This window comes from Tinamus guttatus, unplaced genomic scaffold, assembly GCF_059628265.1.
Source record: "Tinamus guttatus ecotype Peru unplaced genomic scaffold, ASM5962826v1 Tinamus_guttatus_pri_ptg000952l, whole genome shotgun sequence".
NCBI lineage: Eukaryota > Metazoa > Chordata > Aves > Tinamiformes > Tinamidae > Tinamus > Tinamus guttatus.
This window is the reverse complement of record NW_028289486.1, coordinates 121611-265789: the sequence shown is the minus strand read 5'-3', so window position 1 is coordinate 265789 and position 144179 is coordinate 121611. Positions and strand designations below refer to the sequence as shown.

The 144179-nt window shown below is 39.7% G+C and overlaps 1 protein-coding gene across 1 annotated transcript; it reads left to right on the top strand.

Annotated features, from left to right (window-relative positions):
- The first annotated feature begins 44060 nt into the window (after positions 1-44060).
- LOC104570589 (nipped-B-like protein) lies at positions 44061-130884 on the top strand. Its single transcript, XM_088538265.1, has 46 exons — positions 44061-44232; positions 45604-45769; positions 46923-47053; positions 51578-51677; positions 52801-52952; positions 53854-54014; positions 57158-57251; positions 64771-65403; positions 74716-76203; positions 91277-91459; positions 98147-98344; positions 98526-98597; positions 98696-98785; positions 99477-99580; positions 100739-100825; positions 102400-102631; positions 103296-103447; positions 103812-103892; positions 104482-104582; positions 106214-106352; positions 106553-106635; positions 110092-110224; positions 111117-111260; positions 111952-112041; positions 112278-112492; positions 112600-112702; positions 113641-113739; positions 113842-113988; positions 115158-115292; positions 116326-116424; positions 117121-117174; positions 118305-118413; positions 119039-119175; positions 119828-119968; positions 120293-120386; positions 120501-120655; positions 120921-121011; positions 122509-122682; positions 123057-123247; positions 126246-126353; positions 127039-127239; positions 127712-127858; positions 127983-128272; positions 128479-128653; positions 129338-129523; positions 130076-130884. The coding sequence occupies exons 1-46, from the start codon at positions 44169-44171 to the stop codon at positions 130439-130441; spliced, it is 8295 nt and encodes a 2764-aa protein (XP_088394391.1). The 5' UTR covers positions 44061-44168; the 3' UTR covers positions 130442-130884.
- The last annotated feature ends 13295 nt before the right edge of the window (positions 130885-144179 follow it).

The following is a 144179-nucleotide window of genomic DNA, read 5'->3' as shown; positions in this document are numbered from 1 at the left end:
AAGCGGGCGCGGGGCGGGGGGGGGAAGGGAGGGATTCACCTCGGCCGCTCACCGCCCGGCTCTACATGTCCACGGCACTGAGGAGGAGGCGGAAGAGGAGCCAGCCCCCCTCCCGGCCTGGATTATTGTTGTTATATTATCTCCCCTCCTCCTCCTCCTGCTCCGCGGCGGCGGCGGCCTAGCAGCGGCTCCTCTGAGGAGGGAGGATTTTCTCCCCCCCCACCCCCCTCGCGGATTCCCCGTTGGATTCCGGCGCCCATTTGCTCAGGTAATGCCCCCTCCTCGACTCCCCTTCCCCCGGCTGCCCTCTCCGCCGAGCGGGCCGGGCCTGCCCCGCCAGCGCGGGCGGCCCAGCGCTGCCGGCGGCGCCGGGGACCGGCCGTTTTCTAGGGGGGCGGCGGGCGGCAGCCGCAGGGGGGGGTCGTTTCGTAGCTTCCCCCCCCCCCGCCCCCCTTCGCCGCCGAGGGAGGCGGGTGGCCGGCGGGAGGCCCAGGCCTGGCGCAGGCCCCGGCGGGCAGCGCCTCGGCTCCAGCGCGGGGATTAGACAGGCGAAGCGGCCGCTCCGTGACAGGCCTCAGCCCGGCAGGAAACAATGCGGCGCCCGGAGCTCGGGCCATATTTACAACTTGGCCGGGCCCGAGAGGGAGGAAGGTCCCGGCGCAGGCGGCGCGCGCCGTGGGGCCGCGCACAATGTAAATAGCGGCGGGGGGAAAATGCGTGATCCTTGCGCTTCTGCCCCCAAAACTCCGCGCCGAGCGGCGGAAAGTTGAGGCGCGCGGCTCTAAATGCGCGGCGGGGTGCGAAAAGGGGGCTTCAGTCGCCAAATACTGCAGCGATTGGTCCCCCGGGGTATTTATAGTGTGAAACCGGCCCTTGGGGGGCGGCCGGCAGCCACGGGCACCTGCAGAGCCAGAGCCGGCAGGCCCGGGAGGGCAGCGCACGGGGCTGGTGTGCCCCTTGCGCCAGCAAAATCCCCCCCCAAACACCCTTTTCCACCAGCCAAACACGCAGGAAATGCAAAAGGGGTCGTGCATCAAGCGATACCTCCGTGACATTTCAGGGGCCAAGGTGAAGATGAGCCCTTGCCCTGAGCACTTGGGAGCCCGGCATAAATTTAAGGAAGGGAAAAGTGGGGATTTTTTTTTTTTTTTTTTTTTTTTTTTAAAGTGTCATCCCTCTTGTCAGGCCATATTGCTTGGGGATCCCGCGCTGGTTATTGGCTGTTTGTGCACCGTGATGTTTGAATATGTAATTAGGTGTCATTTTAGCAGGTCGAATGCGTTTTGTAAACGGCTGTTGTTTAGGTGTCAGGTCTTTAAATGGTAGCTAATTTTCAGTAAAGCAAATCTCTGGTTTACAGAGGGACAGAGTTGAGATTGCTATTAAAAAATGAGGTAGATTTGAAACAAGCACCCTGTGCGATGATAAAAATTATTCCTACTAAAATTACATTATGAGGGAATTTTTGTGAGATAAAGTTTCACCTTTCTTCCAGAAAGAGAATTTGAAAATGGTAAACAAGTATTACCATTGCATAACTTATCTATTTTTGAGTATTTTTTTTTAGTTGTTCAGGCAGATCTGTTGTAGTATCAAGTGATTAGTGTGTCCAATAAAGTAACTTTCTGGTGTATTGTGTTTCAAGTCTTACAAACTGGGCTATCTTGCCCCCGAGTGCCCTGATAACTTCACCCCTTTAAATGGGTAATATAGCTGTCACATAGAAGGCGTGTTTTTAATGCTGTAAATCCGTGTAGTAGTCAGTAGCGTGTCCGTGATTTGTATTGGTCAGGGAGCAGTTTGAATTTTAAAAAGCCTGAAGATCCTGCTGAGCCCCAATCCCGGCCTCTCTCCCACTAATCTCCCATTCCTGTCTTTGTGCTGCCTGGTCCTGTTAGACATTGTTTGCAACAGGGCCTCAGACCTATGTGCATAGAGAGGAGCCATTTACGCTCGGAAAAAGCTTTTTTTTATTTTTTTTTTTAAACTTTATGAATCACAGCTGGAGCCACTCGTTGTCTTGAGCTGTCCCTATCTCTTCTCGGAGCTGAATTGCTGTTTTCTTGTGGTCTGTCGCACACACGGGGGCCGAGCGCAGCTCTAGTTTACAGGAAAGAAAGAGCTGTGCAGAAGTACTTGTAGCACTGGGGTAGTTTTCATCATCAAGAAGCGACGTTAGCTCCAGTGCTGCTTTCATCGTTTGTTTAAAACAACTCTTGTTTCAGCAAAAATGGGCTTGTTGAACTAACAGTAGTGAACTTCTCTGACTTTATTTCTTTTAATTTAAAGGTGGTTTGCTTTAAATATGCTAGATATGAGCAGGCAATGAGCTACTGTAGTTATGTAGCTCCTGTCAAGTTTCTCTCTCCAGGGTTGTTTACAGCTTTTTTTTTTTTTTTTTTTTTTTCCCCTGTCTCTATCAGTAAGCATTTAATTTTCTGGTACGAAAAAAAGAAGCATATTTATACAGGGAATTTTAAGATGCTAGCTGTTTTTTTTTTATATGTCTGTTTTTCTGAGCTATATGTGATTAATCCTAAATTATCTGGATTGTCACAGTTTCTGTAGTTGTAAATTTCTTTAATTCAGAAAAGAATATATTTAGCATACAGAAATATTTAATAAAGAAATGTTTGTAAGATTAATTATTTCTTGTTTCAGATTGCATTTTTAGCACATTTAGGGATGTGGTGTGGGGGGGGAGGGGAAGCAGGGCTATTTTACTTTTCATGTTTTTTTTTCCCACTCTCAGAGTTTATGCTGATCTTCTATTTGTCCCAGCAGCAAAGCTACTCAAGAAAGATGTAGTTGTTTTAGTCATGCTGCAAACATTTGAAATTAGTTATATTTGAGGCGTTGGTTGTAGCAGTTATTTAAATGGAAAAATTTTTTTTTGTTTGTTTTTGTTTTTTGTTTGTTTTTGTTTTTGTTTTATCTTTTATTTTGTACTTCTGGCTATCTTGTATATTTTGCCATTTGTTTCCTGTGTACAATATTTTTCCCCCCTTTTCCTTTTTCTTCTCTCAATTGTTTACATGTTTTACCTGAAGTTATTCCCACAAAAACTCTCTCTGTGAAACTTTTTCCTGTACTTTAAAGCTGATTTAATACTTTTGTTTGTTTCTTTTAATAAGAATAGATATAAGCATACCACTGAAATAAAACATCTTGTGTTACATTTAAAATGTTTAAATTTTAATACTTTTACAGCCATGAGAAACACAGGATCAGAGAAGCAAAATGCCTTCATTAACAACATTTGCAGATCCCTCTTCTGCATAAGGGCACATGTACCTCTCCCTGTGCAACCTAATTATGCATTTGGGACTCTGGGCACAATGTTCATATGACTCTTGCTGTAGAATCAAAGCACTAGATAGTGATTTCTTTGGGCCAAAACTATATATATATATATATATTTGTTGTGTCTCTATGACAGTTAAAGTAATGCAACTTTGACCCTAAATGGGTCGTGTAAGTGTTCCACTATAATAAGGCATATTTTGAAGTATGCTTGGTGTAAAATTGGGAAAACGTGAATTGATTTGAGCCGGGGCTTGATAGAACAATTTCCTATTGCAATTTTTCTGTGAGTTCAGCCAGAAATGTGGTACCTTTTTGTGTCTATTATGTTACAAAGTTATTAAGTTATAATGTTAAATTTATATTAGCATTTTCTTTGTAAATAGTACACAAGAAAAGTTAGTGCACAATTGTTAGTAACTAGAAGAAGAAATTTTACTTCAGAGTGAGTATCTGGTACTAAGAAAAAATAAGTCTTCCAATTCAGCACTACAGCTAAATTTGCTTTCTATACATTTTCTTGGAGGAGTATTTAATATGTATCAATGTGTAGACATTTTGATAGCGATTACACGCATACTTAACTAGAAAAATATGAGTTGTGATAACTTCAGTTTGGTGTCCAGGTGGTGTGAGATAGATCATCCAGTGTTAGAATAGCTGTTTTTGTTCCCAAAATATGTTATTAGAAATATTTAACATCTGAAATAATTGACTATTTTAATATTATGCTGCTTATTTTCACTCTTGCTTTTCCTGTGCCTTTATTAGAAAGAGTATAGCTCAGGTTAGTGTCTGATTTTGAATGATCATTAGTGATGAGCACTCAGTTGCACAGAGCTACCTATAGGGGAGGGCTTGAAATTGGTGATACCTGCATATTATTGATAATAATCCTGTGTGATAATGATGCTTTTTTTTTTTTTTTTTAAATAATCCAAAGAAGGAAATCCTCTTGAAATTACATTTATTAAGAGCTTGTATTCTAAAAATAATATTAATACTTCTGTGTTATTATTTGATTTAGTGTTACAAGCATCTGCTTCTTAGTAGATGATCCTGGCTTGCAATGTATGTGGTGGAAAAGGGCTTTATATTAAAATCTGCTGCACCAGAAGTGAGGAAATTGTGTTGGAGGAGATTGTGCAGGACCTGTGGTTTGTGTCGCAATTCCTGTCCCCACTGCTCACTGTGGAAAATCCCCCTAGGAAAAGGGAGGGAGGACATGATCTTGGCCCAGCTCTATGTAGAAAGTAAAAGGTGTTGCAAGCAAATAAGATGCAGTTTTTGATCCTCTACTTGTAGGTAAATACTTAGTTTACACAAATAACTTGAAGAAAGATAAGCATAAATATTAGAGAGTATTTTTTCTGTGAAAGTCTCTTAGTCTTAGGAAAGAATCTAGAAGAACTTATTTTCAGTGCTCTTACTATTTGTCAGGTCCAACAGTTCCAAGTTTTTTTTGTTTGTTTGTTTGCTTGTTTTTTTTTTTTCCTCCCCAAAGCATTGCTAAGGTTTGCTATGAAGCACTTTGAGTTTTTGAAGCAGTGTGTATGTGTGTAGACATGTAATTCATTTCAGTGGAACAGTGTGGAAAAAGCACCAGCTTGCAAAGTCAGGGACTCGGATAAGGAAAGAACAGCCTAAGATTGCAGAAACAAACATAATCCAGCCCCCTTCTGTATTCGCTGGGCATTTGACTACATTATTGTAGTCCCCTTCATTCTCGTGGTCACAATTCAATGCTTCATGCAGTGCATGGGAAATGCCAGCTGACTAGTAATACTGTTATAACCTTGTTTATATATATTTGTTTTTCTTTGTCACTCAGTGTTGCAGGCTACTGTCTTACTACCTGCTGTAAACCATCCAGTATTTTGAATGAATACTGATTTTTTTTTTGCCTATTAATTTATAGGAATTATGATTGAGTCCTTTGCAAGCATTAGAGAACACTGTTTTTTTTTTCCTAGCACATCTGTGAAATATTAATTCCATTTTACAAATGGAGAGCTGAAACGGAGTCAAAACACTAACTTTATTCTTGAGATTTTTTTTAGGGCTATTTTAGAGTATATACTAAGTTCATAACATTATTTTCTTTTACTTTATTTATGATAGCCCTGTACTTCAACATACCAGACTCATTTTTTTCCTCTTGATGGGTACCTAAGAAATATAGAGAGATTTCATGAATGGCATTAAATATCCTCATTTTCTACTATCCTCAGCATGCCAAGAGCTGGCCAAAAATAGATTTCCTGTCCTGAAAAACTAAAAAGAATTCTGTCCATACTGTGAAGAACTCAAAATCTTTTAAAAGTTTTATCAGAAAGATCATGAAGAGACAGCATAACTCCAAGCCAGCAAGTAATTAAATGGCTTGCGTGCAATACTGGAGCCCTGAGTTTAAAATGCTACTCTTACCAGTGTCCAACAAGAGCCATTGCCTCTGGAGAATGTCCTAAGCACTGTTTTTTGGGTACTCTGGGTAAATTTCTGCCTCTTAAACTGAAATTGTTACAGTTCATGTAAACTGGTAAAATGCAATCCTGTGCAGCCTGCTGGTCAGGCCATTTGTTTGCAATGTCAGTCTGTGGTCCATTTAATATTTATACTGAATTGTGCAGCTCTGGTAGGAAAAGATGACTGTTCTTAGGTGAAGTGAGTGCATTCATTGCCAGGACGTTGCTTCCGGGATGTAGGAAGTCCAGGTACAATTTTCTAATCTGTATCAGGCAGAGAGGTTCTTGAGCTATTCTCCCCCATATTACTTTGTATGTTCTAATTGTTGGGTGTTGTTTTTTTTTATCAGTTGTATTTATTAACTGCACGTTATTCAAGTTCTTCAGTAAGAAAAGTATAGCATCTCACGGACCGCAGCTCCTTTTACTGTGTAGCCCTGATTCATTTCATGACCACCATCTGTCATGTGCCACGTATAAAGCAAGCAGGGATCCTGGGGATAACTTAAAAAAAATTATATGACCATTTAATATCATTTAATGAAAGGCTATTATAACGCACAAAGGACTGAATTACAGGTGTAAGCATCTCTAATTCCAACATTTCTTAATACTTTAATGCTTGTTTCTTTTAGTTTTATTTATTTTAAGGTAGCTTTATTGGGCTCTTTAAATGTAAATATGGGTCTATGGCAGCATAGAATCCTTTGAAACTGTGACCCCACTCTTGTGTTTGAGTGAACAATATCTCCTATTTGACTTACAGCCTAGCACTGACCCTAAACTGTTCTTTGTTGACCAGGTACCCACAAAGGATGAGGTTATGAATATTTTTGTTTCTGCGATTCTGTTTTAATGTTTTAAGTTTTAATAGAGAGTGCCCCGCTGTCTTGCATGTTTTCCACTCAGAACTGTTACTTTCTCTTTTTCTTTTAATATACTTTCTGGATATCAGTAATTCAAAAAATAATCAGCTCTGGTGCTATGTATTGCAACTACCTTAGCAGCTTTGGAAAAATAAGGTGGAACATTTTTTTTGCAGAAAGTTGGGAAAATTTTGATAAGACTAGCAGAACTGTGGTGAGAACTTATGAAGAACAACAGTACGTGGACTTTAAAAAAAAAAAAAAAAAAAAAAAGTGTAGGTGGGTGTGTGTGTTTTTTTTTTTTTTTTTTTTTTTTTTTTTTTTTGAAAACATTGGTTAAACTCCCATCTCAAAGTAGGTAGATATGATTGCTTTTCACTACAGGCTGGCTAGGTTTGAATTTTGTTGTTTTTTCTTAATACTAGGAAACATATTTTGATCAAATAACTATGTAAGATCATGTACTGAGCAAATACCATGCTCAGTAATTGCTGGTTATTTCTGGCATTTATTTTTAAAACTCATGCTGAGGCAGAACCTGTAACATAGAAAACTTCAGTGTCTACTATTACAATTTTCTAGTTAGGAGTAATTGAAACATTGCTTAACACAGTTGCTAGTTGACTTCAAGAACTTATGTTGCTCTCTGATTACTTTGTATAGGTGGGATTGTTACTGACTTCGCTGTTTCCTTGCATTTCCTATTCAAAGTCACTGCTTTTACATGCCTGTGACTTGTTAAACTTCAGTCATTTGGACAGAAGTTTTCCATGCTGGGTGACTGCCCTTTGCTGACTGTCTCTTTTAATAAAGCTTAAAGCCAGAATTGTTCACTGGCTCCTAAGGGTCAGGCTGGAGAAAAATGTTTAAAAATAGTTTTTGTAATTCAAATAATTCTAACCTCCATGTTCTTTGGGCCAGGAACGTGAAACTGGATGGTGAGATACTTTTGTGTCAGGGATGTGCATTTTGTTGCTCTTTGAAAGTCTGTTCAAAAATTGTGCAGGTTATTAGTGCTTGTGAAATTAGCTGACTTCTCATACTTTAGGCTTTAAAGTACTTCTAGAACTTTTCAAATGCTCAACAGGACTTCTGTTGCATTGCAGTGGTAAGGAGTGAGATGCAGCCCAGATTCTTGGTTTTCTGGTCTCTAGTCCATGTTGCTCTGCTGATTCATCTGACTGGAGAAGACATTTGCGGAGTTTGCAGGTGTGTTTGGAAGTGGGAACACATGGAGAAGAGGAGCAGCAGTTTGGGACCAAATTTATATAGGTGTTGAGGGAGTGGGAGCTTGAAGGGCTGGATCTGGAGTAGGAGCTTGGGAGCTTCTAAGGAAATCACTGCTAAGCTGGCAAGACTGGATAAAGGAGCTGGTTTGGGGGGAACAAGAGAAGATGCAGGAAAAGCTGTAGAATAGTGAGACTGAGATGCTTAGTCAAGGGAGGTGGTTTAGGAGTGGGAATGAATGGGCAGTATGTGCTGAGGACAGAGTGGGGAAGAGAAATAAATTGCCTGAGAAGCTAAGAGGACAAAGCAGGGATAGGCTGGGCAAAAGAAGCATCATTTCATATGCAGATTTTTATTTATTTGTTTGTTGGATTGTTTTCTTTTTTTGACTTTTTTAAATGAGGAAATTATATACTAAAAAAAGCTCAAAACTGTGGAGTAATTCTAATAAGAGCGGAGTAGGGAATTCCGTAAATTCAGATTATCTGTGTAGATTGTATTTGGCATCTCTGGTGTAGTGGTAGTCTTTAAGTCTGTCATCACTTATTTATTTATTTATTTTTAAACCAGCAGTGTCCCTGTTTCACTGACTGTATGGAGTGAAATTTATGTCTTCTGGGACTAGCTTTAGATATTGTTGATCATGCCCTGGAGAAGGGGATACACTCTTGAGACTGCTTCCTGACTTATCTTTTATGGTTCAATATTTTGATTTCTCTTTGGTATTCAATGTCTAGTTCTTTTCCTTAATCACTTCATATTATTAAACCCTACTGCAGAGGAAATATTCTTAATTTTCTCTCTCTCTCTCTCCTCCCCCCCCCCCCTTTTTTTTTTTGTTTTTGTTTTCTGTGGCATGCATTGTAATATTGGAGTGCTTCACAAGTACTAATAATTTTCCACTGCGTTTTTTAAGGAGAGTGTGTAATCATGCTGGTTGGGAACTGAGACATGAAAGTTAGTTATTTTCTTTCTAACCTTGGAAGTCCAACCTGAGCAACTGCGAGATCTGACTTTAATTTTTTGATTTTTTTTTTCTTTTTTTGGTATCATAACATGTGTGATAATATTAGAAAATGTTTTATTAATTTAGGTTAAAAATATGACTAATCAGTGCATTGGGCTTGGGAACATGTAAGAAACTGAACACAGAAATGCTTACCATTTGTAATAGGAATATCAGATTCCCGAGAGTGGCGTTCTTGTTGCATGCTATTCAATGTTCAGGGTCTTTCACTTCATGCTTCTTTTTCATTTCTGCTTGGAGAGTTATGCACACAGCAGACTTTGCAGCCTTATGAATAGCCTCAGATTCATTTCCAGAACAGATTCATCCTGGAAAATTGGGCCCGGGAGTGGGAGGGAACTGTTCATGACTATGTCATCAAAGAGTGTGTTAGAATACTTGAGCATAAGGGGCATTTATTAACTTGTGATTGACTTGGTAAATACCTTCGTTCAGTTGGGATTGTAAGATTTCATGGTAGAAATTGAGAAAGCTTTTGAGTTTATACATAGAAAAAGTAATGTTTGAGTTTTTGGAAGTTGTTGACTTTTTGTGTTGACTGTTCTTCATTTGTGTTTTTTTTTAACAGCATTTTTAATAATGTAAATTTTAACATATAGAAATGCATTTTATATAATGCCTTTTTAAGTATTACCTTGCGAGTCAACTGTCATAAAGTAGTAAGTAAAATTGTAATCTTGATGGCCTCACTGCTGTGCTATTACTGTTGAACAGCTTAGGCCCTGAGTGTTGAGCCCAGGTTTGGGATGTGTGAGCCTGAAGAATGGAATTCCGAAGCCCTGTGGTGCTGGGTGAGCTGCGGGTCTATATAGGTTAGTCAACAGGAAATATGAAAGATTTTTACCTCCTAAAACAGAGTTTAAATCAATTTATTTGATATTTGTGTTCCCTCTCTCATGTTGTGATTAATTTTCTTTGCACTCAGATGCAGTACCCCTCCAATAAGAGGGGAAGGGAATGCTCCTACCTCATAAAATCTTAGAGCTGGTTGAAGGCTCCGTGCTAATGGATAGTGAAAATTGCCTATTTGAACCTCTTGCTACTGAGGAGGATGTAGATTCTGGGTTTCTGGTATTCTGAGCGAATCTTCCTCCTCTCTCCTTCTGCTGAGAGGCTATGGCTCCTACACAGAGCAAAGTATTCAGCTCGGTGCATTCAACTTGTTCAAAGCCAGGCCGGAGCGTGTGGCTGGACTTTACTGCTTTGAGGATATTGCTCAGGTGTAGGTGTAAAACAGATGTTGGGCTGCTTAATTCTGCTCAAATAGTGGCAGTTCTGGCATGCAGTGAGGCAAAGCTGTAGGTGAGCTGTACTGCTGATGATTTAGGTGTCTAGTCGCTTAGATGGAGAATTGTAGGAACACTCCGTAGTAGTGAATAGGGTCGCTATTGAAAAAGATAGTTTTAGAGTTATGACCCTATTTACTCACTGGAGTAATTTGCTCTGGTTATGGAATGATGTAAAGTTTAGTCATGTTATTTACAGAAAAAGATCACTTATTTTTAACATGGAAAATATCATTAAAATATTTGAAGAATTGCAATAAAATCAGTATGGTTTAAAAATTTTAGTCTGTAATTCTCTAAATATCATTACATGAAGAAGCATGTACTAGTGCAAGGTAAACATTCTCAGTTTTCCTATCATGCTGTCATCTTAGCCTGCACCTTTGAGGAAGAATAATGAAAGCAACTTATTTAATTTAGTGTCATCTTAAATAATTGTATTGAATTAGTGTACTTCAAAATAGGAGTCCTATTTTTTTTCCTTCCCTGTAAATATTTGTGTTTATTCCTGACATAAATATTTTTTTCTAGGCTCAAACTGGACATATGATGTCATGTGATTAAGCAAATTGTTAACCACATTTTGAGAAAAAAATAGACAGTGAAGTCCTATAAAAAGCTCTGTAGATAGACTTCTGAGGATTCCACATAACTTGTTATGTCCTGGTAATTTGAAGTTATTGCATGCTCAGCTACAGTGAATGTTCAATTATGTATATGTAACCTGTAGCAATTACGCATAACTCGATTTAATTTAACCCTGTTTCATTGCTGGCTTAGGAACGTTGAATTAGTTTGCATTTTTCCTGGGCTAAGTGCAGATGCACAATTACTGCAAGCCAGCTGGTGCATGGGAACTCACAGTTTGGACTGAGCACTTGCCCAAGTGTGGCTGAGAGGTTTCCTGCCTGTGTCCAATCGCTGATACAGATATAAAATTGAACAAATGTTTTGGGAAGGATAGTAAATAGATGAAATATTTCATTATAAAATCTGCTATTTTTTTGATGTTTTCTAACTGACTTTCAAGAGCTTGCTACAGATGTCTGCAGATAACTTTTAAGGAAATACAAAAAAGTTCTCATCTGCTTTTTTTTTTTTGATCATGAAGCTTAAGAAATGGAATGCTTTCTTTACTATTTTATTTCTTACTAATGAAAACCAAAGAAATTAGAAAATAGATGTACGTTAGTTTCAAAAGTGACCTTACAGTAATAGTGTCTGTCATCAAACGTGTTCAATATGCTGTACAGAAATTAGAGTTTTTATTAGTAAAATGGCATTGACTTTCATAGAAATAATTCTGTTATCCTGTGCATTAATACAACTAATGGAGTTTGTAAATCAAGTTGGATACAGGTTTGTTGGTAGAGTTGTGTGTCAGGTAACATTTTAAAATAATAGTTGTGCACATGCATTGCCTTCAGCGAGTTTACACAAGTATGACGTGTACATCAACACACTTAGCTAAGTAAGTTAGAATTCTCAGTTTGGGGTTAAATAGGTCAGTCCCTAAGTACTAGGCTTTTCAAATACCGTAAAATATTTAATCACTGGCCTCAGGGACTATAAACTGGCACACACAAGATTATTTAAGAAGTGCTTTTGTTTTCCTTAAATATATATATAGTCCTTTTATAGATTAGATTTACCCCATTAAGACCAATAGTAACTTTAATGTTTGTGTCATTGTTATGTAGTGTTGGTCTTGTGGTTAATTTGAATTTTGTCGTAATCATTGTTAAGTATTCTATGATTTTCGTAAGTTATTTGATATCAGTTTTGTTTGTTTTTTCTCCTTTGGGTTGCATTGTGGCCTGAAGTGTTAATGGCCAAGATGTAGTGGTAGGAGAGAAAACACGCTGGGATTTCTTTGGAATAATTTTCTGAATTCTGAACATAGTTGAATGAATTCAACACTCATATAGCTTGCATAACAGTTCTACATTAATTAAGATTCCAAATAATTAGTTTCAGACAGCTTGAAATATTTTTTCTGACGACTTCTGAAAAAGGCCCATATATGATTGGGTTATACCACAGTTACTTTCTTCACTAAAAAGGACAGCATCATGTTTCAAAACCTGCCTTAAAATCTTTCAGGATTACAAATCCCTAAAAGACAGCCAATGTCCTTGAAGATTTAAAAATTATTATTATTATTATTATTTTTCGAGTAAATATCAGGAACAACTAGTGGCACATGAGGCTCTAGTTCTTTGTAATGTGAACCTGGAAAGCACACATGTTGATTAGTATTGGTCAAGGTTAGATAGCAAGCTAGTGCTATTAGTATAATTTTGCATCTCTAGATATTGTCAGGAGTGCCAAAGCATGAGCGCACTGACGTGAGGCATGTGGCCTGGAAAGGCCACTTGTGGTTCTGCAGGCTCTAATTCATGGACTCCCGTGGCAACTGTTGAAGAGCAAAAAAGACCAGGAATAGAGACGCGTCCCTGCATCGTGTCTTGCGAGTCCAACATGAAGAGTGCGCGTTTCTTTGCTGGGGAGGCAAGCAGGCCCCTCTCCCCAGGCTGCCACAGGAACAGGGTGCTCCTAGTTGCTGCTACTCAGTGGCTCTCCTCGCAGTCATAGGTTTTACCACAGTAGGTTGGATATTTGACTACTAGAAAATAGGAGAGGAGCTCAGTGGTCTGTTAGCCTGAGCGAATGGCTGGCAAAGAATATCACATCTGATGTAAGATGGGTACCTGGGCATCTGATGTGAGAAGGAAAGACCAGAAACTAAGCAGCAGCCACTCCTGTTTGCTACTTGAGCGTGTATGTCAGACTTGATGCAAGTTTAAAGCAGTTACGGCCTGATGCATTTTGGCTGCTTCTGGTCTCAGTTTAAATGACATGTGACTAGAACTGGAAGGGTATCGTGCTTCATTGTTAGTACTTCTGCACTGCCAGGGTAAAAATGCATAAAAATGTGTAGCCTCTGGGTCTCCTTCGTGCTAAAGTAATTTCCAGTTTGGAAGAAAAGCAAATTGATTCTATACTTTCTACAATAGCCAAGCTGTGCAAAACCAAGAATCTTCTCCAAAATGAGCCTCTGACTCTTGTGAATTAATGTTAATGTCTTGCACTAGAAAAATTGAACCGCCTCTCTAAAAGTTGCATATATATCACCTGCATCTTGGGGAAGATTGCAAAGGTCTTGCAAGTTTTCCCTTATAAATACTGCCATATAGAGAGTAGTACTGTGCTTTACATCCTTTCCTGCACATGGTCACATTTTCATTCTTCAGTGAATTATGGTAGTCAGATGGCTGCGATTGTATTGTTCTCATAACTGCTTCATCTGAAATACATAACACTTTTTTTTAAGGGTATTGAACTTTGAAAAATTTGAAAGATGTATTGATGTTAATCTCATTTCATTTATTTCTGAAATACATTTAAAATTAAAACTTTTTTAAAATATTGAAAGCTAGAAATATAACTTTTAAAATAGAGTCCCTCCTTTTTATTAAAAAAAAAAGACACTTTTTTTGCAAACACAAGTTCCAAAAATAAAGCACTTGGCATAGAATTGTGTGCATTCTGCTACTTAAACTTTTTTTTTTAATTGAATAATCTAGTCATAAGTTTATTCACTGCTTTTGCATGATCAATTGTGAATGCTCTTCATGCATCTGTGACATATGGGCCATGTTTCACCTTGGCCTGAGCTGTAGCCAGGACAATGGTTCATTCTGAATTTTGTAGTAAAAATCTTTCTATTAAATCCACAAAGGAGTTAAGGGTGATAGTGAGTGTTCTCTTCCACAGCTGTGAATTTTAGCTTGTTGAGAAAAGGAGCACGTATAAGATGGTCATCATTCAAGGTGGAAGGCTTTTGAAGGATGAAGTCCACAGAAGATGAACAGAGCATCTGTGCTCTGTTAAAGGCAGGCTGGAAGGATTTGGTGTGGGTTGTGTTGGCCTGATCCAGTGAGGACTGAAATAACCTTCATGGAACAGTTCTTTGGCCTTCTCCATCTGCCTGTGCCTTGGTCAGCTTGGTAGGTTGGGCTGTGTCTTGGAACTGCATCCCTGGCCTAAGACTATTTTATTTTGGCATGTCGGCTTATAATTTATAGATATGGTTAAACAATACACTTAAATTTTTTATTTAATCAATAAAATGATATCTGCAACTCACAGAAATTTAGAATTTCATGAGTGGGCTCATTTTGTGATTAAAGTGCAGTTATTTTTTGATATTTGAGTAATTAATTGATGACCAACATTTTAGTATTCAAAAGTGAGGCTTATTGAAACAAAGCATGAAGTAATAGTTATCATTAATGTCATTAATGAATATATAAGTTTAGCATTCATCCTCTCTGAGTTTTTACTAGTCACTTTTTTGAAAAATATTTTTTAAAGTGCCTTTCATTTTTTTTTGCTATGTATCTTTTTCCTCTGTGTGTGTGGTGTTTTTTTTTTTTTGTCAACTTCATTATCTTCTTGCCTTTATAAGAGCTAGCTTGTATACGTGGTGTAATTTGAATATGCTTTCTGGAAAGGCCACGTGAATAATTCGATGCCTGAAGTTGGAAACAGGTTTAACGAAAACAAAACAAGCTACTCTTACACTGAGATTTAGACTTCTGCACTACTTTGTTAGTTTTAACAACCTACTTTTTTTAGCTTAATCCTTAAACAGATTTTTAACTTGGCCATATAATTGGCATTGGAAAAAGCACATAATGAAGGACATCTCTGTGAAGAAAAAATCTTGTTCTGGTTAGCTTTGGAGTGTTGCCAGAGAAGGTGGATGAGCTCGAAATGCAGCTGTATTTCTCTGGTTCACATGTTAAAATGGACTGGCAAATTGTAGCTGTGCAACAATATGAAGTAAACAAGGTGGAAGAGCCATTTGCCCCTTTTTTACCTTGCAATGTATGAATTCTCCTGCTTTATTTTACAGCAATGCAGTGCTTGTGGATTCTTTTTTTCTTTTTAATAAATGATTTAGACACATAATATTGTCATTGACTTTCAAAGTGTTTTACTAAAGCAAGTTTTGGGGAATATTTTGGCTGATTGGAGGATGTTAACAGGGTTGGAACAATTTATATGTTTTAGTACAACAGAACAAATAACTTTTGTTTCATTTTCCCTATTATTTCTTGAACTTTTGAGAAAATATGGATTAGCATATATGTATTTGGTGGCTTGTTTGGTTACCTGAATTTAGTTGCTGGTATAGTGTGTTTGACTCATAAAACTATAGAATCATAGAATCATAGAATGCTTAGGGTTGGAAGGGACCTCTAGAGATCATCTAGTCCAACCCCCCTGCATACGCAGGGACACCTAGAGCACGTGGCACAGGACTGCATCCAAGCGGGTTTTGAAGATCTCCAGAGAAGGAGACTCTACAACCTCTCTGGGCAGCCTGTTCCAGTGCTCTGTCACCCTCACTGTTAAGAAATTTATCCTTAAGTTCCTATGGAATTTTTGATGTTTCAGTTTCCAGCCATTTCCTCTAGTCCTATCAGTGGCCACCACTGAAAAGAGACCATCACCGTCCTCTGCACTCCCTCCCTTGAGGTATTTATATACACTGATCAGATCCCCTCTCAGCCTTCTCTTCTCCAGGCTGAACAGGCCCAGCTCCCTCAGCCTCTCCTCATAGGGCAGATGTTCCAGGCCCCTGATCATCCTTGTGGCCCTGCGCTGGACTCTCTCCAGCAGCTCCACATCCCTCTTGTACTGTGGGGCCCAGAACTGGACACAATACTCCAGATGTGGCCTCACCAGGGCTGAGTAGAGGGGCAGGATCACCTCCCTTGACCTGCTGGAGACGCTCTTCTTAATGCACCCCAGGATCCCATCGGCCGCCTTGGCCACGAGGGCACACTGCTGCCTCATGGTCAACTTATCATCCACCATGACACCCAGGTCTTTCTCCGCAGAGCTGCTCTCCAGAAGGTCCGTCCCCAGCCTGTACTGGTGTCTGGGGTTATTCCTCCCCAGGTGCAGGACCTTGCACTTGGCCTTGTTGAATTGCATGAGGTTTTTCGCCGGCCAGTTGTCCAGTCTGTCCAGGTCCCTCTGGATGGCAGCACAGCCCTCTGGGGTATCGGCTACTCCTCCCAGTTTCGTGTCATCAGCAAACTTGCTGAGGGAGCACTCTGTGCCTTCATCCAGGTCATTGATGAATAAATTGAACAGGACTGGACCAAGGACTGACCCCTGGGGGACCCCACTAGCCACAGGCCTCCAACTAGACTCTGCACCGCTGATCACCACTCTCTGGGCCCTGCCATCCAGCCAGTTCCTAATCCATCTCACTGTGCACTCATCTATCCCACACTTCCGGAGCTTGCCCAGGAGGATGTTGTGAGGGACGGTGTCAAAAGCCTTGGTGAAGTCGAGATAGACGACATCCACCGCTCTCCCCTCATCTATCCAGCTGGTCATTTCATCATAGAAGGCTATCAGGTTAGTCAGGCAAGATTTCCCCTTGGTGAATCCATGCTGACTACTCTTGAGCACCTTCTTGTCCTCCATGTGCCTGGAGACAACGGCCAGTATGAGCCGTTCCATGACTTTTCTGGGGACGGAGGTGAGGCTGACTGGCCTGTAGTTGCCTGGGTCCTCCTTCTTGCCTTTTTTGAAGACTGGCGTGACATTGGCCTTCTTCCAGTCCTCTGGCACCTCCCCCGTTCTCCAGGATCTTTCAAAGATGATGGAGAGCGGCTTAGCTATGGCATCTGCCAGCTCCCGCAGCACTCTGGGGTGCATCCTATCAGGGCCCATGGATTTGTGGGTATCGAGGTTCCTTAGGTGCTCTCTGACCCAATCTTCCTCTACCCAGGGCAAGTCTTCCTCTCCACCAGCTTCTTCTCTTGTCTCTAGGGCCTGGGGCTCTAAAGGGCTGCCCTTGGTAAACACCGAAGCAAAGAAGGCATTGAGCAACTCTGCTTTTTCTGTGTTATTTGTAACCAAGGTGCCCATCCCGTCCTCCAGCGGACCCACGTTTTCCCTGATCTTCCTTTTGCTGTTAATGTATTTGAAGAAATTTTTTTTGTTATTTTTAACGTCCCTTGCCAGCTTGCCTTCCAGACGTGCCTTAGCTTTCCTTGTCGCATCTCTGCGCTCCCTGACTACGTTCCTGTATTTCTCCCAGGGGGCCTGTCCTTTTTTCCACATTCTGTATACCGCTGCCTTCTGCTTGAGCATTGCCACAAGCTCCCGGCTCATCCACGCAGGTCGCCTGCCCCCTCTGCCTCCCTTCCTACACACAGGGATGCACTGTTGCTGGACGTGGAGGAAGTGCCGCTTGAAAACTAACCAGCTCTCTTGGGCCCCCCTTCCTTCTAGAGCACTAGCCCATGGGATTCGACCGAGGAGGTCTCTGAAGAGGCTAAAGTTGGCCCTCCTGAAGTCCATCGTCGCAAGGCTACTTACAGCCCTGCCTCCTCCTCGTTGAATCCTGAACTCCACCAACTCATGGTCACTGCAGCCGAGGCTACCCCCCACCTTAACATCTCCTACTAGGCCCTCCCTATTTGATAGCACGAGGTCCAGTAGCCCACCTCTCCTCGTCGGCTCCTCCACAACCTGCGTCAAAAAGTTATCGTCGACGCTCTGCAGGAACCTCCGGGACTGCTTATGCCTGGCTGTGTTGTCCTCCCAGTTGATGTCGGGGTAGTTGAAGTCCCCCATGAGAACCAGGGCCTGTGACAGTGAGGCAACATCCAGCTGCCTATAGAAGGCCTCATCAACCTCCTCGTCTTGGTCAGGTGGCCTGTAGCAGACACCCACCACAGTGTCTCCCACATTAGCCTGCCCTCTAATCCTTACCCACAAGCTCTCAACTCGCTCATCCTCGACTCCCAGGTTGAGCTCCATGCATTCCAGTTGCTCTCTCACATAAAGAGCAACTCCACCACCTCGCCTTCCCAGCCTGTCCTTCCTAAAGAGCACATAGCCTTCCATGGCAGCGCTCCAGTCGTGCGAGCTATCCCACCACGTCTCTGTGATTCTGATGAGATCATGACGCTGGGACCGCACACAGATCTCCAGTTCATCCTGCTTATTCCCCATGCTTCGCGCATTGGTATACAGGCATTTCAGGGAAGCAACAGAGGCCACAGGTTTCCCAGGAGGGGTGAAAGAGGACACTCCGGGATCATTTCCTATCCCCACTTCCCCACTACCATAATCCCGCTGGGCGCCATCTGACCTGGGCTGTGTGGTACTGCTTGCCATGTCAGTGTGCCACTCCCCTTCCCCCTTCTTGCCTAGTTTAAAGCCCTCCTAACCAGGTTGGCCAGCCTTTTTGCAAAGAGACGTGTGCCCCTCTTGCTAGGATGAGTCCCATCATTCCCCACTAGCTGTTGGTCATCAAACAGAGACCCATGGTCATAGAAGCCAAATCCCTGTTGCCAGGGGTGAACTAGTGTGAACTTTCAGTTTGTATGGTATGCTGTCCAGTTTTCAAAGATGCTCTATTTGAAATTCAAAAGAATGTACGCCATCTCAACATATTTCTGAAAAAGTTATGTCAATTAAAAATACTTAGACTGTTTGATATCATGATATCACAGTGATATTTTTCAAAAAAAATCATATCAAAGTGGCTAAGCCTTAGGTTAAAAATTTGTTTATAAAGAGAACAAAAGTGTTTTATTTCAGAGAGATTCTAGTGATATAAAGCTGTTGCAATTGAAGTTTATGATTTGAAAATGAAGTCTGTTTAAATGAAAGCATTTTCTAAGTGATGTCCACTTTTTGTGGGCTCATTGTGAGTTTTCACTGAAGAATTACAATTAAAAATTTCTTATTCACCTTAATGGAAGTATCTGGAGAGAGTTATTGGCATAAATCCTTTCTTGGAAGGGCTTAGTGGCAGAAGAATTGGGCCTTCCCAGTGGCTCTTCCCCATAGTTTACTTTGAGGGACACTATATGTTTTGATCTAAATAATATCCTTAAACTTGTAGTTATCAAGTGTTTTGTCTTTTCTACATGTATGAGATATGCAGTGGGTCTTACAGCTACTATGTTTCTTGCTTTTCTTGTTATTTTCTAGATCCTATCACAGTTGCTTTAAGAGAGCCTTAGACAGCTTTGATTTTGGGAATTATCTTGAGTTTTGCACAGTAGGCAGGTATACTAAAAAGTGCAGGAGATAACTAGGGCTTTGGGGTTGTCTTGGTGCTAATGTGGATTTTTTGGGGATGTTCCTTTAGCAAACAAAAATTCCCACAGTTTCAGATATGGATTTATCAAAGACAAGATTGAGTGTGTTAAGCTGCCTAGGGTTCAATTGCCTGTCACCTTATCCACAACCTTGCCTACTGTGTAGTCTTTTTTTGGTCAGGTTCACAGGACAGGAGTCACACAGTTGTGCAGGTTCCCATCAAGACAATTGCTGCTTCTAACTGATCTTAAATTAAGCTTAAAAAAAAATACATGTAAGGGTTTTTCCCCAACTAGAGGAATTACGGCAGTCAATGAACTATGGCTTTATAACTAGGTTTTCAAGTTTCTTATTAGTATAAAAATGGGCAGTTTTGTTGCACAAGTTTGAGTAACTTATTCTTACCAGTCTTCATGCTTAATCAGTCCCCCTCCTCCACCTCCCTTATCAAACAGCGTCTTTGATGGGCAGTTCGTTTACCTGAATGCTGATATCTTCTCCACAATATGTAGAACAGAAATTGTGAAAATTATTATAGCAGTGTAAATCTAGAATCATAGAATGCTTAGGGTTGGAAGGGACCTCTAGAGATCATCTAGTCCAACCCCCCTGCATACGCAGGGTCACCTAGAGCACGTGGCACAGGACTGCATCCAAGCGGGTTTTGAAGATCTCCAGAGAAGGAGACTCCACAACCTCTCTGGGCAGCCTGTTCCAGTGCTCTGTCACCCTCACTGTTAAGAAATTTTTCCTTAAGTTCCTGTGGAACTTCTGGTGCTTCAGTTTCCGGCCATTTCCTCTAGTCCTATCAGTGGCCACCACTGAAAAGAGACCATCACCGTCCTCTGCACTCCCTCCCTTGAGGTACTTATAGACACTGATTAGATCCCCTCTCAGCCTTCTCTTCTCCAGGCTGAACAGGCCCAGCTTCCTCAGCCTCTCCTCGTAGGGCAGATGTTCCAGGCCCCTGATCATCCTTGTAGCTTTGCGCTGGACTCTCTCCAGCAGCTCCACATCCCTCTTGTACTGTGGGGCCCAGAACTGGACACAATACTCCAGATGCGGCCTCACTAGGGCTGAGTAGAGGGGCAGGATCACCTTCCTCGACCTGCTGGAGACGCCCTTCTTAATGCAGCCCAGGATTCCATTGGCCTTCTTGGGCACGAGGGCACACTGCTGCCTCGTGGTCAACTTATCATCCACCATGACACCCAGGTTTTTCTCCGCAGAGCTGCTCTCCAGAAGGTCAGTCCCCAGCCTGTATTGGTGTCTGGGGTTAAAAAAAATCTAAATTAATCAACCCCCTTGTGAAATGGTTAATGCACGTGGTCATAATCTTCTGAATCTTTGAAACTGGAAAAATAAGGGAAAAATGCTTTTATGTAGATATTGATGCAGGAAACTTCTCTCCTTCAAGTTTATTTACTTTCTGTGATGAGATCCCGCCTTACACTGTAGTTCAGTCTGTGTCTGTGATAAAGACAGTCTTTAAAATATACATGAAAAAGTGGCAATTTGTGATAGTGTTTCTACAGGCAATTTTTATATATTGCCTAAAAGAATCCATTCTGTTACCTGGGTCGTATGTTTTCACCCTCCTCTTGTTTGGTGTTTAAGGTCAGAAATGTAGGGGGTCCTTTAAAATCATAGAATCATATAGGTTGTAACATGTACAAGTGTTTAACTGAGAACTCATGGAGATTGAAGTCCTCTAATATTTTCTAATTTTACAGCATTTCTTCACTGAAGCATCATTCTGATAATGCTCCTTCTATTGCTCATACAGCTACAGCTGGAGTTTGCCTAAACTACCTACTGAGGAGGTGTTACTGGCCAGAAATATTCACAGTGGACTTGATAGCTTTCATCCAGCTTGTGTAATCTGTTTGAGTGTGAGTCTTTATATAATACAGAAAGAACTGAGAAATGTGTAATTTGGAAAATACTATAAGTATCAGGGAAAAAAAAACTGGCAGACAGGTGAGCTGCCGCTCTAATGAAGAAAAGCCCATGTTTTTTTTCTAAAAAATATAGCCTTTCAGAATATTTATTTTAACATAATGTCATATTCCTTTAGATCTTGTTTTCTGAAACTGTGGAGAACGTGTCTGTGTGTGGGGAATGACATCTGATTTATTTTCCCTATAAGGATTTTACTATCCAACTGAATGCATTAACCCACTAAGAGAGATGGTACAAATCTAGAACTAAATATTAACTGTAATACGATAAAACTCATGTCTGTGCTTTATGTTACATGTGCAGCATAATTTCCTGGCTTTTCAAGTTCCTGATTGGGATAGGTGCAACTCTGAAGAGCAGCTGTGTAGAAGAAAATAAAGTGATGTAGAAGATGATATTATTAAAAAACAGAGAGGAACCCCCAAACCTTGTGTTACTGTTACTATGAAGTGGCATACAGACTGAGGTCTTTTAAAAATATATATATAAAATCTGTTGATTAAGCTTTGCCATAACCATTTAGTTTTGATTTATCTTTGGATTTGCTGTTTGCTAGTGAGTTCCCCTGAATTCCTGTGAGGTACCTGAATTATACCTTGATCTCCCAAAATGTTGATAGTACTTGATCTAGGTTGACTCAAAGTTCCCCTGTGTTTCTGCAACCAAAGACTTACTTATAATGCTGGCTTGTAGTTACTGGGAAGCACCAGGGACTCCAGTATGAAACAGTAAAAGTGAGGGAACTCTTTCTTCACCTGACCTAGGTGAAAAAATGGCTTTTCAGAGGGTTTAAACACACAAGTATTGTAAGTTTAAGAATTAAGTAAAAACAATACTATACTGAAAAGCTTTTGGATAAGAAGGGTGTTTCTTTTGTGCTGTTATTACCTAACATGCAGCATCTATTGCTTATTTGTTGCTGCTGCAGTTGCATCAGATTGTGAACCTGTGATTAAATAATTTGCTGGCCTAAGAAGGTTTTGCAAAGCAGACATAATTCTGATATTAAGTGCCACGAGAGTATCTTTATTGGTCCTTCTCAAGTGAAAGTCTTGTTTTATTTTTACTGCTCATGCAGAATAGAAGAACCGGTATCATTTTGAACATACTAGCAGAAGTACAGGAAGTAGAGTTGACTGCAGGTATTATTATTTTTTTTTTTGTGAGTTGCTTCTTACTAGGCATGTTCTTTTTTTGCTGTATTATATTTGTAATTAATATTTTACATTTTTCGATAGAACTATGTTACATTAATGTAAGAATATAAGAATTATGCATTCTGTAAAAGTATCCTTGTAACTCTGCCCGTGTGTGTCAGTTTTGTGCTGCAGCACTGTTATTCAGAGCATGAGTCTGTTTTGAGCAGAGACTACTGGTGATGCTTAATTATATGGTAATTTTTATTTAGTGATGTGGACAGACTGTTAACCTTCAGATTAGGGTAGACTGCTCAATTCAGTTTGCTGTTTCTGTCACTTGTTAAAAGTGGACTCGCTTAACTATTTAGGTTGAGGAGAAAATCAAGGAATAAATGATTTACTTTGAGTTGGTGATTCTTAGCTGAGATTCTTATGGCTTATGACTTTTAAACCTTTTATACAAATAAAGAATATAAAGGAGAAGAATTCTGTTGCTATATATATATATATATATATATATATATATATAAAAGCAAACTTTGATACTTTTTTCCATTATTGTATTATATAAATTCTCTCTGTCCTGGCATTGTTATGTTTAAATTTGCATTTCTTACTGTCCTGACTGGTATGGTACTGTGTTTTGCTCCTATTCAACTGGAATAGAGAAATAAAATTGTTAACGCCTGCTATGTGTGATCACTGTACACTGTACTGATAATAAAGGCGTGCAGTATAATCTGTAGTACTGTTGAGAAGAGGGACAACTGAGGTCTGTTTTTTTTTTTTAAAAAAAAAAAAAAAATCAACCAACCCAGTGGCCACCTGCATAAACTCATTCTAGAACCATAGGAGAAGGTTTCTTCAGCTTGGTGCGGGGGATGAAAGCTGCTGAGGCATTAACCCCTAGAAACTGAAATATCTGTGTTGCCTGTGCAAGAGAATTGTTTCTGCAATTCCTTGGCCACACAGAGATGTTTGTAGGAGGCAAGGATAGCAGAGATGAGAGAAACAAAAGATTGGCTTAGGAGAACTTTAAAAATTGTTTGCAGTATTTTGCTGTTACTGAATGCGTTTTGAATCTTTAACACCATGGCATTTTCATGTACAAAATTTTCCTCTACCATTTGTTTTCTTTCTTGAGCAATAACAATCAGAGAAGCTTGTTCTATATTTGTAATGTTACAACTTTCAGATTGTAAATGTTGCAGAAGTGTTCAAAATTATCCCTTTAAAATGAAGGGAAGAGAATCAACAAAAAATCAAAAGTTATAAGCTTTGAAAATGCTTGTTCTTAGTGAATTTGATCATACGTTTAAATAGGTGATGCTAATTTTTGAAAAACATGGAAAGGAGAGAGAGAAATTTAAGGATGTACATTGTACAAACCTTATTTCATTTTTTTCTCAATAGAAGCATAATACCTTTGTGCTAAAAGCTGAAAAAGCTACCTGCAGTTTACTGAACCAGTGTCTCTGCTTTTCCACCACATCTAATATTGATCACACATCTCTGCTTACCACCCCTCAAAACAAAAAAAAAACAAAAAAAAACCCTTCTGCTCCTTGGCAGGTCAGTGAACAAGTCTGCAGGACCCACAGATGCTTCCAAGAAACAGATACACAAACTCAGGCTTCATTTGCCTCTTTCCAAAGGTGCTTTTTATTTTCTAGCATTTATTAGTGCTGTTTTTTTGGGAAAGATAAATTCTCTTGGAAACATTTTGTGCTGTTAAGCTTTCTGAAGAGGATTATCTAACTGAGTTGGAGGCTTTGCCAAAATTCTACTGAAGTTGCACCCAGAACCTCTCACTACTGCTTTAAAGGCAGGTGTGCATGCTTTGAGTTGGAGTTCAGGTTGTCCCTGAATACGATTCAAGTTGAAAAGGGGCTTACGCATAAGATCTAAAACAGGAACTGTACAAAAACAGCCATTTTCAGTGCGCAGTGAGGATTAATGGTTTTACAAATTCAAGGAGGTGTGCTGTATATTCCAGAGTGCCATGTAATGTTACATAATGCCTTAGCTATCTATATGTATTTAGATATTTAGATAGCAGCTGTGAGTTGTTTTGGGTCAGTGTATTTACTAGAGCAGAACTTCCTTCCAATGAACTGCTGTGGGAGTGATGGCAAGTAAAGTATCAGATGAAGTCTGAGCTTATTAGTTCTGCTCTCCAGAGACCACTATGGGTAATACTCCTTGTACAGTGTAAAAATAGAATTTGTGACAATTTTGCAGACTTTCTATTCTGCAGAAGTTGTAACTTGGCTCATTTTTAGATGATCTTTTACACCTGATTTCCTTACAGGCGTAGCAGTGAAAACAGCCAGAGCTTGCCAGTGTTGTTATGCTGCTGTATTGCAGAAGGCATAGATTCAAGACCTAAGTAAATTTAAATAGTGGATGTTATAGTGCTTGTGTGTCTCTATTTTGATCTGGATGTAATACTTGGTTTTCTTTTGAATCCAGCTTATTTTATGCTGTTCCTTTGCATGGCTTTTGACATGCTGTTTGTTATTAGATAACAGTCCCACTAGAGGTGGAACCAGACACTAGAAATGTGAATAGCCAAACACTTCCACCTGGTGTGTTGAGGCCACAAGGTGTTTTCCAGAGGACTTAGGATTTGGATAGGAGTGTTAAAAGCGACCAGTTTCCCCATGTAGATGAACTCTAGGTAAGATGTTAGCAAGAGGTGAAACCAAGTCCTTAGATCTCCAGATAGTCTCCCTAGTACTGAGAAATGAGAGGCCTTTCACTAGAGAGTGTTTTGATCTTTGGTGATTTAAGTTCCTGTAGCCTTTTTTTTTTTGGGGGGGGGGGGGGGGGGGGGTCAAGTGCATTTTTCAGGTTTAAACTGTTACATATAATATTTAAAGACTTGAAAGGTACTGACGAGCTGAACAGGAGAGTTCAACACACCTGTTTTTTTCAATGATTACATCTTCTCACATTTGCTAGTACTTAGTAGTAGAATATAGATCTGTCCTGAGGGAGTAAAAGGAGCAGAATTAATTGTAGTGCTCTTGGAGTTTCTGCAGTAATAGTTTATCTGAATCTTTGTGTGAAGCAACAGCGCCACTATGGAAAGAATGCTGGGTAAGGAGCAGAAGTGAGAGGACAGCAAAGATGGGATGCTTGAACTTGAGAAAACATTTTTTTTTGTTTGTTTTAATAGTATTTTTTTTTAAGAGCTGCTAGTAGCAGTATAGAAAAGGAGTCATATTTGGCTTTGCTTCGGTAATTGAAAATGTACAGAGGAGAAGGGAGATAAAGTAATGACGAGCTTTTAGAGGGAGAAGGCAACGTTTTGGTTTGTTTGTATTTACTTTTGGTTCTAACTTTTAATCGCACTGTAAGTTTAAAATACGCATTTCTTTCCGATTACCCTCAGTGCAAGATTAGGTCACTTCATTCTTTCCCTCTTATTTGTGTACTATATATTCTTCACTGAAATGCATAATGAATTGAAGGCAGTGCTGTCAGAGCAGAGATGGCAGAAGAGAGCAGTAGCTTTCAGTGAATAAACCCTGAAACAGTTTTGCAGGTTGCATGGTTCTCTACCTGACTTCCCCTAAACTTTATGTTGGTACCTTTGATGCTACTATTTTCATTCAGAATCTCTGATTTTCAGACTATCATATTATTTATTGTTTTTTACATATACATTTACTTCATCTTCTTTTGTTCCTGCTAAATTACATTAGAAAAATGTAGGGAATAACTTTTGTCAACTCTAAGCAAGAAATTAATAAATTTCCATTTATTTATATTGTGAATAGTCTAATAATGTATGAAAAATAGTGAGGTGCTTCAGACTCTTATTTCTGTGTCTTCCCTTTGATCCAAGTTTACAATATGAAATACAGATTTGATAAAATTACCATGCTCATGTAAAAGTAAATGTAATGGAAAACCTGTTAATACGTAAAGCTGATTTTTTCTAGGGTTGAACTTCTGTTGTCAAGGTATGGTAAAATAATTTTGTACGTTGACAGAGGCATATTTGTGCTTTCACTATAGACGAGCTGCAAAGCTGCAGGAAGTCACGTGCAGTTGCAATAGCTCAGCTGATACATAGCAAGCTGAAGAAGAGCCCAAAGCCAGGATACTGGCAATATATGGAGGGAGAAAATGGTGATGATCATAGTCTTGTATTGAGCTAAATTAAAGTTCGTTCAGAGATTCATCAGGACGCTCATAAAATCTGTTCCTGAAATGAGCAGTTTTCAAAATTGGTGAGAGTAGCTGTTTAGCTGCCTCCTAAACTAAATGTCGCAGTGTGAAATGTTGCAGTTTGAAAGCTGTAGCGGTAGTGGCAGTGGGGGGGAAGGAGATATCAAAACAGTATCGGATTCTCAAACAGTCTGTGGACCGTAGGTCCGATCGCGTTCCTAGGAGCGAATCGAGTTCCCAAATAGTGTGATCAACTATAAGCTCGACCCTGGCGGCATCGGATTCACGAACAGTCTGTCAACTGTAGGTCCGATCGCCTCCCCCCAAACAAGTAGTCGAGTTCACAAACAGTATGATTTATTCAAATGCAACATTTACAAAGCAAGTTTTGGATGTCAGTACAGGAAATTCTCTACTAGAGCGTGGGGTTTTAGCTAGCTCTGATGTACAAATGTGCAATCATCACTCACCCCAGAAGATGGGAGAGGGCTCTCAGTCTCAAGTCTCCTCAGGTGGCATCCTGACGCAAGGGGAGGAAAGGGGGATCAGTGCATCAGCTGATCCAGAATTTATGATGGATTCTTCCCTCTCACTTCTTTGTCTCCTGAGGTAGCGTCCCAGCGCGAGGGGAGGGAAGGGGGCTCAGCCTGTCAACTGACCCAGGAGTTACGATGGTTTCTTTCCCCTCTCCTTTTCATCCTTAGTTCACCTTTTATACTTTTCTTTACATTCAGGTGGAACTTGAGTGACTAGAGCCATACTTAATATTATTATTGATTGGTGAAAAAGTTTCTCGCTTTCATTTAAAGGTACAGTCAACCGAAAATCTAGAGTGCATGCTCGGTGAGGGGTGGTCGTACCTCAGAGGCAGGTAACTTTTGGGATGGAGGTGTGGTTTTCAGATTATAATGAGCAAAGTTCAAGCAAAGTTCATCTGAAAGGAGTAATTTGCCACTTTGCTGGCTCAGCACCGGACTTGTTATCGTATATCTCCCATTAGACAGCCACTGTGCGGCTTATCAGCAACACAGCACAGGGAGTGCAACAGAGTTTGGCTGTGGTGTCTTCGCTCCAGCCTCTGTTACTCCCCTTTGCAGCTGTGAGGAGGGCAGATTGTGTTGCCCAGGGAACTGTGGAGGAGCAGAGTCCATGTGCACCAGCCATCCTGGAAGTGGCAACTGTGTATCACCCCAAGCAAGCTTTTGTAATGCCAAAGCTTCTGTTAGGCCCTAGTTTTCCTCTCAGTTCCTGCTTTCAAAGAATTCTTCCACAAACACTTCTTCCACACGCAGTAAGTTTTCAGTCCTGGGAAAGACGGATGATTGGTGAGTTTATGGAGTGGATGAATACAGTTACGTTCCCAAGTTAGTAGAAGTAGTGTATATAAAGTGTACCTTGTCTGTGACAGTGAGTGTTCTGTCTTTTTTGAGGAGAATATTCCTCGCAAGAGATTGATTACAGGACGGAAAAAGTAAAGGGCTTGTGATGAATCTAGGAGAAATACTTTGCATTTGGAAGACAGAAGCAAGGTGGCTGTTAGTACAAATTGATACATGGCGGAAGGGGCTGGAATGGAAGATGAGGTGTGGCAAAGTGCGTAAGTAATCTTGATATTAAATGAGAAAGGGTTATGTAGAGCATCGCAGATGTAGCGCAGTGGGGTAGAGATGGAAGCTAGCTGAAGGGACCGAAAAAGATAACTCAAAATGCCTGGGAATAAGACAGTTTTTAACAACAAAGTATGGTGTGGGCCACAAAGACAAAAGTGAGCTTTGAAGCTAGTGTGTAAATGACACAGTAGTACTAAGGAAAAGAACTTGTAGATGAGCAGAGTGAAAATAGCATGACAAAGTAGTTGACTTTTTGTATTTGTATAAGACTTGCCTGTATCAGTATCTTTATTGATTTCTACTTAACTGTAGTAGTACAGCACTATTACCTCTTTGCCTATCTCATTTATTGGGAGAGCCTGTAGTTTTAAAACCATATTTGTTTTTAAATGGTTTTATTTGTTTTTTTCGGTTGTTGCTTTTAATGCAAGACAGAGAAATCTATATAGTGCAGTCCTTAGCACTGAGGAAAATTGGTATAGCTTGGACCTGGAGCAAAGAGGAGGGAGGAGGCAGGAGGCAAAGATCAGACCAATGTCCTTATCTTAATGATGAAAGAGTAGAATCAGTTTTAAAGCTGTATTTGCATTCTGAACTTCAGTCTCTTAAGTCTAAGGATGAAACAGTACATTTAGTAAGTATTATTCAAGAAATAGGCCATGAAGAGTAATATATCTCTAACTAAAAGTTACCTTAGGATATAAGTTAATATCTTCTTAAAAATACTAAAAGGGGAGGTTAATTGGGAACAGCCAGTATAGATTTACTAAAAACAAGTCATGTGTGATCAATCTCGCTGCTTACTGTGATGCAGTGACTGGAGCTGAGGGTAAGAGGGCAGTGGAAGCTCTTTACCTAGACTCTGCAAGCTTTTCAATGCAGTTTCCCCCATGAGTCTTGCAGCCAAGTTTGGGAGATATGAACTTGGATAAGTGTTTGATATTATGGCTGGCAGGGCTATCACCTGGAGGGACCTGCACAAGGGGGAGGGGGTGGCTGGCAGGAATCTTGTGGAGTTTACCAGAGGTGATGCAGAGCACTGCACTGAGGCTGGAATAACCCAATAGCAACAGTGCGAGCTGGGGACTGGGCACCGTACAAAAGTTTTGGAGAAAATGGCCAGGGAGGGCAGGCAGACAAACAGTTGTGCTAACCTCATGTCAGACTGCACAGGCAGTACACTGCCCAAAGTGATTATTTCCCTCTATTGAGCCCTTGTGAGCTGGACCACTGTGTCGAGTTGTGGTCTGTCACTAAAAAAGATGGTGACAAGCTAGACTGAGCATGACTGAGGGCCACAAAAATGATTAGGGAGCTGAAAATCAAAACAAAGCAGGAAAGTCCTGAGGAGATAGCTGTGCTTGTTTACCCTGGTGAAGAGAAAGCTGAGAGGGATTGAAATGCTGTTCTTAGCCATCTAATGAATCTGGACAGAGAAAACAAAACCAAGGTCCTCTAAGGTGTACAGCAAAAGAAAACAGCCACCAGCACCAGTAAGGGAAATACTGCTTGGATTTAATGGGAAAAAAAAATCACAGTTAGAATTATGCAACTCTGAAATGTGTTTCCCAGAGAGGCTGGAGTATTTCCATCCTTGGAGATGCTCAAACTTTTGACTGGGAAGTACCTTAGCAACCTGATGTAATCTTGAAGTTACCTTAACTCTGAGCAGAGAGTTGGTGCAGAGGTCCCAACCTAAACAGATTTATGATTTGGTGGTAAATTGTCTTTAGGGTCATTATGTATAGCTGTAGCAACAGCAGTTGATGTGTTTAGAGATTCCTTACTAGAATTTCTGCTGTAAGCTGTGCTTTTCAGCTGGTTGTGATAGAGGAGGAGTAAGATTCATGTGTATTAAAATTATTACTGAATACCTAGTCAGTCATCAGTAAAATGAGACTATTAAACAGCATATCCAGTTTTTGGAATCCATCAGGGGAGGTCTGTCTATATAGGGTTTGCAAATACTGGTATGGTTACACCAGTTGCATTGGTGAGGTTACATCTGTGCAGTTTTCTTGTGCTCAGGAAAAAAGATCAGATAATATGAAATATAGAGGTTAGTAAGAGGATTGTGAAAATTATTTTATGAGAGAACTTGTTTTATAAGAGCAGCCTCTTGGCATAATTTAGCAATATAACAGTCTGAACTAATTTGTTAACATGGACTGTGGGCTACAGCCGGCTCATGTCCCACTAGCCCAACCTGGTTACTGAATGATATTTCACCTGTTTGTGCAACATCCCAAGCTTTTTTGTCTGGGTCCATTTCTGAAGTTATGCCCATGCTTTTTCATGAGCTTCTGCCGTTTAATTTGTCACATTTCTGAACTGCTTGTGCTCTACAGCTCCTTCTGTAGGCGATCACTGAGGGATGGTACAAATGAGCTCTTTAAATGGGGCTGACACCTGGAAAGGAGAGGAGCTACAGGCAAAGATGATTTAAGGAGAAGGGAATATAAGATGAGGGTGAATAATTAGAATCTGGAAATTGAAATGAAGGCAAAATGTTTAAGTAGTTAAGGGAGAGAAGCTTGAATTATGAAGTGTGTTAAATGCAATGCCCGTGTCAGCCCTCACAGAAGAGAAAATTACGAGAGTGCCATGGTCAAATACAACTTCACAAACTTGGAGGAGAAAATGAAACCAATCCTTTGGAGGTGCAGTTTGTTTTGGTAGACTTATCCTGTGCATTTGAAGGTGCCTTGCACTGTATTTAGGAGGCAGTGTACTACTTGTTTGATTTGACTTGTGTAAAATCTTGCTTCAAAATACCATTTGTAGTTAGTAAGGCTTCTGAAGCAGTACTGCTGAAAGTAGATGTGAATATTTTCACTCAGTCGCATGCTAATGTTCTGAGGAGCTGTAATGTGCAGCGTAAGTACGAGGAAGAAAAGAGCTGCTTGAGGATGCTGCTGAGGTGCACTATACTGCACCTGAGAGGCTTTTGGCTAGGTTTCCTTGAGCCTGTGCAAGTGTGGTGTTGGCGAGGCTTTTGTTTTTGCTCTGCACTTTAAATAGGCCACCAAAACTTTAGCTGAATTGTCAGGAACAGGTGATTTTCATCTGGTTTGTGCTGGGCAAGAAGACCAAAAAATATAGTGAGAGGAAACAGGGTAAAAAAGATGCCTGTCTTTCTAGCATTAGCTGTTTACAACACTTCTGAAACAGGAACATTGAAATTGTGCTGCTTCTTTCCTTTAACTCTTTAAGCTAAATGAAAAAAACAAAAGCTCTGTAGTGGATGTGCGTTCTCCTGTACAGAATCATTGTCTTCTCCTTATATCACTTTCTATCTGCAAAATCAATGGCAGAAGCCCTCAAACCATTGTCCTTGGCAGTGAAAACAAAGTAATTGGAGACTTTTCACTAACTGGTGATTTTGAAGGTGTGAGCTCTGTGCATAGCAATGTTTAAAGCAGTGACTTTTTAAGCATATTCTAAGAAACAGTTGCAGAGTGGTTCTTTATTCAAGACATGCTTAAGCTGTATTTAATTTTCCTGATACAGATTTTTTTTTGACTGTTTTATTATTATATTACTATTTTATCAGAATTTATTTTTTGGATTTTTTTATTTTATTTTTAGTTCACAAAAGAAACAACTTCTTAATTTGGAGGAAATAGCTGCCCATTTGGCTAGGGGTCAGCATACAAACCTCCACTGAGGTGGTAATGGGTCAATCACGTAGCCCGAGGAGTCTTGGCATGCTCGGGGCACTGGAAGGGAATAGAGCATTTTTATTGCTCTTGGTGGGAAGTTAAACACTTTGAGTTGTGGAAAATGTATGGAAAAACAAACCTTAAGGTGCTGGGATAAGCTGGAGTTCTGCTATAGACAGTACAGGGATGCAGTGGGCTACAAGTTGCACTTTAAGGGCTGCTTTGGAGCCTTCCTGTAGTTGTAAAACTTTTCCTCATCGAAAATCATTCTATGGTGGAAGAGAATGCCTAAAACTCTTGAACATAACCTACACATAGATGTCAGTGGATTAATTTACTTCATTTATACTTGTTCAGCTTTGTAATTCAGCCCATTTAAACAAGAGGTGAAAACTTTATTTTCTAAAGGGTATGTATATAATTTCCATGCGTCTTTATCATGTCACATAGGAACGCTAAACTTATTACTGCTGTCCTGCAGTAGTACCCCTTGATGCTCTTTTTTTTTTTTTTTTTTTTTTAATTTAGGATGCATATCTCAGCCTTACTGGAGCTGTGGGCAGTGTACTGTCAAGTTTTGTTTGGCAAATATAGTAATTTCACTAGGATGTAAGTAGTCTATCAGTTCTTGCTGGAAGACTGAGTTGAATTGAGGGGGTCAATAAAGAGCAGTCAGATGGTCTTTCCAAGCAGCCACATATATTCCTAAACCAGCTACAAGTCTGTGACCATTGTTTTGAGACTAGCAAAGAAGCTCCAGGCACGTTATGTGGAGCACAGGTTATCCTGAAAGAATTGAGTCTCTGACTAAAACAGATCTTTAGGGCTTTGGAAGCAGCCCTTTTCCTTGCAAATCTATCTGCTGTCAGTTAAAAATCGGACTTGAGCAGATCAAAGAGATCTTATTCCTTGATCTTAGAGAAGAGTTACCAGAAAAGAGGCCAAATGAAGAACAGTGAGGTTTTCATCTTTGTTCAACACTGCACCTGATTGGAAATAGTTTGTTATAAGAAGTATGAGATGAAAAACTCAGCAAGACCAAAGTTTTAGGTGTTGTAGTTAAGATTTTGCTCTTGTTATTATAAGTTTTTGTTTTCAAATTGTATTGCATGTTCAGCAAAAGAAGAGGAATGGGAGGCAAAGTAAAGCAAAAATAGTGAATGAAGGAGTTAACCTTGATTGGATAGTGATTGATAGCATATTTTAATGATAATGTCATGTTATCCTGTGTTTGGGTCTCAGCTTTGCAATGTATCATGTACTATTCAGAGGTTAATTTATCATCAGTAAAGTTCTGAAAGGGTATCAAATGAAAATTGAAACAAATACAAGTTTTATATTTAAAATGTAACACAGACTGGCAATTTATTATATTATACTGTTGTTATTGCTTTTTCAAGTAGAAAAGGCATGGCTCTGATAGTTGGATACATAATCTTGGGGATGAGCTTACTTTTTTTTTTTTTTTTTTTTTTTAATCCTGGTTGAATAAATGTAGTAGTGATTTTAAAACTATAGTTACAGCCGAATTGGAGAAGTTAAAGGGTTGGATCCTTGGGTACAATGTTTCCAGTCCAGCTGCTACATCCAGTTCCAGAAAGGGTGTTTTTTATTTATTTATTTTATTTTTAACCAAAGCATATCTGCCAAAGCAAGAAGGGAAGAATGGGAAGCCTCTGGCTCTGATGGAGTATTGGCAGCCAAACCCAGAAGCTGAATCTTTTCCATTTCCCTGAATTAGTCAATAGACTAGTGATGGTTTTGCTTCCCCTGATCACATAGGAAGATATGCCTTTCTCATGGATGCTTCTAATTGTGTTCAAAATGCCCATTGCAGTTGGAGATGCTGAGCTGCCCATTTCTTTTTGCAAGATGCACTTAAAAAGCCTTTGTGTTTTGGGGGTTTGATTGTTTTTACTTATAATAAAAAGATTTGGCCGAGGAGGGTCTTGAAATGTATCTCAACTCCCTCATCAAGAAAATAACTAAATTTCTGACTTCCATTTATATGAAAAACTAAGGGGATTAAAAGTCAAAAAAGTAAAAACTGCATCATGCGATAGCTTTGGGAAACCATTAGACTGAAGTGTAAACTTAGCTCTTTGCAGAATTAGGCACAACTTTTGAATTTCTGATGTGCTTTTACCTTCTGACAACTTTTATAATGAACCTGTTGTGTGTTGCACTAGGGAGAATATCCAGACTTACTGGATGGCAGTGTTTTGGAGATCAACGTGTGAACCTACCTACCACATATTAGTCCTTACTAACTCAAATGAAAGTTAACTTTGTCACACTTAGAGAGCAACAGTTGTTTGTGTGACTGTGTACTAATGTACAATCACTTCTTTAGCAGGAGGACTTGCTCACTTTGTCACCCTAAAGAGGTGTGATGAACATCAGTGGAAGATTTTGGTCTGTTTTTTGTCACTTTTAAGATTATAAATATTAGATGCAACTTTCTTTGGAGCCTTTGTAATCTGAAAGTCTAGCTCCTTTGCTTTAAAATTGAAATAAAATATATACTTTTAGAAAAGGAGTAAAATAAAAATAGAGCATGCTACAATTACTGCAAATATTAGCCTATATTAAATATGCTTAATGGCATGTTTATGCTCTTGCCTTTGGAAGAGGAAGCCTCAGATTTGGGGAAATAATTTCTTTTCCAATTTAATAAAATATATTGTCTAAATGGCTGAATTGTCTTTGGATTTATTTTGTTGTAAAAAAGGTTGGATAGTTTGACCCACTTTACACTTATTTTGGAAGAAAAATATAGTGAGATATGCAAAATCCTGCATGCATGAACACAGTAGTCATCCTCTATTCTCTCCCTCCTCCTCAAAGAAGAAATGAAAGAAGGGACAGGGAGTATGTGCCATGTCCCTTCTCCCTGGGCTCTGTACTGGTCTCCTACTATTGGGCACCATTTGATTCAGTGGCAAGCGGCTGAGGTGCGTGTTTGGGAGTAATTCTAAGTCCCATCAGATTTTGAAGTGACTTTTCTGCTCTTCCTGGTCATGGGAAAGGAGACCTCTCTAGAAATAACCTCATGGTCACAGACCTTGTTTTAGGGAGAACTGGGAATAACACCCAAGTTGTGGACACAAGAAAAATGCTAAATAGCTGGGGAAGGAGAAAAGCAAGACAGGAAACACTGAGGGTGCATGTTGTGCTTCGGGCACATGAAAGTTCTGTTTAGGAAGTTTTGTAAAACGTGACTGCCTTGCGTGACTTCTGTCTGATTTATAGAGTATTCCTGGGCCAGTCTGTAAACTCCTCGGCCTCTTGTGTCTCCTCTCGCCATTCACGTGCAGGATTGTTGTGGAAGTAGGAGGTAGCGGATACTGAAGTGCTGTGTTCGATGTTTTTCAAAATAGTCTGCAAATGAAATGGGGAAAAAAAAAAGAAAAAAAGAAAATCTGTTTGTCGCTTTCTGAAAGCAGATACAAAAGCCTTAGCTGAGGCAAATTCTACTGAGGGACATGAAAGTAAATAACATGCTTAGTTCAGAAGTTTATTTGTTTAAGTAAATAAATATAATAAATATACTTTTAGCACAGTTCCTCAGTGGGAAGATTTCTCAGCTCTGCTTTGTGTCATGGATTATGGTCTGTATTATTTGTGTTCAGCTGATTATGGTCTTGTTTTGCTCTCCTAAATGAAAATAAAGTCTGCTATTGATTGCCCACAATTTAATCTTTGTATGACCTGTGCATGTTTTACCTGGTCTCCTCTTCATCAAAAATGCTTCAATTTGGAAATGTCATAAATTGATAAATTTATACCCAAATGTCTCCTTATGATAAAAATTTACCATGTGAAACTTATATTCCTTGAAAAAAAATAAATTCAGGCTTCATCACAGATGTATTATTTATGTTCAGCTGAACCATTTGAAGATTTGTATCTGTCCATGTCCAAATAATTAGAGAAAAAAAAAAAGCATTATTCAGATCTTGTCTGCATAAAGACAGCTAAGGCTTTTAATGTAAATTAACAGGAGGAATTAAGTGGATTAGTTGAGCCACATTAAACATTGAGTTGATATTCAGAAAGCAGGAAGTTTGGACAATTCAGGCTTCTTTGTCCTGCTCACAAGCTGCAAGTAGCTGAGCAAACCAATTGCTCCTCTAACGGGGTAGCTTTGATTTAGATTTTGTGACATCTGCAGCCCATCAAGAGTAGGATATGGAAGAATAAGATGGAAGGGGTGCTGCTTTTCTCAGAACTGCATCTCTCTCTGCAACAGTTACGCGGGGGGGGGGGGGGGGGAAGTTTTCAAACTCTAAGCAGACATAAGCACACAACCGTCTTTAGAAACAACAGTATTATTGCAAAATAACATAAATGAGGCATTCAAGAAAAAGTTGAAAAGCTGATCACTGCTTCCTCATACCTTTATTACAGCTATTTTAGTAACACAGGCCATAGGGATTGCAATTTTCAGGACTCTTGAGTGCTGACCTTTGCGCAAACCCTTTTTAACTGCTCCTGCTCTTCTGCACAGATCCTACCTGTTTCCTTTCAGTGAAATGACTGCAGCTACTTGCATGAGCCAAAAATACTTAAAGGTCTGTGCTCACCAAAAAGAGCACAATTACAGGTGTAGTTTGTTAGCTGCAACAAAACTTGTACATGTGATCTGCACTACAGATGGGAAATAAAATGCATGAACTGTTTGAGTGATTTAGGATTTTTTCTCTTCATGTTTGTGAATTTCTTGGCTGTGCTCAATGCCTTGACTACTTCGAGCAAAGTTAGGTTTTTACATGTTAATTGTGTGTTTGCTTCTGAAAGATAAAAATAATTTACCACCCTTCAGTAGCACCCAAATCTTTGACATGAAGAGCTAGGCTCCAAAAGAGGATGTATATGAGTTAAAAATATGTAAAAGGAGCAATAATAAACTCTCTGAGTAACTGAATTCAGCCTGACAGAAGTTTTAGCTGCTTTATTTTGAAGTACTGGTGAGTGTAACTATCCTAGAAGGGTATTTCATGTCTAATAGCAATTGATGTTATTTTTCCTTGGGGAGGGGGGGGGGTGGGACGACTTTTTTTTTAAGTAGATCTTTTGAAAACATTTTAAATCTTTTATCTAGGTTGTGACTTGTGACAGGAGAAAGTGATTAGTATTTTATTCTGGAGTCAGATACAAGGTTAATTCATTAACATGACAACTGAGCAGCCCTGACGATAAGACTCTTTAAAGAGATTCTGTTTTGCCCCATTTCCTCATGAAACAGCAGGAAATGTCTTTCCTGTGGAACAATATTTTGGGTTATTTACATAGCTCCATGGATGCACTGGGCATTTTTTGTGAAAATCAATAACTCTGGGGTTTGCATTTTCTGATCTGGCTGATCATTGTGACACATTTTTTTATGAAAACAACAAAGAATTCCTTAGAATTCTGAATCAGGATGTATTGCCTAAATGAACAGACTTTTACTTGCTGATGAAAATCTGTTTGTGTGTATGCAAGATGTGCAGAATTCTGCCTCATAGGGAATGGGTTTATCCTGAAGAGTTCTTAACATTAAGGCACCTGAATTAAATACTAAAAGGGGTATTTTTAAAAGAATTTAAAACTTGATGGGGTTGTGCAGTGCACTGTGCTAATGAATTTTCACCCTCTGTAATTGCAAGGTAGCAAGAAAGGTCCACGTTTCCCGCTAGACCCTTGAGCAGTGAAGATCTGGCCAAGGGGATCGTCCGCAGGCACCTGCTGTCGACCCGGGGCTTTGTCTGAGGGCCTGCAAGGCCCTGGGGTGTCTGCTCTCCTCCTGGAGGAGGAGGAGCCGCCAGTTCTGGTTGCTCTGGAGCCTTTCGAAGGCTGCATCATTATCCAGAAGCGCCTTCGAGCTGGCTCAGCACGGGCCTTTCCATTAAGATCTCGTTCAGGTGGCTTGGCAGTCTCTCACATTACATTTTTTTCAAGCATAGATAACTGTAATAAATCCTTGAAATAGTTTGCTCTAATACGGATAATTTATTTTTGCTAAGTTTGAATTGATTTTTAAGAAACTTCATAACATGTTAAGAAGTGAATGCCTGTATACATATGTGTATAACTTGTATAAACATACATGCACCTGTGCTTTTTCCATACAAGTTGAAAGTGTTAGTCTACGTTTTTGCAGCTGTCTTCCCTTAGTATTTTGAAAAGTGTTTTGTAATACCCTGTGTGTGAGGCTGCAGCTCTGGCTCCGCAGGTAGAAATCTGCCCTCTTGTGGGAAAACCCGTGTAGGGTGCTCCGGCACCATTCACGCTCTCCCGCTGCTTCCTGCTTGCTCCCTCCCCCATTAGGTGAAAACTTCTCATTTGCAAAATGTGGAAGTTTAGCTACGGGGAAGTCCCCCTTGGATTTTTAACTGCGTATTTGCTGTTTTGAAAGAAAAAAACGCCCATCTCTCACTTAACATGACTAATACATGAGTTATGCTGCTTTACAGGGAGTGCACAGTTGTAGTGACTGCAGCAACTTTGATCATGGTGCTGCGATCACATCAATGCAGTGCTGCCCTACTTATAGGAAATGAAAGCATTTTTTGGGTAGATTGAAAAATACTGGAAAGATTAAACTCAGATTTTATTTAGTCCCAGATTCTGTATATAATACATTTGAATAGAATGCATTTTAAAAAAGAAAAGATATGGAGACTTAATACCATAGCCTTCCTTTAAACTTAATTTTAATTCTTAGTTTTCTTTTTCATCTGCTTTTCAGAAATATGTTGGACCATTCATATATTATTTTGTAAATCTAAAGGTATAGCAAGTTTAGGAATACTATCATATGGGGAATTAAACATTTAAACACTGAATTCTTGAATGAATGAATGAATTCTAAGTTCTTGAATGCTAAGCTTGGTTACTTGTCTTTGTGTTGCGACTGAGTTGGTTTATGAGTGCCTAGGAGCTGTTCTACTTTTTTTTTTTTTTTTTCTATTTCCACCAAACTGGTGCACTCCCATAGCTAAGCCTTAGAAGCCATCTGGTATTTTTGTTGAGAAAAGAACATGTTTCAACCAAGAGGAAACGTTTCATAACTGCTGGGCCTGAATTTTATATGGCAACCAACAGCCAGCGTCATAAGGTTGTTTTAGAGGCAGTCAGATGCTGAAATATCTGAAAAAATATTTGCATAATTGCAGTTTCTTTCCTTTTTTTTTTTTTTTTCTTCCCCCCTGCTGATTCTGGTCTGTCTTTTAGTGTTTTAGTGAGTGACTGTTGATTCTGCACCCAAATTGTTCACAACTTATTTCCATATTCTTTTCCTCCCTTAATTTTATCCATGTCTCTTCATTTTTTCTAAAGGGTTTTTTTTTCTGTTGCTCATTAGGCTCTGCCATTAGCCTAATACAATGTGCTGGGAAGTGCAATATATAGAGATGTGAAAGAAGATGCACATGATGCCATCCAAATCTTGTCATGCGATGTAGTCACCATTTAAAGTAGACCATATTTTTCATGTTATAGACTGTTATGCCAATTGCATATTAACTTCTATTTCCACCTTTTTAAGCTTCTTAAATTTACTCTGGTAGGAACTTTGTCTTTGCTATGCTAATGTGCAGTATAGGAGAATATACATAATTGACAAAAATAAAAGGAGGGGCAATAACACACAGAAATAGTGTATTTAAAACTGCAGCTTAAAACAAAAATGTAAGTTCTATCAGTACTTTATGGATCTGATGGGTAGATTAATATAAGTGCCTTGACTAAACCACAAATGAAGGCCAGTCTCCTAGAGAGAAGGGGGGTCCTGCTGTTTGTGTTTATGGTGTCGACATAGGTGACTTGCTGGCTAATGGTATGGGGAGGGAAGGGGGCTATGTCAAGCAGGTGAAGCAAATGGTAGCACTGCCATAATTAAATATACTGTAGGAACAGTGTTCATGGTACACCCTATACTGACTGTTGCAGAGAACATTGGAAATTATGTCTGCATTTCACAGCAAAACCAGGTAGCGTCTGAGATGTGTCTGAAATGGATGTAAGCCGGGCATATGCTCACGTACCCACTTTGACCTTCATGTGCTCCCTGGCTTGGCGGAGCAGCACCAAACTTTGCATTTATGCTCTTTAGCATAAAAGTTAGCATCTTCTCACAGGGGAAAATGTGCACCCATTCTGATATATAAAGTATATCCTGGAAGAGATTGTTCCTGCTCTTAGCCGTTGTTGTAATGGTGCTCTTTGCACTTTAGCTCAACAGCAATTTAAAAGCAAAGTTTTATGACTCGTGTAAGTTTGAGTAATTTTTGAAATAGAGGAAGAAATGATTTTATATGATCAACTTAATTTCACATTGACATTTGACATTGATGGCTTCTAAAGGTCTTTCTGAATCAGCAGTTAAGCAGTTGCTTTTGTATCTTGTAGAATTTGTGACATTTTATGGTCATCATGTTGCTTTCTAAGAATTTTATATATATTTATTTGAAAACTTTATCATATATGTTGTGGGGTAACAGGCTGTACATAAGCTATATTAGGAGCAGTAGTTCCTAAGTGGAATGGAAAGTGAGGTTAGTGATGGGAGAGTTTTTAGTTTAAAGTATTCAATTCAAAATACTGAAGTTGGAAGCGAGCTGAGAACAGGATTCAAAGGCATTTCCGAATTGTCCAGTCCTTGCAGGAGGATTGGCTTTGCTGCACTACTGACAAGTGTTTCTGTAGAGAACGTAATTTTAGCTGGGTTATCTATCTTGTAGAAATTGAAGCCCATTTCTACCCTTTTCTATCTGCAGTGTATATAAGCAGCAGTTTATTCCTTCCCTCTTTGCAACTACCTTTAGCATACATGAATTATTTTGTGTGTCTACTATAACCTTATCTTATAGTGACTTCCTGTCACTACAGCACATTAAGTTCTTTAATGTGGTCCCTTTAGTATGGTAGTACAATATCCAACACAGTGTGGGTGTTGCATGCAATTTTAGGAACTCTGATAGCAGAGCTTATTCTATTTTTAGTTTGTCCAGCATTTTTCTTTTAAAATGCTCTTCCAGCACTTGAGAACTCATTGGAACATGGTTCTTGTGAAGTAAAACTGTAGGAAAAGGCAGCGTGTTATCACTGCAGTTCGCCGGGGATACTACACAGTACCTTGCATAGTGTAAACTTTAATGTTTTTAACATTACCTTCATTCACATCTTGGCCTGACTTCACCTTTCTGTTGTGTAGTATGATCATAGCTTTCTGTATGTGAACATATGCTTCCCTTTCACTGTTTTCCTTTCACTGTGCAATTCTTTGTATCACTTCCTTGTGCTCCATGACTTCCTCCTCCCTCAAATGCCTTCTACCCCGTCCATCGCTCGTGGTGGGAACGCAGGGTGCTCAGCAGGGTAGTGCTGAGCATGGAGGACATACATCCCATGTGCCCACTGTGGGTTCCTGCTGCCTCTGCCTTGCTCAGCAGCTTTGCGGCGCTTTAATTTCCTTAGCTCCTGTTAATTAGCAGCTTGCTTTCTAAAAGCTGGAAGTTGGAATGATAGACCTCAGTAATAGATCCTGTAGAAAGGTGATAATGTATTTTTTTAAATATTGAGAAATGTTTATTCTCTGGAGTTAATTGTAGGCAGTTGCCACTTGCAACAAATTTGTGAACAAATGTTAAAGCAGGAGGAGGGAAAAAGCGCTTGTTACCCAGCAGTTAAGCTATTTCCAGCTACTGCTCTGCCTGTCCTGCAGTGAACAGATGTAATACTTGCATTGAAATACTGCTATGTGCTTGGATTTTTTATTCTTTTATATTTTGTTTATTGCATAAACTAACCCTGTCACTTAATCCCTTCAGTCTCTCTCTTTTGTCTAATCTCATCTATTCACTCACATCATCCTAGAAAAGCGCAGTACTCTAAGAGACTTAATGAATCATCACACATGGTTACTCTTGGAGCAGGTAACCACATCTGTCCCTTCCATAACATCTCCATGATCCTTCTTTAAAGTAATGACGTTGCTTATCTCTGCTAGGGCTTAGCACAGAAAGCCGCTCCAGACGGCGCTAAGAAACCTGGTTCAGATTTTTCCCTTGCAAGTATTTGTGTCCCATTCAGTGTAGGGTCTGCCCTGTCTTTCAGTTTTCTTCCTTTCTAACCTTCTTTGACTGCCTTACGGAGAGGAACCTGTTTCCCTCTTGCCCTTGGTTTTGTTAGCTGAGCAAAGCCTGGTCTTTCTAATCTCTTCCTCGACTTCCTCAGCATCGTCACTCTCGGCACCTGCTCCAGCCTCACGTCTTCTTTCTGGAAGGTGAAAAGCATAAAACTGTGGCAGTTCTGCTTTCCTATCATATATCTGTGAAGATGGTTTCTAATTAACATTTTTTGAGGATTTTTTCCCCACCAAATATCTATATAATTTCAGTATTGCAGTGGTAAGTCTAAAAAAGAATTTGTACTAATAGGGACTGCTCCTGATGCCTGTAGCTTCCCCAGGCTATCAGGGAGTAAAATTGATCTTTTTTTTTTTTTTTCCCCCTTTTGTTTTTGTGTTGCCTACATGGTTTCCAGTAATACTGACTCCTGCTGCGACTTGAGTTAGTTTTGGTAGAGCCGCAGTTAGGAGAAGAGACATCATGAAAAGAGATATCATCAGATAAGAGCTTTGCGTGCACACACACAATTTCTATGTGAAAAGCACTCTCTAACTACTAGAATTCTGAAAGGGGTGTTAGTCCTTGTGGGATGCTGGTGCAGACTCATTGTGGGAAGTTAGTGTGTGTTTTTTTTTGTTTGTTTTTTGTTTTCTTTTTAAGGATTACTTATTTTTGGACCTGAGAAACCACTGAAATTCTGTGTATATTGGTGACTGTTTCAGGTATAGCTCCTCAAGCAGTGTTTGAGACTGCTTGGGGTGTTTGAAGTTTGCTTTCTCCTGGATAAAGAAAACCACATGGTATCGCTATCTGCAGCCTTTTCCTTAACTAAATTGCAGCACCTGTAGCGTGCTATATTTTTAATAATCAAATAGAATATAGCAATAAGACTGAAACTCTGGCAGGTGCAGCAAAGGAAGTCAGCTCTGCCAGTTCTATTTAACCTCCGTGGGGGAGGGGGTGGTGTCAAAGATTGTAAGCTGTGCACAGATAGGGAAATGTCAAAAAGTTAAAGTTTTCATGAACTTCTGAAATTGAGTGTGGGGGAAAAAGGCCTATAACATTCAATTTCCTTTTCTAGCTTGAATGCCTGTAAGCTTATTGGCAGAAATTTCCTATGTATTTCCTATAATTTCTTTTTGCATAAGGAGATGATTCATAGGAAGCGATAGTGATCTTTTGGTTTATATGTATTCTGTTCACAAAAATACTGGTTGGTAAAGTAAGTGTAAACAAGTCATGATTTCAGCGTCTTTGGTAGACAACATAAATGCTCACGGAAAATCTCTTTACTGTTTCCCAAACTATTAATACAGCTATCTGTCTAAATTAGGTAGAAGTATATGAAATATGTTTTGTATGCCTTCAAGCTCAGATTTTGTCCATCATTAGAGTAACTGTAGTGGATTTTTATAGTTTGGGGAACTGCAGGTGAAATTACTACACTTAATGAAAAGTGAGTGGGCAAATAGTTTTCAGTAGTTGTGTATAAGTCTTGCTGTTTTACAGGAAATATATAAGCTAGTCCAGTGGTGATTAAACCTCTTTCTTTTGTGGTGGTTCCTGGAAGTTGTTTGACCAGGTTGTGTTTAATGTTAATGAGAGATTTTCAGGTTGTTTTTGGAAGAATCACCTTTTTTAAAATACACCTAGACTCTGTCATTTTGTCTCTTCCTTGAGTAGTGTGTCTCCCTATTAGCCCTTTTAGATTTGCTACCTCTTCTTTGTATGAAAAATACTGCTTTCTTCAAAATTGGAAAGTGAATATATAGCAGATAAATAAGGCTTACACTGCTTGTGGGAGAAAGTGCTGCCTTGCTGGAGCATGAACCAACAGGATTTTTGCTACCCATCATCTTGCATCCTTTTTTTGAGGAAGAGATCTGCTTGTGATACTAGACACTGATATATTGACTACTTAATGCTGTTTGAATATTTAAATATTTAAGTGTTAGATTGTTCTACTCATTCCTGACAAAATTACCTTAGTATGTAGTGAAAGTTATGGTCTGCATTTCATTTTTGATGTTGAACTTAACCCTCAGTTTGCTGATAATAACTTTGTTTTTCTGTGGGTGTTTTTTTTTTTTTTTTTTTTAGTGCTTGGGAGATGGGAAGTAATGATAGCTGGCACCTGAACTAAACTATCTGTGTAGGCACTACCACCGCAGAACTTCAGGATGAATGGGGATATGCCTCATGTTCCCATCACTACTCTTGCAGGGATTGCTAGTCTTACAGACCGTAAGTGCTCTTTCTTTTTCTCCCCTCCTCTTTGCTATGCTGTTTTCTACGTTTTGTATAAATATCTGTGCTGTCAAATAATAAAAATATTTTTATTTTAAAGGTTGCTTCTTAAAGCAAATCCACTCAAAATTAGATGTGGTGATAAAAATGTAAATTCTGTAATTGCTTGAATTTTTAAAGTGTTCCAAGCAAACTATGCTAATCATAGCCTGAGATGAAATCTAGGGGGAGAAAGGGGGTTGTTAAGTAAACCTGAAAGTGCAGGAATTCATTCTTTATATGTCATATCTGACACATCTGAGTATTCCACAAATGAGAAAACATAGAACTGATTTAAAAAAAAAATCTTTTTAAAGCATACATCTCATCTCCATTAAAGAGAGAGATTAGACAGACATTCAGCCAAAAAGAGTTATAGAATAGGCTGATGATGCTTGAAGCCTGTTTTACTTAGCTCTGGATATAAATCAAGATACAAAAAAAAAAAAAAAAAAAAAGAAGGTCATGCAAAGAAGGGCTAGTAGAGTGGGAATAAGAAGTTCATGAGGCTTTTCTGGGCTCTTCAACCCAGACAAAATATAAGGAAAAGAAAGGAACTATTTATATTAAAGGATGATATTGGTGCAAAAAAAAAAAGTTATAATCTGACCAAAAATAAACTTGGGGTGGGAACTTATAGGAGAATTATCATTACTGTAGTGAGGTTAAGAACAACCGTTCCAATAAGGGAAGCGAAGACAAAGATGCATCTTGCTTAGGAAGTATGGGAAAGAGTTTATAGCTCAGTTTTCTTTCGTAGTAAGTAACTGGACTCCATGACCAAGATACTGCTTCTAAGCTCTTTTTTATTATTATTATTGTATTGTTGAAATTTGGAAAGAGGTTCCAAGAGACACTGCAGAGATAACTAGCAACTGAATTTAATTGCCTATAGTAAAAAAAAAAAAAAAAAATCAAGATGTATTCAAAAAAAAAAAAAAAGTACCTTCATTTTTTTTCTAATATTCTTAAATGTAAAATGGAAAGATGCTGCTGCATATGTATATGTGTATAAATCTTTCATTGAATACTTTTGAGTTACAGGAGAAGAATGTCTTAACATACTTAATAGCTACATACTCTGGATAGTTAAAATGTGTTTTTATTCATAGTACTTGCCTTAGCACATTTAAATATTTAAGTAATATAGTTTGAGGACTTGTCTGCATTATTATTATTATTATTATTGAAAACACTGGGTTCACAGGGTGTGTGTGATACAAAAACCTCCCTACAATTCAAATGTAGTTGTTAGGTTTTCTTAATCATCTTTTGTATGTTTGTGTTCAGTAAAATTATTCTGAACTTCTTTCCATCTTCTGGTAACAGTTTTGAACCAGCTGCCTCTTCCATCACCTTTACCTGCTACAACAACAAAAAGCCTGCTTTTCAATGGACGGATAGCAGAGGAGGTGAACTGCCTTCTGGCTTGCAGGGATGAAAATCTGGTCTCTCAGCTTGTACACAGTCTCAATCAGGTGTCAACAGATCACATGTATGTATTTTGAACTCCAGCTCATGTATCAGAAACAGCCTTTTTGTTCCTTGAGAAGGTTTTTGATCAAAATCTGAAAATAAGAACATCTTTCTTTTTTTTTTTTTTTTCCTTTTTTTTTTTTTTTTTGGTTAATTTGTTTAGCAGAGTACTCCTGTATAGCAGTTACTTATTTCTGTAAATTACAATGTTAGTAAATGTCCAGCAGTCTTATGTATAACTGTTTTTACTTTGGTTTTGTATTTAGGTTTTTTTGTTTGCTTGGGTGGATTTATTTTTTTTATTATTATTTTTAAATATCTCTTGCTTTTTACCTGCTTGTTAGTTGTGAGGACATACTTAAATTTTTGTTTTTTCAATAGTCATTTGTGTTCCAGTTTGGTTAATAGTATGCACAAATACAGAGATAGAGAAGTATGCCTAATATTGCACAAAGAACATTCTTTTAAGACCCCTGGCAATTTTTATTAGATCTTGAGCGTAAGTATTTTAAGAATTGAACTAGTAAGTATGCTAGTATATCCTCTGTCTTTTAAATATGTATTTTTTCATTTGTCCCTGCAGTTCATTAAATTGGCTTGTCTTGACAGCTCTTTTTCCTATGTTTTCCAATCAGTTGTTTTGATCAAATTGAACTAGTTTCTAAAAGTCCTCAAAACAAATAATAAAAGAAAGTAAAGACATTTAAAGAAAATTTATGAAGCTCAGAAGGAATCCTATGAATCACAGACATGGTAGTTTCTGTTTTAGAAAATAGTACATGCAAAGTGCTGGTTGCAACATGAGTGCAATAAATTAACGCAGGTCTTGTTCCTTAATTTCACTCCTACCATAGCACTTTTTCAGTTGCTATGCCAAAATGTTTTTCTTTAGTGGAGAAGGTCAAGATACAGAAGTAGGCATAAGAAACTTTGTAATGTCAGGAAGTGACAACCATGTATATGTGTATGTAAGGCTTATTAACAGAAAATTTTGAAGACTAACAGAAATACCTCTTCTTCCAGGCCACAATTAAGGGGCAGGGGGAAGGAAATTAATATAGAGGCAGGGAACAGTCTTTTGCAGACTTCTGGTTTTGTTTTGCTTTTTACTTGACCTGTAGCTTCTTATGGTTTGAAAAGGCATTTGTTTTTGTTTACTTCCACAATTCCAGAGAACTGAAAGACAACCTTGGCAGTGATGATCCAGAGGGAGATATACCAATCCTGCTGCAGTCTATCCTGGCAAGGAATCCAAATGTTTTCAGGGAGAAAAGCATGCAAAACAGATATGGGGTGCAAAGCGGTAAGAATGCATTTATCTTGTTCTTTAAGTTTAGGGGACTGAATCTACCAGAAATATATATGGAGCAGATATGTGATATTTATGCCTTACCTTGTATTTTTTTAGCAAAATCAAGCCATCTCTCTTAATGTCTTCTATGGGTGATTCTGTTAGAGTAAGTATGGAAATGAACTCCACTGGGTATTTAGTAAAAATAATGTTTACTATTGCCAAGAGTGCTATTTTGTAGGAGAAGGATTGGTTGAATTTCATTTTTCATTCACTTTATTTGAATTTCTTTATGGGTAGGTTTCCATATTTGTCTTAATAAACACTCGTAGGTTGAAAAAGTACAACTTGATTTTACAGAAAATCGTTGCAATTGTACTGCCTTGTAATAGAGGTCATTCTTAATAGCACTGGAGCAAGGAATGAGGCTGAATGTACTATGCTCAACAGTTCCTCCCTGCCATTGCTTGTGAAGCCCTACAGAAGTTAATATTTCTTCATCTAATTCTGTTTTGAGGTGTAGTGGGTTATACTGCTGGAGCGAGTAAAAAAACATGTGATACTTGAATAGAACTTGTTTAGGACCGTTCCTCTGCAGGGTACGGATGTTTTCTTGGATGAAGATTTTTCAGGGCAGTGGTAAATACTTAGAACATTATTAATCTGTTTTGAAGCATCGGATTCTGTGTTTGGTTAGTCTGATGCCGAGCAGTGATAAAATAGTATTTTCCCAACTGTGCTGCCATTTTGCATGGAGGTCCCACAAAGCAAATGAGCAGGAGTCGGGGTTTTCCAGCAGTTGGGTGGAATGAAATAGTTTGGGCCAATGCAGAGGCGAGAGATTTGTTTTCTGGATTTTATTGGGGGGAAAGGCTTTAGTAGCTTGATTCAATAGATTAAGAATAATTCCTGATGAAATAAGAGTGACTATTTTTAGCAAATGTGCTTCAGAAGGAAGATACTAGTAAAGAGTTATATGTGACATTTCAATATGAAACTTTGAGTGGTGTTACATAAAGAGTTTCAGAGAACCAAGAGAGATAACACTTAAAACTTTCTTAAATGTTCAGTATAGGCCGTTTTCTATTTTCAGCCTGTCTGAATAGACTGAATCACATCATCCAGCACCTGGCCTAACTTTGTGTAAAGGGCAATACATTAATTTTATCTTAGACCTTTTTCATGAGACAATAGAGGAAGTTCTGTATGTCGTCTGGTAACTACATCTGTCTTGATTCTTGTAACATGAGTGAACAGGATTTTTAAAAATCCAAGTTATCTAGAATTAAGGTTTTAGACCATTTTAATTTTTAAAATAACTTTTCCCCTCTTCCTGCTCAACACTTTGTCTCATTCTTTCAGGAGATTTGTTTAGAAAGAAAAGCTAGATAATGTATTGCAATAGGTTAGTGTTCATAATGTAGGGTTCAAAAAGAACTTAAAATTCACTTGAAGCTGTCTCTGACAACTTGTACATTTTTTTTGGATTAAAGAATGCATCTTTCTGTGGATGTGAATTACTTGGATTATTTTTTCCATTTTTACAGAATACAAGGAAAAACACTGCAGGCATGCACTTTTGTAAAGAGTGTCTATTTAACCAAAAAATTGCCTATTCTGCTGTCTCGGCTTCAACAGGCGTGAAACTGAAATAAAGTTTAACCATACAAGGCGCTGTCTGCAATCTTGAGCTGTGTTTTTTACATAGTACATTCTTTTACATTTATTAGGAATGCTAAAACAGAATTAAATTATTGCTTTTTTTCCAACCCAAAGAAAAAAAAAGAAATCATAGTCAATATTGGGAGTATGTGTTAGGGAAAAATATTTTTGGAATGTTGTTACTGGGATGATGTTTTTTCAAAACTGAACATTGCCATAATTCGGAATTAAAGTTGGAGTTAAAATTCTTGAATGTCTAAGGTATATAAATGTACAGTGTAGCTGTAAATCTGCACTGTTGTGATGTGACAACAGTGTAAAAATATACAAATAAGATATTTTAATATTCATAGTCACAGTCAAGCTGTGACTAAATTTTAGGGGCATATTTTTTTCTCCTTCGTCATTTCATGGCAGACTTATTATCTGTCTGGAAACTTTGGAGAGACTTTTCAAGTTATCTAGATTGCCCCCCAAAAAAAGGGGGGGGGGGCAAAAAAAGAGAGGCACAAGAAAATTGGCTGCCACTGAGTAAATTTTAGTTTTCTCAAATTGCATAATCCAGTGGATTTTCTGTCCCTCTTAAACCAAAGAAGTACTGTATGCATGTTTTGAGGAGTGTTGTAAATGGGGAAGGCCGAGATAGATAAACGTGGCTTTGATGTGTACCCAATGTGCAAGCACCGCTTTAAGCCTGAAATGAAACTCTGTCTTTACAGGACCTACATAGCTTTAATATGAGCATGTTTTGTTATCTTTCTGTACATGAATTTTAAGGATTAGTAGTTTGACTAAAAATACAGCTGGTGAATATGTTATACCCTGGTGGGAATATCCCCAAGATGGGAGCAAGTGTAGTATGGCCACACGTGCAGCATCTCTAGCAGAATCATAGAATGCTTAAGGTTGGAAGGGACCTCTAGAGGTCATCTAGTCCAACCCCCCTGCACACGCAGGGTCACCTAGAGCGCGTGGCACAGGACTGCATCCAAGCGGGTTTGGAAGATCTCCAGAGAGGGAGACTCTACAACCTCTCTGGGCAGCCTGTTCCAGTGCTCTGTCACCCTCACTGTTAAAAAATTTTTCCTTAAGTTCCTGTGGAACTTTTGGTGCTTCAGTTTGTGGCCGTTTCCTCTAGTTCTGTCGGTGGCCACCACTGAAAAGAGGCCAGCACCATCCTCCTCACTGCCTCCCTTGAGGTACTTATAGACACTGATTAGATCCCCTCTCAGCCTTTTCTTCAGGCTGAACAGGCCCAGCTTCCTCAGCCTCTCCTCATAGGGCAGATGTTCCAGGCCCCTGATCATCCTTGTGGCCCTGCGCTGGACTCTCTCCAGCAGCTCCACATCCCTCTTGTACTGTGGGGCCCAGAACTGGACACAGTACTCCAGATGCGGCCTCACCAGAAAACCTCTCTGTTGGAAATGGCAATAGAGGCAACGTGCAGGGCAGCCCCAGGTTTTGTACCTGCCAGCTGGAGCTCCTCCTGCCTGGCCTCTGTGCAAGGCACCCAGTGTCTGTTTAAGCAAACCTTGCAGGAGGGAGAATCCCTCTGCTCTTACTCAAAGGCAATGAAAGAACCTCTGTATTGGAGTGTAGGAGTACAGATTTCTTCATAACCAGAGACCTTTGCTCCTGTTCTCAGCTTTTGTTACTGTGATAATGTGCCTGGAATGAGGCCCTTCACACCTTCCTTGTTCGCAGGGATTAGCCCAGCTCTCCTCCCCTGGGAAAAGAGGAAATAGGGTGAGAGGGAGGGTTTCTGAAACACTATTTGCTTGTGTAAATACTGTAGTCTTTGAAATGGGCAGTAGTAATGGAAGGATTGGCTCCCAAACACTCTTGAATTGTGGGCTGCTCTCAGCCTTCTCTCAAACCTCTGGTGTAAAATATTTTTGACAGTGATGTGGTTTTAGACATGGATGTGGATCACTCGCTATGATTTCGTGAGCTACAGTTTGCACCTAAAGCCTGACACTGTTTTAGGCACCTGTTATTAAAATCACTCAGTTAAAAGTATTTCAAGTTTCTGTGCACCTGCACCTTTTCAGCTTCTATTGCTGTCTAGTTGTTAGAGATTTTTTTTATACCAATATCTAAAAGAAAGAAGATTCTTTAAAATTATCCATAACGAAGATGCGAGTTAGTTTCAAGTGGTTATGTACTTTGATGTGAGATATAGTGTGGTTCCTGAAACTCCAAATCATGGCTGTGAATTTAATCTATGGATGGAATATTGCTTCAGCTTTGCAACTTCAAATATTCTGGCAGCTTCCAAAGTAGCACTGCTTACTAGCAGAGGTGGAATTGGAAGATGTTTGTCCCTGCATGGGAGGGATTGCTAAGGGATGCCAGGATCTGCGAGAGCATCTTGCACCTCTCTGAGATCACTGTTTAGAGGGTTTTCTTGCCTGAATTGCTGTGATGTTCCTAAATCTTTTACTTATTGGTATTATGTGCTATGCATTATGTATATTATGTACCTATTGGTATGATGAGTATTGCATGCACTGCTGTACACACCACTCTGGGTATATGTCCTGCTATAAAGTGTGTGTTTTTTACAAACAGGTTTTGGATTGGAACATTAAGGAACAGAGGAAGGAGTTACTGTTGAAATTTATAGCAAATTATCACCTCTTTAGGGAACATAATTTTTTTTTTCATTGTATGTTTGTTTGTTTGTGAATATATCATAGTGTGAAATGGGCGTCTTGCATGGAATGGATTTTTTAAATGTTTTCTAAGAGTTGTTGGTAGAAAATGTTAATGTGTGTATAAACTTAATTTCTTCAAATACAATCATTTGTGAAAGACTTTATAGATAGAATAAGGGAGTGCATATGAAGTCATAGTGCTCTCTCCTCTTACCAGGGATAATGATGTCGCAGTTCAACCTCTCTCAAAATTCCATGCGTGGGAGTCCTGCATCTTCCAATTACCAACAAACCACTATCTCACACAGCCCTTCCAGGTAACACTGGGTTTTAAGTGGGGTTGGTGGGGAGGGCCCTGAATTGCAAATTCAACCATGACCACCAATTCTGGTTTGCTTCCTTTTCAACTTTCTAGTTCATTTCAAACCTCTGAGTGTCAGCATCTAGACAGTACCTATAAAGTGGGCATTTGCTAATAGAGCTGTTCAGGTGTGCTGGGATAAAGAGCTTTGCCTGCAGTTCCAGCTTAGCTATGGATCTGTAACAGAGTCCATCTGCAGTTACTAGATAAAAATTTTTAAAATAAACTATTTTATTTCACGTTTCACTTAATGCAATTATTCTGCCAAATGCGATGCTTTAGATCACTCTGTCTTTATTTTTGCCTTTTTATCTAAAAGTGATAGTGAAGAAAGTTCCATAGTTTTTGATTATTACATGACATGTCTTTTCAAAAATCTTTGGAAAATCCTTGTATTAAACGCATCTTTTCTTTTTGTTTTTTGTAAACAACTTTTGACGTACTGCCTATTTTATTTGTATTTTGAAAAGCTCATACAAGAAAGGATGCAAGTTGTAGTGTGCATAGATTATTGTCAGAACCCTGTTTTATTTTTATGGCTTCCCATCTCTTGCATCCATCCCTTGGCCAATGATAGAATATGTATTCAGCGGACTGGGTCAAATCCTGCCTGCCTATCACTTTCTTATGTCTTGGCAGAATAATTCTGTTAAATTCTTTGAAAGTTCTTTGAAAACTTACTGCAATATTTGCATTTTCAATAGCTGGCTCCTTGTTAATGCTAACAAGCAGGTCATATAAGCTTTTAATAAGCTGTGGATGTCTTTGGAAATGACGTATTTGAGTCAATGCCAGCGTTTCCTTATATCAGTGCAGGTCTGTTGAATGTTTTCTATTCTCTCCTTTACCTTGACTAATGCATCACTTGGAGTGTAGCTCTCCAGTAATAACGGAATTTGGGATGATATAGATAATTTGCAAGAAATGTTGCTTTTGAAGGGGTTTCCCAGTTACCTTGGAATACTTCACCTCTTCCAAAAGTTACAATGTTCTGAAGGTTTGGTATTTCAAAAGGAATAATAAATGTCTACATTGTCTCTTCCAACTTTTAAAAATGTTTTCTTTTGTTTTATCTTTAGCCGGTTTGTGCCACCACAGACAAGCTCTGGCAACAGATTTTTGGCACAACAGAACAGTCCAGTGCCTAGTCCGTATGCTCCTCAAAGCCCTGTAGGATACATGCCATATTCACATCCTCCCAGTTACACACCGCATCCTCAGATGCAGCAAGGTAAGTCTGCGCTATATTTTTGTTTATTTTCTTCCTCCTGTCTCATGCAGTTTTATCTTAATATGCCTATTTCACAGCTCTCTAATTTCTGTGGAGGAGCCAATATGCTTAGTGCAAAATATTGAGGTGCTAGAACTTTTTGGCATGTTTAAATTTTGCTTACCTGACTCTACTGATGGCAGCATATCCTTAAAAAAAAAAAGAGACAAAACACACCTTCGTGTGCCATGAAAAAATGAAGTAAACTATGGCTGTCACTTAACTCATTTTCTCCCATGTAAGTGACAGTTCTGCTGCCAGCTCATTTAGCTTTACACAACCTTTGTGGTGTAGACTAGACTAGTTCTAAATTGGCAAGAATTATGCTCTAAGCATGCAGTAATTGCTGAAGATGACCTTCAGAATGAATAGTTTTTTTTTTTTTTTTTTTTTTTTTAAACAATTTTGAACAACACGAACATTGCTGAAGTATCTAAGAGCTTCTTTTGGTAGGTAGAACTTTCGGTGGATTCTTCTAAATGATCTATTCTTAAAGTTTAGCAGTGTTCTTGGCAAAAAATATGTTCTGTATTTAATCTTATGTTTCATATGCATATCTCAAAAGTTTCATATATCAAGATAAGTCAGTGCAATATATCTTGAAGAAAAAAAAAAAGTTTTCTATGACCTGTAAATTGTGACAAAGACTGTAATTACAGTATCTGCGGAGAGAAGCTTCGTTAACCTATATGTGGAATTCAGATTTTAGAATCAGTCGAGGAATGTGGGTACTTGCTCAGATTCCCGATCTCTTGCAGCCATCTCATTAATATCTGCTATTAAGTTGTTTTCTGTAAGACCTTTTGGAGTTAGAATGTGTATGTGTGTATTAGTATAACTATTCACATTTTTCTTATTTCAGCTTCAGTATCCAGTCCCATTGTCTCAGTTGGGATGAGAAACCTCCATGAAAATAAAGTTTCAAGTCAGTTGTCTGGCAATTCAGCTAATCATCATGCTGATAATTCTAGACATGGCTCAAATGAAGACTACCTACAGATGGTACACAGACTAAGCAGTGATGTATGTTGCCTAAATTGATTTATTATGATAAAGCAAATATGTGTTTAGCTATCTGAAAACTCAGTAAGTTGCTCATGATGCATAACAATACTGGAAGTATATATCATTTTTCCACATGTACACTAAAGCATTTAACCTTAGCATGTGAAGCTTTTTCCTGCGCGACCTGTCTTTTTCTTTCTTTTGGAACCATTTATAACATCCATTCTATTGAAATTATAGAAAGTGAAAAATCTCACTACTATATTTATTTTGAGATGCAAATTATTATTACAAGTAAACAAAAACAATTATTTAGTACTGCTACAGTTATCATAGTAATATGTTGATGTGAGCAATACTCAAATCTAAATGAGTAATAGTTGCCTCACTGAGGGTCTTTGCAATTTTCATTTGGACTTGAAATACCGGAATAGCCTGTTGGATAGTGATTTGGTCTTGTCAAAGGCAAGAGCTCCTATGGCCCTTTCTTGTTGTTCTATAAAGTGCTTTATGGCCTTGTTTCTTCCAAAGAGGTTTCTCCATGTATCATTAATTTCAGTTAACGTGGGAGAAATTCTTGCTGAACTCGAGTGCTAATTTCTAAAGGAAAAAATGATGCTCCAAACTTCACCAAAATTATTTCCTACACTAGTGATTATTTTTTCTTCTTAATGAGTATCTCTTCCTGTAGAAGCAGCATGTTGAAATTCTTCCCAGTAAATCTCTTGACAGCTTTTAACTGGAGAGCCCTTGAGTTTCAGTTTTGTATTTGACTTTAGGCTCTTTGAACAGTGTGATCATAGTGATGCCTGCAACAATTTTTTGATCAAAACTTGATCCCTCCCCCCCGCCCCCCCTTTTTTTTTTTTTCTCGTTCTTACTGTTTCCTTTTAGCTTCCATGAGGTAACTCTGTACGAGAGTTGCAATCAACAAATGTGCTTATTAAGAATAGCTTCCTTAAGCCCCTTACCAGTGTTAATACAATAGATGTAAGAGTGTCATCAGTTTCATTAATCTTGTTTTTAATTAGTCTGTCTTGTTTAAAAAAAAAAAAAGTAATTAAAACATATTCAATTGAAATACTATGCTTATAATGAAGGAATCTTTTAATACAGAATTGTTAGCTGTTTCTCTCAGTCTCTGCTTCAGTGATGAAAATCCTTGTAAACAGGGAACTGCTTTTGGCATTAAATATACAAAAATAATCTTTTCTGGGCATGGTTTTTGTTAAGATTTTTTGAGAATTTTGGAGAATTTTGATATTAGGAAAATATACTTGATTGTTTAGAGAGGGAATATTTATATATATATATATATGCGCATATATATATATATATAAAAGTTCATCACTAATTTGGTAATTCAAACCATGCAACAGCTTCCTGGTTCATGAGAACTTATAAATGAAACTTACTCAGAGCTGACAGACTATGAAAACGCAAAACATACTGTCATTGCTCTATGTAATAGAGAAATGCTAAGATAAACAAGTAGTAAAAAGTATATTTGATCCATTTTGTATTTAAATGAATTAGGGAAGTAGAACATAATAAACTTCATGTGCATTAGGAGTAGCTGTCTAATAAATGTAAGTAAAGCAAACATTTAGGAAAAAAAATTACATATCTTTTCTGAGAGGCTCAGAGTTTTATCCCTCTATGCATTTTCTTAGTTGGCATATTTATGTAAATGCATTTTATAATAATTGTTCATTTTGCATCTGATTTTTGTTATGCAGAAAATGGTTTCAAGGATTTGAATTAATTCAAGTTTTGCATCTACATATGAACAATAATCAATTACGTTGTAGCTGTATCAGAAGCAGTGTAACATTTGATACAGATGCAGTTATAGATGAGGTTTATTAAATCATTTACTTGTTCTGTAGTACTTTTCTCAATCTTAGGGTTTTATTACTTTGACAACTTGTTTTTAAAGTTGTGAATATTTACAGGATATTGTTTATTTGCAACATAAGATTTTTATAGAATCAGCATATGTGCTTGAAGGAACACTCCACATACCCTCAACTTAAGGACTTTTCCTCTTATTTTGAAAGACATATGAGCGCCTTCCCCACTTTGTTTTGACTTGCATTTCAGCATTTGATTCACCTCTGAAGGAGGGAGACAGTAAATTTCTCCGAAGTGGCAGCTGCAGTAGGAATGTTGTGTGTGCAGCACAGGTTGGCTGCCCTGTTGAAAGGTAGCGCCTCTGCCCTTGTCCCTGGCAGCCGTGGCTGTGGCACCTCTCCTATCATAAGAAAACATCGGTGCTAAAAAAAAAATACTAACCTGAATTCTCACAGTACTTGAGATTTTTTGTGTGTGTGGAGGGCTTTTTCAAAGATAAAGCAGACTGTGGCTTCCTCAAAATGCCAGTCTGGCTTTCTCATTACATAGCCCAATACTGGCTTCTCATAGAAGCACGTGATTCCTAAGCTTCTCGTTGAGAATATCTTCTGCAAGGTTCACTTGAAGTTGGCCAAAGAGATTCAGAAGAAAGAATTGGGGCATAAGCAAACATTCAGGCTAAACAATAAGGGGGGAGGAAATGTTAAAATGTTGTAAGAATTAACTGTGTGTGCACGTAGCTCAGTAAAAGGCACATTGGAATATGAGGTAGTGTAATAATCAAGATTCAGAATTAAGTAGGAAGTAAATAATTCAAACTTTTTGTGATTTGTCAATACTTAACTGAAATTGTCTTTTCATAAATGTTAAGCGTTATTTTGTTCTTTTTGAAAACATTCATTTTAACCTAGACACTATTTAATAAAAAAAAAAAAAAGGCCAAAAATGGGTAATAGTGTTTTATAAAACTTAAAACTAGTAAGGTCCCTGACTGTGATTGAGTTTACTCTTGACCAGAAGAAGGCTCTATTAAAACAATAAAAAAACACACAGATCATTAAAGGGAAATTGAAGAGTGGTTTGGTATGTAATACCAAAAATTGTACATACAATGGGGTTTACATACAATATTAAAATTACAGCTACAGATTTAATAAATGTTTTTATAATATTTGTCATTCTTTTTAAAAAATTATTACTATTACTATTTTTTGGTCTCTTCCATCTTCTCCATATATGTCCTAATTGCAGGCTTATTTTATAAGTGTTCCTGTTCATAATACTAATTTTTATCATTGTTGTTTTAGGATGGTGATCCTTCCATAAGGAATGCTGCATCCTTTTCCTTGAGGTCACCGCAGTCAGTGTGCTCTCCAGCTGGAAGTGATGGAACCTCTAAAGGTAGTCTAGCAGTTATATATACACCAATGCATTTTTTCTCAGTTATAAAAGATTGTTTAAAGAGCTTTTTAGTTAGTTTTATTGACTATATTCTATATAATATCTTCTATATCCTTATAGGTCTTGAGTATGTCCTAGTATGTCATCAGACGTTCAGTTACAAAATTATTTTGAGCCCTGATTCAGAAGCTTTTGAATATCCAAAACTGACTAATGTTACTTCAAAACAAAGCTCAAATTCATGGAGGACAGAAGGATTGTAAATCCTTTCCCATATTAGAGCTAAATTTTACCGTAAAAACGGTTTCAGTTGCTCTGCATAATAAGTAGTTTAAAGGCAGCATTACGAGTATTGAACACTTAACCAACTCAGAAGTGTTTAACATGGAATGCTTGGGTTGGCTGTAATCATGAAATTTCAAGAGCATGAAATGAAAATGAATTCAGTGAGCACAATATATCTAGTATAAATGAAGCCTAAAAACCTTAGCTGGAGAGAAGGAATAGGGTATACTATCAGACAGGTAATAAAGGAACAGAAAAATCTGCTTGAAGTAATTCTTTATACTAAAGTCTAGAATGCATGATGTTATTTCTAATTTTATTCCTTAAAAACAATGACTGAGGTGCATGAGATAAAGCAAAATAGAGGTTTGGGAATATTCTCGGTAATTTAGGATTTCAGTACTTATATATTGTTGTGTAAGTACATTTTTTTTTTTTAAGTGCAACAGTACTTTCTTCTGTTTAGCACTGGAATAAAATTAAGTCTTTTTGGATGGTCAGTTTAGGTGGAGAGAGAGAGCCAGAAAGGGGCAAAATCACCTGCAAAGCAGGTGAGAGCACTGGGCTTGTTTGGCCTGGAGAAGGCTTTGCAGCAGGACCTCAGAGCAGCCTGTGAGAGGGTTATCAAGAAGACAGTGTCAGGCTCTTTCTTCACAGCGGTTTATGGAGGGAGTGCAAGAGACAACAGACATAATTGAACCAAGAGGTGTTCTGACTAGATATAAGGAAAAATTTAATATTAGGACAGCTGAGCATTAGAAGAGGTTGCCCAAAGAATCTGTGTAGTCTTCATGCTTGGATGCTTTCCAGTCCAGAATGAATAAAATTCTGCCTAGCCGCGCATGGCCGCCTAGTTCATCAGGCTTTGAGCAGGAGTTTGAACTAGAGACTTCCTGAGATCCCTTCCTAACTGATCATCAATGATCACGTGTTTGCTGACTGGTTGTTGTGGTTCATCTCCTGTAGCTACATACTGTGTTAAACAGTGATGTTAGCTAATGTGAGAAGAAATTGTATGGCATGCCACCAGCATGAGTATATTAGGAGGTTTTGTTGGATTTGTGTAAATGGCAGACTTGTAGAATTTGTATAAATGGCAAAGACTGTGTGTCTTTTGTTTCTTTAACTCAGTGCATTGTCACAAAATCCCTGTTTACAGAGTTTGTCAGCTCAACAGTATTGTAAATCTAAGCTACTTCCACTCAGATATGCTTAGCGGTCAGGAGAAAAACTTGTTTGTTTGTTTGTTTGTTAAATTGCTGCTACTGGTTCTCCCAGAATCCATTTTGCAGGTATACTTTTTAGGCAGGATTGCAAAGGCTGAAAAGGTGCAAGAGGAGCTTTTTCATTTGTATAGTTGTATGTTAGAATGTTAGATCTATTCTTCTCTGGGTTGATAAAGCACAAAACTGATACTCTGTTACTACTGATGCTGGCATTTTGCCTTCTTAAAGTGGAGACCGATGAACCTCAATTGAGAGAACCAATTCTAGATGCTGTAAGAATCTTGCCAGACATTTGCTTCCTCTAATCTCTGTAGTTTTGAATTGTATTGAAGAGATGTGCATAATTTTAATGTTACTTAGAATCTGTGATCCCTGAGAGTGAGTTTTTGGCCCGTGATTTGGAATGGAAGTGGTTGGTTGCACCGATAGATTTCTCCCCCCCCCCCCCCCCCCAGGGATGAACAAAGAGCAAGTAGGGGAGGCCAAGTGTTTTTGTTTTTATTTTTATTTTTTGCTGCTGCAATTAACCCATTAAAGCTTGGCTGGCAAGTCTGGAAACTTTGGTAAAGAAAACTTCAAAATATTTCATTTCTTAGGAGGTCAAAAAGAATGGCACTAGACAGTTGTTCATGATTCCAGAAGAAGATCTCAGAAAGGGTGTTAATTGTCTCACATTTCTATTTAAAGTAAGAAAGCTTTAAAAATTATGGAAGATACGAGTACAGTCTACATTTCTGTACTTTTAAATAGATATAACAGGGATTTCTGGACTTTTGTGCAATACTTTAATTTTTCTAAGACTGAACAATAGCTGTCTGAATGTCTCAATCTGAATGAGGGAAAAAAAGTTTGTTTTCAACTCGTCAAAATATTTGAGAGATGAGAGAAGTTATATTTGCTCTTTTGATTGGTTGTTCACTTATTCAATAGAGTAAAATTCTTCTACTACTTCAGTAACGATACCAGAGCAGCTGAGGTTTTATGTGGAAGGTTCTTGGCTGAGTTCTATATCGCTTCTTTCTTTATAGAGATTTTGTATTTTTACCCATGAAAACAGATTTGTGTCTGCATTGTGGCTATCATCTGCTACCAGTTCTGTTACAATAGATAAATTCCAGAGAATTATCAAGGAGTATTTTCTTTCTGTCTTTCTGTTAATTTCATATATGATATTTTGTGGGATCTATTAGCCAAGATAGATTACTCATCGAAGTGCTTTATTCATTTGCTCTGCTCTTTCTACTGTAGAATCTAACAAAACACTTTTTTAAGAAAACTTTTGAAGATCTGTTGTAGAGAGGGAAGCCTTCCACAGAGTTCTTCATCCACCACTTGCCAAAGTGTAGAGCTTATATATTACCGTTGTTTGCTTCCCAACAATTTCTTAAACACCCAGCGAAACTTCAGTAAAGACTAGCAACAACACCTTATTAAATTATGCCATTTTGCACTTTCTTCCAGAATTGAATTATTTTCCTTCCAGAAACTGTTAATCATTCTCTCACAGGAAATATTCCAATAAGCCTTTCCAAAATTATTTGAGAAAGTAATAATTTTCAAAATACGCAGATTTTCAGTAGAGGCTGAGATCTTCCAATACAGTGTGGAATCATGACTATATTCCAAATGACTTGGAAAGATTATTTTTCTTTTCTTACGGATCTCTAGGATTTCTCCAGAAAGGTTCTTGTACACATGGTCTCCAAATGCATAGTGACTGACAAGGAGAACTAGGAATCTTCTCAAATCTCTATTAAGAACTTTGTATTCTCACAAGTATTAGTTTAGAATAAATATTATTGCTCCCCCTCTCTTTTGAAAGAAAGATGTGAGAAATTTATCCAGAGAAGTTTTCTGACAGACCCAAAATAAACATCCACCCTTGTTTGTTTCTTCATGTCCTTACTTTTTATACAGGGATGCATCTGAATGAAACAATACCAAGCTAGAGCAGCCAAAGCTTAGTTTTTGGTCCAGCATTTGAAGCTGTGGGGAAAACAGTGAGATCATTCCCTGAAATGTGTTGAATGAGAGTATGGAAAGCAAATAAAATCTGTTCCAATAAACTCCCAAATGTGTTTTTTCTTTTCCCTCTAATTTGTGTATTATGCTGTTTTTTTTTTTTTTTTTTTTTTTTTTTTTTTAGTTGAAATTCTTAATTAAATGATGCTCTCTGACAACGGAATATAATGTAGTCCATTCGTTAAAATAAGTAATAATTCTTTTACATCTTTAGCAAAATTTGGGAGATCCACTTTGGTACCATTTGGTCCACCATTTGGTACCCACTTAAATAATATTCCTGGAGTTTCAAGAATGTATAAATTGAAAAATGTAACAGCACTTGAATGTTCCTGGTGTTTCTCTTCAGTGTGCTATAAACCAGGTATTATCCATCAGTCCTTGTAGTAATTAGTAGCTTTTCTTGCCTTTGTGCGTAAGAAACCATTATTCTGGCATAAGCAAATGTTGAAAGACTTTTTTTTTTTTTTTTTTTTTTTTTTTTTTTTTAACATCTGGGAACCATTAGCCTGCAAGAGATTTAAAGGAATATAAAGATATTTCTTGGAGTAAGCTGTGTTTTTTCTGTTTCTTTTGTTGTTGTGCAACTGGAAAGCTAATAATTCTTTCAAATACCTGAATCTTAGATTGCTGGTAACTTTAATGATTGGGTTATTACCGTATGCGTGTGCATTACAGAAATGAATGTGGCCATCAGTGAGAGTTTGGTGCATCAGCTTTGAGAGGCAAGTGGTCTTTGCTCTGAAGAGGCTCTGAGAGCATCAGAGAAAGTGTCATGAATGATTAAATGAGGAGGTGTGAATACGGTGGCACAGTAAAAAAAAGTGTACGGACAAAAATACAAGGTTTAGATGTCAGTGATGCGTATAATCTCTTGGACAGAAGCCTGTTCATTTCCTACTGAAGTTACTGGTGAGTCTAAATGTGCAAATGAAGCCATTTCATTTTATATTGTTAATGAATCTTTACGTTTTTGAGAAGGCTCAGTCACTGTCAGAGCAAAACATTTTATAGTTGCTTGCATTATAAAAGTTCTTAAAAGGATCAGATCAGAATCACAGAAAAAAAAAAAAAAAAAAGGTATTGCTAACACAGTTGATGAGATTTCTTCCCTAGTGCTATCCATCCTGAGGAATCACAAGGAAAACTAATAATTATGGAAAAACAATCTGGGGAATATCATGGGTGGTCAAGAAGATTGTTACTGAAAGGTCATGGAAATGTTGCCTCTGGCCATACTGTTCTTTACAGGGCTTTTACTCCTATGATGTTCTCTGCTGTCGTTTACATTTAGCATTATCTGGATGACCGTTGGTACTTGCTGCTCACTCGTGATGCAGCGACCTTACCAGAGCAGTGGAAGGTCTCTTGTTCTTGCACGAGCTTTACGTACTCTTGGCATGCAAAGAGTTTTTATGAAGTCTTGTACTGATGCTATAGGTCAGCCAAAGAAGCTCAGATATTTTTCTCTTGAATTGCAGTGCAGCCCAAGACCTAGACTCAAAAGCTGCCCATTTCTCTATTCTAAAAGAATATTCTAAAATTGGGTTTATAATATTTTAAGTCATAAATGTGACTTACTACACGTGGTATGTGTTCAAAACTGTTAAAATGTCTCTAGTAGAATAAAACTGTTCAGAACACCTCATCCTTTTCCATTTCTTTCCACCTCAGTAGCTAGGTATTGCAGCCAGGTATGTTAACCATTTTGTTGCTAGGTTAGAGCTCAGACAGACCGACTGAGATGTCAGACTCATCTTAGAATAAACCAGACAGAGCAAGGACCCAAATGTACTCTGCATGCTTCATTCTGGATTTAACCATGGTTAGGCAATACGTGCAGTTACTGCCAGAACATCTCCTCTTAAGATGCAGCTTATAGGCACTGCTATCAATATTGTTCAGAAATTTCCTTCAGAAGGAAGATATTCTTAAATAGCCTAGTCGTAGTGCTGCCTACAACAAGGAAAACCGTACTGTTGTTTCTTCATTTACTGGATTCCAAGTACTTTCAATCAAATGGGCTGAAATCCTTCTGACCTCCTCAAGTCTATCCAAAGATAAAAAGAACTTGCTTTGCTGCTGCTGCAGTGTTATTTTTTTAGCATGACAAATGGAAAATTGCATCAAATCAGAAAGATACTGTCCTATTTACTTGAAGCTTAGGGCAAGGGAGAATCAAACCTGTGTCCTCCATTCAAAATCTAGTTATGAATAACAGTAGCTAAGTGTACCATGTGGGAATACTCTTTTGAACTGAGAATGAGGGAGTGAGATGTCTGTAAGATCTCCAAAAAGTTTTGAGCTTTCTCTAATATTTGGAGAAAGAAAACAAATAGTTTCGGAGAAACTGAAACACAGAAAATTGTTTGTGCTGACTGATTTTATAGGAACATCAGCACTAGAAATTGAGTGCAGCTAAATTAAGGTAGGAGAAGGAATGGAGTAGTGGAAGGATATTGAGAATCAGGATGAGCAACCACAGGGCTTTCCAACATTGCAGGTGTCATTGGCAGAACATGGAGCTGTTAATGATACTCAAGGAAGGAGAGCTGGGCAAGATAAATGAATTTTATACCCTGCTCTTCGTTTAGAGATTTTAGGGCATCTCTCGGAATGAAATAGAAAATAAAAGATAGGAGTCGATGCAAAGAAGTCAGTGGTGAAAGAACACCTTTCATTTTAACTGAGGCTTTGCTGCAGATACCCATTCTTTCACCTGCAGGTCAATATATTGCCTAATGACGCCCATAGCACAACTCAAAGTATAAGCTAGAAATTCAGCTGCAGAACAGAGCTGCTTTCATGCTTTGTGGTGGTTCTTCACCAAAGCACACCTTCCCTTCCAGTTAATTTTGGATGGTGGGAGAAGCACTGGCCTATGATGGCCTGAAACACAATGAGTGTTAATAGTTTTAATGACTGCTTCATGACAATCAATGTCCTCCAATGGGTGAATGGGATCAGAGAAATATTAGATTTAATGAAACAAGAGCAGGCTGGAGCATATGTTTCCATTTGTTTGGGCACACCGTCATTCCATCGTAAGCCAAAAGTTATTGTTCAAAGCTATTATCAGGACAGGTTGAAAAGCTTATCTGTTTCTAAAGCCTTTTCTGGGCAAGAGATAAGGGGAGTTGGTTAGAACAGACAGACAGAAATTGTAATTTTGTGAATGGAGAATGTTTTTAGTGTAAGATGTTGTCTTTTTTTAAAAAAAAAATCTAAATATACTCAATGTTTGCAATCAATGCATTTAGAAGTGGAAACAAGTATATTTTAAGGGGGGGGAGGTAAGTGGGGGGAATGGTAGACTAATTCTTTATGATAATTAGCATTTTGTAGACAATGATGAGTGAGGAAGTTGGAATCAAAATTGAAACAAAACAAAAATGAATCCGTCAGAATCAAAGTTAAGGAGGAAAGAAAGGCCAATTTCTTTGTTTAATTAATAAGGCCTTTATATTTGTTTAATGTTTTCTAATTTCATCTTTTCATATACCTTTTTAGGTAGGGAACCCTTCCTAAAATTTTTGTTTGTCATTTCTTTAATTTATAAATATTTTCCTGGAATGGCCAGTAACTGTACACTGATGATTAAATCTTCATCACTGGACCTTTCCAAGGTTCTTTATCCTTTCTCTTTTCTGTAGTCGACTTGCTTTCATTAACTAGTTCCTAATAGCCAGCCTTCTGAACCTGCAGGTACTATGTTTTTTGGTGGTGGGTGTTTTGGTTCCTTCTTTTCTGAAATGATCCCTTCTCCACCTGCTGTGGACTGCTATAATTCCTAGGAAAGCCAGCGCAACTCTCTGTATTGCATCTTGATCTGGGAATGATGTGCTTCCTACCGATCTTTTTTAGACCTTTTGTGGACACAGATATATGTGCAAATACACCTTAAGATTATGTAGGTTATATTTAGTGTGTTTTTATATAAACTTGAAGCAACATAACTGTTCAGTTTTTCTGAATTATTATTCTAGGATCAAGACCACCTTTAATCCTACAGTCTCAGCCTCCACCTTATTCATCACCTAGAGATGTGCCCCCAGACATATTGTTAGATTCTCCAGAAAGAAAGCAAAAGAAACAAAAGAAAATGAAGTTAGGCAAGGATGAAAAAGACCAGACTGAAAAAGCTGCAATGTATGATATCATTAGTTCTCCTTCCAAGGACTCCACTAAGCTTACGTTAAGACTCTCTCGTGTAAGATCTTCGGATATGGACCAGCAGGATGATATGCTTTCTGGTTTGGAAAACAGCAGTGTGTCAGAGGGTGATATTCCTTTTAATGTGCAGTACCCAGGACAGACTTCTAAAACACCAGTTACTCCACAGGATGTTACCCGCCCACTAAACGCTGCTCAGTGTTTGCCGCAGCACGAACAGACAGCTTTCCTTCAGGCACAACAAGTGCCTGTTTTACAACAGAACACTTCAATTGCTGCAAAACAACCTCAAACTCCTGTGGTACAGGCACAGCAACAGGTTTCGCACCACGGAACTATAACGTCATATGATGAAGTAGAATTGGATGCATTGGCTGAAATTGAGCGGATAGAACGTGAATCAGCTATTGAAAGGGAGCGGTTTTCAAAAGAAGTGCAAGATAAAGGTAAAAGGATTGTGTGTGTGTATACACTATATATATTATATAAACATATATATATGCATATAAAATCCATATATATATATATATATATATATAAACCTTCCTGTCATTGTCACATAGTTCTAGTCTGTTTAATCAGCATAGATTCTTTTACCACATCTCCATTCCTCTCCAGCAATGATTTGTAATCTCTCACATATGCCTATTTTTAACATTTCTTTTATTCTTTTTATTCTTTTTTGGGATCTTAACAGATGAAAGTGAAGTTCTTATGTTTCAATTTTTTTTTCTGACTACCCTTATTTAGAACCTTGAGACTAAATGAGATAAAATTGGTATTGTTTATAATGGTTCTAAAATCCCAGCAGTGCCATGTTTCTAGTCCAAATTTGTAATAAATTGTGGTAGTTGAAAGAATTATTAATTAACCACCTATGTTGCCTAATTTAAGAACAGAGTTTAAAATTTTTATCCTATTTCTATGCTTATCCCTATTTGAATCTAACATGAAGGTTTTAGATCACATCCGCTCTTTTAAAGGTATTGGTGATATATACTACTCTGTTAACAGGCTTCAAAGTTTTCTTGGCTCCATATCCGTTGTTATGTAGGCATTAGAGGTTTCATATTGCTCCTGTATATCAATATGGGCCTTCATATAGAACCAGATGAGCCTTTGAGGTGTTTTCACTTTACTAGCTAGACTGGTTATCTTAACTAATCTAATTGAATCTATCCTCAGTAAGGTCTTTTATTTACTATTAACTGATTTAACTGATTGAAATCTCAGAAGTATATTCCCCCCCCCCCCCAATAAATCTTGAAAATCAAATATTTCTTTTATAAAATTGATAGTAATAGGTTAGCATAAGTATTTAAAAGCTTTTGTAGACTGTGTTTAACTTCCAAGAAAATATATTCCTGGATAATTCTAATTTATTAGATACTTCAAGGAAAACCTTGCAGAAGTGAAACAGCAATTTCTGGTTTTGGACAGTCATAGCTGGAAGTAATAAATTTTTGATATACTTGGGTGACATCTGAATGTGACTTTATTACCACTTTGTTTTTAATCAGCAGAGAGAGCAGAAGTTCTTTCCTTATTTAAAGAAAATTTTCCATTTTAAATATATGTACAAAGTGTGTGTGTGTGTGTGCATGTACGTGCATATGACTGTTATTGCAAGTACTAGAAATATGCACTTTTTAGATATTTCTTATTCAGTAACTTAATTAATTCTTGTCAGAATACATACCTTAATATTGAGAGAAAATGAGTGCTTACCTCAAGAGATCACCACTTTGTCTTTACTTCTGATTTAATGAAATGGGGGTTTTGCTATCTTGCTCTTTTACTAATTTGAAATGGAATTGCGAAAGACTTGTTTGTCTCCTGATACTTTGTTTCTTTGAAAGCTACTTTTATATCCCCTCTATTAGAGTAGGTTCTCTAGCACCTTTTAGCTGAAAAAACATCTAGAAAAATGCAGTGTAATTTTCATGTTGCACAGCAGCCTTCTGACAGTTATAGAGTTGGAGTAAAACACTTTTTTTTTTTTTTTCTGACTTTCATGAAGTGATGAACTTTAGCTGTGAAGCTTGTTTACAAGCATAGTTACATAGCTGCATGCAGACGTTGATTTGTTTCCTTTTGAGAAAGCAGTGTTTTTATGTAATGTCATCTCTCCCCTTTACCACTGCTCGGTAGCAAATACGGATCCCAAGCCTATGCTTCGCTGCATGCATCCTCTGCCAGGTCTCAGGTTTCCATGAGCTCCTGCAATTGCTCTGGCTCAGGTGCAAGAGTTACCTCTTATTGGGACAAATGGTTGTCATTTATTCACTGGTGGTAAGTTGTCTCTGTGTTAGAGCAGTTCTTTCTGTTCAGTTGCCAAGATTTCTTTCATGAATAAGAACAGAGTTGGATTTTAGCACTCTGGGGATAGATTCCCTGAAAAACTGCCACCTTTGAGAAATATGGTTCTTATTTTTCAGGAACTCTTTTGCCATTGCTTGCAAGTCAGTGCCATGTCCAGCAGTTGATACAGTCTGGCTTTGCTCCGTGATCATTTGTGTTCCAGCCCTTTGGTCTGGTGTGATTGCAGGTCCTCTCACATTCCTATGGAAATACATCCATTAGAAATATATCCTACACATCAGTCATTTTTGAGAAGCTGCTTATTGTGCTTACAGAAAAAGCTGGCATTGCACATTTTAAGACATGATATGATCTGAAGTTAAACTATGTTAAGAAAATGATAGGATTTGTAACTTGGTCTAAGTAGAATAGACTGAACACAAGGGTGTGGTTTTTTGGTTGCTTTTTTGGGGTTAGCTGGCACAGTGCTTACGAAGCATCCCAAGGGGGATCTTACTGTAGATTCTAGCACATATTAAACTCTGCACAAAAGCATCTTTGCTCCTTTTGTCCATGCTGCATGGAGATACACACTGCAATCTCACAGTATCACTTCTGTGTGGGCACCCTTTGTCATCTTCCCTAAATTACTTTGAGTCAAAGTGCCTTCCTCAAATTCTGGTGCAAACTCAGTGGTGTTTTCCATTGTTTCTTTTTTAGATATGAAATATTTACAGTACTATGCTTCATCAGAGATGTTCAGATGCTTCTTTTATAAGTGTAAGACGTTGGATGCATATGTTATGTTCTATCTAAGGTTTGGAGCCATGAGTATGGTGGAAGTGTTTATTCTGGAGGAAAGGCAGAGATGCTTTTTGGGGCGGGGGGGGGGGGGGGGTCTTGCAAAAAATCACACAATTGCTGCATTTGTCTATGGAAATGCTAAGGTTCTTCTGTAATGCTTGGTACAGGTGGAAATGGGGATCGGAGCACTTTGGAAATTACAGAATCCTGTAACTCTAACACAACTGTTGGAGTGTTTAGTTTCCACCAAATGGTTTCTCAAAGTGAGAGGCATCTCCATTTCCAAGCTGGAACTAACAGGGTTTTGCACAAGTGCCATTCTTTCTGGAACCCAGGTGTAACCTTTGGCTTCCTGGGAAAATAATTCTCAGCGCAAAAGTGGCTGATGCAGAAGCTGGCAGAATTGCTGCAATGTCTATCAGAAATGCATAAGGAGAGATCTCCTAATGCAGAGCTTTGGTCTTCATATATGTGTAAGCTTCTCTGAGCTCTGTTCTTATTCTATCCCTTAAGGTTTTTTTGCAATCTTTTATTAGGTGGATTTTATGGTCTTCTCGTCATGATACAGGGCTTACAATTTCACCCTCCCTTCCTGTGTGGAAGGGACAAGATGCCATCTTCTCTTCCTACCTTCCATTGAGGAAATCATTTTGTATTGATTAATTTTGCAAGTAATTTGTCTCTATCTGTTAATGAAAGGAGTAAGTGGAAGTTTTGAAGATAAGAGCAACTTGCACTAAAGCTTTTCCAGAACTAATAGGTCTGTGAAATCTGACGGCCTCCTGTCCTTGGGTCCCCCTGCCACCCACCCCAGATACCTCCCAGTGGCTTTCATTGGATATAAGTTGGCAACATTAGGTCATATCTTCTCTTTGGAAAAGATGCGATTTCAGAGATAGATCCACCTATCATTTATCAAGACTCAGATTATCTGTGAAGAGCTTTACAGGTGATTTGGGTGATTCTGAGGGCTAATATGAAATGGGATTGTGTTTTGGCCGTAGCAATCAAGAGCGAGTTGACTGTCCTCAGCCTAGGTACGCCGTTGATGACCTGATTTCTTCAGAGAGGCAGGGAAACTGCATGCCTTTTTCTTTCTTTTTTTTCCTCTTCTAATCACTGTTTGTAGTCGCATTTCCTGTACTACTTGGTGCTCTCTATTGCTTCTAAAATGGGCAAAGTTCCATGTTTTGAAACCAGTTTGTCCCCTTAAGGGGAGTCCATGATCTGAACTTGACTCTTCCAAGAAAGTACAGGATTTTTTTTTTTTTTTTTCCCAATGGGTGGGAAGTTGAGAGAGAGGAATTTTATTTTTGTTAACTTCAGTTCTTTGCATTAAACTTGTTTGGTTTGTTACCTATTCAAATATAAATGACTTATTGGTATGTACAATCAAGTAGTTTAAAGCTAGCTTGTTGTTTTTTATTCTAAACCTTTCTCAGAGTATTATGTTAAGCTCTTCTAATGCTTTAAGATTTAGACCAGCTGCTACATTAATTTTCAGGTTTGAGGTTTATTCCTTGCTTTTCTCAAGATCCTATATATTGTGAATAAAAAGATCTTAAGATGTTAATGTTAAAAGGAGCTCTGAGTCTTTTAGACAGGGGAAAAGAGAAAATTAACCGTGAAAATAACGCCAAATTTGGAAAAATCAGAATGTAGTCCATCTTTTTTTCCAATACTTCTTTTCTGATTTTGTTAGTCTCTCTCAATCAGATTTGCTAAACTTTGAGCTCCTACATACATTGTGCCGAATATTCACTCACAGGCTTTCAGCCACTTCAGAAACACTTCTGTGTAATGCACATGTCTTACCAGGTTAAGGAGTACTGCTTTTACTTGCACAAGGCACTTCTCCCTGGACTTAGTGAGATTGGTCATGAAATCCTAAAGTACTAAACATTTCATTGGGAGGCTATTGACTTTTTTAAAACTTAAAAGAGTAGAAATATATTTTTTAAATAAGACAAACATATTCATATCTGTGGCTTTTTTTTCTTTTTACTTTTGAAGATTCATTTTATCTACTTCTTTGGAATCTTTCTATGGATTCTTTGAATTAGTGAAAGAAAGTGATGCTGTCATAACATTATTTCCAGTAATTGGATCAGCTAGGGGGCACTTGGATGCGTGCCATGGGCACCTCTTTTTTTTTTTTTTTTTTTTTTTTTTTTTTTATTCCGTCCCGAGCCTATAGCAGCAGAGACACACATCCCAAGAGTGTGAATCTGCTGGAGCAAAACTCTCAAAACTACAGTTATAGGTAAGTAACTTTTTTCTCTTACCTTTTAAGTTCTCATCCAGCTCCTCTCCCTTTCTCCCCTTTCCCCATCACCCCAAAGTCCCCCAAATAAGAAGGTAATAGAAGAACGCTATTAAGAATGGTTTGTTTATGTCTTATTTTGATGATAAGCAATAATTGTTCAGGACTGTATACTTGGTATAAATTTATTCCATGTTGATTTAATTAATAAGTAGTATTTCAAAGTGAAAGTATATCCCAGGAATCTCTGGAGAATATCAGGGCTTTTAAGTGCAAGGCTCTGCTAATATTTCCACTTAAAGTCATCAAACTGGTTCATCTAGAATTCAGTGTCAGAAGATCCCTCTCCTTTGCGGTTCTGAAGAGAAGTATGGACTTAACCAGCTTGAATTTGAAGTTTCCAAAAGAATCCATTACAAGGTGTAAGTGAGGAAATGATAATTTATCTCTTGTATCTTCAAGATCATTCAAAAATCTTCAGATTTTAGAGCCTGCCAAAATGTATTAACGCCAAATAACTTAGCAGTTCTTTGAAATGAAGTTCAGGAACCGTGCAAGTGTTTCCTCTCCAGAGTATTTACAAAAGGCCAATTTCATTTTGATGCAGCATGCAGTTCTAGAAGTTTTCAGGCTATCAGCGTGTTGAATTTCACCTGTTGGAAGAATTTAGTGTGGGACTTCAGACAATCATCAAGAATGCAACAGCCTTGGAGACTTCAGCACTGATGGTCTTCTGGCTGCTGCTTTGTGCAAAATGGTCCTTTTAAAGGGAAGAAATGAGACATTATTTAAGCTAGCTCCCCTCATCCACCTGCATCTGTTTTCAGGATCGATATTCTTCAAATCACATGGTTGACTTGCAGTTTCAACAGAAATAGATTTGAAAGTATCTGTGGCTATTCCAAGTGCAAAGTATTTTTGCTCGGAGATTCCTCAATTTCTAAATATGGCAGTACTCATCATCGTGGCACACAGATATTTCCAAAAGTGAAGGCTACCCCTGTCTCCAGGACTGATGTTCATAACAGGACAAGGGAGGCATAATTAATTGGAAACTCTGCTAACCTTTTTCTTCCATATGAAACTTGTGGTTCCTGTAGTGTTTTGTTTCTTGTAGAAAGCACCAACCCTGTGACCTGTCTAATTTGCAACAAAATCTCTAATTTTTTTTTTTAGAGTAAGAGTAGATAGAGTAAGATAGACTATGCTCTTGCGTTGAATACCAAGTCACTACCTTTTCATGTAAAGAGAACATTCATGTGGATCTGCTAAGTCAAAAGAAAGAGAAAACTTCAAACTACTCTGAACTGTCATAAATTCATTCAAGGGATCATTTTGGATATAACCATACTCCTAAAGTGGTAAAGAACAGAGTTTCTTAAAAGAAAAGAATCTGGATACAAAAAACTTGGATACAGAGTCTGTAATGTAGTCAGAAAGTTCTGCTGTGCCTTCTGATTCCATTTATTACAAAAGCAGTTGCAAAGAGAGTAAAGAGTGAAGCAAAAAGCTCCTGATCACAGATCACCAGTCTTGTGAGCCTCTGCATTCAGAAATGTGGCAAGGTGTGAACCTAGATCTGCTGGACTTGAAAAGAAAATATTAGACTGATATTTTGGCCAAGTCCTAGATCCCCATGATAAAAAGAAATTATACCATCTGTGGAATGAAGTTGAGACAGTTGGATACTGATGTCGTGGAAGATCCAAAGTTTACTTGAATGGATATTTGAAGTTGCTTATCTGACGTACTCAGGGGTCTTTTGATGTTCATGCCTTAACAAGGCAGATTTATGCAAACTTGTATATTTGATTGTAAAAGAGAAGACATTAAAACTTCTGTTTTCTGAGACTACTTGTCTCTTCTGAAATCTCCGATATTCTTTTGATTGTTCTCATTGAGATGCGGGACCAAGCTTTCATAAAGCCCTCTAAGTTTAATCACACTTCGTATTTTTGCAGCTATCACTAAAACCCAAAGGGATACTTCAGTGGAAATAGTGGTACTACGCACTCATTCTACCTGTAGTGCCCTAGTTCAGTCTGATATTTGCATGCATTTGGACCTAGCTCCAGAAATCTCATAGCAGCAAAATAGTAATTGCCAAGTCTGGTTCTGAGGATAGCCATCAGGATGCACGGGAAATGTGAAGAAATCTGTGAGTAAACTGTGTATCTGTCTGCAAATCAGCTAGCCCTTTAGCAAAAGTAAACTTCGAGGGCACTCGTTTCTTCTCTCAGAAGTTGTCAACAAGGATGTGGTTACAGTAACTCGGTAAACTATCACTATTCAGTAGTCAAAAAAAATGAAGAAATTGCATCAGAAGATCTTTGTATTTAGAGGGAATGTGTCAAGTTGTGACGCGATTATTTATATGTTCTCAAAAAACTTAGAAGTTGACCTTTTGGATGATGAAGATGCCCAGCGTTTTGAGCCTGGTTAGTTACAGAAGCTCAAGAGAGAAAACTGGTCCTCCCTGAGTTATTTTGTTTAATCTTGGAGCCCTCAGCGTGAGGACTCTGTAAGGTGAGTTTTGGCTGATCTAGCTCCAGCAGTTTAAGGCATCACAGCTCCTGGCCATCTGCCTTGCTCCCATAGTAGGGGTAGCAGAAGGAAACATTTGCTTGGCTCTAAGAGGACTTGTTCAGCCTGGTAGGTTAACACAGCCGATCTTCTCTGACGTTTAAAGATGATGCTCAAGACAGGAAACTGCCGGTGTGGGTGCATATTCCCTTCTGCCATGGTGAGAACAACAGATAAAGGAAAAAGGCAGATAACTGGTAACAGTCATGTCTTAAAGGCTGCTGTTAGATCCACCCTCTGTACTGAAAGCTGTCTATTATAGCTGTCTTTACTGTGGTCCACAGCCATAAATGTTGAATATTATGGTGCAGATTTAGCAAGTGAGAGATGTGCAAATAGGATTGAGAATAAAAATGATGGGAAAAAGACTGTTCATGTTACTGAAGTTGACCATGGTACTACTTGTTATTGTGTTTTGATGTTAACTTTGGAGATGATCCTTCAAAGTTTTCATTCTTCAGAATAAGACTTTTCTATTGGCATACAAGAAAGTAGAGATTGTAATTCTGCTTTACAATTTGTGAAGTTTTTTTTTTTCCTTATAGTTTATTTTGCTCTCCCCCTGTTTTCATCTGCTTTACCCTTTCCCCAGTTTCCAAAAGGGAGCTGACGAGTTACGTTTAGATCACAGATCTTGGCACAAAATAGGTTGTTTTCCTTACAGCACATTTGAGGTCTAAATATTTATTTTATTCTTATATTTAACAACACATTTACATTAGAGTTTCTAACCTGTTCATTCATTCCTGAGACGTAAAATCAAATCTCCTAATTACAGAGAAAATGTGTGGGTATTTTCCCCAATTTCCAAAATATTAGTTGACAGGTGAGAATGTTGATTGCAGGTAAGACTTAGTTTTATTGACATAAATTAATTTTAGTCTAGGTACCATGCTAGTAGTAGAAACAGATTGTAGATAAATGAATATTTGCAAATTGCAGATAAATGAATAATTAAGATTATTTTTGTGTGTTTTCATGTGCTTCTCAGTTCTACCAAATTACATGGCGTGTGGTTAGCTCACTTCTGCTCTCTATTTTTTTAGCACAAATTGAAGGGATTGTTGAAGAGTCAAGCTCTTGACGCTACATAAAGTTATTGTTAAAGTTTTTATTTCACGCATTAAAAGTGTTAGGGTTGTAAAGGGAAAGTTTGTAAGTATGTAACAGCCCCCCACCTCATATGTGTGTATTATAGTATGGACTCCAACTCTTGGTATGCTACTTTGCTTCCAAGAGAAGCCTTGTGGTGGAGTTTTAATAATTTCATTCATTGTTCATGTGTTCTCCTGCTACAGTATGAGAGTCCAGCTAGTACACTGAACCCTGCAGGGAAAACCTTTGCTGTAGTTATTGCAGATCTCTGCTTATTTCATGTATATTGAAGCAGACTGAATCCGCAGAGCAGAAACTTTTATAGTAGTATTAATCAAAAAGCTGTTATGAAGGAGGACTTCAATTTTGATATTGCAGACTTTTGCTTCAACCTTAAACTCATGTTGTTGTTCTTATATATTGCAGTTGCTTTATTAGATGGTTCTCTTGGGAATTGTGTAGGGACTTTTGATTTCATGTGTCTCGAGCTCTCTCTCTCTCTTTTTTTTTTTTTTTTTGGTGTGTGTGTGTGTGTGTGTGTGTGTTGTAGGCTGCAAATGAACAACAATCCATGAATAGAAGTTTTATCTAGAGAAGTGTTATTATTATTTTTAAATTCAGGTTTTTTTTTTGTTGGCTGTACACAAATATGCTGGGAGGGGGATTCATTTGTGTGTTTTTTTTTTTTTTTTTTTTCTCTTTTCATTTGTAGATAAGCCTTTAAAGAAGCGAAAACAAGAAAACAAGCCACAGGAGGCTGGGGGTGCTACTGGAGGAAACAGACCAGCTTCTCAGGAGACAGGTTCTACAGGAAATGGGGCAAGGCCTGCGTTGATGGTTAGCATTGATCTTCAACAAGCAGGAAGATCAGACTCTCAGGCAACAGTTACTCAGGATTTGGACACCATCAAAAAACCTGAAGAAATTAAACAGTATAATGATGGGTTTGTATGTGTTCCCCAAGAAGACACTGGTGGAGATCTTAAACTTAGGCCTGAAAACCATCCTGATATCCTTAGGGAAAAGTCTGACTTTGAGGGCCAGAAGACAGATATTCAGCAAAATGAAAACAGACAAATGGAATTCCAACAAAACGAGAGCAGGTGGTTGGAAAGCAAACTCAATGAAAACAAGCAGGTGGAAGCTAAGCATGAAAGCAGGCAAATGGAAGTGAAACAAAATGAGAACAGACAGACAGAATCAAAGCAAAGTGAGAGCCGACAAATGGAGATGAAACAAAATGAGGGAAAACAAAATAATGGTAAGCAGGAAATAAGACAGAGGCCCGAGACACCAAAACAGAAGACTGAAGGCAGGCCCGAAACGCCAAAACATAGACATGATAATAGGCGGGACTCCAGTAAACCACTGTCAGAGAAGAAAATTGAACTATCTCGGCATAAACCAGATATGAAATCTGATCCTTCAAGGATAAAATCTGAAAGTAGATCTGATCCAGGAAAGCAAAGACCAGATGGGCGTTCTGTTTCTGATACTCCAAGGCGTGACCATGACAGCCTTAAACAAAGGCCTGAGGACAGAGGGGAGTCAGAGAGATACAGAGGAGACCCATCCAAGATTAGAAGACCTGAATATTTGAGATCCTCAAATAAAAGTGAACATGATTCTAAGCATGGTATTAAATCTGATGGTTCCAAAACTGAGAAATTGGAAAGGAAACATAGACATGAGTCTGGTGAATCAAGGTTTTCTTCTGGGGATCAGAAATCAAGACCTGACAGCCCTCGTATAAAACAGGAAAGTAAAGGAGATTCTAGTAAATCAAGACCTGATAAAGCTGGTTTTAAATCACCTAACAACAAGGATGAACGAAGGACAGATGGTAATAAGAGTAAAGTAGATAGTAATAAAGCATATGCTGATAATAAAGCAGAATTTCCCAGTTATTTGTTGGGGGCAAGATCTGGTGCATTGAAGCATTTTGTCATTCCAAAAATCAAGCGTGATAAAGATGGCAATGTCACTCAGGAGTCGAGAAAAAATGAAATTAAAGATGAACAGAAGCATAAAGTAGAAAACATTGGTCTAGTTGAAGATCTAAATAAAGGAGCTAAGCCTGTAGTTGTTCTTCAGAAGCTATCTCTGGATGATGTGCAGAAATTTATTAAGGATAGAGAAGATAAATCAAGGAGCTCTTGTTTTAAACCTAACAAGAACAAGTCATCCAAATCTAATAAAGGTAAGATTATTTCAATGTTAATTACATTCTATTTTGCACATTCCTTCAGTTTCTTTAGACTTACTATTGCAGTGGTCAATAATTCAGCTCAAACGTGTATGATAATTTATATGTTTGCTTACGTGGTGATTTTGGGGAATCAAACTGAAATTGCTCTCATTATCATCTAAGAACTTGTCAGTGTTGGAAATCTTGCTCTAGTGTAAATGAATGATTTACTCCAGTGAAAGTACCTAATGAAGGAACACTTAAATGGTTTTAAATTGTACTTTAATTACAGTAGTTTAATCTGGTAATTTACCTAATTAAACATAACTGGTATATGTATGATTTAAACACGTTTAAATGCGTCTGTATAAGGTATTGGTACTACTATAGCTGAATCAGTGTACTTTGAACAGTAGCAAATGCTATGTAGACCAGCTGTAAGACTTTCATATTTTTAAATAGAGGTGAATGGTTTTCCCAGGAATGCTTCGACATGATGCAATAAGAACACTGTTGCAAAATCCCATTTGCTTCTCCTACACTATAAATATGGCAGTTTTGGGGAACCACCATGCTTTAGGCTGTGTGACAACAAACTTTAAAAAGTATCCTGTGTTTACTGCTTGACTCTGTTTCTATTTTAGAATTGAGTCTTTAGGAGAATTCAAGCATCATTGATTTTAAGGTCCAGTATAAATCCATGATATGGATAGTGTATTATTCAGTGTAGCTGGTAGATTTAATATCTGATTGTTTGTCCGTTCTGCTGAATTTAATGTTTTTAATGATTACTATTCTTCTTGCTACTATAACTGTCTTTTTTGGTTTCAAACTGAAGTAGATCATTTCACATTGCGAAAGTCAGGTTACTTACCAGTCAAGGGTTACTTTATTTTTTAGTTTTAGACTTTAGATAACTATGCATTTCAAATTTTTGCATTGCACATTTGTTAGAGTTGCTATGTTTCAAAATAGACAAGTAAGTGGCAAAGGAGAGGATTTCAGCTTTATACAGGATTATTTGTGCACGCATGGTTGCAGGTATTCCTTATTGCTTAAGAGTTTGAAATTATTTTTTCTTTTCTTGCAAGGTTATTTAATGAGGAATGATGTAGGAATCATCTTTGTGAATGTATAAACACATTTCTGTGCAAAGATGGTGGCTATATAAATAATTTATTGTGATATATCTCTGCTACCCAGATTGTGATTGACTCTTGGACTCGTAATGATTTAGCAGTTCAAGGTGAATGTCACTTTTATTTAACAGGGAGGCTGATACTTTATATTTTCCATTTATCCTGAAAATACAAACATTTTCCTTTTCTCTGAGGCTCAGAACAGGCAAGATTTGAATTTCTAAAAATAATTGGTATCTAGAATTAGACATAAGATTATCGCACCTTTGAAACCACATAAGTTTGAAGATTTCAAATGAAACCTTTATGTTCCTGACGGAGAATATTGAAAGTTTTCTTATGGTTTTCAGCACTACTCTTCAAAAGATAGCCTTTGAATTCACACAATTTGATTTGCAGAAACATTTTAGAAGTTTGAGCACCGTTTGAGCTGTGTACAGCACGAATATACTTTCTGAAATGTTAAAATACATTTTTTTCTGTAATTTACTTTGTCTGTAGTTGTTATACAGTTTGTTTTAATAATGTCTAATGGTTTTAATGACTTCTGTAATCAGCATAACTAGTAGCTGCGTCACACAAGCAATGTGCTCATTTTGAACTCAGGTTTATAACTTCTGCAATGTTTTTGTTTATTTTGTGTTTGCAAAAGTCATGTGTGTGTCTTTCCCCGCTACCTGGAGTATATTTTTTCAGGGGAAAAAAGTTTTAAATGTAGTATCAGTCTCTCTTGCTATTGTATCTTGAAGAAGATTCTTGCAATGTCATTCGAAATAGGTTTCATGGAGAGAATGATGTAATTAATTTCACTTACAAAACAAGTTTTGAGTGTTCAGCCAGGCAGATTCTGGAGAAATTGTCATTATATTTGTATTTTTCATGTATATTTCTATTTTTACATTCCTCGTCTAGTTTCCTCATAAATTAATTACTACTTTCTAGGATATATTATACTTTATAGGTGAACTAAAGTGTTTTTAAAAGCTTCCTGACTCATATAGATATCTGTTCATAAGCCAAAGTCTGTTTGACAAGAACTGACCAGCTGATACTGAAAAGATCCATGTCATTCTTACAAAACCATCCTCCCTCCAATTGAGGGGTGTATGCTGTTTGTAGTATTACCCTTTACTTAGAAAATTTTTAAAACTAGGAAATTTTCATAAACATTCTATATTTAGTTCATCTTACATCTCTTAGTAGCAAACTTTTTCTAGTGTTGCTTTTAGTATCTCCATCCCACTTCTTCCATTCCTCTTGTTCCATGTAGCTTAGTATATTTTGCTTTTTTCTTTCCTTTGTTATCTCCTTGTATTCCTTGTTCTTTGTTTTTCCTTTTTCATCCCTCCATTCCTGAAGGAAATATCCTTTACTAGCATTATTACATGCAAATGCATCGTTTAGCTTTCATACAGTTTAAAATAGTTTTAGTTCTTCATCTAGTTCAAAACACCATTTAGACAGTCGTTCGATTGGGAGGGACTTAGGATATTTTATGTTGCACTTTTTAAAAAGATAAAATAAATGCTTTGTATAATGAAAGTCTATGCTACTTTTAATAACATTTTTGAATAGTGCATCTTTAAAGTACCTTTCAAAACTGGGCTATTCCAGCATCCTTTTAAAGATTCATAAATATGAAAGTCGGAGAATAGAATAGTCAGAGAAGGAGTAGAAGAGCTTGTGGGTATGGCAGCAGTTGGGTAGCGAGCTAATGATTGATGTCCACACATTGCAAGCTCTGATGCTCCGTGGCAACCCTCACAGAGTGTGCGCTGGGTGCGTTCCCTGCTCCCTGCCTGGATCCTCCAGCGTGCTCTGTGAAAACCTTTTCCCTCAGTCAAATTATGATCTCAATTTCTAAGAATATTTTGAAGTACTTCTGAATCTGTGCTGTATTGTCATGGGCAATGATGACCTCTACTGTGACATGCAATTATTTGTTCAGTGTCCATATTCTTTCTTCTTTGACCCACCATCCTGGCTGGGTCCTCATCTCAAGGCCAGAGCCAGGATCTGGAATACAAATAAGGAATCTGAACCTCCCCTCCTTTGAGCCAAAATCTGGGAACCTTCCTCCTTTGATTCTTTTTCCAAGATGTCTTCAAGACCTTCTGTTTGCCCAGATCTATGAGCAGGATTTGTGGAATCTTAGAGGACATGCTTCGTTCTAACACTACTTTTCCCCCTCTTTCCAAACGTCTTGCAATGCAGAGTCCTGTGTGCCCAGTTGCTTGGGTGGTGGTTTCTGAGGCGGTTTGAGCCTCCCACACTTTCTGGTGTGTGCATGTGTGTGAGTTTGTGTGATCTGAGCTCAGGAGTGAACTTTGCTTGTACGTGGTGAGGATAAGGAGCTGGAGAAAGGGCTTTCAGCCTGGTTATAGGATATGTCTGTGTACCCTTCCACAAACTCTTAAGGCAGAGAATGGGGGAAGAAAGATGAAAGCCACCAATAGAGATGCACTGCTTGTCAGATTTGTTTTTGGTCTATATTAACTTTGAATGGATGTTCCTCAGCTGATGACATGGCATTGAGATGAAAGTGGAACCTCTGTGTTATGAGCCTATAGACCTTCACTGTCCTTTGAATTTCTCTGGGTAAAATGATTCCTTTTTCTGGCATTTCCCCATCCATTTTTAAAACCGTGCAGGGCTCAGAATTTCTTGGAGGAGTGTGAAGCTGATGGGCAAGAGGCTCCATTCCCCCAGGCAAGAGTGAACTCAGTGTGTCCTATAAAGGAAACACCATGTCTGAGGGTACTGAATCTGTAGGTGCGAGGTAGGGACACAGTGGAGGCCCTAGCTATAAAATGCCAGAACCTTATAAGGATAGGTTATATCTTGGAAAGGATAATCTTTAGATTTGCACAGTGGGGTACGTTTGAAAGTCCAGCTTTCCCAAGCAAGCTGGTCATCACTCCCAGGTCACACAGCCCTTCTCCATACATGCATGAGGACTATACTATAAGAGTGCTTAACAACTTTAAAGGGATATTTATTTTCCAAACACCTCCGTAAAGTCGGGAAGTACTTTTATCCTCACTTTTATCTTTCAGCTCTCCATCTAAAAGATAAATTTATCTGCCTGACTAATTTTAGTACACTTAAGCTGTGACCCTATCCTGTTGTACTTAAAACACAACTATCCAACAAGAAAGGAGGCACTCTTCTTGTAGAATAAGAATGTATTTCATTTGATTTAGTACTGAGAGTTTGAAGGTTGTTTGAGATAAGCTAAGGAAAAAAAAGAAAAGTTTTCACTCCTGCATGTATGCCTACATAGGAGACGTTGTCAGTGTAATTATAGTGGTAACCCAAAGTGACTTGAGAAAGACAGTAAGCTAGTGATAGATAAGGATGCTAAACTTAACACAGCTTCAGTTCTTACTATAACCACTGAGACATCCTCACTGTTAATGTTTAGAGAGGACATCTAAGGAGGATGAGCTGTACCTCTGTGGAGTGGCAGGTCATACAGGTAATGGCTTCTGTGGCTAAAAAGAAGTCTGCAAATACTTGCAAATTACAGCTTAATTTTGCCCTCCTCAAGTGAGAGGAGGGCAAAATTAAGCTGGAATCATAGAATCATAGAATGCTTAAGGTTGGAAGGGACCTTTAGAGGTCATCTAGTCCAACCCCCCTGCACACACAGGGTCACCTAGAGCATGTGGCAGAGGACTGCATCCAAGCAGATTTTGAAGATCTCCAGAGAAGGATGTTGCAGCTTGGAGCGGGTCAGGAATGCCAAACAGCAACTTCATAGAAGCTGGAACTGGCTTCATTTATTAGCTTGCATGCAGTACATTTATATGATTCTAACAGTTAGTGATGTAACTGCACAGGCTCCTAATTGGTAGACAATGATCTAACTGAGACCCTTACAGCCCCCCTTACTTGTTTAGCTCATCCTTTTAGTTCAACAGCTCTTTTATTCCCTCTGACCTTGGTCTACTTCCTTATCTCCTAGTTAGCAGTCCCTTTGTTCTTTCACAGAAACCTGAAAGCCAGGATTGAGCAGGCCTGCTGGGCAGCCACTGGCTCTCTAACCATTCCTCTATAATTCCCCCTTTTTCTTTAGATTAGGTGACCCTGGGAAGCAAGCCAGCCTTGAGGTGTCAGATTCGGATTGTGTGAAAAAGCAGTTAACAAACGTAATATTAAAATGCGCAAACTGGTCCAAGCGATCATTAAACCAACTACAAGCAACAGTCCCCATAGTAACAACATTAACAGCGATTTCACCAATGATTTTATCCATCCCCCAATCTCAAATAAATCAGTTAACCCATCAAATCCGAAAAACCCAACATCTTTTGTTACTTTCTGCGTGTGCTTGATCAAGTCGTGAAGTTGCTCGTGAATGGCTGCTGAGTGATCGCGCAGGTCCATGCAACACATTCCGTCAAAGTCCTGACACCCATGTCCGTGAGCAAGAAGCAGGAAATCAATAGTGGCACGGTTTTGCAGCTCAGCATGTTGTACCTGAGAAGTCATACGACACTTCACTAAGCACAGTACTGGTTACATTCGCTTGTTTCAAGGCCTAGCAGGCAAGGCACTCAATATTTCGGTGTGCCCGCGCAGCTGATACCCCGGGGACGAAGAAGGACACTGCTACAACCTCCCAAGTGCTCCAGAGATCAACACTATCCTCACATTCTGAGCTAAGAGAGTTCGCTGCTCTTTTTTTGATCGCCTTAACAGTGTCTTGCTGTTCCCCGGAGGGCCGTGTGGCCAAATCATACTAAGGCCCTTACACTAAATGTGTAAGGCCCACCCATAGGCTGGGACGGAATGCCAGCCCAAGCTCGGTTCCCACATATCAAAAACCACCCAGTGGGAAGCTTCCTAGGCAGGATAGTTCCCGTATTGTGGGTAACATTTCCGTTACACCATTCCTTTTCCCCTCTTGCCTCCTCAAGGGTTTTTGCATACTCATCTTTGAGACCTTCCAGTTCAACCTCGTATCTACTGTTCTCATTTTCCATTTTCTTCAGTCTGTTTCTCTCCCCTTCTTGTTGAGCCTGGAGACGAGCATTTTCTTGCCTTAAAAGACTATTCTGGGATTCAGTAGAAGACATCTGAACTTTAGTAGAAAGAAGTTCTTCTGTTGCAGCCCGTTCTCTTTCGGCAGCTGCTGCCAAAAGGGCTTGAGATTCACCAAGTCTGTTGGAAAGATTCTTTTCCAATTTTTCCCACGAGGGGGTTTGCGCTCCCAGCGTGGCTTGCAAATTTTCCATCTGCCGGAGCAGTGGCCGTGTAGCAGATGTAACACTTTGACTCAATTCTTGGTTCCGACTCTCCTCTTCTTGCAGTCTCTGTTGTAGTTCACTGATTTCCTGACGTAAGTAGTCCTCTCTTCTTGCTGCCTGTTGTTCTGCACGTTGCAGCGCTAGCCGCAGGTCTGCCACCTGAATCGCCAAAGCTTCTTGTTGATGCCGTGCCTCATCCTGGGCCTTCTCCAAAGCTAAACCAAGTTCTTCCTTTGCCTTCGTTTCCCGACTTAGGGCTGCCTCTTGTGCCTCACTGTCCTTTGTGGCATTAGCTTTATGAAGATCTGCAAGTCCCTTGTAAGCACTGACAAGTGCTGCCTGGACACTTCTGTTCCTTTCTTCAAGATCTTCCACCTCTGCCTGGAGCTTATTAAGATCCTTTTCTTGTCGCTCTACAACACTGTTCAGTTGTTTAATACTGTCTCGATGCTGCTTCTCAAGATCCTCTTTGCCATCAAGTACCTGTTTTAAATGCTGCAATTCCTCTTCCAGTTCCTTAATCTTTTTGTTCTGTTTTGTGTTAGTATTTTCTCTCTCTTTCTCCTTTGCTCTTAGTTTCTTAATAAGGTTGGAATTGTGCAGCTGCTGTTTAGAAAGCTTTTCTCCTTCTTCCATTAATCCTTTCATTTGCTCATCTTTTTCTTTCAGTAATTCAGCTGTATCATTACAATTAAGTCTAGTAGCCAATTCTTCTTTAACATTCTTTACTTCCTTTTTAGCTGCATCCCTTTCTTTGCATGCAAGCTGGAGCTTCTTTTCAGCATCTGCTATTCGCTGAGTGAACTCCTCTTTAAGGGATGAAATGCTATTGCTCTCTCCCTTCATTCTAAGGATTTCATCTTTAAGGTTATCATAAGCTTCCTCCAGCCGTGCCTTTTCTTTACTACTGTGTTTCCCTCTTCTCTAGCTTAGCATGGGTGTTATTCTGTCATCGAGGACACCAAACTCGCCCTTCACTACAGTTTTTTCGGATATGACCCCTCCTTCCACGCCTAAAGCACTTAGGTCTGTTCGCGTTTTCCCTCTTTCCTTGGTTTTCTCTCCGGCCCACCAAAGGTTGTAGCGCAGCGGCTAAGACAAAATGTTTGGGCTTGCTGCGCCGCTGAATCAAGCAATGCCTGCTCTACCTGAGCCCCTAAAAATGCTCCTGGGTTTCCCACACCCCGACGGGAAAGTTCTTCAAGCATCTCCTCGAGCGAAACCCCTTGTGGCAAAGTGACCAGAACATCCCTGGTGCGCTTATTAGCATTCTCAACCGCCAAGGATTGAGCCATAAGTTTCCTTGTTTTCTCATCTAGCGTATCCATTTCCTCCAAGGCCTTAAGCAAGCGGTCAATGAATTCACCAAAGGACTCGTTCATACCCTGCTTAATTCCCACGAAGGAAGGGCCTTTTTTCTCCTCAGGTAAGGACATAAAGGCCAATAGGGCAGTTTGCGTCACCAGCCTTAACAAGATGGCTGGAAATCGCATTTGCACGTCAATACTGCCATACGGCCCCTGACCCAGCACCGTTTCAACCCGTAATCCCTCCAGCGGATCTCCCTGAGGCCGAGGTATGGCACATTCGTGGGCCGCCCACCGTCTTTCCCACAGTAGCAACTGACCAGGTGTCAAAATCAATTTCGCAATCTGTTGACAATCACTAGGGAGAAGCAAATCACTATTAAAGATATAGGATAACATCTGTCTGGATGGCTCACCTTTGACCTCCCAACGTGCCACCGTATCCCTTAACTGGCTCATAATTTTCCAGTCAAATGGATCCCACTTGCCCGCTATCCCCCCTTGGCCATCCGGCTCAAAGGTCACCGGGCACGCCACCCTCATGGCCGGCTCCCATTGACCCTCCAAAATTCCATCTCTAATAACACCGGACCAACGAGAGGAGACCTGCAGACCCAACCCCCCACCAGAGGATCCAGACCACCCCTCACATGTTTTTGGCCCAGTTGCCTGGACTTGATCAAGGGCCCTGGGGGGCTCCCGGAACAGTTGATCAGAGGGTTGGTCCCTGCACCGTTCCGGCGGCTGCTCCTGTGGCCAGTTCCCAGCTGTCCATGCCGGGGGCGGTGGCGCCATAGGCTGTACTGGCGACTCGAGAGTCGGAGCTGATCCAGCAGATGCAGGTTCCGGCAGCGGCGGCTCCGACGGGCGACGGGATTGTGACGGTCCTCCTCCGGTAACGCTGTCAAGCAGCTCCCTTGCGGAACTCTTCGGAGTAGCAATAGCCCCTCGGCCAGGTGCGGCTCGCACTGCAAGCGAGACCTCGGGGGGCGGTTCCTCCCCTTGCAGCATCTGCCTCGCCGCTGCTGCCATCTTCTTTTCAGCCTGCATACACTTGAGCTGATTCGCCACCTCGTGCCAAGTGTGACCCAGTTCTTTGGCAGTTTTGCTGCCCTCCAGAGTGGCTTCCCATAATGAGTCCCCTATCTCACGCCGCTCCGTTACGCTGAAAACAAGCTGCGGCTCTTTTAAGTGGCCCTTCTCTCTCGCCCACTTAATCAGCTCATGCAGCTTCTTTGTGCTCACTGCTGCCTCCCTTTTGCTAATAAGTCCAGGAGCAGCTGCACAGCAGCTTCTCGCTCCATTTTCGTACTCACTGCTGCTTCTCTTTTCGCTAATAAATCCGGCAGCAGCTGTACCACAGCTTCTCGCTCTATTCTTGCACGTGCAACCCGGATCCCGGCTTCTTGCCCCCCGACGCTGACTTTTCGTCCCGGGTCCCGGCTTCTTGCCCCCTGACGCTGTCTTTTCGTGTGCGCAATCACAGCTGGCTTACCTGCTCCGGTCCACCTTCTTGGTCGGATCACTCGGCTGCACTCGTACCTCTCGCTCGGGTCCCTGTTCGGAATCGAGTCCCTGTTTGGGCGCCACTTGTTGCAGCTTGGAGCGGGTCAGGAATGCCAGACAGCAACTTCATAGAAGCTGGAACTGACTTCGTTTATTAGCTTACATGCAGTACATTTATATGATTCTAGCAGTTAGTGATGTAACTGCACAGGCTCCTAATTGGTAGACAATGATCTAACTGAGACCCTTACAGCCCCCCTTACTTGTTTAGCTCATCCTTTTAGTTCAACAGCTCTTTTATTCCCTCTGACCTTGGTCTACTTCCTTATCTCCTAGTTAGCAGTCCCTTTGTTCTTTCACAGAAACCTGAAAGCCAGGATTGAGCAGGCCTGCTGGGCAGCCACTGGCTCTCTAACCATTCCTCTATAGAAGGAGACTCCACAGCCTCTCTGGGCAGCCTGTTCCAGTGCTCTGTCACCCTCACTGTTAAGAAATTTTTCCTTAAGTTCCTGTGGAACTTTTGATGCTTCAGTCTCTGGCCATTAGCTCTAGTTCTGTCGGTGGCCACCAGTGAAAAGAGGCCAGCACCATCCTCCTCGCTGCCTCCCTTGAGTTACTTATAGACACTGCTCAGGTCCCCTCTCAGCCTTCTCTTCTCCAGGCTGAACAGGCCCAGCTCCCTCAGCCTCTCCTCGTAGGGCAGATGTTCCAGGCCCCTGATCATCCTTGTGGCCCTGCGCTGGACTCTCTCCAGCAACTCCACATCCCTCTTGTACTGTGGAGCCCAGAACTGGACACAATACTCCAGATGTGGCCTCACCAGGGCTGAGTAGAGGGGCAGGATCACCTCCCTCGACCTGCTGGAGACGCTCTTCTTAATGCATTCCAGGATCCCATTGGCCTTCTTGGCCACGAGGGCACACTGCTGCCTCATGGTCAACTTGTCGTCCACCATGACACCCAGGTCCTTCTCTGCAGAGCTGCTCTCCAGAAGGTCAGTCCCCAGCCTGTACTGGTGTCTGGGGTTATTCCTCCCCAGGTGCAGGACCTTGTACTTGGCCTTGTTGAATTGCATGAGGTTTTTCACCTCCCAGTTGTCCAGTCTGTCCAGGTCCCTCTGGATGGCAGCACAGCCCTCTGGGGTATCGACTACTCCTCCCAGTTTGATATCATCAGCAAGCTTGCTGAGGGAGCACTCTGTGCCTTCATCCAGGTCATTGATGAATAAATTGAACAGGACTGGACCAAGGACTGACCCCTGGAGGACCCCGCTAGCTACAGGCCTCCGACTGGACTCTGCGCTGCTGATCAGCACCCTCTGAGCTCTGCCATCCAGCCAGTTCCTAATCCACCTCACTGTCCACTCATCTATCCCACATGGCCAGAGCTTGCCCAGGAGGATGTTGTGAGGGATGGTGTCAAAAGCCTTGGTGAAGTCGAGATAGACGACATCCACCGCTCTCCCCTCATCTATCCAGCCAGTCATTCTATCATGGAAGGCTATCAGGTTAATCAAGCATGATTTTTCCCTTGGTGGATCCATGCTGACTACTCTTGAGCACCTTCTTGTCCTCCATGTGCCTGGAGAATCTGCAAGTATTTTTTTTTTTTGAACGTCAAAATGAAGAAGTGTAGAAGTGGAGAGTGGTTAATCTTCAAATTTCTGAATACGAAACGATGGAAAGTCAAGTTTCATGTCCCCTCCACAAAAACAAGTAGCACTGTTCCCTCTTATACTCTTGCATGCTATTTCATGTAATGTCTTGGCATTTAGGAAGTTTTTTGTTTTAAAATGAAAGGTATATGTAGAGATTACAGTTATCAAATTTTGTTAACTATGTATAGTTTTTCTTATTACAAACTATTAGCACACGAAAATGGAAAAGATAACGTATGGCAGTTAGCTTGTGCAAAGCTTCATGAACATAAAGCTTTCTGGTTTCACAATGAACTACAGGGTTGTTTTTGTTTTTTGTTTTTGTTTTTTTTCTTCAAGAGCTTGTTCAGATGTTCATTTGTCTCCATAGATTCATGTGCAAACAGGTTATTTTGTTGTCACAAGCATCTTGAAGTAACTATCTGTAAACAAACTCATACATGCCTTAGTGATCGCTTCTGTTGTAGTGACTGTCCCTTACAGCTATGGAGGCGACAGTTCAGAGTGTAGGCTCCCAGATGTACTTGAGTCTCGATGGCTGGTTAATTCTTAGGAAATTGCACCAAAATGTAAACTCTTTTTCCTACTTTGAAAAAGTAAAGACAAAGCACTGCTGACAAAAGAATAAAGTTTATGAGAATAGGTTTTGATTTCATGGCAGGAACCAGTTCTCTGATCCTGGAAAGCTGATTTAAGTGTCAGTAAATATATCATCCCCCTTTCCATACCTACTTGTTTGAAGCTGTCACATGAAGACAGGTGAAAATAATCTGACCATGCTGATTGTTGTATCAAAGGAGCTGTACTGTTCATACTGAATGAATGGAATAAAAGTCAATAATGATGCTACATTTTTTTTTTCTGTTCAACGCGTCTTAAATGTGTTCTTGTGTTGGATGCATCTTCCTGAAGCAGGGGCATTTATTTAACTTTCAAATTCGAAGCAATGTGATTTTTGTATCCCTCTAATGATTAGGTTTTGCATAAGTATTAGGTAAGTTAAAGGCTGTTCTTCAAACTTGAAAACATGAACAGAAAATGACTCTGAACCTTTTGAATCAGCTCTCTGCCTTGCGATTTTTTTCTTAGGCTGTACATGAAGATGGGAAAAGTTATATCCACTAGAGATTTGTAGAAGTTTTCCTACTATACAGGATGAAACATTTTGGAAAGCTTCCCAGATTGAAATAGAATGTGGGGAGATGCTTATAGCCTAATTAAATTTTAGCTGAGGAGTTTCTTGTTTGATTTTTGTACTGTAATACGTTTTTTCAAGAATTGCACGGTAAGAAACAAGTATCTTGGCAGTCATTGGGCATTCAGTAACTGTTTGAACTTCTTCAGTATCTTCTCTAAGAAACCTATTGAGCAATCATACTACAGCAACAACAACTTGTTCTTCTTCCTGCAAGCAAGAAATATTTAAGTCATGCGGTAGATCTGGACAAGCACTGAAGAAGAAATGGTTGTTCGTGTATGGCAGTTCTTCGAGATGAGTTGTTCTTATTGCTGTTCTGTGACTTACCCTTCGGTTCCACTGATGTGGAGTATACTGATGTTGAGATTCCTTGCAGTGGAGCGAAGATTAGGTTAGGATGGTGGTTTTCTCCCTTTTTGGAGTTGAGGCGGATTAGAGAATATGTGTAAATGCTGCCTGAAGAACACTGCATATTGTGTGTGCCCATCACACGTTGCAAAAATAGTCATTTCATAGATGAGGACAGCTTTTGTGAAAGCTTAGTTTACTGGAAGGCATTCTTACAAACTTATGGAGTAATTTTAATGAAGTTACTTTCTCCATTGCAATTAAATAGGCCATGCGAAGTAAGGAGAATGTAACTGCTTAAAATGGAGACAGGAATCATGGATAGAAAGTCTTATCAAACTTAAACAAATAGGAAAAACTGAACGTGGCGCCATACATGCTTTTTGTAAATACTGTCAGATGGTTTTAGGTTTTATATCCTTTTAAACTTTTTTGAAAAGTATCCCTGCAACCTGAAGGGGAATTAGCATGGGTTTTATAACCTAGTGTTTATTGCCATGTGACCGGATTCTTATGAATAACCAAATCCTCTATCGTCTTGGTATATCCCTCTGAATAAACAAAATTTCATATTTTATAATAAATGAATTTTCTAAAAGAAAGATCTTAGTAAGATGTTACTAGAGAGGGAGGAGTGGGTTGCCCTGGCTCAGTATAACATAAAAAAAATTATTAACAGCATCTTGTCTGGAGTCCCAGAGTATGTAATATTCCTGAATTTCTTTTAGAAGGCTGGAGAATCCTTTCCCACGCATATCTGGGTTGTTATGTGTGCCATCATGTCTAACTCCTTTGTGTTGCACGAGTAAAACTCTTTTTTAGAATTGGTTATTTGCAGTCCTCAGCAGCTAAGGAAACCATGCGTGCAGCAGAGTTGATCCAGGTAACATTGTGAATGAAACAGAAACTGCAAAGGGGGCATGTAGAGAACTGTATAATAATTCTGTTTGTTCTCTTTTCTGCTACTTTATTGAATAAAAAAAAAAAGCTATACATATTCTTCAATGAAATAAAAATGGGAAAGATCTTAAATATATGTAGAGAGAACAGTTCAAGTAACCTCTTGAATTGGATAATTTTACCAATCATTCTGTTTAAAAAAAACTTGCTTTTCATAATAGAGTAGGAAAGGTTTGAGATGTATTTACAGAAAATGTGTTGGTTTCTGTAGGTTGTCATGCATCCAGGTTTTAAACATATGTATTGAATATACACTGCTTTTATTCCTTTACTCGGAGCTGCTTTTTGCCATATCATTATTTGACCAAATTTCCTGTAGGTTTCAAGCTCTATGAGTATTTGTTGATTTCAGTGAATTTGCTCAGGCTGCATAAAATTGAGCATGTATGTTAAAGAAACATGGTCAGAGGCCCTTTGGCTGAGTGGTCTGCATCTGTGGAAACTGTCTTAAGCACTTCCCTTGGGTCTGAGGTGGATGAAAGCTAACTCCTGTCCAGAAGCTGAATAGTCCTTCTAAGAGACATGGATGACTAATACAGGGACATCACCAGTCTGCTGCAGCGAGACAACTTCCAGATTATTAGGCATATTTGGTGTTCAGCTCCTAAAAGGAAATAAATAAGAGTGATCGCAGGTTGGGGATGAAGCACAGAAGAGACAGGATATTTTGGGAGATAAGATTTTTTTTTTTATATATATATATGTATGCGGTAATCTGCAGATGATTTCAGATGATTTCTTCTCTGTCTATAAATGATACATTTTACCTTGGGAGAGAGAGGCACTTATGACAAAGGTGTTTGTTCTTTTTTGAAAAAGATTAACAATTCTGTCAGATAATCTTCAAATCTGTGCAACAGGCTGTCTGGTAAATAAAGATAAAACTTCAAAACAAATCCCAAAGAAACACTGAACCAATTTGCCGTCTTTATGTCCCTGGCAAAAGACTTCACGGTAAATTTTGGAGATCATTAGGAAGACTGACTTTATACGGGCCTAGTATAATTTTCAAAATGTGATGAGAATGGTGAGATGTTGTCTAACTGTATGCTTCTGGGGAAAAAGTGATATTTTCCAGTTTGCTGTTTTTCTCTATTAAACAAAAAACCTTCAACTTTGGTGTGTAACAAAATTATGCAAAAATCTGTGTTCTATTATGGAAGTATTAGTAGGAGAAAGAAACGACTTGAAGCAGAGTTGAGATGTCAGCAATTTGGCTTTTATTTAAGGATATTAAGAATATCCTCTACCTACTGGTAAAGGGGAAATTGATGTCTTGCATGCACTAGGGAATATGTTTAGAATGAAGAGAACTATCATGAGATAGAATGAAACCTACACTTTCAGGAAAAAAAAAAAAAAACCACTATCAGCAGAACCAGAGAAGGAACCAAAATGAGACTAAATTTTTTGGAGTGGAGCAAGGATGTATTTTTACAAAAGAAGTGCACTGATTTGTATTTGTTCTATTTATATGCTTGATTAAAAAAAAGAATTTTCATGGAAGGAGATATATGTGCAATTTATTATGTTAATTTATAGATGCAGTGTGACCACTATATACAACTTTAGAAAGGGCTGTCAAATACATATCTGTATATTTTGCTGTGATGTTGTTAATGGATGTACTGTAAGTAGTTCCTGAGAAAGGTCTGTAGTTTCGGGTCCTTTTTTTTATCTTCAAGTTCACATGTTTTCTTTTTACTCTCCATTCATAGGTAGCATAGATCAGTCAGTGCTAAAGGAGTTGCCTCCTGAGCTGCTGGCAGAAATTGAATCCACCATGCCACTTTGCGAACGTGTGAAAATGAACAAGCGCAAACGTAGCACAGTTAATGAGAAACCCAAATACGCTGAGATCAGTTCTGATGAAGACAATGACAGTGAAGAAGCTTTTGAATGTAAGTAGAATATAATTCTGTTTCTACTGCCAAAGAAGGCTAATATTTTGCTCTTACCAATATGGTTAGTTTGTATCCATGGGAATTCAATTAACACTGAAAAGAAACAGAGAGTCATTTCACAGTGAATACTTCCTCAACTGTGTTACTTATGGAATGCTGCAGGAGACAGTGCTGCTGTTAACCTGTGAAAGCACCTCATATAATGATTTCTTTTTTTTTGTTTAATTTTTTTTTTGCTTTTGCTTGTATAAACTTTATATTGAACATATATCAAACGCAAAAAGTTTTTCTTAGACTTAGAAGAGATTTTATTGTCCTGATTTTTAAGTTTCAAGTTTTCTTTTAATTGATATGTAGCATTTCTACATCCATACACATACAAAATTGAAATTGAGATACTTCTCTGATATTTCTCAAAGAAGCAGAAAACAATATCCCTTTTTCATTTCATTTCCTTTTCTTTAAAAATACTGCCAAAATGATGTTGATTTGGCTATAAGTATGAGATCTTGAGATAACATTCTGCCACTCTTGATATTGCAAAACACTAACAGTCATTTGCTTCTTTCAAGTTTGTATGTTAAAATCTCTGTTTACTTTGTAACATCACCTGTACATGATATTAATAAAGAAAAGGGAAATAAAGAAAGGGTAAAACAAAATTGCTTAACTTGGCTAGGAAAGGAGAAGATTCTGCCATTCAGAGAGACCTAGACAGGATGGAGAGTTGGGCAGAGAGGAACCTTATGAGGTTCAACAAGGACAAGTGCAGGGTCCTGCGCCTGGGGAGGAATAACCCCAGGTACCAGGACAGATTAGGGGTTGACAAGAAGTTACCTATGAGTCAGCAATGTGCCCTCATGGCCAAGAAGGCCAATGGGATCCTGGCCTGCATCAGGAGGAGTGTTGCCAGCAGGTTGGGGGAGGGGATCCTGCCCCTCTACTCAGCTCTGGTGAGGCCACACCTGGAGTATTGGGGGCAGTTCTGGGCTCCCCAGGACAAGAAGGACATTGAGGTTCTAGAGAGGGTCTAGTGGAGAGCCATGAAGATGATTAAGGGACAGGAGCATCTACCAATCCATTTACCAATCTGCAGACCTGACCCCTTGTCCGCAGAGGTCTGTTGCCTGCTGGGGGCTCGCATAAGGGATGTTGCAGAGAGACTGCCAAGGCTTGTCCAGGAGTCTGACTATTATCCCCTATTGCTGTTTCATGTGGGTGCTAATGATGCTATGGGGAAACTGAGTAAAATCGAGCGAGATTTCAGAGCCCTAGGGATGGCGGTCAAAGGTCTGGGTGCCCAGGTTGTGTTCTCCTCTATCCTGCCAATGTGGGGAATGGATATGAGGAGGAAAAGGCGCATATTACAGGTTAACAACTGGCTGTGCCGCCGGTCTTGGCAACAGGGTTTTGATTTCTATGACCATGGGACTCTGAGGATCACCAGCTAGTGGGGAACGATGAGAACCACCTCAGCAAGAGGGACACGCATGTCTTTGCCAAAAGGTCAGCCAGCCTGGTTAGGAGAGCTTTAAACCAAGCATGAAGAGGGACGGGGAGTGTTACATGGACAGGGCAATCAGTGGCATGCAGCCAAAGCCAGAAGGCGTCCAACAGGAGTATGGTAGGGGGGAAGCGAGTACAGGAGATAATTATAGAGGGTCCTCTTTCACCCCTCCCGGGAAACCTGCAGGCTCAATTACTTTCCTTAAATGCCTGTACACCAACGCGAAAAGCATGGGGAATAAGCAGGACGAACCGGAGCTCTGTGTGCGGTCCCAGCGTCATGATCTCATTGGAATCACCGAGACATGGTGGGACAGCTCACACGACTGGAGCGCTGCCATGGAAGGCTATGTGCTCTTTAGGAAGGACAGGCTGGGAAGGCGAGGTGGTGGAGTTGCTCTTTATGAGAGAGAGCAACTGGAATGCATGGAGCTCAACCTGGGAGTGGATGATGAGTGAGTTGAGAGCTTGTGGGTAAGGGTCAAAGGGCAGGCTAATGTGGGAGACACTGTGGTGGGTGTCTGCTACAGGCCACCTGACCAGGATGAGGAAGTTGATGAGGCCTTCTATAGTCAGCTGGATGTTGCCTCACTGTCACAGGCCCTGGTTCTCATGGGGGACTTGAACCACCCTGACATCAACTGGAAGGACAACATGGCCAGGCACAAACAGTCCTGGAGGTTCCTGCAGAGCGTCGATGATAACTTTTTGACGCAGGTTGTGGAGGAGCCAGCGAGGAGAGGTGGGCTACTGGACCTCGTGCTAACAAATAGGGAGGGACTTGTAGGAGATGTGAAGGTGGGGGGTAGCCTCGGCTGCAGTGACCATGAGTTGGTGGAGTTCAGGATCCAACGAGGAGGAGGCAGGGCTGTAAGTAGCCTTGCAACAATGGACTTCAGGAGGGCCAACTTTAGCCTCTTCAGAGACCTCCTCGGAAGAATCCCATGGGCTAGAGCCCTAGAAGGAAGAGGCCCAAGAGAGCTGGTTAGTTTTCAAGCGGCACTTCCTCCATGCCCAGCAACAGTGCATCCCTGTGTGTAGGAAGGGAGGCAGAGGGGGCAGGCGACCTGCGTGGATGAGCCGGGAGCTTGTGGCAATGCTCAAAAAGAAAAAGGCACTATGCAGAAAGTAGGAAAAAAGGAGAGGCTCCTTGGGAGGAATATAGGAATGTTGTCAGGGAATGCAGAGATGTGACGAGGAAAGCTAAGGCACAATTGGAATGCAATCTGGCAAGGGATGTTAAAAATAAGAAGAGCTTTTTCAAATATATCAGTGAAAGTCCAGCCAGAACCTAAAGAGCACTTACAAAGGCATGCTGGAGTAAATTGCTTTTTTGTTGTGTGTTTAATTTTCCAGCACGTGCTCAGCCTTTTTCTTCTTCCCTTGATTCTCTATACTGGACTTTGTCAGCTTTGCTCTTCTGCTCCTCCCAACCCATGTCCTCCAGAGTGTGTGAAATTTCAGTCACTGTCAGAAGTATCTCAAGGGATGAGAAGTATTTCAAGGGATGGCAAGGGATGTTAAAAATAACAAGAGCAGCTTTTTCAAGTATATGAATGATAAAAGGAAGATTAGGCAAAACGTGGGTCTGCTGATGAACAGCGTGGGTGCTCTGGTTACAAAAGACAGAAAAAGCAGATCTACGGAATGCCTTCTTCACTTCAATGTTTACCAAGGGCAGCCCTCTGGAATCCCAGACCCTAGAAACCAGAGAAGGTGCCTGGAGAGAGGAAGACTTGCCCTGGGTAGAGGAAGATTGGGTCAGAGAGCTCTTAGGGAAACTTGACATCCACAAATCCATGGGCCCTGATGGGATGCACCCCAGAGTGCTGCGGGAGTTGATGGATGTTATTGCTAGGCTGCTCTCCATCTTCGAAAGGTCCTGGAGAACGGGGGAGGTGCTGGAGGACTGGAAGAAAGCCAATATCACACCAGTCTTCAAAAAAGGCAAGGAGGAGGACCCAGGCAACTACAGGCCAGTCAGCCTCACCTCCATCCCTGCAAAAGGCATGGAGCAGCTCATCCTGGCTGTTGTCTCCAAACGTGTGGAGGACAAGAAGGTTCTCCGTAGTAGTCAGCATGGATTCACCAAGGGGGAAATCATGCTTGCCTAACCTGATAGCCTTCTATGATGGAATGACCGTCGGGGTATATGAGGGGAGAGCGGTGGATGTCGTCTATCTCGACTTCACCAAGGCTTTTGACACCGTCCCTCACAACATCCTCCTGGGCAAGCTCCGGAAGTGTGGGATAGATGAGTGCACAGCGAGTTGGATTAACAACTGGTTTGATGGCAGAGCCCAGAGGGTGGTGATCAGCGGTGCAGAGTCTAGTTGGAGGCCTGTAGCTAGCGGTGTCCCCCAGGGGTCAGTCCTTGGTCCAGTCCTGTTCAATTTATTCATCAATGACCTGGATGAAGGCACAGAGTGCTCCCTCAGCAAGTTTGCTGATGATACCAAACTGGGAGGAGTAGCCGATACCCCAGAGGGCTGTGCTGCCATCCAGAGGGACCTGGACAGACCGGACAACTGGGCGGTGAAAAACCTCATGCAATTCAACAAGGCCAAGTGCAAGGTCCTGCACCTGGGGAGGAATAACCCCAGACACCAGTACAGGCTGGGGACTGACCTTCTGGAGAGCAGCTCTGCGGAGAAAAACCTGGGTGTCATGGTGGACGACAAGTTGACCATGAGGCAGCAGTGTGCCCTCGTGACCAAGAAGGCCAATGGGATCCTGGGGTGCATTAAGAAGAGTGTCTCCAGCAGGTCGAGGGAGGTGATCCTGCCCTCCTACTCAGCCCTGGTGAGGCCGCATCTGGAGTATTGTGTCCAGTTCTGGGCCCCCCAGTACAAGAGGGATGTGGAGCTGCTGGAGAGAGTCCAGCACAGGGCTGCAAGGATGACCAGGGGCCTGGAACATCTGCCCTATGCGGAGAGGCTGAGGGAGCTGGGCCTGTTCAGCCTGGAGAAGAGAAGGCTGAGCGGGGACCTGAGTAGTGTCTATAAGTACTTCAAGGGAGGCAGTGAGGAGGATGGTGCTGGGCTCTTTTCACTGGTGGCCACCGACTGAACTAGAGGAAATGGCCAGGGACTGAAGCATCAGAAGTTCCACAGGAACTTAAGGAAAAAATTTTTAACAGTGAGGGTGACAGAGCGCTGGAACAGGCTGCCCAGAGAGGTTGTGGAGTCTCTTTCTCTGGAGATCTTCCAAACCTGCTTGGATGCCACCCTGTGCAACGTGCTCTAGGTGACCCTGCGTGTGCAGGGGGGTTGGACTAGATGATCTCTAGAGGTCCCTTCCAACCTCAACCATTCTGTGATTCTTAGAAATTTCAGGGGCATCTTAGTAACATAGCCATTAATGACAGTAGTTGCTGAAATTCTTAAATATGGGAAATTAAGGGGAAAAAATCATGCTAATTTTATGTTTCAAGGGATTAGATTCATTATGTCAACTTAAGAGATCCTAATGTGATTCTGAATAACTCAGTGAGGACATCTGCTTTAAAGGGAGATGATGATATTTCTCAAAGGGTACTGCAGAACTGAACTGAAAACAATACACAAAAACCATGACGGTTTGTGTCAAACACTCAATAGATTTGTACTGTTATAAAAATACATATTTCAAATTTCAAAATGTCTGACTGAAACTATGCCTTAGAATATTGTATAAAAAGTGATTGTTGTTGAAGATAAATTTCTTTGAGAAACTTTTAGCCAACACAATCTGTTTAGTTATGCAGCACTGACCAAATAGTTCGTTTAAGTTTCCACTGGATAGTAATATTGGATGTTAGCTTTCTCATGGAGATTTAGCTGGGATCAGAATTTGTCCTTCCTAGTTTGATGCTTAGGAAACCAGAGAAAACATATAAATTTCTAAACTGGATAAATTTGGTCCGGAAATCATTGAGGGAATGAATAATGATGATTTTTTTTAAATTGCATTTGGGAACAAAAATACTCTGCAATCTAATTACTCATTCCTTAGGCCAGTATGATCTCTGGTTCAAAACTTTTTATTTTGATTTTGAGTAGAAAAAATGATTTAATTTGAGCCTAGACTGGCTATAGTTTATATCCTAGCATGTATGATATCCTCTTTCCTATGCTTCTCAGTAAGCTGGGATTTTTGAAAGGACTATTACAATTCTGTGTAAGTGCTTGGAGCCAGTTTGCTTAGAAACAACCCTATATACAGTCTTATCTCTTAAAACTCAAGGAGAGTGGGATAGAGACACACACACACACACAGATGATAGGGTTGTTATCAACAGGTTCACAGGAATAATAAAATCTGCTGATCTAGAATGTAATGTTTTGGAGCCATTTTCATCTTCACAGCAAGTTCTGTATTATATATTTTATTTGTTAGCCCAGTTATCCTGTTGCATTAGAGAATGGAGAATTGGATGAACGCCTGGATGAAACAATATATCCTCCTCAATTTATGTTAAATCTTAGCACCTCTACTCTTCAAGGCCCAAGATTCTTTTTGAAAATAGCAAATACTTCCTCCTCACCCCCTAGATGTCTTATTTCATCAAAGCTCTGTTTCTCTGTACAACATTTGTCCAGCTTTCTTCACTGTTCAGTTCTGCTAGTTTATTTCGGTCCCGACTGAAAACTGATTGTATTTACCTCTTGTGGTACATATGCACTGTCTGACTCAGAGGCTGAGGTTTCAACTTTCTCTCTTTACACTGAATTCCTTACAATATGTATTTTGGCAAAATAGAATATCCTTAAGCAATTAGATCATCAAGTCTCATTGGAAATTGCTGCGTTGGATGGATAAAACAATCGCTGAACTGGAACTTGAGCACCTACTATAGCCACAGTTTAGATAATTGAAGAAATTATCTCAGTGTCCTCTCATGAAAGGAAAGGAGGAAAAATATTTTGATCTGTTCTGCTTTCCTTTGTTTAAAAAGACAAATGCTCATTAATTTGGTATTTTGAAGTGTTGCTTTTTTGCCAGTTTAAAGCAGTTTTTGCAGTTGGATGAATTGTTAGAGCAATGCCATTACAGAATTTTATACTATTGTTTTAATGTGTTCACTTGTTTTACAATACATTTGTACAACAGCATTTTGCTTTAATTTGAAAATGCATTATTTTGTGCTATGAAGATGTAAATCTTGTACCTATTAATGAAAATGCTCTTTGTTTCTAGCTTCTCGGAAAAGACATAAAAAGGATAGAGATGCAGCCTGGGAATATGAAGAACATGACAGAAGAAGTTCTGGTGATCATAGGAGAAGCAGTCACTACCATGAAGGAAGGAGGACTTCTGGTAGCAGCCGTTACCGTAATCGCAGTCCTGATGACTCTGATATGGATGATTATTCTCCTCCTCCGAGCCTCAGTGAGGGTAACTCATCAGTATAAAAGCTTTCTTCATTCCATAATACTAATGCAATATTAAAGTATATGTTAAGCATTTTAAAATAAACATCTTTGCACGCATTATTTAATATGAGTATAAGAAATGTTAAAAAAAATCAATTTTTAAAAGTATTATTTGTTTCATTATTGTTTCATTCTTTAATTAGTGGCTAGAAAAATGAAGAAAAAAGAAAAACAAAAGAGGAGGAAAGCTTATGAACCTAAACTAACACCTGAAGGTAATCTTTTGAAGTTGTATTTTCTTTTTACAGTTTGTATTTTCTTTTTCATAGATAACTATATATATATATATATATGCTTTTTTTTTTTCCACCAGAAATGATGGATTCTTCTACTTTCAAAAGATTTACTGCTTCAGTAGAGAATATTTTGGAAAATTTGGAAGACATGGATTTTACTGCTTTTGGTAATATGTCAGGATTTTTCAAAATGCTTACCCAATTATAGGTTGAAGAGGCAACAAAAAAATCTCAGTATTTTCAGTATTCCTTTTTTGGTGTGATTTAATTGTTTGTGGTACATACTAGGGTATGCAGTGTTTATACCTGTTTGGCTTCCACCTTGAGTAGATTCCTTTACTTTTCTGTTGTGCTTGCTGCTGCAGGAAGAAAATTGTTTTTCCTGCATAATCCAAAATAAACATAAGTATTAAAAGGACAAATAATTTTCTACCTGGGTGGAAAGGGTGCCTCTGCAATGTCATTAGAGTGTTACCTTCTTGTACTCATATCTTTGCAATCAACACTAATATAACATGGTTTTCTTGTCCATAGTATCTGGAAGACACATAATTTTGCATATGCTGTGGGCTTTGCCCTAACAGAGCATGGTTGTTCTACTCGAGCACCAGAGTACTTGCGTACTCATGGCCGAGACACTGAGTCTCGGTAATACTCCTTGTCCACTTTAACTCAAGCAAAAGTCATCATCATCAGTCTTGACTAAATGGAACTATGAGCTGATAGCTATTTGGAAAATCAGATCTTCAGTAGGTCTTCTTCAGTTGGCTTTTTCATTTTGGCTATGAAACACTGCTTTCTTTGATGTCTTATTAGAAAGATGATTATTAATTTTCTTTACCTTTTATTTTTTTAAAGGTGATGATGATGAGATTCCACAGGAATTGCTACTGGGAAAACATCAGCTTAGTGAGCTGGGTAGCGAATCTGCAAAAATTAAGGCAATGGGCATTATGGACAAGGTATATCTTTATAGCCTCTAACACTTTTTGAATATTTAGTTTTGTTTAACATATGGAAAGCATTTGTGCCCTGTTGTGACATTCCACCCACTTCAGGTGTGTGTGATCGATACCATAAATAACATTCCACCTTCTTCAGGTGTGAATGTGACTGATACTGTAAACAGTCATCCTTCTGCTGATTTGGTGGAAATTATTGCACCTTGTTACTTCTACTGAATGTCTTTACTTCTCGATACTTTTACTGGAGCTGAGACATTGTTTTGAATGCATCGATGCAGTGTCAGAGCACCATATATCATGGTATGGGGTACCTGGCTTTGCAGTGAAATAGGTATTAAGATAAATTGCATGATCTATTAAGGCACCTGAGTTCTCAGCAATATCACACATGCCTGAGCTGTAAACCTTAAAATAGTTTTCCCCAAAGCACAACAAGCTGTAGCGCTTCAGTGTGGGGGAAAATGGAGCCTGCTGGCAAAGTCAATCCTTCCCTGCACACCACCCAACTCCACACCACTCCTTCCAATGTAGGCCAGCAGTGTGAAGGTTTTATGGCTCCAAGTGAGCATAAGAATCATTTTCTATAGGATGCATATTTCTTTGTCATACTCTTACGGACTTCACTTCAAGGGATTTTTTTTCTGTCGTTGCAAATTGTTGGTATCACATCTCTAGAAACAACGTTTTTGCGCTCTTTATCTTTCTAGAACACTTGCTTTGGGCAGTTTTACATTAAACTCTGATTATGCTTGGCCATGCCCGCTTACTATTTCTGTGAATCGTCCATGAAGCCACTGAATGACTGACTTTTTTAATCCAAGATTAAGATAATCTTCAACCTCCCAACCTTCCTTGTAGCATGTTTTAAAAAATATATGCTGTTGACAGGTGTTTTTAAATATTTTTTTTAATGGATTTTGCTCTTTGGAATTTTATTGCTGAATATATTTCACTATTTTATCAGCATTCTCAGTCATTGCTATGATATAAACTGGGCAAGCCAAGATCCAATCCTTGTTTCAAAGTGTGCACAATTTGCATGTAATGCCAGACTTGCATACCATATTCTATTTTTCATTTATGCAAATGTTTTAAAATAATTTGCAAACCTTTATGTTCCTAATGCTGTTTAATGGATTTGTTTTCTTGTTTTAGCTCTCAACAGATAAAACAGTAAAGGTCCTGAATATTTTGGAGAAGAATATTCAAGATGGATCAAAGCTTTCGACATTACTTAACCATGTGAGTTTTAAACTGCATCACTTCACATTATTCCAATCCCATTCACTTTCAAGTGGGAAGTGGGTGTGTGTAAGGAATTTCTGATTTAACAGGCTTGTGATGCAGTGTGTCAAATTTTAGTTTTTGAGACTGATGAATACGCTTTTCAGTTTCTGTAGTAAACATATTTTACTCTAGTATACAGCTAACAAGCAGATGTATTGAGAACAATCAAGTTTTAAATATTATACTGTCTTCCAGATATATTAAAGGTAACTGGTATAAGCTATAGCAAGTCGAAATTTCTTTGCTACATGTTCATAAAACTTTCCTTACAAAGTAGAAGAAAGCATGGCTTTTGTGTAGAACATGTTCTTCCCTGTAGCATCGAGAATGGTGAAGGTGCTGCAGTTGGGTCTGCTCTTACACTTCAAAGTATCATATCAGCATAAACAAAACTAACAAGTTTACTTTTTTAGATTTTTTTTTCCCTCTGGTATACTTAAAACTATATTTGGGTTTGAAGTTTCAGTGAAGAAGAAATATGATATTTATTTATTTTTATACATTCTAGTCAATACAATATTCTATCCAGAGTTTTAGCCAAAAATTTACTGGTATGCAGAAGCAGAGAATAGTTATGAATATTGGGAAAGAAGCATTTGAACTTGAAAATGAGAACAATTGATACATTTGTACTTTAGTGTTTTCATCTAGATATTTTGTTCTCTTTGAAGTTTGAGAATACAGTTCTGAATGTGTTTAGTAACATAAAAAATAAGTGGAAAAGCAATGCTTGTTTTCTTATTCTACTTCAATATAATTGAAACTTTATGAAGATGCTTTTTAAGCATTTTCTTCTTTTTAACCTTCTGTAATAAGGTCCGAAAGTTAATGAAATAGTCTTGATTGCAGCTCAGAGACAAAACTTCAATTAAAGAGTGAGCAATAATTAGCCAAATAAATAAAGACTGGTGAAGTCTCTGGTTACATTCTTTTACAAAGCGTATTTATTTAAAGTGCGGTGAATATGTCCTGCCTTCATGTCAGGGTATTATTCAAAGGCAGAATGGCTTGCGGGATCATTTATTCCTAATATTAATGAGCAAAGAAGTAGTAAAGTTTTAAAACCACTTTTTTAAGCCCCTTTCAGGATTATATAGGGATAAATGGTTTAAAGTTGTCTCCACTGCAAAGTGGAGAAAATTATATTCTCATCTATTTTGTAGAACTGTAGCAATCTCTTTGTGTAGGAGTTCCCTCTTGTGGCAGAAAGTACATTAGCCTTATGTGGAGAAAGTGGAAATCTTTCTTCGTAGTGCTCACTCACAATGTTCAGAAAACTTGTTAGTGTTTTACTGGAAGAATACAGTGAAATATTGAGGACTTGTATTTTAGAAAGGACATTCCAGAAACATTTTGCTAAGTTAATTTATAGAACAAACTGCTTTTTGTTCATAAATGCAATAAAATATCTCGTATGTGCTTGTATGTATGTATACTAAAAATATTATTGTTATATATTAATTACTTGGCAGAAAGATTAAAAAATAGACTTTTTTCTCACATTACCTTATTTTTCTTGCCCGTTATAGAACAATGACACTGAAGATGAAGAGAGGTTATGGAGAGATCTTATTATGGAAAGAGTGACAAAATCTGCTGATGCTTGTCTTACAGCTATCAATATTATGACCTCACCAAATATGCCTAAAGCTGTATATATCGAGGATGTAATAGAGAGAGTTATTCAGTACACAAAATTTCACTTGCAGAACACTCTCTATCCTCAGTATGACCCTGTATATAGAGTGGATCCTCATGGAGGTTAGTATGTTAGGAGATCTAAAAAAAAAAATGTATACATCATCCTATGCTTATACAAGTGATAGGACTTTCCTAAATGCTGTGAGTTTTTTTGTTTATAAATCTTATACTGACAATTCTTTCCCATAATGTCCAGCATAATGAATTGATGCTTTACGTAATTTTTGAAGGGTGACGGAAAATGTAGAGTAGAATAGCAATGAATGGAATGTTTTCTCTGAATAATTTGTACAAAGGTCGTGACTTACTGCAAGAACAGCAGTTATAATCATACATTTATCTGTGTATACATTTTATAGATGCGAATGAGTTTGTAGTCAGAATCGTCATGTACATGGTGATTTACTTCAGTGAAAATTATTTAGCCTCGGGCAATTGTTTTTTTGGATTTTGGTTTTATTTTAATAAGATCTTTTTTTCTGATGTAACCTTCAGATGTAGGTTCCTAAATATTGGATCCAGAATTTAGAAAACCATTATGAAAAATTAATCTGTCAAATGAAGTTGTTGTTTTCCAATTGGTGCTACTAGATAATTCTTTTTAACTGTAAACTGTATTTATAAAGTTGTAATCCTAGAGTTTGCTGGGGAACTTCTTTGATAAAATGATCACCTTTCTAATTAAAACATTTAAAAATAATGATGAAAATATATTTTTTTCTAGGTGGTGTTTTAAGTTCAAAAGCAAAGCGTGCCAAGTGTTCCACCCACAAGCAAAGGGTTATAGTGATGTTGTATAATAAAGTTTGTGACATTGTCAGCAGTTTGTCAGAGTTGCTAGAGATACAGCTTCTTACCGATACAACTATTCTTCAGGTAAATTTTAACAGTGTGTTTGTTTTTTCCCCACAGAGGGACCTTAAAGTGTGGTTGCCTCAATGACACGTGAACTTAGAACTGACTTTTTCGGTGTTTCACATCAGACTGGTTTATGTTGTGCACTACATTATCCCAAGGAGAAAAGCATATAATGTTCAAATCTGGCTTTGTTGTACACTTTGAAGTTTAACACAGTTGTATTCAGATATGCTTTAATAACTTGATTTGCAAATAATTGGAAGTAACACATATTGTGACAGGGCATATACCTTATCTGGTGAACATATAGCCTGCTTTGTTAAACTGCATAGATATCAATTTGTTAGACCATTTACCTACCCTAATTTATTTCTGTTGATAGGTATCATCCATGGGAATAACACCATTCTTCGTAGAAAATGTCAGTGAACTACAGTTATGTGCCATCAAATTAGTAACTGCAGTAAGTATTTTTAGAGATTTCATGTTCCTATATTTCATGCATATTTTGTACTTCTGAGAGTTTTCATGGCATTTACATACACTGTATTTTTGCTGGTTTGCTAGGAACAGTGTTCCTGCAAATGTACCTGAGCTGCTCTGATTTGCAAAGTACCTTATAGTAGCAAATAGTGTACTTAACCAAAATTAATTTAATTATGTGATTTAAAATGTAAGTAAAATCCCCGTACTCTCATCTGTCCTTTCTTATCTTGAAATATCTTAGCAATATGATTTTCCTTATTTCCTTTACCATTATTTAAGTATGTCACTGACATTTCAAAGAATATACAGCATTTTAAATAGAAATTGGGTCAGTTAACAATTTAAAAAATCAGTATTTGAAAAACAATTTTTATGTATTTTTTTCTCAAGATTTGCTTTCTGTGAAAAGCAAAGCAATGCATTGAAAATGAGATATGTAGTATTATTTTAAATGCCGTTTTAAGTGCATGTTAATATATATATAATTTTTGATATAAACTCAACAATAATGTTCTATTGTATTTAACATTAAATAATATTTATCAATCCGGTGGCTGTTAAATTAGGTGTTCTCCAGGTATGAAAAACACAGGCAGTTAATACTGGAAGAAATTTTCACTTCCCTGGCAAGACTACCAACTAGCAAGAGGAGTTTGAGAAACTTCAGGTAATTACTAACATAGATTGCTAATTTGGTAGCATTTACAGTTCAGTATTAATTTCTTATAAAATTTGTAACTTCATAGCAGTTTTTTAGCAGCTTATGTTTCAAAACCTGCATAATGAGAACACAGCTGTCTGATAAATGCATTTCAATTTGTCCTGTAATAATCCCTTTTACTTATTTATGCGTATTTATGCTTAGTTACAAAAAAAGTGAAATATATGTTATTATTACTACTTTTCTCACTAAACTTGTGAGTGTAATGCTAGTGTGTATCCAGAGTTTCTTTTATTGGAAAATTCTTTGATTAAATGGAGATAAATCATTTCTTCATTGCTAAACCCTTATATGAAATTTCTCTCGAATTTTTTTGAGGACAGACAATCTCAGAGCACTCTTGCCAGGGAATCAAGCCAGTACTCCTTTGGTTTAGTTTCATTGAGAAACTATTTAATTTGTTTAGTTAAACATTTGAAAACATTTGTTGTTGCTGCGGTTAATTTAGTTCACTGCTTACATACATTCTTCCCTGGGAGTCAGAAACACTGTCAGTGCAGAAATCTGTCCCATCCAGGATGGATGAACAGGAAATATCCAGAAAAAGAAGCACTGAGACATTGAGCTGAGTTCAGCTGCCCTAATGTTAGTGTGAATGCTTCTGTCTTGGGTTTCCTGTTTTGGCTGTAGACATCAGAGACACCTAACGAATAGGAAGGTGGTAGTCACAGGAGTAGGAGCTGGTGGGCTCCCTCCTTGAGGCAAAACTCGAGTGTTTATCCATAGAATCCTGGGTCTGTTATCTTCCCTATTTGTGGCTACCCTAATGAAGGGTATGGCTTAGAAAAAAATTGGTATGAAGAGATTTACTATCCAGGAGTATAGTAAAAATACCTTGATAAACCTAAAGACTTGTGGTATCTGTTTGTTGTGCAGTGACTTTTTGGATAGCTTGGTGGTAGTGGTGTCAGAGATTGTGTCACCCTTTCATGCTGTCACCTGCCCCAGGTGCTGTCAAGATTTGGACAGAGCCAGATAAACACAGCTCTGTTTGTCAAGTTGCCTTGCTTGGAAGAGGGAAAATCTAGCATGCAGGGTATTCATGCTGGTCCCACTTAACTAAAGACACTCTTGCACACTGAAGTTTATAGTCTTCTGCACATGAAATATTATCTTAGCTGTAACTTTGTAGAAGTCTGTTGTGGTGACTGTTTTGTCTGGCTTAAATGCCTTCACATTCCACATGTTAAATAATACATAAATTATTATAGGATCTGTTTGGCGTGTTTTTTTTTTCTGCTGTGCAGAAAGCTGCTGTGGAATTATACAAAGTAAGCCTGCCAGCAAGTGCCTTAGCATGTAGATGTTTAACGTATTAAATGTTTCTGTAGGCCTTGACTTGCTGAGTTTCACAGGGCTTCAGGTAGCCATTGGGGGGCAGTTTCAGTTTCTCTCTCTTGAGGGTAATGCTGTTTTTGTTGCTCGGAGTCTTTCACTGCACATAGAAGAAGCAAATAATCTGTGTTTTAGACAGTTGGTTTCTTGCTATGATAATAATTTTAGAAAGATATTATTTAGGACCAAAAAAAATTATTTTACTTTTTTTAGCATTAATATTATCATATTCATATTAACAGGTTAAACAGCAGTGACACTGATGGAGAGCCGATGTATATTCAGATGGTAACAGCGCTAGTTCTGCAGCTTATTCAATGTGTTGTGCACTTACCATCAGCAGAAAAAGATTCTAATTCAGAGGAGGAATCAAACAAAAAAGTAAGAAAGCCATGTTTAAACAGCCAGGACACTCTTCTGTGCAGGAACATCTTTGTTTTATGTCTTATGATGGTGCTGTAGTAATCAAGTGATGTATTTGGATGCCTGTCATAATTTTTTGATGCATGAAAAATGCTGATATGTAAGTCACATCGCTAAGTATGTTAAAGTGTTAAACAAATGAATTTTCTTATTTTTAGGTGGATCGAGATGTGGTTATTACTAACTCATATGAAACAGCCATGAGAACAGCACAAAACTTCCTTTCTATTTTCCTTAAGAAGTAAGTATTGTTATAATATTCTTTACTAAATTAATAAAACAAACTCGGGAAAGTTTGTCACAGCTTCAGACAAAACTGATCACAACGATAAATGCCCACTAATACAGATATTTGTAGCTATGCTTTTTATAGATCCCTAAGGAGTGGGAAGGGGAGTGTCACACAGACAGGGCAATCAGTACCACACAGCCAAAGTCAGATAGCATCCAGCAGGAGTATGGTAGTGGGGAAGCGAGGGTAGGACATGCTCACAGAGGGTCCTCTTTCACCCCTCCTGGGAAACCTGCAGGCTCAATTACTTCCCTGAAATGCCTGTACACCAATGCGCGAAGCATGGGGAATAAGCAGGATAAACTGGAGATCTGTGTGCGGTCCCAGCATCATGATCTCATTGGAATCACAGAGACGTGGTGGGAAAGCTCACACAACTGGAGCGCTGCCATGGAAGGCTATGTGCTCTTTAGGAAGGACAGGCTGGGAAGGCTAGGTGGTGGAGTTGCTCTTTATGAGAGAGAGCAACTGGAATGCATGGAGCTCAACCTGGGGGTGGATGATGAGTGAGTTGAGAGCTGCTGGGTAAGGGTTAAAGGGCAGGCTAATGTGGGAGACACTGTGGTGGGTGTCTGCTACAGGCCACCTGACCAGGATGAGGAGGTTGATGAGGCCTTCTATAGTCAGCTGGATGTTGCCTCACAGTCACAGGCCCTGGTTCTCATGGGGGACTTCGACTACCCTGACATCAACTGGAAGGACAACACAGCCAGGCACAAACAGTCCTGGAGGTTCCTGCAGAGCATTGATGATAACTTTTTGACGCAGGTTTGTGGAGGAGCCAGCGAGGAGAGGACCTCGTGCTAACAAATAGGGAGGGACTTGTAGGAGATGTGAAGGTGGGGGGTAGCCTCGGCTGCAGTGACCATGAGTTGGTGGAGTTCAGGATCCAACGAGGAGGAGGCAGGGCTGTAAGTAGCCTTGCAACCATGGACTTCAGGAGGGCCAACTTTAGCCTCTTCAGAGACCTCCTGGGAAGAATCCCATGGGCTAGAGCCCTAGAAGGAAGGGGGGCCCAAGAGAGCTGGTTAGTTTTCAAGCATCACTTCCTCCACGCCCAGCAACAGTGCATCCCTGCGTGTAAGAAGTCAGGCAGAGGGGGCAGGAGACCTGCGTGGATGAACCGGGAGCTTGTGGCAATGCTCAAGCAGAAGGCGACGGTACACACAATGTGGAAAAAAGGACAGGCCCCCTGGGAGGAATACAGGAACGTAGTCAGGGAATGCAGAGATGCGACAAGGAAATCTAAGGCACGTTTGGAATGCAATCTGGCAAGGGATGTTAAAAATAACAAGAAAAACTTCTTCAAATATATGAACAGCAAAAGGAAGATCAGGGAAAACGAGGGTCTGCTGGTGAACGGGATGGGCACCCTGGTTACGAATAACACAGAAAAAGCAGAGTTGCTGAATGCCGCCTTTGCTTTGGTGTTTACCAAGGGCAGCCCTTTAGAGCCCCAGGCCCTAGGGACAAGAGAAGAAGCCTGGAGAGAGGAAGACTCGCCCTGGGTAGAGGAAGATTGGGTCAGAGAGCACCTAAGGAAACTCGATACCCACAAATCCATGGGCCCTGATGGGATGCACCCCAGAGTGCTGCGGGAGCTGGCAGATGTCATGGCTAAGCCGCTCTCCATCATCTTTGAAAGATCCTGGAGAACGGGGGAGGTGCCGGAGAACTGGAAGAAGGCTAATGTCATGCCAGCCTTCAAAAAAGGCGAGGAGGAGGACCCAGGCAACTACAGGCCAGTCAGCCTCACCTCTGTTCCCGGAAAAGTGATGGAACGGCTCATACTGGCTGTTGTCTCCGGGCACATGGAGGACAAGAAGGTGCTCAAGAGTAGTCAGCATGGATTCACGAAGGGGAAATCATGCTTGACTAACCTGATAGCCTTCTATGATGGAATGACCAGCTGGATAGATGAGGGGAGAGCGGTGGATGTCGTCTATCTCGACTTCACCAAGGCTTTTGACACCATCCCTCACAACATCCTCCTGGGCAAGCTCCAGAAGTGTGGGATAGATGAGTGGACAGTGAGGTGGTTTAGGAACTGGCTGGATGGCAGAGCCCAGAGGGTGGTGATCAGCGGTGCAGAGTCTAGTTGGAGGCCTGTAGCTAGTGGTGTTCCCCAGGGGTCAGTCCTTGGTCCAGTCCTGTTCAATTTATTCATCAATGACCTGGATGAAGGCACAGAGTGCTCCCTCAGCAAGTTTGCTGATGATACCAAACTGGGAGGAGTAGCTGATACCCCAGAGGGCTGCGCTGCCATCCAGAGGGACCTGGACAGACTGGGCAAGTGGGCGGTGAAAAACCTCATGCAATTCGACAAGGCCAAGTACAAGGTCCTGCACCTGGGGAGGAATAACCCCAGACACCAGTACAGGCTGGGGACTGAACTTCTGACCATCAGAAGTTCCACAGGAACTTACTTAAGGAAAAATTTCTTAACAGTGAGGGTGACATAGCGCTGGAACAGGCTGCCCAGAGAGGTTGTGGAGTCTCCTTCTCTGGAGATCATCAAAACCCGCTTGGATGCAGTCCTGTGCCATGTGCTCTAGTGACCCTGCGTGTGCATGGGGGTTGGACTAGATGACCTCTAGAGGTCCCTTCCAACCTTCAGCATTCTCTGGTTCTAAGAGAGTTACTCGTCTGGACAAATTTTTCTATGGAACAGAAATTTTAAGAATCTGTCTAACACTTTCATAGGATCCTTTTACTGGGTGTCTTTTACTCATCTGAAGGATAGAAGAAAAATCTGGTTAAATATTGAAGAGGTGAAATGTACTACTATATTACCTCATCAGAATGACTAAGAAAGAAAAAGCCTAAAATACTTTTCATTTATGTGAAACTGGGGTTATTAATAGGTCAACAGAAAAAGAAAGTTTCTTTATGGTATGACTAAATAGCCTAGCTAAGCATTTATACAGGAGGTTCCTGTATACTTCAGGGTATTCTCTTAGGAAGTTAGGATTCTTTTTAGCCTTTGTGAAGTGTGGGTACTGAGATGTTTTATGAAAATGAGATGAGTCATGCCAGACTCTAGGAGTGTAAGCACATTATTTCCTAAATGCACTTTTCGAGCTTGAGCTTTAGATTTTTAATTTAGCCTTGTCCATCCTCTTCGTGCAGACTTAAAACAATAAATAAAATGTCAGGAACAAAAGCCCACTAGCTTGGATTTAGCAGCATTTCCTGCAGTGCAGTGTGGAGTGTTAAAAGTTCAACTTGTTCATCTTTAACTGAATAAAATATTTTTTTCTGCAAAAAAGTCAATATTTCAAAAGTTTTCTTCTTATAATTCCATAAAATTCATTATCTGTTAAATCATAGGGCTGCTTTTTTAATATCAGAAGAAAAGCTTAAATGTCTTTTAAAAATACTTACAAAGTTTGTTCTTTTAAACAGGTGTGGTAGTAAACAAGGGGAAGAAGATTATAGGCCACTGTTTGAAAACTTTATTCAAGATCTTCTTTCCACAGTCAATAAACCAGAATGGCCAGCTGCAGAGTTGCTACTTAGCTTATTAGGAAGGCTGTTGGTAAGAGATTTTTGCTTTTAGCTGTCATGGTAATTGATTTCTCATTACAATGAAGGCTTATTTCAACTCAAACTCTTACAAGAATGCTTCTGATGATAGCTGACAAACATGCAACATCTAAGGATTTTCATGTGTATATCATTGTTACATAAGACAGATAATGCATTTTAGGTTAGAACATGGTAGGACTGATCAACATGACTTGCAAACGAGGACTTGTTCTCATGGAAGGCTGCTTCCATTCTGTGATATATCCCCTTTTTTCCACTAAAAAAAAGCCAAAAAAGTGCATATACCTGCTTGGCGGTAAAAACAGCCTTGTAGCTGTAATTATTCATGGTAAATATTTTCTCTGGACTACTCATTTAGCACAGAGCATGAGAACAGTTAAGTACATATTTTGGTTTTCTGCTGATAAATAATACATTTCCTTAAGGAATGTAGCATTTAATAGAACGTAAACATTTTTGTTGGCATGTGTTTTTCATGCATTCTTCTTGGGTATTAAGATGTAACTAGCACAGTAATTTGAATAGCTTCTTGGAAAACAGATGTTTTATGGTTGTGTTCCTAGTTAATTTAGCATTCATTATGGTTGTGTGAATAATGCGGAAGATTCATTTTGGTGCTTAAGGTCTATGCTATTGCAAAGTTTATCCGCTATATACTAGATATCCAGATCATTTTATAAAAATAGGTATTTTAAATAACTCAAAAGGGTGTATTTATAGAGAGATGCAAAAATTCTTAAAATTAAAGTAAGGAGCATATCTGTGGTATAAGAGTGACAATTTTATGCAGCATGAAGTAGTAAAGTCAAACAGTGTCTCGTGAGAAGAATCTCAGATGCGTAAAAAAATATATACATATTTAAGTATTCTGCTTTCCTTAGGTTCACCAGTTCAGTAATAAATCTACAGAAATGGCTTTAAGAGTTGCATCCCTTGACTATCTTGGAACTGTGGCTGCAAGGCTGAGGAAAGATGCGGTCACTAGCAAAATGGATCAAGGCTCTATAGCCAGAATTCTCAAGCAGGTGTGTGAGGGGTCCTGGGCTGGTTAGTGCTTGACCAGCTGGATTGAGAAACATACTTTTAAAAAATAAAAATAATAATAATAAAAAAGGTAGTGTTGCAGTCTTAAAGATGTGTTTAAGAAACATGGTATCTGCAGAATCTGTTTCCCATTGCTGTTCAAAGATACCTGGGTCAGTTTACAAATACCAGGTTGGTTAGCTCATCATTGTCTGTCTTAAGTCAACCCCCTAATGATCATGTCAAGTTGTTAGTTAGAATGGTGAAACAAGTTTTGTTGTGACAATAGAAAGGAAATAGTGGAGCAACAGGTGGAGACTGTCCTAAGAGACCTTAAAAATATCTATATGTATGTATGTGTATGTCATTGCACAGTAGGAGGAAACATATACTTAATATGAGTGGTGGTAGACAGTACCATCTATACATTATGGATGGTGAATTTTATGCAGTACCACCCATAATGTGTTGTTTATAACCAATTTATAAAATAACAGATAACTACTCAGAAATGTATACGTTACTGCTGAGTTTCACTTTGTTGTTCAAAAGGCAAGAAAATAAGAGGATCTCTTGGTAGACATATTCAGATGTATTTTTCAGTGTACTTTATACGTGGGTATGCAGATTTTCAGATTTTATTTACCACTGTGCAATACTGTGTTTTATAGCTGTCTCTGCTACCTCTGACAGGTTTCAGGAGGAGGAGATGAAATCCAGCAGCTGCAAAAGGCTTTGCTAGATTATCTGGATGAGAATACAGAAACTGATGCTTCATTAGTGGTAAATTTCAGTTTTCTGAATTTAAATATATCTGCAAATAATAAATGTAAGGCTGAAGAAAATGATTTGGATTCATGTCTGTCACTGCTTCAGTTATTTTGTTGTCCTGACATAAAGCGTTGATTGTATTTTCTATGTGTTAGACTAGCTTAATCTCATTATAAACCTATTAATCTCCCCCTTCTTTATCTACTTTTTTTTTTTTTTTTCCTGTGGATCCTGCTGTATTTCCTCAGTTTTCTCGGAAGTTTTACATAGCTCAGTGGTTCCGTGATACAACCATGGAGACAGAGAAAGCCATTAAGTCTCAGAAGGACGAGGACTCGTCCGAAGGAAGTCACCATGCAAAAGATGTTGAGACTACAGGACAAATCATGCACAGAGCAGAAAGTCGCAAAAAATTTCTCCGCAGCATCATTAAAACTGCTCCATCTCAGTTCAGTACATTAAAGTACGTTTCAGTAGTGCTGATCTCCTCATTTTGCATGCTTTTGATTTTTATTTTTTTTAATTATTTTTGATAAGCATATCCTGATTAACCCAGTGACTCTGTTGCAGGATGAATTCTGACACTGTGGACTATGAAGATGCGTGCTTGATTGTTCGCTACTTGGCCTCTATGAGGCCATTTGCCCAGAGCTTCGATATTTATTTGACACAGGTAAACTGTGCCAGAAGTCTTAGTACAGTGAAACACAGTTGGTTTCTCATTCCAAACACTTATGGGGTAGCGTGAAATATCTGTTCGTTATTGAGCACAGGTATCTAACAGGCCATAATAACACCACATGCTTTCATATTCTGTATTGATGACATAATTGCTTATTTTTCTTTTCCTTGCATGTGTTTCACAGGTGCCATGCTATATATATATTATTTTATTTGTGCATATGTGTATGACAAAAATCATTTTATTAGATATATGTAGTAAAAGAACAATTAAAAATGCTGAAATCTTTTCACAGATTTTGTAAGATGCATGCTCATTTGATAATATTAACTCATGAAATGTATCTTAATGCCTCATGTGTGTGTTTGTTCATATTCAAAGTTTTGAAAATATAAACCAATGCGGTGATATGTTTGCAGCACATGGGGCTGTCACTTTGGAAGCTGCTGTTTGACCAAAGTGCTTTCTCCCCTTTTCTGGGGAGAAGAGTATTAGCATGTGGGCTCATTTGAACTCCAGTAGTGGTTTAAGTTGCAGTCCTGGTATTGATCTGCGCAGAGAGCAGTTACAGTGCCCAAATCAATCTCTTCTGTTGAAGAAAACTATGGTGAAAGCCACACATGAATGTCAAAAGCTGAGTTTAAAATGAAGGGTTTTAAAGATACACACCCCATGTAGATCCTATTTGGACTAACCTTAGAGATATAGCAAATTGTAGCAAATATCCCTACCTGGTTATCGGTGCCATTGAACATCATTCGCATGTACCTTCTTACTCTCTGAGAAGATAGACTCAGTTTTTGAAAGTCAGATTTTTTTTATTTTAGTTTAATATTTTGCATGTTATTCCACTGCATTTTTTGCCTTTGTTAAACATTGTTTGCTGCCTTCCAAAAGCACTTGAAATGTTGTTTTTGTTCTCTTATTAGATTCTGCGTGTACTTGGTGAAAATGCAATTGCTGTTCGAACAAAAGCCATGAAGTGTTTGTCTGAGGTTGTTGCTGTAGATCCCAGTATTCTAGCCAGGGTAAGAAAAATGAACTATCCCTCATGCACATGTATTTTTCTGTAATGCCTAAAAGAATTCTTTGTTTCTTACACCGACTTTGTTTTTGATTCACTGATTTAGCTGGATATGCAGCGAGGTGTTCACGGCCGGTTAATGGACAACTCCACCAGCGTGCGAGAGGCGGCCGTGGAGCTGCTCGGCCGCTTCGTGCTCTGTCGTCCCCAGCTTGCTGAGCAGTATTACGACATGCTGATTGAAAGGATATTGGTACGGCGTCCTGTGGGGCGGATATGACTCATGAATTAGTACACGGCATTAGAAAACTGGTTTTAAATGGAGTTTATTTTTAATAATGCAAAATAATGTTCTGACCTTGAGAGTAAATTAGTTTTTATTGTTTTAACTGGAAATACAATGTTCATAAGACCAATTTCATAAAATGCATTGCTTGTTTCCAGTAAGGAATCAAAAGGTAAACACACGTAGAAAGCTGTACAGAGCAACACCAGGATATTGACAATTTTATTCTTTTTGATTCCATTAGTGCACAAACTGAGTGAAATTGAGGCATTTTACCATGTCTCTGAAGATACAGGTCACTGAAGGCACTTAACTAGTGTGGGCAGATCTACAGCACACTAATCTGAAGTTGCCATTTGTAATCCAAAAGAAAAAAGGATCACATTTTTTGTTTTTCTACTCTATATTTGTATTTGTAGAGTAGAACACAGTGTTTTGTGTTTCTACTCTACGAAACTTTAAAAGGTTTCTTTTTAGAGGTTTTGTACAAGTATTTCACGTCCGGATGTTCAGATAACATACAATGGGAATTTAATTGTAACACTAGCCTCATCTATGTCAGGTTTTAGTTGATTTGCTGTATTTGTATGATAAACATCTTTATGGAGGGCTTTAAAGATAATTAGCTTTGTACGTGTAGCATTTTTGTATCAGATAATGTGGATTGAAGCTCCTTGTTCAGCTTCTAAGGCTAAGTCTAGGAAAATGGAAAAGACTTGTGGCACATCATATCCATAAACTTTGTGCAAAGCCTTGAAGAATTATGACCCAGACCTACAAAGGGTCTTGTGTGTTTCAGCAAAGAGGTTAAAGCATCATCCTGTCTAGCTTTGAACTCTTGAATTAAGGAGTGGAATTACACACACCATCAGGAGCTCTTAAGGGAGAGGAGATAAATGGAGGAAATGCTAACATCATTCATGGGACTCAGGCCAGGACTTTAGAACCCTTGGAAATAAAATGCTACCAGTTATGTGGATCTTTCATTTAAAGGCACTCTAGAATATTTAACTGTCTTTATAAAATACATTTTGCAAGTATAGATTGAGTAATCTTCAATTCTTAATTTATATGATATATAAATTAATTGATATGGCTGATTTGTTTTCAAGACTGTAATGCTTCTCTCCTCACAGGATACTGGTATCAGTGTCAGAAAAAGAGTCATAAAGATACTTAGAGATATCTGCATTGAACAACCAACTTTTCCCAAAATTACAGAAATGTGTGTGAAAATGATTCGGAGAGTCAATGATGAAGAAGGCATTAAGGTAGAATAAAACATATCCTTCTGTTTTTTAATTATTGTTATTTCTTATTTCTATAGTTTGACAAAAGTTAATTTATGAAAGTATTTAATTGCTATTTTGTAATATATGTGATTTTCTTTTCACCTCCTACATTGCTGAGGTTTGCTTTTCTTTTTTCTGTTTTCTTTCCAGATTTTGCTGGCAATCAAGAGATATATTTTTAAGTTACTTCCTAAGTTTTAGTTTTTTCCTCTTGCAATTATTATCACTGTTCCTTCTGTTTTCTGATAAGCAAAATTATCACGTAAAAATGAATTGAACTTTAGATCCAAGTTAGCAGTGAGAATGGCAGAGCTCAGAGGGCCATGGCCAGGTCTGTGGCTGGCAGAGGGCAGAGCGGGGCTCAGTGCTGTTTACCCGAGCGGGCGGCTTCAGGGCGGCCCTCGAGGGCGGCTGGAGGGGCAGAGCTGGGGGCAGGAGGGCTGCGCAGAGAGGGCCCTCCCAGCTGAGCCAGGAGGAGCAGAGCCCTGCGCGGTGCAGGCCTGGGCCGACCCGCTGGGGCAGCTCTGGAGAGGGACCTGGCAGATGGGCGGGCAGCGAGGAGGCCATGGGCAGCAATGTGCCGGTGGGGGCCCTGGGGGCTCTCCCTCCCTCCTGCTCCCACTCTGCTCTCCAGTGCTCTGCCACTGCCACAGTTTCTGCAGAAACAGCCCGCTTGGGTTCAGCTGTTGTTTTCTCAGGATACTAATGTTCTCCTGAGAAGTGCGGATTAAAGGAGGAAAGTGACAACTCCATTTTCTGTAGCATCGGTTCCCAGTGATATTTTGTGCTTAGAGGTCAGTGTAACTTCTGTAATAGTAGATCTGGATCTGTCTCAGAAAGATATTCTCTGAAACAGACTCACCGAGGTTGATAACTTCATATGAAATGGCACGTATCACCAACACATCTATTGCATAGTGAAAATACTAGATATTAAAATATATATACAAGAAATAATGCCTGCATGTCAAGATAAACTTATTTATTTATAATAATATTTTTTTCCTCTCAGAAATTAGTAAATGAGACATTCCAGAAGCTCTGGTTTACTCCGACTCCACACAGTGACAAAGAAGCAATGACCAGGAAGATCCTAAACATCACTGATGTGGTATGTTCTAGAAATCTGAATCATTGCATGCAAAATTTGATTGTTTCAAATATCTTTGAAATGCTTATCCATAATCTTTTAGAAAGCACGAAAAAGGAAGTAATTTAATTATCAGGCCATTTTCTTTGTGTCTGCTGTCCCTGAACATATCCTAGTGTTTATCTCATGGAACAGGACTGTAGGACACTTAAATGCTCAGTAATCTGTTGATAGTGGTAACTGGGACCACGTTGTATTGAAGTTGTGTAAAATAATTGTTCAGCTAAAGCATAGGAATTCTTTTATGTATAACATTTTCCTGGAAATGCTAATAGCAGCCTATAGTATTAATTGAAGCTAAGAAGTTCTCTCTTAAATGAAAAAATTCTTACAGTGATTGATAAAAATTTGTTTTGAAAGCTTAATAGCCGTTTTAACAAATACTGGGTCACGTTCTCACCCAGGGTGAGAACATTAAAATCTGTAGACCTTGTGCTGTATGAAATACAAATTTCGGAATCACTTACAATATGAGAAGCATTTTTTCAAGTACAAAAGACATGTTTTCTGATCTTTAATGGCATAAAACCATTGCACTGAATGCATAGGAAAATAATAGGGGTGTGTGTGTACTCTACTTTTAATACGAAGTCTGTATTAAAGTAATGTTTCTTCAGATTCACCTTTTAATTAGTTTATTTTAAATCCTACTTTTAGGTTGCAGCTTGTAGAGATACAGGGTATGACTGGTTTGAACAGCTTCTTCAAAATGTAAGTAATGAGTTTTGAGGATATGCCACAGTCATTTTAGGTGTATTAACATTTTTCTTGGTACTAAAGCACACTGAAGGGGAACTACTGGAATGATCACACAGAATAGACTAATTCCATTCATGCTCTTTAAATATCTGCCTTTTTTTTTTTTTTTTTTTTTTTTTTGGTCTTCGTTGGTGCATTTTGTCTCTGCCAATACTTTTCATCTTTATATGTGATTATTCACTGTCTTCTCAGTTATGGAGAATATGTTACCTGCAGCCTTCCTGTTAATTCTGAAAGGAGGTATCTATCCATGTAGATTGTTTTAAGTGGCAGATAAGTGTATTTCTGAGTTTTTGTCACGCAGTTTATAGAAGCAGTGAATGTTGAGAGTATTGTTTATTCCTACCTTTATTTTACCCTGAGCTTGCTTTGTATGGATCTGTCTGTGCTGTCATTCTCCTGTACATCTTGTGTGCACCAGTTACTTTGGGTAATTTTGCTTGGGAATTATGGATGAGGCAATTGGAGATATCAAAAGATTTTAGTTTTTCATTGAGTGTCATGGAAATAGGTAGCCAGAGGCCCCTTTAATGCCTCTACAGAACAGAAAGCCATAGGACAGACTCGATCCTTGCTAGATATCAAAGGATCTGCAGGGAAGCAATTTTAGCTCCTGAAGTCATAAGAATAAGAAAGGAGGCCTCACTGATTACAGGGATCATAAAAATGCATTTTATCTGAATTGATTTTTTTTCCTTAAAGTAAAATCAAAAGAATGTTGTTATTGAAATTTTAAAACAAAATATATATCAAATTGTTGTTAGCTCCTATTAGTTACCATTGGCAAGTATAACTATATTATTATTTCATTAAACACAGTTTATCTTTCATCCCAATGCAAAAATCAGTGGATTTGTTCTCTTTTATTTTTTTGACATGGTTAATTTTTCTCAACTCATATTTTGGTTTGTTACTTCACTTAAATTTTTCTTCATCCTATACCTGTAATGGACAAGTCGTATAAATTATTTCATAGCACAAAATACATGTAAATCTATAATAATTGCTGTAAAACCAATGTGCATCCAATGTAAATGATTGCACCCTTAACAATAAATTATTTTCTGTTTACTCCATTTTAGTTATTGAAGTCAGAAGAGGATGCCTCATATAAACCTGTGAAGAAAGCCTGTACTCAACTTGTTGACAATTTGGTTGAGCACATCCTTAAATATGAGGAATCTTTATCAGGTAATGTTATTTATAGTACAGTAGCTGTACTACTTTAAGTTTTATATGAAACTCGTAATGATTTCTAAAATTACTATCATGAGAAGTTACTGTGGTGGAATTACTATTACAGAACCTGTGGTGATGAGTTGAGGCCTTTGTCAGGATCTTGCATTTAAGTCGATTATAGTCAAAGGAACTTTTCAGCACTGTTATCATAAAGCTCCCCTGACTTTCTCCAGATAACCACCTTAACTGAACTGCTTTTAAAATAACTTATTCAAACTTTTAGATAAGTTAAAAACAAAATAAATTTCCTCATATTTGGAAAACTTTATTTGCCTTAATGTGTTGTACAGTTATAATAGGAATCATTGGCTGGGCCAGTCTTCTTTATAAAGAGTTTTAAACCCAGTGATGTCTTTGAAACATCTATGCTGCTTCTTTCACTTAACTTTGTGATAAAATAATGCATTAATGCTTGCATGTGCTCATCCTGAATGTCTTATCTAATAAGCATACTCTATATTGATCTAGAAAGATATGTTATGAAAGAGATTTTCTTATGATGCTTATGTGACATGTATTCAGTTGGTCAAACAATGCTTACATTTAATGTCCTTCCTGTGTGTGCTGATTCTTGCAGATTCTGACAACAAAGGGGTGAATTCTGGTCGCTTGGTTGCTTGCATAACCACTTTGTTCTTATTCAGCAAAATCAGGCCCCAACTAATGGTGAAACATGCCATGACCATGCAGCCATACCTGACCACTAAATGTAGCGTAAGTAGATAAAACTAGAAAATCAATCTCGTAACCCAAAATGAACGAGAAATGTCCCTATCTACCAAGCACTCCAACAGCTCCTTATTATCTCTGCTGACCAAACCGTATAGGAAAGGGCATCTGTTTGTTTACTTGCTGCAGTGTCTCTGGTGGAGATGGAGTCTGTCAGTTTTGTGTTTATGCAGCTTGAGTGGATTCACCATCCACTTGATAAAGTTGTCCTGTGATGAGCAGTGAGCTTGATTTGCCGAAACCTTCAGTTTCTAGGAGCATGCGTGTTTAATCCATATAGTGTTTTCTGTAGACTTCACATTTACAAAACTTGAATTGTCTGGAACATACTGATTATTTTAATAATTATACCTGTGTGCTCATTGCTGTCTATTTCATTCAAACCCTGTTCAGACATAGGACAGCCTCATGTGATGGTGATTCATTGCTAGCTGTTATTTGGGTTTTATCAGGGGTGTGTCAGGAAGAGTCTAGCTTTGGTGTATGTCAGGGAGAGTTCCTACATAGTGTAAGTTAATGTCAGAGGTCAACTATTTAAGTATTCTTTTAAAACTTTAATTTTTAATTTTAACTTCACCAAATACTGCAATCCGCACTCAGCCAGCAATGCTAACCACTGGAAATGCTGTTCTTCCAGACTCAGAATGATTTCATGGTGATCTGCAATGTTGCAAAAATCCTAGAGCTCGTAGTTCCACTAATGGAGCACCCAAGTGAGACCTTCCTTGCCACTATTGAGGAAGATCTCATGAAACTCATCATCAAATACGGCATGACGGTAAAGTGTAATTCTTGCTCTTCTGATGTTGGTTCCGTTTCATGTGTTGAAATATGTAGTTTTCATTTAAAGAAATTTTATCTTCAGTATGAAGTTTATGCTGGTCATAGGACTGGTAATTTTGTGGTTTGCCTGAGTCTGTAGGGGATGTTGCTGTTTTTAATGATTATCAGCTTGTGTAGGGCCTTTCAGAGCAGTCTAGGAGATGAGTATTGCATGTTAGAGCATTAGTTTTAGTTTTACATAGCTATTTGTTTATATAATTTTACAAAAACCTCAATTTTGGCTTCTGAATAAATAATAAATTTGTTCTCTTGCTTCTAGGTTGTTCAGCATTGTGTGAGCTGTCTTGGGGCTGTTGTGAACAAGGTCACACAAAACTATAAATTTGTGTGGGCCTGTTTTAATAGATACTATGGTAAGTAAAATCACAATATGTATTTGTCACTTTTAAGTTTTGTTGCATGCTTGGTTATCTTAGGGCTATGCAGTGATTAACACACACCTGATTAAAACTTTCACCTTTCTCCAGGTGCACTTTCCAAACTAAAAAGTCAACACCAAGAAGATCCCAACAGTACAATACTGACTGCCAATAAACCAGCACTCCTCAGATCACTTTTCACTGTTGGAGCATTATGTCGGCATTTTGATTTTGATCAGGAAGACTTTAAGGGTAACAGTAAGGTAAAATGACTTGTATTTACTCTCCAAGTTCTTTATGTATTCATTTACTTGAAATTAGAGAATTTCTTGTCATGCAAAGCTATGTATTTTTTTATAATGCTTATGATGTAGATTTTTAGTTTGTAAAACTAAAACTTTTCAAAGGCTCTGCAGTAAGATTTTTCTCCTTTACATTTTGATTTTTATTCTTTTAAGAAATTAAAATGAAGAAATTAAAATCTGTTTCATCTTCAAATACTCATTATTTTTGTTTTAATTTGCTCAGGTTAACATTAAGGATAAGGTACTTGAACTTCTGATGTATTTTACAAAGCACTCGGATGAGGAAGTACAGACAAAAGCCATTATTGGCCTTGGTAAGAATTACTAAAAGTTTTACTCTTCTGCTTAGTAAAAATGCATGCACTTTAGCAGGATGCTGTATGTTTGTGCAGTGGCAGGGAGGTTTATTTTAAATCAAAGTTCACTGCATGTTTTATTAGAGAACTGACTATAGCAATGTAGTCAAAGGGCTGCTAGCAGCCTATTTCAGCAGCAGATTACTAAAGGAATGATGACTTTTTCTTTTCCACCTCCAAGTATGTTGTAACTCCAGTTCTTGCTTTTCAGCCCCCAAGGCATGGTTAAAAAACAACTAGAAAAATAAAAAGTGCTGGAAACATTTCAGATGCTGTTAAGTGTCAGGGCGGATCTTCAGCTGGAGATTTTGTTAAGAGGCATTAAGAGGATGTCACAGCCAAAACACTACAGTTCCTCTTTGGATTTGGGCCATGTTTCAGTTTTAGATAGGTTCTCTACCTGCAGACATTCCCTGAGACAGTAGCTCGGTGAATTGCAGGGGTACATTAAGTGGTGTTGAGCAGGTGGTATCACACTTATCCTCTTCTCAAGGACAAAAATTGCAAATTTGGGAGACTTGTTTGGATGGATAGGTCTTGGTTTATGGTAGAGTGCACCATGGTGAGGGCTCAGTCCAAAGAAGGTTGTTTCCCATGCACTTGAGTTTGTGCTGCGGGATGTGACTGCCTCCTCCAGCCCCTGACATCAGGTGGCTTCTGGGGTACAGTGTTGCTAAGTGAGCTTAGGAACTTCATGAAATAAATACTGCCCTGAGTAAGAAGCAGCAACTCTTTGGCGAGGATAAGACAACAGATAAATGCCAGGTCAGGGGGTATCTTCCAGCAGATGTGATCTCAGGAAGATTTCGGGTAGTCTTCAAGAGAAGAGTCTAGCAGGTATACAAATCATGGCAGCAAGAGGTACAAAGTTTAGTGCATTTGCTGTTTTTCTTTCAAGGATTTATTTATAAACACTTGTGATATTTTGTTATTCTTTTTCTACTTTTGCTTGGCCACCATGTGAATAGTTCTTTACAGTTTTGGCAGAATTTTTTCTCCAAATGTGTTGGAAAACCCAGGGGAACTTTCAGGGTTGTGGCTGTCTCATTCTGGGGGAGAGCTCCTGGTCGCGGAGGCACCGGCCTTGCTGCTGGCTGCATGGGCCCTGCGTTGGTGCCTCCACCTCGTCCCCGCACTGAGGGCTGCTGTTGCAGCTGCCAAAATTCCTTGCAGGCTTTGGGTGGTGGTCACAGGAAAAAGCAGCACTATATGGGCTAGAGAGAAATGAGAATATGGTAAATCTCTAGTTGATTTATGTTTTGCTTAAGTACTTGAATACATTCAAGGTGACCAGAATCTTGTAAAACTGCGTTCTGCTGTCTCTGAGTTGTACTTGCAGCACCTGAGTGAAAGACTGCATTTTATTTCATAACTATGTTTGAGGCAAGACTTTCAAAAATACATATACGGTTTCTAGAAGATAACAAACCTCTTTTTTCCCTCCCCTTCCTTTAGGATTTGCATTTATACAACACCCAAGTTTAATGTTCGAACAGGAAGTGAAGACTCTGTACAACAGCATTCTTTCAGATAAGAACTGCTCAGTAAACTTAAAAATCCAGGTGTTAAAAAACCTCCAAACCTACTTGCAGGAGGAGGATACACGGATGCAGCAGGCAGATAGAGATTGTAAGTGTTAAGCTCTTCTCTGCTAACGAGGAATGCAAGATCTAACTTTATAGCATAAAATTGCCATTCATGTAAGCTGAGTCACTTAAGATTGTTATCTAGTCAATAATATCGTAGAGTGACGTATCATGCCATAAGAAATTGTTTAAAACAAAAAAGCTTTTTTTGGGAACAAGACTTTAATAAGGTCTTGTCCCTTTAGATTTTTGAAGTATATTTTGCTCTTAGATTGTTAATAAGTTTCATGAGATGATAAATCGATTCTAAGCTAGCTGAAATACTACTTTTCAAAGCCTAAAGACCGGTATGCATCAAATAGTAGCAAACTAAGTGCCACTGTGACGAGTGTGCTATTGCTTTTGTCCTTTTTACAGGGAAAAAAGTAGCAAAACAGGAAGACCTGAAAGAAATGGGTGATATTTCCTCAGGGATGAGTAGTTCCATCATGCAGCTGTATCTCAAACAGGTCCTTGAGGCTTTCTTTCATACCCAGTCCAGCGTGCGCCACTTTGCTCTAAATGTCATCGCACTGACGTTAAACCAAGGTCTCATTCATCCCGTGCAGGTATGACACATTTCATGATGGGGACTCTTGTTGCTTGGCTCTTCGGAAGGTGGTAGGCTGCCTAGATGCATTTCCAGACTTTTTTTTTAATTATTATTTTTTATTTCTTCCAACACTTTTACAGTAGTTTCCTATGGCAGCAAGGTGCTTTTGCAGGAAACAAATTTTGAAAATAGAAATTTGGTTTGTGTTGATAAGGCAGGGGGAGTCCCAAACTACTTTTTATTCTCTGCATGAAGATCTGAAAGTCCAGCCAGAGCCTAAAGTGCACTTACAAAGGCATGCTGGAGTAAATTGCTTTTTTGTTGTGTGTTTAATTTCCCAGCACGTGCTCAGCCTTTTTCTTCTTCCCTTGATTCTCTATACTGGACTTTGTCAGCTTTGCTCTTCTGCTCCTCCCAACCCATGTCCTCCAGAGTGTGTGAAATTTCAGTCACTGTCAGAAGTATCTCAAGGGATGAGAAGTATTTCAAGGGATGGCAAGGGATGTTAAAAATAACAAGAGCAGCTTTTTCAAGTATATGAATGATAAAAGGAAGATTAGGCAAAACGTGGGTCTGCTGATGAACAGCGTGGGTGCTCTGGTTACAAAAGACAGAAAAAGCAGATCTACGGAATGCCTTCTTCACTTCAATGTTTACCAAGGGCAGCCCTCTGGAATCCCAGACCCTAGAAACCAGAGAAGGTGCCTGGAGAGAGGAAGACTTGCCCTGGGTAGAGGAAGATTGGGTCAGAGAGCTCTTAGGGAAACTTGACATCCACAAATCCATGGGCCCTGATGGGATGCACCCCAGAGTGCTGCGGGAGTTGATGGATGTTATTGCTAGGCTGCTCTCCATCTTCGAAAGGTCCTGGAGAACGGGGGAGGTGCTGGAGGACTGGAAGAAAGCCAATATCACACCAGTCTTCAAAAAAGGCAAGGAGGAGGACCCAGGCAACTACAGGCCAGTCAGCCTCACCTCCATCCCTGCAAAAGGCATGGAGCAGCTCATCCTGGCTGTTGTCTCCAAACGTGTGGAGGACAAGAAGGTTCTCCGTAGTAGTCAGCATGGATTCACCAAGGGGGAAATCATGCTTGCCTAACCTGATAGCCTTCTATGATGGAATGACCGTCTGGGTAGATGAGGGGAGAGTGGTGGATGTCATTTATCTGGATTTCGGCAAAGCTTTTGACACCATCCCTCACAACATCCTCCTGGGCAAGCTCTGGCAGTGTGGGATAGATGAGTGGACGCTGAGGTGAATTAGGAACTGGCTGGATGGCAGAGCCCAGAGGGTGGTGATCAGCGTTGCAGAGTCTAGTTGGAGGCCTGTAGCTAGCGGTGTCCCCCAGGGGTCAGTCCTTGGTCCAGTCCTGTTCAATTTATTCATCAATGACCTGGATGAAGGCACAGAGTGCTCCCTCAGCAAGTTTGCTGATGATACCAAACTGGGAGGAGTAGCCGATACCCCAGAGGGCTGTGCTGCCATCCAGAGGGACCTGGACAGACTGGACAACTGGGCGGTGAAAAACCTCATGCAATTCAACAAGGCCAAGTGCAAGGTCCTGCACCTGGGGAGGAATAACCCAGACACCAGTACAGGCTGGGGACTGACCTTCTGGAGAGCAGCTCTGCAGAGAAGGACCTGGGTGTCATGGTGGGCGACAAGTTGACCATGAGGCAGCAGTGTGCCCTCGTGGCCAAGAAGGCCAATGGGATCCTGGGGTGCGTTAAGAAGAGCATCTCCAGCAGGTCGAGGGAGGTGATCCTGCCCCTCTACTCAGCCCTGGTGAGGCCACATCTGGAGTATTGTGTCCAGTTCTGGGCCCCCCAGTACAAGAGGGATGTGGAGTTGCTGGAGAGAGTCCAGCGCAGGGCCACAAGGATGATCAGGGGCCTGGAACATCTGCCCTACGAGGAGAGGCTGAGGGAGCTGGGCCTGTTCAGCCTGGAGAAGAGAAGGCTGAGAGGGGACCTGAGCAGTGTCTATAAGTAACTCAAAGGAGGCAGCGAGGAGGATGGTGCTGGGCTCTTTTCAGTGGTGGCCACCGACAGAACTAGAGCTAATGGCCAGAGACTGAAGCATCAAAAGTTCCACAGGGACTTAAGGAAAAATTCCTTAACAGTGAGGGTGACAGAGCGCTGGAACAGGCTGCCCAGAGAGGTTGTGGAGTCTCCTTCTCTGGAGATCTTCCAAACCCGCTTGGACGCAGTCCTGTGCCACGTGCTCTAGGTGACCCTGCATGTGCAGAGGGGTTGGACTAGACGACCTCGAGAGATCCCTTCCAACCTTAAGCGTTCTATGATTCTATCTTATTATGAGGATAGACTAAGCGAGCTGAGCCTGTTTAGTCTGGAGAAAAGAAGGCTGAGAGGAGATTTGATCAACATGTTCAAGTACATGTTCAAGGGATGATTGTAGGGAGGGTGGGACCAGGCTCTTCTCTGTGGTGGCTGGTGACAGGACGAGTGGTAATGGATTTAAGTTGAAACACAGGAGGTTCAATCTCCATATGAGGAAGAACTTCTTTACTGTGACCCTGCGTGTGCAGGGGGATTGGGCTGGATGATCTCTAGAGGTCCCTTCCAACCTTAATGATTCTATGATTCTAAGTTATCTCCACTATTCTTTGTTTATGTAATATTTTTATGATTTTTTTCAATGCCACAACTATTGTGTGTATGAAATAGCAAATGCTCTTTGTTTTTATATATATGTGTTTTAATGGTATCTTTTGTAGTGTATCTGGGCTTCTGAGTTTGAGAGAAAAAATGGGAATGCTACTCAAAAACTTCTATCCTTATAAATCCTTATAATCCTTACAATGCTGCCTTGTCTTGTAATTTATATTTGTATTTGCCAAAAAGCAACGAAGGTAGTAACTTGCATAGAGTCTTGTATTCTAGTTTCTGGAGTAGTCAGAACAAGAACATTATAATAGACAGAAGGCAAAAGGAGGAGTGAGAGAGAGAGGTGGTGCAAAGACTCTGAATAACCATTTCATTTGTTTTTCAAGTGTGTGCCGTACTTAATTGCTATGGGCACAGATCCAGAGCCCTCTATGCGAAACAAAGCTGACCAACAGCTGGTGGAAATAGACAAAAAATACGCTGGGTTCATTCATGTAAGTAATTTTAATTTAAACTTTTCATTAATATTGATTATATGTCCTCTGATAGTTAAATGTGTCACAGCTGCAAAAAAAAGAATAAAAAGCGATGACTGAGCAGTAGCCATCTCCAGCTGTAAAGGAGGCATGTGGGGAGTGTGGGATGGGACCTCTGGCTGCCTTTCAGGAGGTGCCGAAACCAGAGCAGAAGCCCTGGAGCAAAGAAAAGAAGCTGGCAGGTTTAAGAAATGTGCAAACAAACTGATTTTCCATCTGTTCTCTTCCAGTTATATGGACGTAGTATTTTGTTTTACTAAAAGTTAGGTCAGACATACAAATTTGCTCATCTGTTACAGTTGTGCACATTTATGTAATGCTGAAAATAGCTTTATTAATGAAATATTTGCAGTGAAGCTGCTTATGAGACGTTATGGGGTCTACCACAAATAATGTTCTGATCCATTTGCCAACTCCAAAAATAAGATTACCTCAGTTCACGTTTGGAAGCTAAACTTCACGTGAACGTACACTTAGAAAGATTAAAAAAGCTAAAATGTGAGTTAGCTGTTGACTGGCAGAAACTAGGAACCTCCGAGATCTTCATTTTAAAATTTTCCACTAGAGAAATTGCATTGTTTTGTTTCAGCTTTATGGTTTGGAAGCCACAATTTTAATAAAAACAAACACTTCTCTGTTGCAGATGAAAGCAGTGGCTGGTATGAAGATGTCTTACCAGGTACAACAGGCGATTAATACCTGCCCAAAGGATCCTGTGAGAGGCTTCAGACACGACGAATCATCCAGCGCTCTGTGCTCACACCTGTACTCCATGATCCGCGGGAACCGTCAGCACAGAAGAGCCTTCCTCATTTCTTTACTCAACCTCTTCGATGACACTGCAGTAAGCATTGCCCTTCCTTCCTTTAGAAAAGAACTAAGATACAGTGTCACAAGCTCAAATTCTCCTTCTAAAATATTTTTGACATAATTATCAATAACTTTATTCCCCTAATATGTTTTGTTTTGTAGTGAGGTATTAAGCTATATTATGGAATATATGTGGTTACTTTTGCATCATTTCATTATCTTCCTATAGCCAGTTTGTAATCATATGCAGAAAATGCATGTGATTATTGTGAGTGCATATACATACGTACATACACACATACACACACATATATATATATAAAAATATATTCAACTTGACTAAAGTTTGCTTATGTACGTTTTGACTAGGTTGAGGTTAGAGGAGTTACATAGGAAGAAATTTGTAATAATATTTTTGCTGTAGACTGTTAGAACACAGGTAACTAAATCTGTAATATATTTGTACGTGCACTCTGTAAAATGTTTTGTTTTTTTTTAACTTGCAGAAAACGGAGGTGAATATGCTCTTGTATATAGCAGACAATCTAGCCTGTTTTCCCTATCAAACACAGGAAGAGCCACTGTTTATTATGCATCATATAGACATTACATTATCAGTCTCTGGTAGCAACCTACTACAGTCGTTTAAAGAGGTAAATGCATTTATATTTATATATATATATATGTTGATAACAGTATAAGCTGTGTATGCCAGAGACTTTTGAGAAAGGTACTTGTCCTAATTCTGGACTCTGTGTTAACTCCTCTGTCTCGCAGTCCATGGTGAAAGACAAAAAAAAGGAAAGGAAACCTTCATCAGATGAGGAGACTGAGAGCGACAGCAACAGCGGGAGGGAGAGTGAGGAGGAACCTTCCAAGCCTCAGAGGTCGCAGAAACGAGTAGACTCGGATTCAGACTCTGATGAAGAAAATGATATAAATGCTGTGATGAAATGTTTACCCGAAAATTCAGCTCCTTTAATTGAGTTTGCAAATGTCTCTCAAGGCATATTATTACTTCTGATGCTGAAACAGCATTTAAAGAACCTCTGTGGATTCTCTGATAGGTGAGGATGCCTGGGGGAGTGGGAGCGCTACCAGCTTGTAACCTAGGGAGGCCTCTCTCAGGTCAGGAATGTTAAAAGCTGATGGTAACAAATAAGAATTCTCATTTAACTACATTAACTGCTTTCCTTGAAGATTTTAAAAGTTTCTTCTAAAAAATTTATTTGGGTTTTCCATTAAGTCTCCTCCCTTTGTTTTCTCTAAACAGTAAAATTCAGAAATATTCTCCATCTGAATCGGCAAAAGTTTATGATAAAGCGATAAACAGGAAGACGGGAGTGCATTTCCACCCCAAACAAACGCTGGATTTTCTGCGGAGTGATATGGCTAATTCCAAGATCACTGAAGAAGTGAAGAGGAGTATAGTAAAACAATACCTAGATGTAAGTAAAACAGCACTGCAAAGCTAAAACTTTTTTTTGTTTTGTTTTTTTAACACAGCATAAACTTGGAAACAGATTGTGATGAGTTACACGAACACTTCAAAATGCTGAGTTTGCGGTAATCTTGTGTGATATTCTTATAACTCACAACTGCCTTTCAGGATGTGTAGCAAGATCATTGATAGTCCTATAACAGATTTGGACACAAAAAGATTAATTTCAATTAAAGTATTTTCATCTTCATTAACTATTTTCTAATTTCTTGTATCAGTCATTTTATACTGTTCCTGTAATTTTGTCCACTTTATCCCTGACTGCTTCCAGTCAGGAACAGAGACTAGATCTACTAGAACTAGTGTTTTTACCTGGCAATTCTCTAAAATATTAACTAGAGAAAACTTTTGAACTATGGGAAGAAAACTTGTAGATATCTATCAGATACCTCTTATGGGAGGAAAATAAAAAGGTTGTAGAACAAACAAAAACACATACTGTCCAGTTTGGAAGTTGTCTGCCATTTGTTTTATTCTGCTTCCTTATGTGTATTCATTTAGTTTTCTTTCTTTTTTTTTTTTTAATGTATATATAGTATGGCATAAATTTCTATTTTGAAAAGTTACAATCTGGATGAATCGTTTTTTGTTTGTGTTTTGTTTTTTTTTTAATATATTCCCACCTATATAGTTCAAGCTCCTAATGGAACATTTGGATCCTGACGAAGAGGAAGAAGATGGGGAGGTGTCAGCTAGCACAAATGCTCGAAACAAAGCAATTACCTTGCTGCTTGGAGGAGGCAGCCCTAAAAACAATGCAGCTGAGACAGAGGACGATGAGAGTGATGGGGAGGATAGAGGAGGAGGCACTTCAGGGGTGAGGCGGAGGAGTCAACGTATTTCGCAGCGTATTACGTAAAATGATTTTTATGTGCTTATAAATGTCAGTCTATTATATTAAATGTACACCAAGTAATGTAATCCACATGAAAGAAAGCATTTTGTAGATAGAGATTCTCTACTTAACCATTTATACAACTTTTGTAGAAAGTTTAACAGAAAAGACAATAAAAAAATCTAGAAAATGAGATTTATCCAGTATAAAAAGTTATTAATTTTCTTTTGGAATGTACTGTGTGTTATCCTTTTTATTGTTGCCAAGTTTTTATGTAGCTTTGATTCATGTGTATATATAATTTTATATATCAATAAGAGATAAAGACACGGGTACAAATTAAGAGTATGTGATTTTACAAGGATATGTTAACCCCTTGGCGCTGGCGGTCGCGGTGCGTCTCATTGCCGGCAATGGAATGTGTGCCGGGAAATCCCAACTCCCGGCGTCAAGGGATTAAAAGCAATAAAAGCAATAATTTCACTAAAGTTCTTTTGTGTAACACTTGGTCTTTTTTCCCCCCCAATGTTTTAGTCATTGAGAAGGTCAAAACGAAATTCAGACTCTACGGAGTTGGCAGCACAGATGAATGAAAGTGTTGATGTCATGGATGTCATCGCTATTTGCTGTCCAAAGTACAAAGACCGACCACAAATTGCAAGAGTAGTGCAGAAAACCAGCAGTGGCTTCAGTGTTCATTGGATGGCAGGCTCCTACAGTGGCTCCTGGACTGAGGCTAAGCGCCGTGATGGCCGCAAACTGGTGCCTTGGGTAGACACTATTAAAGAGTCAGACATTATTTACAAAAAAATTGCTCTAACGAGTGCTAATAAGCTGACTAATAAAGTGGTTCAGACTTTACGATCACTGTATGCCGCCAAGGATGGGACTTCCAGCTAATGAATTTGTACATGCAGCCAAATTCACAGGATTTGAAATAACAGAAAAACTTGAAATACCAACTTTCTGGCAAAAAAATCAGTTAAATGAAGAGTAAGAATGGAACCTGGGACGCAGGAAAAAAAGGAGGAAATGTTTGGTAAACATTTTTGTGGGAGCTTCCTTCGCTGTTGTGCAGCAGAAACTTCTTAGTTCATTTTTACTCCCACTGTATTATAGTTTAACAAAAAATTGTTTATATCTTGAAAAAAACTTTCTGTTTAAAAAAAATAAACAAGTGAATGTTGGAAACTAGTCTGTTAATGTTCTTAATAAAGTGTTCTTGGAGTTTAACCTAGCAGCGGATGGCTTTCTTTAGCTTAGCCCAGTTTCCAGGGAAGCATTGTTTTTCCAGGCTGTAAAATGCCAGGATCTCCTGGATATATAATTTATTCTGTTGAGAAGAGAGAGAGAGAGAGAGAGAGAGAGAGAGAGGAGGAGAAAAAAAAAAAAAAAGCATGCAGTATCTATGACCTATCTGCAGGAGGAGTTTTTGTAAATGTAGATTTTGATGTATTAGGTCACCCTGAAATAATACAAGAAAAGGGATCCCCAGCAAATCTGGCGGAACGAATACTGCAATAAATTTTTTTACTTCTCTTTGTTACTTGTCTGTTTCCATTTGAATTTCTTATTGTAAAGATCTGTTTAAAACCATTTATATTATTTTGCAGTCTTTTATGTAAAATTTACTATAACAGTGGTTTTCAAAACAAGACATAAAATATTGTTTATACAGTTTGTATAGGCTGACTTCTGAATAATTGGTATCTTTTTATTCTTTATCCCTTAAAGGGTGTAAACACAAGTTAACTCCAGGGTTTTGTTGTATCCTGCAATATTTAGTATTAACTATATGATTTAGCACTGTGCCAAACACATTTTCAAGAGTACATTTTGATATAAAAGAAACTATAGTTTATCCCTTGTATGCATCAATTTCTTTCTAATGCTGTCAAAATGGTAATTTATGATAGTTTAAATTTTGGGAAAGCTGAATGACTATTCTGCTTGGGCTCACCAGCCATGGATGCATTTCTCTGGGTTAATATATACAGAGGTTTGTGTCAAAAGGAAATAACTACCAGTATCTGAGGAGTGAATGGGTATGAATCTGGGAATCTGGGTAATTAATGCTACATTCCTTAACAAATGATTTTTTTTTTAAAAAAGTTTGTATATTAGACTTTTTTTTTAACTAATTGAAAGATGTTTTCACATTTTATACATTGAAAAAATGCTGGTGAAAGCTTTCAGAAGCATCTCCTTCAGTCGTGTTGCCACAAGCCTTTCATGAGCAGTTCTTTCTAGATAGTAACAAAAGAAGCAGAAGAAATCTAAAACAGCTAAACTTTTTAGAGGAGTATTAAACCCTGCTGTGTTTTCAAACGTATTTATCTAAAACAGGTGTTCCTCAATAAGTAAATCTTTCTTTCTGTTTATTTTCTTTTACAAATTTAATTTATGGTAGGATGCTGTTTTTATGAAAGTAGCTTGCAGAATTCTAATACATTATCTGATTTGTGAGGAATAGTAACAGTATTCCAAAATATTCTTATGTACAGAAAAAAAAACATTAAACTGAAATGATTAATAACTCCTCAGAATCTAGTTAGTAATTGTTCCTATGTGAAATGCCTTTTTGCTGTTTCACCACTGGAATTTTCTGAACCGAAGTATTTTCCCTCCTTTTTTTTTCTTTACTGGTGATGTTGCTTTCTTCATTGTACAAAAGCCCCCATGTGGGGCAAAAATGGAGACTGGAAAGGTAGGAATAAATGGAAGAAGCAGAGGTCATCCCTGCACCTCTGGGAGATGCAGGGTCTTCTGTAGCAAACAGGGAAAGACTGTGAGTCTCAGGAGCAGCTTTTAGAGTGGGAATTTCATAGGTTGAGCATAGGGGGATTTTATGATATGTCACATGTTAGTAGTAAAAAGTATCGGAAATGTTTCATAAGGGAAAAGGGAGTTTTTCATTGGTCTGTTAGCTGTTTCTGATGCTATTTATATTGAAGCATCATATTTTTAATAGGTAATGCAAACATTTTCTTGTTCATAAAGTGTTTTCATGGTCATGTGGCTTTCCCAATAGCAAAGAGTTTTAATTCAGTTTGTTTGGAATTTACTAGAATAAAATATCAGAAAAAATATAATTAAAGTGCAAAAAAAAGAAGTCTAAACTTGTCTTAGTTGAGAGATTTGGACTATTACTGTATTGTGTGTTATGTCAAAGGGCTGTTGGCTATAAGATAATATAGACTTTAAAAAATGATTATAGAATCGAATAAGATTCTTACTAGTTAGAGCTGAATTTTTCCCCTTCAGTGCTATTCCTAATTCACTGTAATGTTTAGTTTTATTTTGCTTATTGACAAAAGCTTTCCTATTGCATTTAAATTACTTGCTGTGAAAGAGAAAGGTAGCAGAGCCTGGTTTTGGAAAGTAAGTTCCCGTGAGCTCTGTATCCCAAGGGTTTCTGATTCCCAGCCGTGTGAAGGGGCTGCCCGAAGCTGCACTTGTCCCCCAGGCTCCCTCCAATAGGCAGCTCAGGGTTTTCCACTGTAACCGCAGTGCTGATGGCAGCGGATGCCGAGAGAAGTCTGTTTGGTTTTAGATAAAATAGGAAAAAAACAAACCTGCTGCAGTGCAGTAAAAGATACAGTAGCAAAATTTTACTCCTTTCTTTCGACATAGCTTTGTAGTAGTTTTTTTTTTTCACTGCATGGCTATAGATTTTTACATACATAACTATAATGACTATTTTTTTTATTACTATTATTTTATTCTTACTACTATTTTCTTGCTTGGAATACATGTTCTGTACATGAAAACTTGTTGAGGTAACTTACATAACAAAGGGATATTGTCAAGCTTTTAAAATGAGCACTAGCCATATTCTACTTTTTAAGAAAACACAGATACTTCCACAATCTAAATGAGAATGAGATGTTTATTTTTAATCTTCACTTCAGTACTGTAAAATTGCAGAATAATTTTTGACTATTTTCATGATCTGCAACTGTAAAAGATCGCAATAGTTTTCTGACAAGACTTTTAATTACAAATAAGTATTTTTTAAATGATTCAGTAATGCTCATTTGTATTTTTGATGTTCTCTATTGTGCTTATATTAACTACTCTGACATGTATAAAATTAGATGTGGGCAATATTCAGCTTAAGTATTTTAGTGAGGTGTGGCCATTAAAAAGCTATTTAAAATTTTGAAGTTTAAGTCAAACTTTAGCATTTGTTTTGATGTTGTAATGTCACAAGTGAGAATATTGTTAATGTAGAGTAATTGGGTTGTGCTAAACATCAGCTGGAACACAAAATACTTTCAACAGTTTTTTCAGAGCTGCAATGTATTTGCAGCTCATGATCCCCAAAAAGTATGTAGTTGAGGCTGACTCAGCTGGTGCTAGTTACGGAGCAGGATGTTCTCCTAAATGCAGATATTAATATTCCACATTAATGAGCATATCAATTAAATTGTTCCTTGCTGTAAAGGTCACTCGGATTTTAGCATGGAGCCCATACCTGGATTCTTGGAGCTGAATCCAAACAACTACCTAGGGCTTTTTGTCTTTTTTTTTTTTTCTTTTGTGTGTCCATCACTCCTAAATCTCATAGACTAAAAATAGAGCTCAAGGTGTTATATTCTAGTTTGGTTCCCCTCAGTGAAGAGCCACGCTGTAATCACACAGGCATCTCCATATCCCTCAGAGATACTGTCATCTATCTTTAAAGTACTGAGTTGTAATGGGTGAGTTTTTAATGTAAGTAGCGACTTTTTGGTTTTCATGGTTCCTTGACTAAATATTAAAGTGTTATTGTTATATAAAAAATAAATTCATAGTATTTTTCATATTTCATTTATTTAAAACATATGCTTGAGGAGCTCAGTGCGGACCCTTCCCAAACGGACCTTGCAAGTGCTTATCCTGGAAGGCAGGAGCACTCTGGTGTCGGCGCCGTCGGCCCTTGTGCCCTGCACATTCCCCGCGGCTCCTGCGAGCCCCGAGCGGCCGCTCCGAGGGCACCTGCCAGGCTCTGGGCACCCATCAGGTTTTTATACACAATAGTGCTATTTCTACTGCGCTTGCCTACTTCTGGACTTCCCTTTATAGGAAACCCTTCCTTTCCAACAACGTCAGAAACAGTTTTCACTAGGTTTCATGTCACTGCATCTGTGGCTTGCAGAGCCTGAGCTGTGATGGGTCTCATGCAGCCTTCTCCTTCTCAAAGCCCATAGAGTTTACAGGAGTCTTGAAAGTGGAAGGAAATAGAGTTTTTAGTGTCACTAAGAGAACCTGAACTCTTTAGCCTGTTTCAGAGGGGGGAAGAGGGTGGAGGAGGTTGGGGGATTTCACTGCGATGGGGAACATCCTTAGTTTGGGCAACCAGCTTCCATTAGTGCATGTGGCAAGGCAGTCCGGAAGACTGGAGCTGCAGGAAGACGTTCCAGTTACCGCGTTGTCCCAGTCACAGTTTGTGACTCAGTGGCAAGTATTTCTCAGTATTTGGGTGACTATTGAAAGAAACATTCTGATTTTGAAAGAGATTTTCTCTGTAACCGTACTTTGCAAAGCTCTGTTGAAAGGCTTCTGAAAGCAAGTATCCTGGTTTTACTTTGTTCTTAAAAGGTTGTAACAGTGATTTACTTTTTTTTTTTTTTTTTTCCCCCTCCTTCTGTGACTGACTACCAAACAAGGTTACTACTTAGGTATTTGTTAACATAGCCTCTGTAATTTTGTGTGTGTAAACACACATACACAGATAGTGGTGGGGAGAGGGTCAGTCAGCTCATTCTAGCTGTACTCTCTTCTTTCCCTTCCCTAAATGCAGTTTCTGAGTTTGTTTTACCTGCTCCTCGTTTGAAAGAGTCCATCCCATTATAGTATCCTAACAAAATTAACCCAGGATATTGCAAGAGTTCCAAGTCTGTCAGTTCAGTTCATTTGCTTTGAGAAATTATATAAGGGACCTTCCGTTTCTTTCTAATCTTACCTTCGCTAGCACGAGCTCCTGACTTACGTTTGCCTGGGACAACAGTCTTGTTTGCCTTTTGCTTTATTTATGCAGTTTTCTTGATAGGGTTTATGCTTCTATGTAAATAATATGAACTGCACTGCTCTACTTACATTCCTATATGCCAGAAACATCTGTGTAGTTGAGTGTAGAGAAATGCTGTGCTGAGAATCTGCACTGTGCTGGGAATCTGCACTGTGCTGAGAATCTGCACCACCTGCGCCTTGCTGATAATGTACTGGGGAGTATTAGTGAGTTGTCCTTGGCCGGCTGGGAATGGGGAGCTATGTGGGAAAGAGTAGTTAGCCGTTTCAGGTAAACAACTTTGCAGAGCTGGGAAAGAGCCTATGCGGCCGGGACATAGCAACCTCCCTAGCAACCAATCGTAGCTAACCTGGATATCCCTCAGATGCTTGTAGGTATAAATATATGTGCACTTCCGCTAATAAACGGAGCAAGATCTAAACTCATATTGGGATCGTGTCTTGTAATCCGGCTCGGCTCCCGTAAAGGCCTGTGCAGTTGTCCTGCGCTGGTTCCAACATCTGGCGCCCGAACAGGGACCCAATGACAGGGTCATCGGGACCTGGTGGCAGGAAGGTGCTGTGGCAGGTCGGAGATCCTGGATAGCCACGGCTGACGGGGGAAGATCCGCGGGCGGAAGATCCCGGGTCGCCACGGCTTGACGGAGGATCGCGGAAAATCCAGGGTCACTACAGCGTGACGGAGAATTGAGGAGCTGGGAAGCGGCGTCCGGTGTGAGGTACCCACACCGCCGGGACCGGGTGCTAGGCACAGGGTCCAGGGGCGGGGGCGGTTGAGCCGTCGGGGCCCCTCCGCGAAGACCGCCTTAACCATGGACTGGGGGACGGCAACACAGCTGCTATTGCATATTCTCACCAAGCGAGAGGCGGCTGTGAGTACAAAGAAACTCTATGAGTTGTTACGATGGGCACAAGAGATGGGACATCTGCAAACGCTGGAACTTATGTATAGTGCCACTGAGTGGCAGGAGATAGGGGACTCTCTCTGCGACGCCACCATTGAGGGTAGTAAAACGGCTAAGGACTTGGGTTGTATGTGGCGAGAAATAATGATAGCGAAGGTCCTCCTCACTCCCGCGCAATATCTGTTATGGGAACGGGAGTGGGAGAAACAAATCCAAAAGGTGGTGAACGCACGTAACATCTCGGGAGATCCGTTGTGTGGTGTGACTGTGCAGATGCTTATGGGACGGGATCTCTATGGTGACCCCGCGGCTCAGCTAACCTACTCGATGCCCATGTATAATGCTTCACGGAAGCAGGCGCTGTTTTTAGTGCCATCAGAACGAAAGGCCCCATCATTTACGATGGTGAAGCAGGGATTGCGGGAGTCCTACGGAAATTTGGTGAATAGGCTCGTCCAATTCCTGGAGCAAGCTACTGAAGAACAGACCCTCTGCAAGCTTTTGATCTGGTGCAGAGAGAATGGGTTCAAAGCCGAGCCCCACCTAGTATTCAAATCCGATGTGAAAGCCAAAAGCAAAGTGGCCACCGGAGTCATGTCCGCCTTTGCGAGCACTTCAGGATCGGGACCGCCACGCCACCGACAACGGCTGGTGTTTGGAGATCCATCGCCAACCCCCCCGCCCGTGCCTGCCTCTGTGCCTGCACCTGCGGTGCCTACACCATCTGTGCCCTCGCTTCCGGACCCCGCCCTGTCGTGCCTGAAGAACGGCCTGGCTGGGTCCAGGACTTGTTAGATAACCTCAAAAAAAAAAAAAAAAAAAAAAAAAAGAAGGGACGAATAAAGTGCGAATGAGATCAAGGATACTTATGTTGCTGGGGGCTTGATGAAAGCCAGGAGGGAGGTGCAGAGGAATTTGATTCATCTTTTAAAAGTGGGGGTTGTAGAACTGTAATGCTTTAAGTGAGGATGGAAACCGTTATTAGGGCTATTGTTTCTATTTGCTATGTTCATCTCTATTATGTGTTGTATCCTTTGTATATTGATGCTGACACGAGGTATGGTCGAAAACTGGAAATTTGTATGATCCGTAGAGTCATAAAACTGTTGTGCAAAATAGAATCCAAGATCTTGAGAAAGACGATGTTTGCCTGCCCAGGCTGAGCGATAAGGAGCACGGAGGCGGCTGCTCAGCCAGGTTCACAGCCGACCTCCTCAGAAAAGCAGTTGAAGGCGGCTGCTCGACCGGGCTTGTAGCCAACTTAACTGCAAACATCCTCTAAATTAATTTGAAGGTCAAACACCCGAGAGGGAGGGAGATGAGAAAGGCAGGACCCTCAGACTGACGGCTGGGACCACTTACTGGTATGCGCACCTGCGCGACCAGGAGGGATGGTTATGTGACTGAAGGCGGAGTTTGTTGGTTATGTAACTGAAGGCGGAGAAAGACCAAAGTGTGTAGAAAGACCTCCGTGCGATGGCCTCACGGTATTCACAGATGCAGAGAAAACCTCCAGAAGGGCGGCCATCACCTGGAAGGAGAAGGACCTATGGAAGGCCCACACCCTACAAGCGGTGGAAGGTGACTCATTGCAGACTTCAGAATTGGCGGCTGTCGCATGGGCGCTGATGCACTGGAAGGACACCCCATTGAATATTGTATCGGACTCCCTGTACGTCGTCGGAGTAGTACAGCGGATTGAGGATGCTCTTTTGAAAGAAACTCGTAACCAGTGATTGTTCCAGCTGTTTCTACAAATCAAAAGAGCTGTGAGGTGGCGTTTGACGGCATTCTGTGTCATCCATGTCCGGAGTCATCAATGGACACTAGGTTTGGGAGAGGGTAACAATCGGTCTGACCAGTTAGTGAGCTTGGTGCGTGAACATGGGCCACTGAATCATTTTGAAATCGCCCGAATTGCTCATGAACAGTTCCACACTAATGCCAAAGGCCTGACCTAGATGTATGATATAACTGTATCCGATGCCTGTGGAATTGTGCAGGCCTGTCCCCAGTGTAGTCATCATGGGCCAGGTCTGGGCATTGGTGTGAACCCCAGGGGCCTGAAGGCATTAGAGATGTGGCAAATGGACATCACACATGTACCTGAATTTGGGCGCCTCAAGTATGTCCATGTGTCCATAGACACCTACTCTAAGTTTGTGTGGGCCACAGTGCAGACCGGCGAAAGGGCCCTACATGTCTGCAGGCATCTAACCACATGTTTTGCGGTCATGGGCTCGCCCGAGCACATCAAGACGGATAACGGTCCAGCCTGTGTCAGTGAGTCTGTCCGACGCTTTCTGATGAGCTGGGGAGTAAGGCATACCACCGGGCTCCCAAACTCTCCAACTGGTCAGGCACAAACAGGACACTCAAGGACTATTTGCAAAAGTTCAATTCAATAGTGGACCCAAGAGAGTGTTTGGATAAGGTTCTATTTGTATTAAATCATCTCTGTGTCTTCAGGGACAATGTTGATCCGCCTGTTGTAATCCGTGCCACCTGTGTTAATGCAGGCACTCCCACTAAAGAAGTGATGGTTAATTATTGTAACCCTAGAACGGGGATTTGGGAGGGCCTCGCCACTCTCATATTCAATGGTCGAGGGCATATGTGTGTTTCTACACCCACAGGTCCACTATGGGTTCCCAGCAGATGGACTCGTCCAGCAAAAGGAGTCGCGGACGCGAGGGAGCGTCCTGTCAAAAGGGACATGCAGGACAGTGGTGGGCAGCAGCGTTGCTGATGTTCTGGGTACTGGGCTCTGGGACGGAAGGGGCTCCAGGGTACCATCCACGGTTGTTTGATCCTCGACAGAACATCTGGGTGACCTTAGCTCGAGAGCTAAATACCACGCGCTTCTGCGCTAGTCTGGCCACCCCTAGTACCCCCTTTGTAACATGTCTAGTTGGGGTACCTGTGAACGAGACCACGTGGAAGTATTTCTGGAATGCAGTAAAGGCAATGCCATCGTTGGGGAATCCCCAAACTTTGAAAAGATTGACAGCACTCGAGAACTTGGCAACGGGAATCAACCGTTTCGATCTTTGGAGCCACAACCTGCCTGCAGGGCCTGAACCACAGGAGATAGAGTTACTAGATTCTCTTAATGCTTCTGTTTGCCTTTATATTAATGCATCGCATAAGGGTTGCGCTTCGGGTTATAGTAATAATTGTCGCAGTAGCTCTCAGGCGCCCACCTGGTTGTACCCAATCGGCAACGGGAGTAGTTGGGATAAATGGTGTGGTAAGATGTCCCACAATTCCTCACATCCGGGATCCAGCCCTGTAACCCCTTGGACGTTGCCTGCAGGATATTTTCTCATATGCGGCAACCGGGCTTGGTCCGGAATTCCATCAAAGCCCATAGGGGGTCCATGTACAGTAGGCCAAGTAAGTATGGCTTTGCCCTGGGTCCATCCTAACAGCACCAGCGTCAAAAGAAGAACTTGACGAATGGCGCGTAACATAACCCAGACGGAGGACTGTAATGACAACGTCCGTCTTTGGTCCAAGTGGGAGGTAATTTTGACATCCTTCTTCATACCGGGGGCGGCAGCGGCGCGAGCTCACAAAGTCTTAGACATCCTATCCTGCTGGGTGGTTAAACAAGCAAATGTCACCAGTCATGTCCTCTCTAATCTTGCGCTAGATTTATCACAGGTGCAACATGCGGTGCTACAAAACAGAGCAGCCATCGACTTCCTGCTGCTAGCCCATGGGCACGGATGTGAAGACTTTGAAGGAATGTGCTGTATGGATCTGCAAGACCACTCTAAGGCAATCCACCAGCAAATCCAACAGCTGATGGAACACACCCAGGAGATACAGAAAGACGTGGGCTTCTTTGGACTGGATGGGTTAACTAATTTATTGGGTATTGGTGGGTGGCTGAAATCCTTGCTTAAAACAAGTTTGATGCTTTTGATTATTATGCTTTTAATCCTAGGCTTAGTCAGCTGTGCCTTTGCATGCTTAAGGCGAATGCTATCCTCCCTTACTCATAACGCCTGGTTAATGCAGAAGAAAAAAGGAGGACTTATAGAGGAATGGCTTGGAGATCGAGGACACCTTACAGCTCCAGGCAGTTGGTAATACCTTGGCGATGAAATGATCGAGAGTCCCTGAACTGCCCATCAGCAGATCAATAGACAACGGGCGCTGCTCAGCAGGACGTTGGACTCTTTGACTGGAAAAGCCTTGCAGACCAACACGGACTTGGGGATGGGGGCATGTATTAGTAAATCACGGCTAATATTACTAGTTGTTTTATTGTTTATGCCTTGTAGTTTTTGGCTGTGCTTTTGCATGTATTAGACATAAGGTATTGTCACTTACCAGCAAGGCTTGATTAGTGCAAAAGAAAAAAGGGGGAATTGTAGAGAAATGCTGTGCTGAGAATCTGCACTGTGCTGGGAATCTGCACTGTGCTGAGAATCTGCACCACCTGCGCCTTGCTGATAATGTACTGGGGAGTGTTAGTGAGTTGTCCTTGGCCGGCTGGGAATGGGGAGCTATCTGGGAATGAGTAGCTAGCCGTTTCGGGTAAACAACTTTGCAGAGCTGGGAAAGAGCCTATGCGGCCGGGACATAGCAACCTCCCTAGCAACCAATCGTAGCTAACCTGGATATCCCTCAGATGCTTGTAGGTATAAATATATGTGCACTTCCGCTAATAAACGGAGCAAGATCTAAACTCATATTGGGATCGTGTCTTGTAATCCGGCTCGGCTCCCGTAAAGGCCTGTGCAGTTGTCCTGCGCCTGGTTCCAACAGTTGAGGAACTCAGTGGCTTCCTGCTCAGCCTGCCTGAGTTCTGTGTGGGTGATGGCTTTTCAGTTCAGCCCTGAGCACAGCCCGTGTGATGCCTTCCTGCAGAGCTGGACAATGCTGTGCTGGTTCCACACAAATCCACAACTTGGACTCAGGTAACACCAAGTTCTGTGTGATCTGATCACTGCTCATCATTACTTGCTATTCAAAATGACTGGCTGGGGAAGAAAGTAACAGCTGTTACGCATTTTATAAAATTATTAGTTTGGACCACTCAATAGCAAGTTGGAAAACCTTTTCCTTTTTTCTTAACCAATAATTAATTTTAAATAGAGAGGTTTTTTTAAATCAGCATTTGTAGTAATTGGTTAAACATGTGCCCAGTTGTCAACAGATTGTTGGCATACATGTACCAGATCTCAAGAAAGACAGAAAAAGTTTGTACCTTAAAAAAATGTGTTCCTCCAAAAGGCCTGTCAGTTACTTTCTCAACATATCTATTGCATTTTAAAACCAAGCAGCTGCAAAGAATGGGGAAGGTTATTTCCTCAGTAACTGGAAGGGCACTTTTCTACAGGAACTGATTTGGGCAGAAATTGTCACCAAGTCTGTGTCCAGCCTTCCTTCAGTCACCCCTACCAAATCCAGTTTGTTTCCAGATTGAGAAATGTGGGTGGTGGTGGTGTAGTTCAGGAACCTTCCTCCTGAGGACCCAAGTTGATGCCTCCTTCTTCCTGCCTTACGCACTGCTGTGATGCAGTATGATTTCAAAAGCAAGTTCCAGGGATGTACAGTTCTTACAGAACTTTTCAAACTGTAGTGCATGTAGAGGGATGGCTAGAGAGCCGCGTACATGGCTGCCCAGCAGGCCTGCTCAATTCCAGCCTTCAGGTTTCAGTGAAAGAACAAAGGGAGTGCTAACTAGGAGATAAGAAAGTAGACCAAGGTCAGAGGGAATAAAAGAGCTGTTGAACTAAAAGGATGAGCTAAACAAGTAAGGGGGGCTGTAAGGGTCTGAGTTAGATCATTGTCTACCAATTAGGAGCCTGTGTAATTACATCACTAATTGTTAAGAATCATATAAATGTACTGCATGAAAAGCTAATAAACGAAGCCAGTTCCAGCTTCTATGAAGTTGCTGTCTGGCATTCCTGACCCGCTCCAAGCTGCAACAAGTGGCGCCCGAACAGGGACCAGATTCCGAACAGGGACTGGTACAGGGACCTGGCACAACGGTGCGGGATTCCGGAGGACGACGTACGGGTGCAGCCGAGTGATCCGACCAAGAAGGGGACCGGAGCAGGTAAGCCGGCCGTGATTGCGCACACGGGAAGACGGCGTGGGGTAACGGTTAGAAGCAGAATTCCCAGTGCACGTGTACATGGAGCGAGAAGCTGCTGAACAACTGCTGCTGGACTTATTAGCAAAAAGGGAAGCAGCAGTGAGCACGAAGAAGCTGTATGAGTTGATTAAGTGGGCAAGGGAGAAAGGACATTTAAAGGAGCCACAATTTGTTTTTAGTATAACAGAGTGGCGTGAGATAGGGAACTCATTATGGGAAGCCACTCTGGAGGGCAACAAAGCTGCCAAAGAACTGGGTCAAACTTGGCGCGAGGTGGCGAATCAGCTCAAGTGTATGCAGGCTGAAAAGAAAATGGTAGCAGCCGCGACGCAGATGCTGCAAGGGGAGGAATCAACTCCTGAGGGATCGGCAGTGCAGAAGGGCCCCCTTGGACGAGGCGCCACTGCAGTCCCAAAGAGCACCGCCAAGGAGTTGATCGATAGCGTTCTCGGAGGTGGGTCATCGCAACTTCAGCGTCCCTTGGAGTCATCACCTCCACCACCGGAACCTGCGCCAGCCGAATCGACCGCGACTCCCGAATCGCCACAGCAGTCATCGGCGCCATCACTCCCGGCAGGGGCAGCTGGAAATAGACCACAGGAGCAACCACCAGAGCAAAGCTGGGACCGACCCTCTGATAAGCTGTTCCGAGAAGCCTCTAGAGCGCTGGTTCAAGCCCAGGCAGATGGGTGAGCCACAGATGGGGGGTGGTCGGGGGCTTCCGGGGGGCTTTCGGGTCCGCGAGTTTCCTCTTCGCGTTGGTCTGGGGTTATCAGGGATGCAATTCTGGAGGGTCAATGGGAGCCGGCTATGAGGGTAGCGTGCCCGGTAACCTTTGAGCCAGATGGTCAAGGGGGGGCAGCGGGTAAATGGGATCCGTTTGACTGGAAAATTCTGAGTCAATTGAGGGATACGGTCGTGTGTTGGGGGATCAAAGGCGAGCCCTCCAGACAAATGCTATCCTACATTTTTAACAGCGATATGCTTCTTCCTAGTGACTGTCAACAAATCGCAAAATTAATCTTGACACCAGGTCAGTTACTGTTATGGGAAAGACAGTGGGCAGCTCACGCGGCACGGGAATGCGCTGTGCCGCGGGGGCAGGATGATCCGTTGTTTAATTTACGGCCCGAAACGGTCATCGGACAGGGAAACTTCGCGGATGTGGGGGTGCAGATGCAGTATCCTCCTATTCTTTTGAGGCTCGTGACACAGACCGCCTTATCAGCGTTTATGTCTTTACCAGAGGAAAAGAAGGGGCCGTCTTTTGTAAATGTTAAACAGGGTGTAAACGAGCCTTTTGGTGAGTTTGTGGATCGTCTGCTTAAGGCCTTAGAGGAAATGGACGCGTTAGATGAAAGAACTAGGAGGCTTATGGCACAGTCCTTAGCAGTCGAGAATGCTAATAAACGAACTAGGGATGTGCTGGTGACATTGCCTCAGGGAGTGTCCCTTGAGGAGATGCTTGAAGAGATCGTTCGTCGGGGTGTGGGAAACCCAGGAGCATTCTTAGGGGCTCGGGTAGAGCAGGCACTGCTTGACTCAGTTGCTCAGCAGGCGCAGGCGACTCGAGTGTTAGCGGCGGCACTGCAACCCCTTGTGG

What these genes read in the sequence shown, in the direction of transcription:
- LOC104570589 (XM_088538265.1), top strand. Translation starts at nt 44,169, where the DNA reads ATGAATGGGGATATGCCTCATGTTCCCATCACTACTCTTGCAGGGATT. An exon ending in AAGTGATGGAACCTCTAAAG is followed by an intron (nt 57,252 to 64,770) that starts GTAGTCTAGCAG and finishes TTATTATTCTAG; the next exon opens with GATCAAGACCACCTTTAATC. An exon ending in CTCTGTGGATTCTCTGATAG is followed by an intron (nt 128,273 to 128,478) that starts GTGAGGATGCCT and finishes TTCTCTAAACAG; the next exon opens with TAAAATTCAGAAATATTCTC.